Raw genomic sequence first — 144,179 nt, forward strand, 5'->3', positions numbered from 1 at the left:
GGGCCGCATCCAGCCCCTGGGCCTTATGTTTGACACCCCTGGTCTAATGTCTCCAGCTCTGCCTGTGTCTAGTCCGCTATTCTTGCATTGTATCTAATGAAGGATATAAACAGGTGTTTATGGCTTGTATAGTGTTCCCAATGTTAAGTTTGGACTTTAGGATTTTTCTGACTCTTCTGATGTATTCACTTTCAATTTTTCTTTTAACTTCAGTGAGTTTGATGTTATCTGCCTGAAGTATGCCCAGATATTTATAATGTTCTTTCGCATTCAAGTTCTTAATATTGTTTCCATTGGGCAATTCTATTCCTTCAGTTGTTATTATTTTCCCTCTATTCATTATTAATGCAGCACACTTATCTAGTCCAAACTCCACTGCAAAATCATTACTATATATACATGAACAGTGTTTGTTAATGATTCTATTTCAGATTGGAATTTTTTGTATAGCTTCAAATCATCCACGTAGAGCAGATGATTTATTTCATTTGATGTTTGGTATCTGAGACCTGTTTTATTTAATATTTGTGAAAGTGGAGTCATGGCAATAACAAACAGCAGAGGTGACAGTGAGGAGACAGGAAGATGCCTCTTCTGATGTTCACTTGTCCCTGCCCCTGTCCCCAGGATTATGCTGCTGCTGGGGATGGGACAGGTTTTTTTTTACTTACCTGCAGCCAACACTGCAGTCCTGGGAGACCTGGGGAGGGAGGGTCCAGGGATCCCTCTGCAGGGTTTCCTGTGCCTACAAAATAAAAATAAAAATAAAAAAGGCACTCCAGTTTTCATGATGAAACTGGAAATGCCTTTTTTCTTTTTTTCTTATATATGTTTGGATTTATATATGTTTGGATTTCTTATATATGTTTGGATTTTTCTTATATATGTTTGGATTTATGTTTGGATTTAACCTTTATGGCTCGGGTCCGGGGTATTTGAGGGATCGCCTCCTTCCCTACAATCCTGCCCATACTCTTAGATCATCTGGGGGAGGCCCTTTTGACTTTTGACTGTGCCGCCACCAAGAGATGTGAGAGGGACGGTGGCCAGGAAAAGGGCCTCCTTGGTGGTGGCCCCCGAACTTTGGAATACCCTCCCCTTAGAATTGAGAGCTGCTCCCTCGTTGCTAATATTTCGGCGTGGACTGAAGACCTTTTTATTTCAAAAAGCTTTTAACTGTTGACAGGCTGGCTGGCTCTCCTTCTTCTTTTATATTAGAATCCACGGGGTTTGTTTTAGATTTTTTTTAATTATTTGAAACTGTTTTAATTATTGTTTTTAATTGTTAATTGTGTATTTTTATTGTTGTAGGCTGCCTTGTGTGCCCATGGGCAAAAAGGTGGGATATAAATTAATAAAATAATAATAAATGTTTGGAGGTGTGGGAAGCCCTGCAGATGGATCCCCGGACCACCCACCAAGTCCCCCAGGATTGCAGCACTAGCTGTAGGTAAGTTAAAAGCCTCCCTCCTGTCCCTGGCAGCAGCGCAATCCTGGAGATGGTGCTGGTAGCTTCTCCCTTCCCCCACAACAACTTATAATGCTCCCGACTCCCTTGTAGGAGTTTGGGAAGCCCTGCACGAGATAATTATTTTTCACTTCTTTTTAATGAATTGTTTGTGCAATGTGAGCAACTTGAGCTTTCAGTTTTGTTTTAAAAGAACATCTAGTATTGAACATAATAGAAAGATTTTTACAGTTGTAAAGATGTTTCTGGCTTCAGATTATGGATATTGGAAATTGCAGGTGATTTGTCATTCAGTAAAATTAGACTAAAAAACCTCAGATAAACTGTGCAAGCTGTTTTCCAGCCATGATGAAATTTTATATTTGTACCATATTTTATGTCTAAATTATACTGAATAAACAAAATATAATGAAATATACTGAATAAACAGATGAGTGTTGTTTTTTTCTAACAATTGTTCAAGGTTCTGTTTCTTATACATTCTTTTTCTGATGGTGTAGAACAACCTAATATTTGTTCACCTAATAATACTATCAGTTATGGTTGGAGTCCATATCTTTGGAGTCAGTAATGAATTTTCTGCAGGTTAGATTGCTGAGTGGCCTTGAGTGGTTTTTGCTTTTTCATTGGCCCACTCCTACCCACCATTTGCAACAATGGGAGGAGTGTCCCACTGTCACAAAAGACCCAGTCTGAGCTGCTGTGGCAAAGCAACTGTGGTTCTGGGCAGAGTTGTAACTAGGGTAGAGCCTGAGGGTTACCTGGTCCAGGAACTATGCCAAGGGAGTTTCATGACTTCCCGAGGTGTCACCTTGGTGACGGAGGAAGTGCAGGTGGCTTTGTGCTCCCATTCCTTCTCAGAGAATCCAATGAAGCCACTCTAGGGAGAAGTGACTGATGACATAATGTCATGTGTTGTTGTGATGTCACTGCTCTGGGCACGAGGGCAGTGTGTCACACCTCTGGCTTAGGAGCCGTGCCACTGTGGCTCTGGAGCCATGCCACTGCAGACCCTGGGCTGCATCAGCTTCTGTGACAATGGGGGGTCTCGTGAGTGAGGGAGGGTGGGGGAATTTTGGGACAGTTTGGGGGAGGGCAGGGGGCAGATCACAGGAGCGATGGGGTGTAAACTGGCATGCACAAGGTTCCTTTCCCCTCATTTTCAACCAGTCGCTCCTTTCTCTCTTTTGACTTATACTAGTCATGTAACTGGAGTAGGTCCATGGAGACCCATAGCCCATCAGAAGGTCTATGGAGAGATAAGGAAAAATATTTCTGCTTACCTCTCCTCCCTCCCTCCAGATTGGATTGGACTCCATGTTATCATGTTTGGCATTGACCTGCCTGAGGTCTTTGATCTCTAACATCCAAGAATTCTTTCATCTGCCATCACATAGCAGCCTGTTGTTTACAGCCTATGGTGATCTGGATTGCCTGGGTTTCAATATGGGTGGTAGAATAGGAGGAGGTATTCCAACCTTGCAGCACTTATGTAGATTTGATGGTCTTCTGGCCTTTTGTTCAGTCTGAACCCCTAAAATCCTATGAAAAGAAAACAAAAAAAGGACCCCTTGTCTTTACTTAATATTCACAGTCACTCTCCAGTCCTAATTAAATACATGATACGGCCATAAGTTCCACTGAAATGAGCGGGAGTCGTTTCCCAGTAAGTGAGCTTAAGATCATGGCTTAAAGAGGTATTTTCCCCTGTGATTCCGAAATTAAAAGGGAGCCAGTAACTATGTGACAATAATTGTTTCACCCTCTCTCCCGTGGCCTGCTGAGATGCTAAATATTTGGCACAGCACCCATTAATCCATTTTCTAAATGATGTCTCAAATTACACATGCCAGCTAATGTAAGTTCTTAATTTTTTTTTTTAAGTTGAAGGATCTTATGTCAGTGAATACAAGGAAAATATATGAACAGTAAATTCCAAAGAGAGTTCTTTATGTAAATACCCTTCCTGTCAATCTCAAAGAGCAAGTGCTGTGAATCATAAGCACTGATCCCCTTTAGCTCACAGAACTGTTCTTTATTATTTATGTTTTTATTTGCCTAAGTCCTTATCCTCATTACGTTGATATGAATTTTCCTGCAAGGCGGCAAGGGATAAAGAGCATAATGCGGCGAAAGGCCTGTCAGTGTCGCCCTTATGCAATGGAACTGTGGGCATTAACAGCGACCCCTGTATGCTCTTTGCGCATCTGCAAATTAAGTGGGTGTGTTAGGCTGTATGCATGGGATGAAATACAGTGCCCTTTGGAAGATTATTTCACTTTATCTACATTCCATCTGTTGGATACATCAAAATTCCAGTTCTTGGTTGCAAGCTAAATAAGCTTCTCGGGTACATAGGTGATTGCTGAAGGTGTTTGTTCTGGTGAGTAAACTAGGATTACAGCCCATGGGTACAATCCTAACCCACTTTCCAGCACCGTCATAAGGGCAATTCAACTCCAAGGTAAGGGAACAAACATTCCCTTACTTTGAGGAGGTCTCCGTGAGTGCCACCCAACTGCAGGATGCAGCACATGTCCCATTAACTCAGCTATGCCAGTGCTGGAAAGTTGGTTAGGATTTGGGCCCAAGTCTTACTGAACACAATGGGTAAAAAAACACTTCTGAGTAAAATAAATAACACCATTTTCAAGTACCTCTAGTGAATGCACATGCCAAATAGTGGTTATTCCCCCTCTTCCTAATTTTGGAGCAGGAGTTTTCATGGCTTACACGAGAGCCAAAGTGGTTTACATCTTTAGCTATAGCAGCTGCTGCTTGAAAAATGATTAAAAAAAGAAAAAGAAAAAGCCCTGTCTTTTGATCCCACCCACCCCTCTCGCCTGGCTGCATAGTTTCCTTGGATACATAGAGAAATTTAAAGCAAGTTACGATGTGACAATAATGGTAACAGTCACTGTTTGCTGAGTTACATTGCATGATTTGCATGTGCTTTGACTTAATTGGGAGAAAATTAACTGACATATTTCCAGAATATTAGGCTGTTCTCACATATACCTGCACCTGCGTAGCAATTGCTGTCCCATGGTGCCATCCCATCTGACTTTGGTATGTGTTTGAATTTCACACATAACCACAAGTAACTGAGCAGCAGGACTGCTCAGATAGGTCTTTTCCAACTGGTTGTTGTCTTCTTCCTGGCAGGGTTACAATCAGCAATAACAGGCAGTCAGCCCTGCCCAGGTGACTGCACTAGTAGTCACACAGACGTTGGAACCAAGTAAGGCAGCATCATGTGGAAGTCTGGAAGACAACAGCCACAACAAGTGACTATCCAAAAGTACTCTGCTTTGCAAATGAATCCAAAAGTTGAACTTGAACCTACTGTCCTGTGGGGAAGAGAAGAAGAAACCAGCGATGCAAGCAATCATCATCTCCACCTTCACCCACTGCACTGTGGCTGCAATCCTATATACACTTGCCTGAGAGTCAGCCCCATTGAATACAATGGAACTTTCTTCTGAGTGGGCTTGCACTGAGGACAATGTGATAAAGTGGTAGTGTTGGCAGATCTGTGACCATGATTCATTTTGTGGCCTTGATCTTATGATTCCAGTCCATTTCCTGCATTTTGATCCAGTCCTCAGGAGCAGGAAGTGCACCTCTTAACCACTACATAATTCAAAAGAAAGTATATCCTGCTTCTGGCAATAAGCAGTCTGGAAAGAGACTCCTATTTTTGAAGGCTAGCTTGTATCATTTTAAAAGGAAATGTATAATTACATAGTTATATAACGCTTAAGCAATCTTAAAATGATATGTGTGGATTTTCTCTTATTCTAAATAAATAAATAAAATAGACCTTATAAAAAAGGGCTGGAATTGTTTGACTTCTCCATTTGTAAGTTTTCACACTGCTGATATGAGAAACAAGGCAGCAACTAGAGCTACATCAATCCTTCCTGTCTCAGAAAATATGTGCCATGTTACAATGAAAACGGTTCACCAGCTGTTTGTGTGAAAATTATTTGGAGAAAAACAAGCACGGCCATATGGTGCTCCAGTAATACAGTGGGAGCAGGAGGAATAAATTGTGTAGGCTGTGGTTGATAATGGTCATGCTAAGTAGGGTGTCAAATGTTGCAGGCATATTACATTAATAGTTAATCTCTCCTTTTATCCTCTAAATGCTTACATTTCTTAGCAGCTTGTAGTTGGGAAAATGAGTTAATAAGTCATTCTGATGAAGAATTAATTTTTGTGGAGTGACAAAATATTGAATATACTGCACAAATCCAAAACAGTCCCTAATTAAATGATTTTTAAAAAGGAAAAAAAAAAGTATGCATTAATTATGTGATTTCGGAGTAATAGAACATCTGTTAGCCTCTTTACAGGGATACCACAAAGAAAGCTTTCTGTTGATCCAACAACAGCTAATTATAGTGAGCTAAATCAAGGGTTTGTCATGAATCTCAAGCAAGGAGCAGAACTGCAAGGAAGATGGGGTAGAGGCAGAAGGAGCTGTTATATCTTTAATACTTTTGGCCACAGTTGCATGTATTAGACCTGCTGCTCTTGAACATGACGCAGATTATACCCTTCTGAAGTTTCCAGTTCTACACTACTAAGCAAGTACAGAAGACCTGGTCACTTGCACATCTATTCACCTGAGTGTTGTTTTCTATCTACTTCCTGCTTTAAAGAGCAAATATAACCCATGCTTGGCATAAGTACATGACTGACAGCACAAGCCTATGCAAGTCTACTCAGAAGTAAGTCTCATTAAATTCAATGGAGCCTCCTCCCAGGTAAGTGTGTATAGAATTGCAATCTGAGGCTGCAATCTTATACACACCGTTCTGGGATTAAGCTCCACTGAACATGATGGGACTTATTTCTGAGCAGACATTCAAAGGCTTGCACTACTGGTTGGCAATTTAAGCACTAGAGCCAAGGCATTATCCCTTCTCTGCCTCCTTTGACTCACGTTTGACCTGATGTGAAGAGTGTTTTTGGTGATAATCCTAAGCATACCTATATAGGATGACATCTCATTTATTTCAGTAGATTTAGAAATAAGTTTGATTATGATCGTGATTGATTTTGGGCAGTTACTCCTGTGAAAAGTAGACTGTAATGCAGTAGAAGACATATGACACCCTTCTATGCAACAAAGATGGGTAGTAATACTACCCATACTAGAATCTATTTTTGATTCTGAAATGCTCCAATTTGGTGACAAACCTATCATTACCATAGCAGGGCAGTGGTACTGGGATATAGTAGGTCCTCCCCTGCAGAGGTAGAGGCCTCATGTGGGGTAGACAAACATTATGCTATCATTGGGTCCCATCATGAATCTCACTGCTCACATTGTATGATTATGAAATTGTACCCTATCAGTACAAGAGACTTGCATGTCTGAGTATGCAGTAAGGACTACTGCACTTCCTCAATCTTCTGTACTCGTGACATAATCTGCTTGATTTGGATAAACACTAGTTCATTCTGCAGCAGTTTCACCTTGGTTGGAATTACAAATTAGCTACCACACTCCAAGATGGTGGTTGTTTTCCTAGACTTTAGCAACTGAATTTCACTTGGAAAACTAAATCTCCAATTTTATTTTGAAAATCACTACACATGCTGCTGCAAGTAGTACCAGGAAGTAATTCTATGAAAGTTGAAGTGAATTTTCTCCCAATAATGTTCCTTAAAATAGTCCTTTGTGATTTGAAAGAGTATTACTGCTCACATATTCTTGATATTCTGCAGTATTTCAAGAACATATTTCTTTAAGGCACCATAGATCTCCTGCCACCACAGACTGTCATGGTGACCCCTCTTGAACATCCCATATTGACATTTGCCAAGGAATCTCTAGATGTCTGCCTAAAGAACCCAGCATATTGTAGAGAATTCTCAGCTTATTCTATTGTAAACATTCTCTCTTATTTGAACCATTGAGCCTCACTGTTGCCATTTTTGTGCTCAGAGTGTATCCTAGAGTGTATCCAGTGTGCATCCATCATTCCTTAGTGACTGTACATTGCAAACGAAGATCAGTATTGATGGGAAAGTTATTATTATTCCTCAGGTCAGCTGCCAGTTCTTTAGCTGGACTTGGCATTACTAGTCGGGCTCCACCCAGGGGCCTAGGATGTCGTAATGTATTTATAAATAATGTGTGCTGAACCAAGCAGGGTGGTTATTATCCACCCATCAATTAAACTGCCTGAGCTGTCAAAGAGCCCAGGATTCCCCCCCAAAATAGTTTGAAAATATATTATATTTGATGGTTGACATGTGATGGTATGCAACATTAGGCAGCATTTGTATGTAGACAGGTAATGATGTTCCTTACTTTATATATCTGATACATAACATGCTGTGCTATTTGTTATTGGACTCTGTTTGGTAGACAAGACAATCGATAATTGTAACTGTACCTGACAGCAGCACCCAACATACCTGAAATCTGCCAAAATCAGGAGATGACAAGAAGCCTAAAGTGTCCAAGGGCTATTAAAATTTTACATTGAGAAGGTAAATTCAAAGTTTGCTGTCTATTTCCTCTTTCAAAAAAGGGTATGGCAAAATATTTTGTATTTCAAAAACTTTAAAAAATTGTTTCAAAACTAATTCAACATGGTTGCTTTTTAATCAGTATGGATAGAATCATCAGTATGAAAAGAGATTGGAGTTCTAAACACTTACTGGGCATGCTTGCAAGCTCAATGAATAGGATCATAAGAAAATTCCTTACACTGAATCAGATCATGGCCCTGGGTCATCTAGGTTAACACTATATTGTAGTAATGCTACAGCATAGACTTGCAGTGGTTCTCCAGGATTTCTGGCGGGAAGTTTTTTTCTCCCCCACCCAGAAATTGAACCTGGGACCTTCTGCATACAAAACATACATTCTACCATTAAGCCAAAGCCTTTCCCCTGCTAGTACTCCTCTGATAGAGCATTTCAGAAAAAATCATGGCAATTGGCACATGAACTGCTGAGTTGGAGAGAAAATCATGTCAGGGAGATCAAGAAAAGCAAATAAAAGAAATTCATGTTTAAAAACAGCCCCTTTTCATGTGCATCCTTGTTCAGTTTCATTTGTCTCTCAGCATTGATTCAGACTGAGTTCTTGGCCTTGAGCTCTCTCCCCTGGGGAAATACATTGACTAAGATGTCATCCCTTTTCCAGGGTGAAGTTCCTAGTACATGGTAGCACGCTGGCTGAATGATCTAAGGATCACATAGATGTTCCCTGCAATAATGCCATATGTTTTTATTCTTTAATTAGCAAATTCATACAATTGCATTCACCTTTCTGCATGACAACGAGCATTCAATGTGGCTAAAAATAAGATACATAAGTTAATATTCAGTAAACAGACATTTAAAAAGGTGATGATAAAAGGCTCAGAGGGGTGATTATGGAAAACGTCTACTCCTCCAGGCTTCAGATGTTACTTCTGCTCTGCTGCGACTGTTCAATTGCTGTTCTTGAAATGTTCCATGGTGACTGTTGACAGGAAACAGCCCCCCTCTGAAGCATATTACCTAGCAACTAGAACCAGATTGCATGGAAGTTTCTGACACTGACAGGCAGGAATCTTCTCACCTGGGCAGCTTGCAGCTCCTGATCTTCTGGTGGCGGGGGTGGGGGGAAGGTGTGATGGAGGAATTCCATTGAGAAATGTACCCAACTAGATTCTACCCAATTCACAGTTATGCTGCACCATATGGTACCATGGCTGTGAGTGAATCAGACTTGTGTGAAAGTACTCAGGACATAGAAGAACAGTGGTGCAACCCGATGAAGACATCAACCTATGTCAATGTGCAGACATAACTTTCTGCTGTCACTCTCATCCCTGGAGTCATCCTTGATGAAGTAAATGAGGAAGGCTTGATAAACACCACACAAGCCACACACAGCATTTCTATAACCTTCTAGATGAGAGGTTGGATAACAACTTAAAGCAGCATTTATCAAACTGTTGGTTGGGACCCACTTGGTGAGTCGTAACCTGATTTCATGTGGGTTCTGCAGAGCCTCCAATGTAAACACAGGTGATGGAAAGATCAGATAATGAACTTCCTCAAGCTCTGAGGCTATTCAAAAATCAGATAGCTGCTAATTGACTTGCAAACAGCTAAGCTCCTGCAGTTTGCAAAAAGCTGAGCTCATGCACTTTGCAAGCTTGTGTAAATATAGAGAGATAAATGTTTGAGCATCTTTTTTCAGTTTTTTTTCCTAACAGCCCAATCCTGAGCTGCCCGGTGTGTGGGGCTGCAGTGGCACTGAAAATGGCTGGTGCTGCATCCAACGCACCCCAGGCACCTGCCACTGCCTCCTCAGGAGAAGGGAACTTTCAATCCCTTACCCGGTTAAGGCGGGTAGCCCTGCAATGGGTCGGCGTAGAATTCAGAGCCTCTGTGTCGGGCGGCACATTTGTGAGAGTGCACACCGGCGGGGAGCTGGCACGCACTGCATAGGATTGGGCCCCAAGTCCATTAATGACAGTGGTAGTGGGGGAAGTTGAGGGCTAGGTCACATAACTCAGCCTTTCAAGCCTTTAGGCCAGGGCTTTTCAAACTAGGGTGTCACGACACCCCAGCCTGCAGGCCCTGGCCCCCTTAAGGGGCGGGGGCAGCCTGGAGGCGAGGAGGAGGCAGCGGTGCGATCCCCAGGATCGCACCGCTCAGGGGGGGGGCTGCAGGGGCTTGGGTACACGACCGGCATGACCTGCAGCAGGGCTCCCTGCAGCAGTGAAAGTAGATGCGGAGCGATTGCTCTCCAATTCCGCTTATCCCACCCCTGCTGCCTCCACCCTCCCACCCACGCAAGAACTTAGTGGCTCTCAAACTCTCCCAGAGAGTTTGAGAACCACTGAGTTAGGCTATTCATAAGGGCTGTTAGTTAGTTAGGCTATTCATAAGGGCTGTCAATAGTTAGGCTATTCATAAGGGCTGCCTCATTATGAGAAATTGATTTAGTTTATTTTGCCGATAGATAGATGATCTGTAAATAAATATATTATTTCTTTTTAAAAACTCATAAAGCTATGTGGGCCCCCATAGGGTGTCATTTTAAAAAGTGGATCCCAGTGCTAAAAAGTCTGAGAATGCTGACAAAGTGTTTGGTCCTGCACTAGAGGTTTACATACATGCAAACCTGACAATGCAGAGGAAGTCTGGCCAGCAACCAAGGAAATTCCTATAAGCCCCAGGAATCCCAAATCCAAAACTGTTATTGTCCTTTAAGATGTCCTGAAATTTATCCCTTTCAATCTGAATAAGAATGAAGTGAGAAGTTAATCTGCTCTGTGATTAACACTTTAGCCCACGTCTCTTGAACACTTCCCAGAGGATTCCTATTTATGTAAAAAAGCAGAGGAGGAATGATTGGTAGAGCACAGTTGAGAGCTTCAGAAAATTAGAGTCAACTGCTCATCATGTTCTGTACATCTCTTTGAGACATTATGTATCTGTCGGTATAAAGGTTCTGCCCTCATCACCATACTTTAGACAGGTGCATGTTTAAAAGAGAAGGTTGACTCCACCACTCTTTTTTATTCTGTGATCAAATCCAGACAAACTAGAGCTGAAATTGAATGCATTCATTTACGAATCCACCGAGATTCCTATTTGATGATGCTACTGATTTTTCTTTTTAAAAGTTTTCAGCAATTCTTGGCACAGTGCTGTCCATTATAAAGTTACTGTGGCTGAATGAAAAAAAATGTATCTTTTAACATATGGTATATAATCGCTGTATAATCTAGTAAATGACTAGTTTTGAGAGCAAAGACAATTTATGACTTGTTTACTTAGATAAACATAGTTTGTGAATCCAGATCTCTCTCAGATTAAATGAATGGATTTACAAGCCTGCTGAAAAACTCTTATAGTGGGACCCACTGCAAGGTGAGACCTAGCCAAAATAGGATGGCCAAAGTGAAGGAAGACTGCAAAGTGTTACCAAAATTACTTACACACTTCTAAGGGAACAATCAAGTACCCAATGCCACCTATTTGTTACTATCACAACTTGGTTTATGTGATACTTTCTTCAAGCATCATGTGACAGCAGCAATCTGACTTTATGGACCCCTCCCACAGCAAGACAGCAACATTGACAGTGAAGGTGTTTCAGAAGGCGTTTGACACGGTCCCTCACTAAAGGCTGCTGTGAAAACTCCACAGTCAGGGAATTAGAGGGCAGGTCCTCTCCTGGATTAGGAACTGGTTGAGGTCCAGGAAGCAGAGAGTGGGTGTCAAAGGGCCATTTTCACAATGGAGAGAGGTGGAAAGTGGAGTGCCCCAAGGATATGTCCTACTTTTCAACCTGTTCATAAACGACCTGGAGACAGGGCTGAGCAGCGAGGTGGCCGAGTTTGCAGATGACACCAAATTTTTCTGATTGGTGAAGACCAAAAGAGACTGTGAAGTGGGAGGTGCCTAAGCTCAGCAGGGTGGGAGGGGTTGGGACAGACTGCATGGGAGCAGGGACAGAATTGGCAAGTGGGAGGAGAGTTGTGCGCACCAGCTGGGAGGTTTACCAGTATGACCCAATGCTTTGCAGCTCTACTCAGAAGTAATCCCACTGCAGCTGGTCATTCAATGAGCCCATTGGAGCCATGAGTTTCTCTTTGATTGCTAGGAACCAGTTCCCCCCTGGCTTCCTCAGCCCTTCCTTTTCCCTCTCCATTGGCTTCTCCAGCCACTCCTAAAGCAAGAACCCCATCCCTTTGACTCCTCCTTCCACCCATCCTTTGTCCAATTATTATCAGTTCCTTCAGAGACGGACAAGAGACCCTACTCCCATTTCCCTCCCCCACCTCCTGCTGGATGCAAAACAAAAACATTAACCCTTCTCTGCCTCCTCGCTGGAACTTCCCTGCTGCTCACCCAATCTGAATTGATGGCCCCACAAGGTCTTTCACACACCAAAAAAGTAAGCAAGTACACCCAGACTTGAGTTTCTCATATTCACGACTATTTCCAAGTCAGTAGCCTGAAACTTGAGTCAGTGCCCTAGTCATTGACTCATGTGACTCGAGTGTACGAGTCAGCAAAAAACATGTTTTCGTGACTCTGACTCAAATCCCAAGACTTGTTCCCATTCCTGCTGGTAGGCATAGCATTAGCAGCTTTAGCAGTAAGAAATACCCACTGGAAGCAAAGGAGATATAGAATCTCTTCATTGCAGGATACACAGAACAGGAGGACTATGTGCACAGCCATTGGCACTGGATGTTTCAAGAGAGACTCAATGACTACCTTTAAAATAACTGAAAAGAGAACTAATGCAGACTCTGCATTCTTTCCCTACCTCTGAGGAATGGCATATGGGTCCTCTGAGGGTGCCCAGAGGCACCAACAAATTTGGGACTCCAGCAGATGTGCACAACATCACCCCAGCTCATCCACTCTGTCCCTCCCTGATTTCTTGTTTACTGAGCAGGTGAGCTTTTGCCCTTTCTGCAACTGGCATCCTGGTCATGTGTGTTTCTGGGGACAGAGGGACCAGAAGGCAGTGGTTCCACCCCTGAGAAAGAGCCCCACCTATTGGCAAATTAATGCCAGCACCTGCAGATGTTCCCTCTGAGCCTTGCCAAGCAGACCAAACAGACCCACCCAATGCGAAGTGATTTACTAGGAGATTGGAACCCAGAGCCACAAAAAGACTCAGGGAAGATATGAGCCACCAGGTCCCTGCTTGTGTTGTGGATGGCAATAAAGCTCTCTGGTAACAGCACCTTGTGGTCAGACCCCCTCCTAGTAAATCCAGGTTGGATTTATACCTAGGGCAGCTCTATGAACACCTGCCATCACTTTGATGTACAGTTTCCTCCCTGGGACGAGGTGGTGCTCTGGCAGCCACGGTACACATTCTGCCTCCCTGCTACTGCTCCGTCTTCCTCTGAGTTACAGACACATGGTTGCACTGTCTGCTGTTCCTTCCCTTGCACAGTGTCATTCTAGGAGGTCTGCTTCTACATCTAAAAACCTATGCAGATAGGCCTAAAATTCTTGCTCCCAAACTGTGTGACAAAGCCTATTTTTAGTTATTTATTAAATTTCTAAGATCACCTCTGTACTGGAAAGCACCAGGGTTGAGTAGTATCATTGCTCTATTATATTCTCTTGTTGTCTTCAGTTCTCTACTGGAAACTTTTTAACCCATAAGAAACAATGCTTCCGTTTCCCAGTACAGCTGATTATTATCATGCGTTTGTCAGCTCTAATTAAAAATAAATTCCATTATTACAAAAAGCCAGGTAGGGTGCTACCCTTCTGTAGACAATGCTCATTTGGGAAGAGGATAATGCATGGGTGAATTGGCATGTGATGTTAAATCACTGAATCTTATTAGAAGGGATTTCCTGGCCAGTGAATTCATTCTTGTCTCTTGGGGCTGCAGCTAATATGGGAATTTGAAGTCCATGCATAGGATAAACATTACTGGGAAGTTAAAAGGGTCTTGTAGATTTAGTTTGGAAAAATAAATTGCATTGTCCAATTGGGAATTGTGAGTATTTTGCTCAGCACTTATAATCTCTATATCCGCTTAGTTAAAAAAAAAAAGGAATACCAGTTTTCAGGATCAAAACAAAACAAAATCCCAGTGTTTGGTATTTTAAATAATTACAGTTCATTGGGTGAATAAGAGAAGCTTTACAGAAACTTGAAGATATCCATTTAAGCTAATTACATTCTATGATGAGTACATGATTGGCTTTGTCCCACACCTTTGTGCTCACTACTTTGTTATTTTGATCAACTTGGTGTTCTGCAGATCTTTTCTGTATATCCAACTGCATCTTATGAACAGGCAAGTTTGTAGATATGAACTTTAACCGAGGCGCTAAGGCTTTTACTTGGAATAAAGGTTCAGGGTTGCAGAATTCTCTGTGTGAAGCACATCTAAGAGATCATTTACAATACAACAAGATCAGCCATTCTTTTCACACAATAACACAAGAGACTAACCATAAAACCAGTTCACTGCACTAGTTCTCATGATATTGTTGTCAATATAGAACAAGTATTATTGATTCTTTAGCTGATGCTAAATTCTCATGCAGTACTTAAGTTGCATTGTTTTCCACATTTTTTCCGTATGCATTTAGTACTTAAAATTTTCAACTTCTGATTTATTCTTCAGTGTCATGCCAACAAAACGTAATTCATAGTTATGAGTGTGGGTATGCTTAAAAGCCACACACACACACACACACACACACACACACACATACACACACACACACAAAGTGATATAGAAATTTGTTAAATAAATGGATGAGTTAAATAAAACATAAAAATTCAGGAACTACTATAGAACAAAATCTACACATAATACTTTGAATTGATCAGACTGTTTTTCAGTTATCAAAAAAACAACACCTCAACACCTTATTTCCTCCTTGAGGTTTACCATGCACGTTCTGTGATGCAGATAATCTCAGAGTACATTTCTTGACCCATATTTTATTATGAGAAAATATATTCAACGCTCCAATGCAAGATACCTTTAGAGACTTCATTCAAGAATATCCAGACTTTAAACTATGTTAATGTAAGGGCATTAAAATAAAATGTGTTGGAGGGCCATTCAACAGCTATGCAATAAATTGCCACATCCGACCAATGGTGTTGATGTGGTATGGGCAGGTAGAAAGTAGAAGGATAGCTTCTAAAAATATCCTTTATCATTGAGTCTCAATGTGCCACCTTTCCATTTTCTCTTAGTCACAAATACAGGTGCAGCATCAACACTCTCAATGCTTTGTTACACCTGTACTGCTAGTTAAAACAGAATGGAAAAGAGGCTGATGTTGAGGTCATCACCAGCCAAGAGAAGGCTATTCTCCACTAAAGTAATTTCTTCCTGTCTCAGAAACAGTTTGTGAGGAGAGTGGTGGGATTCTGCAAATGACCAAATCCAGCTCCCAGGCATCATGAATGATAGTTCAGGGTTAAAGCATAGATTGTATCTTGAGAGCTGTGGTGCCATGAAAAATACACAGCCTTCTATATGGCTTTTTTGAAATGTCACAGTTAGCCTGCAGCTGGAGGGCCCCAGAGGATCTCCTGGATGCAACTGGAAGTGGTTTTCAGTTGTATTCAAGAGATGTTTTAAGGCTCAGGGAGGTTGCGAACCTCAGAAAGCCTCTTGGACATGACTGGAAGACACTTCCAGTTTTCCAGAGCAAACTGGAAGTGACTTCCAATCATGTCTGGAAGACCTTCTGAGGATACTGGGAGCCACGCACAACATCTGGAGGTCTGGGTGCAGCCCCCAGGTAAGTTGTTGCAGCACCATGCCACATCCCCCACACAGATTCAATTATCCATGGAGTTTGGTGTCCACAGGGGGTAGTTCTGGACTGTATTCCCACTATATTTTACTCTAGGGATGGTGTTATATAGTGGGTCCATGCAAAAAAAGGAAGGCATAGAGCTAACAGCTCAGTATGTTTATTCCATCTTCAGAACAGGATCTGGCAATGAATCTGACACAAGGCAAACACCTCTGGCTTTTATACCCTTTAGCTCTGCCCAGACTCCCCATGATTGGTGCAATTGAAATATTAACTAGAGGGCCAATCGGATGGTAGGATTTCGATCCAATACCTGATTGGCCAGCCATAAGTCTGGGTCAATCAGTTATGCAGGATTTCGATCCTGCATAACTTGCATACATAACAGATGGCACCAGGTTGCATTAGACTTTAGGACACCATCCTGTCTAAGGATGACTTCCCCCAATTCTCCTTCCCTCCTTCACCCTACTCAGCTTGATTTAGTTGACTCCCTTCCCGCCTGCCCACTCCCAAACTTACCAGCAGCAGGGTTTGAGATCAATTTCCTGTCCTTTTGGCCAACAGAGATGAGGAGGAAGCATCTATAAGTGCTCCTTCTTCCCCTGGTCACTGCTGGCCACTCAGTACATAGCTGTGAGCCACCAGCATGTGCTGCAGTAGACCTGTCTGTTGGCACCACTCCTGCTTTGCTTACTCTGCAATTCTATGCATGTCTATTAAGAAGTAAGCTCCACTGACTTTAATAGAATTTACTCCCAGGTAAGTATGCACAGGATTGCAGCTTTAATATAGTAAATGTTTTTCCTTATAAACGTTCCTCTATACCTTCTGGATTTCAAGTCAGCATATGAATTTTCTTGCTGGACTAGACGACAAGTCTGTCATGTCCAGCATTCTGTTCTCAACTGCTTAGTACATGAAAAAACAACCCTGTAAAACAAACATTTGATATGACAGATGTTTCTTTTCCACTGTGTAAGACAAAAATAACGGTAGATTTTTTTTTTCCTTCGTAAGTACATTCATGCATAGCCGCCTCAACATAACATCTGTGTTGGCTTGGCACATTGGTAGATGAAATGAAAAAAATTTTTGCACTGCAAGTCCTAGCAAGTTTCACACAAATATTCCACTAAAATTGAGTGTTAGGAGAGTTAGAACAGACAAGAGAAAACATTTCTTTACTCAGTGTGTGGTTGGTCTGTGGAACTCCTTGCCACAGGATGTGGTGACGGCATCTGGCCTGGACGCCTTTAAAAGGGGATTGGACAAGTTTCTGGAGAAAAAATCCATTACGGGTTACAAGCCATGATGTGTATGCACAACCTCCTGATTTGAGAAATGGGCTATGTCAGAATGCCAGATGCAGGGGAGGGCACCAGGATGAGGGCTCTTGTTATCTGTTGTGCCTCTTGTTATCTGGTGTGCTCCCTGGGGCATTTGGTGGGCCGCTGTGAGATACAGGAAGCTGGACTAGATGGGCCTATGGCCTGATCCAGTGGGGCTGTTCTTATGTTCTTATATAAAGTGTGATAAGGTTGTCAGTTGCAGTGGTTGCTTTTCAAAAGATCCGTTTCTAAGGTATTTTGTTCAGACCACAGTGGACAATGACATGACAGCAGAGAGGGCCAGGGCTGATCGCATGGCCTGACTCCCAGGTGGAATGCGCTTTAATGGCTACCCATAGTAACTATAGCCATGTGCCAAAAGTTTCATTCACCAAATAGTTCAGAGAATGTGTTCATGCCATGACAATCTTTTTGCTTATGAGGAACTATTAATCAAAAACACAAGAAATGCTTGCCTTTACAGTAAAGGAAAGCTGTAATAAAAAGAGATAGGATTTCATTTCTTATATGCTGAAAGAGGATTCTTGGGTGTCCCTTTGAATTTATGAGCTATAACAAAGGAAGGACCCAAGCAGAAAAAATCCCCCACTAAGGAAGAGATATAATTTTCCAGGAAACTTCCTAGGAAGTATACAGTTAAATTCAGAGACTAATGGATACATTGAAGTTGAACAAGGGCAGCTTTACCATGTAGCGACTGGCACTGGTTTGCATCAGGGACTGATTGTGAAGGGAGCCAAGGGGAGATAGCAGCCTACTGCCACCTCCCTCCAATCTGCTGCAGATGCAAGCCACATTGATCTGCTTCTCACTCAAGCGAGCAAGAAGTCGATTATCTTCTTCCTTATCATGCTCCTCTTGCAGTTTCCTCAAATTGAGATGTGGGGGACTTATGTTGTTATTGACAAGGTCTGTGCTCAGAGAAGTGGAGATGAAGTGGGAAAGGTTAGAAAGGAAAGGAGCAAACTCATCCTTGTCCTGGATGCTGACTGACACAGTGATTCTTGGGTAGCGGAGGGAATAGGGGTGCTTGATGTTGCATCTGCAGGTGAAAGAACAAAGGAACGGGCCAAAACATGAGGGGACTCTGACCCAACTTTTTATCTTCTAAATTCCCATAGGAAAGTATAGAAGCTATTGTGGGATAAACTCATTAGGTACTTTTGATTTCTCATGCCTGGTTCAAGATGGGTTGCCTTTACTGTTTTGAACCCGGCCATGGATATGGCAATGAACTCTTGACTTGCTCTGCAGGCCAGGGCCTCAATTCATATACAACTCTTGATTATATTTGGTTCTGGAGTTGCTGAAGGAAGTGAGAGTTGGGGTTCCTCCTTTTGTTTTGCTAACAACTTTATTTGCTTTAAGGCTGGAGATCCCTGAGATGTGGTTTTTGTTGACAGGTTCAAATTTCCAGTGCAAGCATTTACTTGCATTTTTGCCAGCACAGCAAATCTCAAGCACTGAGGTTTAATATAAATAAATTTATTTTAGTGGTGGGATGCCAATCCTTGAAATGTTTAAGCATGATGAGTAACTTGCTATAAATATATTGTAATTCAGCTACAGGGTATTGGGCTTACACTTAAAGCCTGAATGATGGTGAATTGAGATAGCTCACATCCCACGACATATCAGACCATATGGCGCAAAATGGTTAATTCTTTTATGAACAGTTTTAGAATATTACCAAATGATGAACTAAAAAGTGGGACGCCAAAATCAGTACTGTAAAGAAAAATATTGTCCCTTTAGGTTAATTGAAATGGAGTAGTGACCAGTTTGCTGTCAAGAAATTTATACAGTTTACCATATTGTCTCTTCGATATTCTCATGGTTTATGTTCTCCCAATATGTCCAGTATGAAATGATCCAGTGTCAATGCACATCTATAAGGTTCATTTACAAATGCCATTTTCATTCAGAAGCTGAAGATTCCCTTCTGTCCAGTGAGTCATATTTATGGTTTTCAACAGTCACATACAGATGAATGTTAAATGAAAGACTGTTGATGGTTGCAGTTCCATTGACTTTTGGGGGAGTTGAGGGTTTTACCAAAAGTTAAGAACATAAGAAAATAAAAAGAGCCCTCCTGGATCAGCCAAAGTTCCATTTCGTCCAGCTTCCTCTGTCTCACTGTGGTCTACCAGATGCCTCGGGAAACACACAAGACAAGATACCTGTATTTTGTTGTCACTGCCTTGCATCTGGCATTCAGATATAGGCTACCCCTAACACCTGATGGTTGCATACAGTCATCATGGCTTGTAACCTGTGATGGACTTTTCTTCCATGTATCTGTCCAATTCTCTTTTAAAGGCATCTCGGTCAGGTACCATCACAGTGTCCTGTGGCAAGGAGTTCCACAGATTAATTACATACTACATAAGGAAATATTTTCTTTTGTCTGTTCTGACTCTCCAGCCAGTCAATTTTAATGGATGACCCCTGATTTTGGTATTGTGCAAGAGAGAAAAGAACTTCATTTGATCCACTCTGTCCATCACATGCATAATTTTATGTCTCAATCATGCCTCCCCTCAGGCACCTTCTTTCTAGACTATTGAGCCCCAAACATTGTAGCCTTTCCTCCTAAGGGAGGTGCCCCAGCCCAGTAATCATTTTGGTTGCTCACATCTGCACCTTTTCCAGTTCAGCTATATCCCTTTTGAGATGTGGCAGCTAGAACTCAACTCAGTACTCCAGATGTGGCCTTACCATTGATTTGCAAAACTTCATAATACAGGCATCCCCCCCATATCCTCAGATCTGGTATCCACAGTTCAGTTATCAATGGTTCTCCACAGCCCATGTCCCCACCGCAACCCCACACCCGTTACCTGCATTTTTGTTTACTGGTGGCGCCAAGCAAGCATGTCTCTTTCTTCAACAGAATGTTATAAGTAGGCAAGCTTACAGAAGGACAAGCAGGCGGGCAGCCTGAATGCTAGAGGGACACAGGCAGAATGAACATAAGAACAGCCCCACTGGATCAGGCCATAGGCCCATGTAGTCCAGCTTCCTTTATCTCACAGCGGCCCATCAAATGCCCCAGGGAGCACACCAGATAACAAGAGACCTGCATCCTGGTGCCCTCTCTTGCATCTGGCATTCTGACATAACCCATTTCTAAAATCAGGAGATTGCACATACACATCATGGCTGTGTAATGGATTTTTCGTAATGGATTTTGCGTAATGGATTTTTCCTCCAGAAACTTGTCCAATCCCCTTTTAAAGGCATCCAGGCCAGATGCCGTCACCACATCCTGTGGCAAGGAATTCCACAGACCAACCACATGCTGAGTAAAAAAATATTTTCTTTTGTCTGTCCTAAGTCTCCCAACACTCAATTTTAGTGGATGTCCCCTGGTTCTGGTGATGTGAGAGTGGAAAGAGCATCTCTGTATCCACTTTATCCTTCCCATGCATAATTTTGTATGTCTCAATCATGTCCCCCCTCAGGCGTCTCTTTTCTAGGCTGAAGAGGCCCAAACGCCGTAGCCTTTCCTCATAAGGAAGGTGCCCCAGCCCCGTAATAATCTTAGTTGCCCTCTTTTGCACCTTTTCCATTTCCACTATGTCCTTTTTGAGATGTGGTGACCAGAACTGGACATAATACTCCAGGTGTGGCCTTACCATAGATTTGTACAATGGCATTATAATATTAGCCGTTTTGTTCTCAATACCCTTCCTAATGATCCCAAGCATAGAATTGGCCTTCTTCACTGCCGCTGCACACTGGGTCAACACTTTCATCAACCTGTCCACCACCACCCCAAGATCTCTCTCCTGATCTGTCACAGACAGCTCAGAACCCATCAGCCTATACGGGAAGTTCTGATTTTTTGCCCCAATGTGCATGACTTTACACTTACTGACATTGAAGCGCATCTGCCATTTTGCTGCCCATTCTGCCAGTTTGGAGAGATCCCTCTGGAGCTCCTCACAATCACTTCTGGTCTTCACCATTCGGAAATGTTTGGTGTCGTCTGCAAATTTTGCAACCTCACTGCTCAACCCTGTCTCCAGGTCATTTATGAAGAGGTTGAAAAGTACCGGTTCCAGGACAGATCCTTGGAGCACACCGCTTTTCACCTCTCTCCATTGTGAAAATTGCCCATTGACACCCACTCTCTGCTTCCTGGCCTCCAACCAGTTCTCAATCCATGAGAGGACCTGTCCTCTAATTCCCTGACTGTGGAGTTTTTTCAGTAGCCTTTGGTGAGGGACCATATCGAATGCCTTCTGAAAGTCCAGATATATAATGTCTACGGGTTCTCTCGCATCCACATGCCTGTTGACCTTTTCAAAGAATTCTATAAGGTTCGTGAGGCAAGACTTACCCTTACAGAAGCCATGCTGATTCTCCCTCAACAAGTCCTGTTCATCTATGTGATTTGAGATTCTATCTTTGATGAGGCATTCCACCATCTTACCCAGTATAGATGTTAGGCTGACTGGCCTATAGTTTCCTGGGTCCCCCTTCTTTCCCTTTTTAAAAATTGGTGTGACATTTACTATCCTTCAGTCTTCTGGCACAGTGGCCGTTTTGAGGGACAAGTTGCATACTTTAGTCAAGAGATCAGCAAATCCATTCTTCCATTCCTTAATAACTCGTGGGTGGATGCCATCAGGGCCTGGTGACTTATTGATTTTTAATGTATCAATGAGGTCTGAAACATCTTCTCTTTTCACCTCTATCTGACTTAATTAAGTCCCTCCTCCTGATGGGTCATGAGGGGCCATTCAGGCAGTAGTATCTGCCCGAGGTCTTCTGCCGTGAAGACAGATGTAAAGAACTCATTCCATTTCTCTGCCATCTCTAAGTCTCCTTTTATCTCCCCTTTCCCTCCCCCACCATCCAGAGGGCCAACCGTTTCTCTGGCGGGTTTCCTGCTTCTAACATATTTGAAGAAGCTTTTATTATTCCCCTGAATGTTGCTGGCCATGTGTTCCTCATAGTCTCTCTTGGCCTCCCGTATCGCCTTCCTAAATTTCTTTTGCCACAGTTTATGTTTCTTTTTATTCTCCTCATTAGGGCAAGACTTCCATTTACAGAAGAAATCTTCCTTGCCCTTCACAGCCTCTCTAACTTGGCTTGTCAGCCATGCGCGCACTCTCCTGGATTTAGTGGAGCCCTTCTTTCTTTGTGGTATACACCTCTGCTGGGCCTTTATTACAGCTGTTTTAAGCAGCCTCCATGTACTCTTTTTACCATCCCTTTTTACCAAAAGATTGGACTCTCTTTACCTTCCCTTTCGACCTCCTTCTAACCAGCCTCCTCATTTGAGAGAAGTCCGCCCGTCAGAAGTCAAGGGTTTTTGTGAGAGATCTGCCCGGTATTCTTCCCCCCAACATGCATGTCGAAACGGATTGCAGCATGATCACTGTTCCCCAACGGCTCCATAACATTGACATCTCTAACCAGGTCCTGAGTAACAAACAATATTAAATCCAGAGTCACCTGTCCTCTGGTGGGCTCCATGACTAGCTGCTCTAAGGCACAGTCATTTAGCATGTCAAGGAATCCGGTCTCTTTTTCGTGACCAGAACACAAATTGACCCAGTCAATATGAGGATAATTGAAGTCCCCCATGATTACAACCCTGTCCCTCATTGTCACCTCCCTGATCTGTTTCCTCATTTCAAGGTCCCCTTCTGATTTCTGGTCTGGAGGATTATAGTACGCCCCCAGTATTACATCGCTCCACAGGCCTGGTAATTTAACCCACAGAGATTCTATGATGGAGTCGGACCCACCTTCAATCTCTACTTTGCTGGATTCTATCCCTTCCTTAACATAAATGGCCAGCCCACCTCCAACACGCCCCTCCCTGTCCCTCCTGTAGAATTTATAGCCCGGGATTGTGGTATCCCACTGATTCTCTGCATTCCACCAGGTTTCCGTTATGCCCACTATGTCAATGTTTTTCCTTGTCACCAGACATTCCAGTTCTCCCATCTTTGCTCGAAGACTTTGGGCATTTGCATAAAAGCATTTGTATATGGAATGCCCCAGGATGGGCTGCTTATTCACTCCTTTGTCTCCACATCCTCTCACTGTGCCAAACCGTCTATCACATCCCATCACGCTACCATTCCCAATTTCTTCTCCTACTCTGCCTTTGTCTTGTTGTTCTCTAACCTCCCCATCCTCGTCCCATAGGGATGAAGAGTCTGGAACCGGATGCCCCTCGGCTCCTGTCGGCCTTCCCCCAGGGATCAGTTTAAAAGCTGCTCTGCCACCTTTTTAATGTTATGCGCCAGCAGTCTGGTTCCATTCTGGTTCAAGTTAAGCCCGTCCCTCTTGTACAGGCCCCACTTGTCCCAAAATGTTCCCCAGTGCCTAATGAATCTAAACCCCTCCTCCCTACACCACCGTCTCATCCACGCATTGAGACCCCTGATCTCCGCCTGCCTAGCTGGCCCTGCGCATGGAACAGGTAGCACTTCAGAGAACACTACCTTTGAGGTCCTGGCTTTCAGCTTCCTACCTAATAGCCTAAATTCGGCTTCCAGGACCTCCCAGCTACACTTGCCCACATCATTGGTGCCTACATGCACCACAACCACTACCTCCTCCCCAGCACTGTCTACCAGCCTGTCTAGACGATAAGTGAATGTTAACAGGATACAGCAAGCTACCTCAATCAACATGTGACCAAAGCATGGGCAATAACGGCCAGATCCCCTTTCCCATATAAGTACATATTTCTGTGTTTGCTATACACATATCCCGAACAAAACAGCAATGTTGCCTCCTTAGCTCTAGTTTAAATTCAGGAATACCAGCACAATTATCTGAGGACGTATTACTGTTCTTGATTACTGTCCTTGTTTCAATGCTCGAAAAGCTTCTCATAAGGCTGAACTGAATGTAGCGTAATGTTGAGTTCTAATTTGCCTTTCAAGAGACCTATATTTCCTGAACAGTAATTGCGTCTTTTTGGAAAATCCTGAACCTCTCACCGTTATAAGGCTTATGCTACTTTCAGCTTCATGTGAACATACATAATTTCAACTTTAAAGCAGCTTCCTGGAGAACACATCTTTCCATTAATGTTGACTTTTTTTTTAAAGGGTGCTTGTTCTTAGCGAAGGCAGTACACAGAAGAAAGGAGCTAATTTAAAAAAAGCATAATAATATACAGGCCAAAGCAAAGTCGTAAAAGGAACTTTGATTTGTTGACTTCAGGGAAAAGCATAGTCTCAGGCACAGGACAGATGGTGCTGGGTACTGTGGCACTTAGAGAATTGCGGTGGAAGGCTTTTGCATCCTAAGCTGGAGTTCTGTCCTGGTTATGCATGCATCACTCTCACTGAAATCAGCCAGATTCACCCATGCATAACCGAGAGTCGGATTCTCCTCTAAATTTTACATGCCACTGAACATAGCTGGCAACTTGGAGCTGTGCACAAGGTCAATGGGCTAAAATATATTCTTGCTATATCAGTGGCTACCTGTGACCTCGCCATGGGGTGTTTAACAGCAGCCATTTTGCTGTAATTTATGGCCTCTTTAAGAGGCAAACCTAGAAATGAGGTGTCCTGGTGAAAGAACTGGGGGAACCATTTCAGCTTTGCAGCAGAAGCCTACATGAGTGGTTGGGCCTGCCTGATTTCTTCAGGGGCACTGATATTCCTAGATTCCCATGGACTAGAAACTACAGACAGTCTTTCAGTTAAGTTGTGCTTGTGTTTTTCCTCATCGATTGAAGTTTCATGCATTGGGCTTTTCAAATGGTTGAAAACTTCACTGTAAGCAATAAACAGCTGGCTTGTAGATGAAATAGCAGATGAATGACCCAATCCAGGGCAGCACGGTTTGTGCCAGGGCAGCACATGCTCCTCAGGTGCAAGCTGTTGCAAGAGTCTTATAAAGCACCTAGCAATGGTGTGCCTTCCAGAAGGATCAGCAGGTACTGCCAGCACAAGCGGAAGGAGCTATGCCATCCAGAGTAGGAGACTTTAATGCAGATGCAGGATAGGAGGAAGGGCAGCAAGGGGATGTAAAGGGGCAGGGGGGTGGCAGTGACAAGGGTGGGGTGGGTGGGTGGGTCAGGCTGGGGATTGGCAGCACCAGTGCGCACTGTATGCTATCCCCCTTCCTGGGCCTGATCCACCAACAAGGTTCAATGCAGACTTACAGCAGTGCTATTGCTGGTGCAGGTCCATGTTCACATATTTTGGGGGCTGGGGCTTTTCCCAGGGCAAGGGCACAAATGTCCCTTTGCCCTGGGGAGACCTCCTACCCACTAATACCCCCTTGGGATGCAGCATTGGTGCACAGGAACTTAGATAGGATAGAGTTGGAGGACTGGTGCTGCTGTGCACCCAGTCAGTAATTTCTATGTGATAAGCAACTGACTGAGTGCCTGAGGAAGCAAACGTTCTTGCACAAGATAAGCTTACAGATGGAACAGAGGCCAGGTCTCCTGTGCCTTTGTTGTGTAGAGACTAATGCCACCTCAAGCATCTTTCTTTCCTCTGTACTGGTTATGCATGCATCACTCCCACAGTGCTACGCACATTCTTGTATTCCCTCTTCACTATAAAATACATATTTAGGGACAGGCTAGAGTTATATCTCAGAATCTAGGTCAGCACTATGACTTCTGATTGGAGCAAGGCATTTTCAGAATGGGCCCCATTTTCACCCTGATCCTTTTCCAAAAATGCTGGAGTGATCAGCACAACATGGCCATACTATACCCCCCTCCTACAGTCTGGAGCAAATGAGAGAAGGCCTGGAGCAGTGTAGATGTGTCCACCCTCCACTTCCTGTGTTCCAGAAGCCTCAGAACCTAGGCATTCTAGACACCACTTTGCATACCTGGAGTGAACTGTGGAAATCATTCCAGATGTCATAATCTGATTTGAAGTTTAGGTGAGATGGAAAGAATTCATTCTGTATGTCACCAAATAGAATAAAATGGTTCAACTTACCTGATCTTATTACACTGTTCCTCCAAGGAACTGAAGTAGCTTACATAGTCAAGGGATCTCCTGTTAAGACACTACTCATGGCCAAGCATTATTAGTTTCGATAGATGACCTTTATTATTTGCCTTTGGACCACCCCATCTTAAGAAATCTGTGCTTTATTATGTATAGTCTGTCTCTACAAAGTTACCCTTAGTAACACAATCCTAACCAGGTCTACTCAGAAGTAAGTCCTATTGTGTTCAATGGGACTTACTCCCAGGAAAGTGAGGTTTGGATTGCCACTTTACAGCCCAATCCTATGCATGTCTACTCAGAAGTAAGTCCCATTAGAGTCAATGGGGCTTAGTCCTAGGAAAGTGTGGATAGGATTGGGCTGTCAGCCTGCAAACCTATTCACACATATGTGTGAGTAAGCTCCATTAACTATAATGGGACTTACTTTTGAATAGACATGGGATTAAGCTCTAAATCAGTGGTTCCCAAACCTCCTCTGCAGGAAAGTTAAAAATAGCTATCAAAGACCATGGTTTTTGATCATGGAACTGGAAGTGGTTTCTGATCACTATAACTTTTATAAGGCTTGAGGAGCCCTGAAGAGGCACCTGAGGGGCTTTCTGCACCCTCTGGAGGCTGGTACAGGTAGAGAGAACTGAAAAAAACACCTTTCCTCTGTACCCAGTTGCAGTGCAATCCTGGGGATTGTGTCACTGCCTTCTTCCTGCCCCTTAAGGAGCCAGGGAAAAGTGTTTCCGAGGCTGGGAACCACTGCTTTAAACCATTTGGGGACCACTGCTCTAAACCATTTGATAGTGTGTTTCTGTGGGGCAATTTTAAAGAGTTGCTATGTATTTTAAGCAACAAATGTGAAAAAAGTAATAGTCCTGTAGGAAAATGCACAGAACATTAAGCTTTTAGAGACATGGCAACAAGTGCAGGCACACCTGCGTTGGCATCTAGACACATCTAGAAGCCTCTGCCTTGTTCTCGTTAAGCAGAAGCCACAAACTTCTGACTCATAGTTTAGTATTGTAAACAAGATAAGAGAATGGAAAACCCCAGCCTGTTGTGTATTGTTTGAGAGGGAATAAAAGCCAGAGAAGGCTGAATCCCAGCAGCCTTTCTTCTGCATCTTGCTTCTATACATGTCTGTTGTTTTATTCATTGCTCTAACTCTTTGCTGCCCCAGTTCTAACTTTCAAACCCTCAGAGTGCTTCTGCTTTAGCACTCTCCTTCAGGCAACAAGATACAGTCTTGTGTGTCTCCTACCAAGCACCAAGGCCCCCAAAAGCCTTGGGTGCTCCCCAAAGCAGCATCTTGTGCTGCTACATAGTCCTTTGGTTCTGTTTTCTTTGCCTTCGCTAATTGCTGCCTGTTAGGTGCTTGCCTCAAGGTGACAGTTCAAGTGCACCAGCCACTGTGGGTTCTTTTGGTGGATCTTGCTGCATTTTTTCTGGTAGAGCAATTCCTTGTAAGCAGCCTTACATTTCAATTGCTGGAAATAAATCCTGTGGATTCCAACATCACCGACTGCAAAGTAAGTCTGCTCAAGTTCATGAACCTAAGTCAACTTTTTAAAGAGTAAGTAAAGGAAATGCATCAATGGTTCCCTGGGAGCTAACCTCTTACAGGTGTACTTTCATGCCACAGTCATCATTTGCACACACACAACCTTGTGGTGCTTTCTGATGGCCCAGAACATATAGAATAAAAAGCAAGGGGGTTCCATTCAAACAATTTCAAATTTGTTGTTTGAAATGCATGTATATTCTTCTATGACACTCACAGTGGCTTCTCTGAGCCTTCCTATAATGTTTTGATCTTTTCTCCTCTTCAGTGGTTGTGTTATTCTGTTGTTTTATATGTGCACCATAGACTATCAAAGAGATCATGTAAGTTATTGTGCCTTGCTGAACACGGACCCTTTTGGAACTGAGTCCAGCTGGTATCTGCAAAACTAAGCCCAATTGGTTTTGACAGGAATAGGCCAAAGCAAGTCATGTTCCTTTTATTATAGCCTGACACACAGACACTTAACAAGTGAAGCTTTTCCAGTTATAAATGGAGAAAAATGCCATGCCTGCTATGTTTCAGGGTGTGAAAATGCTGGTAACCCTACCGAGGGAAAGAGAACAGTGAACAAGGACTTCAGATGGGGTGAGATAGCAAGTGGTTAAAACACATGGGGGGGGGGGGAAGTATGCTGAGAACTGAAGTTTAAGCTACTGACATATTGTAGAATGAACATTAATGGGCAAAGGATTGATGCCTGAAACAGATGACTAGTAAACGTGTATAATACTTTGTATTTTTTTGAGAGAGAGAGAGAGAAAAAAGAAATTTGTTTCATTTAAAAACAAACCCCTGTAAGGATAATTTGCACACAAGTTACTGTTAGTGGTTTGAGCACCCAATCCAGATCTTCGTATGCCTGGCCCACCGCCAGCACGCACTGTTGCAAATGTGCTGAAAGGCACATTTGTGAACCTTACTGTGGGCCCAGCTAGGTCTGGCGCTAGCTCTGGCACTAGGCCCGCGGTCTGCCACCCAGAGCTCCGTGCAAAGTGCTGGGCAGCAGAGAGGTAAGACGGGTGCGGGGAGGCAGGAGGAAGCATTCTGGAGTGGGCAGAGGGCAGGGAAGAGGTGTGGTGGGGGAGAAAGCAGGGAGGGAGGGGGCAAGACCAGCAGTGCTGAGCTCCGCCAGGTCTGGAGTCCTGTGTCGTGCCACATGGACCAACACAGGACTCCTTGATTCTCTGCCAGCTAAAGATCCACCACAGAATCCATTAGCCCCATTGCAGGGCTACTCCTCTACTCTGGGGAAGGAGCTGCCAGCAGCTTCCCTGCACACTCAGGATGCCATAGTAGCCATTTTAAAGTTTCAGGAGCCCTGTGTGCTAGTGTAGCAGAAGATCATCAGGTGGATGATGTGGTGTTGCCAGCGATTCCATGTTTTGACAGCTGGTTGACAGTTCTGGCCAATAGAGACCTGGTTGGACACCTGAGCTTCATTTGACCTTGATGGGACCCGAGCTAACGAGGTAGCTCACAGCTGAGCTGCATTTGGACTTAACAAGGGGTTGCAGGATAAAAGGCAGCTTCAGAAGGAGCAAAGGGCTGACCAGGAGCAGGATCCTGACCCAGAGGGACACCTGCATGGACTCATACAGAAGAAGGGGACTGCCAGGACCCTGCTGGAGGACACAGAAGAGAGGACTGCCAGGACCCTGCTGGAGGAGACACTCTGCTGGACACACTGCTGCATTGGACTGCTACTGGGAAGATTAGACTGGGAATACTGGACTGGGAAGATTGGACTGCTTTGGAGATTGAACTGAGGACTTGGACTGGAGGTGTCAAACCTTCACCCACTGAGTTAAGTGGAGTTTTGGGGAGGGAAAGCCTCTGGACAAGAGGACTTGCATGGAGTGTTTGTAGCAATCTTTATTGGCAACCTTCAGTCTCGAAAGACTATGGTATTGTGCTCTGAAAGGGGGTTCTGGCACAGTGTCTAGTGTGGCTGAAAAGGCCAATCTGGGAGTGACAATCCCTTCCACACTGGGAGCAAGTGCAGTCTGTCCCTAGTCTGTCTCCCTGGCTATGGGCCTTCCTTCTTTGCCTCTTTGCCTCAGACTGTTGGCCAAGTGTCTCTTCAAACTGGGAAAGGCCATGCTGCACAGCCTGCCTCCAAGCGGGCCGCTCAGAGACCAGGGTTTCCCACTTGTTAAGGTCCATCCCTAAGGCCTTCAGATCCCTCTTGCAGATGTCCTTGTATCGCAGCTGTGGTCTACCTTTAGGGTGCTTTCCTTGCACGAGTACTCCATAGAGGAGATCCTTTGGGATCCGGCCATCATCCATTCTCACGACATGACCGAGCCAACGCAGGCGTCTCTGTTTCAGCAGTGCATACATGCTAGGGATTCCAGCACATTCCAGGACTGTGTTGTTTGGAACTTTGTCCTGCCAGGTGATGCCGAGAATGCGTTGGAGGCAGCGCATGTGGAAAGCGTTCAGTTTCCTCTCCTGTTGTGAGCGGAGAGTCCATGACTCGCTGCAGTACAGAAGTGTACTCAGGACGCAAGCTCTGTAGACCTGGATCTTGGTATGTTCCGTCAGCTTCTTGTTGGACCAGACTCTCTTTGTGAGTCTGGAAAACGTGGTAGCTGCTTTACCGATGCGTTTGTTTAGCTCAGTATCGAGAGATAGAGTGTCGGAGATCGTTGAGCCAAGGTACACAAGGTACACACAGTCATGGACAACCTCCAGTTCATGCGCAGAGATTGTAATGTAGGGAGGTGAGTCCACATCCTGAACCATGACCAGTGTTTTCTTCAGGCTGATTATAGCAATAAATTCTTGTTAATTCCTATAGATAAGGAGTTCTGTGTTCATTCCTTTGCACACCACAGCTGTTGTTCCTAGAGATAAAGAGGGTGTTAATTAGCCAAAAAGCAGGCATTAGAAGGGAGTTGGGATATTTGGAAGGGACAAATTTGTGTAGGCAGGATTCAAAAATTGGGACAGAATAGCTAGACAGCTCAAGATTGGGCTCCCCAACCCTTGTGTGGATAGGATACTGTATGCACATATCCTGTGGCTAGCAAGCAGAGCTATGCATGATTCCTCTGCATGGAACTGAAACATACATGCAGTGCTGAACAAATGATTGCTGTAATACTTTGCCAGCCACAATCATCTTCACAGTGGGCCTGACTTCATATTTGCAACTTACAGGTTTGGGCAAAGTTGATACTGCCTTTCAATTGTTGGCAAGGGTGGGTGGGCAACTAGAGATCACAATACTGTCTTTTATTCATTGGAATGTGAATGTACTTTGTAATGTACTGACCCCTTTAAGATTTTGACTGGGTTTGTTGAGGCTGTAGTTATTCTGCCCCAGCTGATGTAAGGTTGTGATTGCTTAAGAGAGGAATGTGGTCAGCTGATTTTTTGGAGTATAAAAGAGAAGGGAAAGAAGGAGAAAGGAGTATCATGTTAGCTAGAAGAATGCTATTTCTTTAGCTTGCAGGTGAAAATGTTTCTCTTGTATTCTTTTAAACTGCCTTTCTGTGGATTTGGAATGGGGGGGGGGGGTTATTATTGCTAATAAAGTGGGAAATCTTTTGCAACCCTTGTTGGTTGGTTTTCATACAATGAAGGAACTAAGCACTCCCCTCCCCATCCAGCCCTTCTCTCCTTTCCCTGTGAAAAGAAGCTTAAAGTCAGTAACCTAGGAGATGGGTCTAGGACAATGACATTTATCTTTCTTTTTTATGTTTTAGTTTCATTTTTTTTCAGTACTGAATGGTGTACATACTCACTGCCTATGTTGTCTTCATTGTTAGGAACCCTTCTGATATCTGTGCTTCTGCAGTTTTTACTACTTTCTACTGTAGTGTCAAAGAGCTGAGCCGCCAAAGTCCAGAAAATTTGCTGGACTGATAGCAAACCAAAACAACCTCTGTGGGTGTATGGCACAGCAGATGTTAATTGCCACAGGTCAAATCTGAGCACCATGTGTAGAGACCTGGAAGAGGAGACAGCACAAGAATCATATCCTTTGGAATACCCTACAGCACAAGGGGGAAAAAAATACAGCAATTGAAGACTGCTTTAAATAGAAACAAACAAAATGGAGAGGCAGAGAAGAAGCATGCACTTGATCTGACAGATTATTTGCAGCTGGTGATAAAACACCAGGATATAATCAATTAATGTGAATGATTATTGTCTTCTACCATGATGTCCAAGATTTGCTGCATTAACTGTTTTTTTAAAGAGAAAGTTAATGGCAACTTTCCAGATTTTCGTGGCACACTTACTGTCAAGTGCTATCTATATGGCTACTCACAAAAAAAAAAATCAGGCCATATTCTGCCATTCTTATTTGCAAGACTTAATTTCATGCATATCTTGAGGGGAAAAACAGCTCTTAAGTGAAATATAACATAATGCTTACTCTCAGGACAAATGTTACTTTATCTCCAGCATTTAAAAACTGCTTTCTTGGCCAAATTGACACTCAGAGAAGTATACCATAAAACCAAAATACACAGTTCATAAACACTAAAACCTAAAGTAATCCAAAACAGCCTAAAAAGTCAGCTAGATGAAAACAGTACTAGGTTGACAGTATGTTGTGGCAGTTTGTAATAAGCTTGTTTTTATTTTAAAATATTGCTTTTATTTTATTTAAAGCAAAGAAAGCCATCTTGCACATTTTAGAAAAAAGATACACACACACCAAATAAGATTACAATAAAACAACAGAATAATTTAGAAATAGTACAATACAAACTGAGCATTCAGAGCAATAATGACACTCATGAAAAAGCCAGTGGCATAAATAGTAACAGAAAAGCAGGCCAGAATCCAAAGTGTGAACTCTTAGCATAAAGAAGTCTTCAAGCCCTGCTGGAAGACAAGCAGGGAAAGCAGTGGTCTCAACTGTAAAGGGAGGGTGTTCTAGAAGCCTCATCTTGTGATGACAGACTTTCAAACAACCTAGAGTCACCAATAGTAGTGGATTGTCAAGGTTGAGTGACCCCCACTGATGCAGCTGTACCATTATGCCTTTCTTCCATTGACTTACTTGGGTCAATGGGCTGGTCCTGATCTAGCACTGTGCTTGGGGCTGCTCTTGCCATCCAGCTGGTGCTCTGACAGCATGCGGCCTATAGAAGTGCCCAGTAGCGTTGAGCTATATAGCATCCTTGTGCATGACCTTAAAAGACTTGGTGTTAATGATGGCATGGGTTTATCATCCCATCTAACCCAATAAAACAAACCATTCAGTTTGAATGGTTTATGAACACCAGTGTGTCCTTACCTGACCTTTGATGTGTTCAGATGGCTTTGGATGCCCAATCAGCTGTACCATGCCAAACCCAGTTGGAGGTGTAATTGGAGCCTGTTGGCTGAGCAAGACCCAGATGATGAAGACAAACTCACCTGTCAACCCTACCATGAGGATTGCCTTAAATGGTGTTGGATTCAGAGAGTGAAACATCCCAGGCTCAGTGGCTCTTGCTTCAGGGTGTCTCAACAGCCTTTATTAGGAACATGACATATTGAAGACAGAAGTGTCCAGAAGTGGCCAAAAATTAGGGAAAAAACAAGGGCTTTCACCTGTTTTGTACCTTCAACACACCTCTGAACCTGTCCTTGCACTGAACAAAAAATGGTGGGCACTCCTGTTTGTCCCTGTTGTGTTAAGCAACTTCCAGAAATCAATCACAAAAAGGTAACATCTGAGCTTGCGGCAATTTCAGTCCAATCAAATCACCAATGCCAAGGGCTGATGTGATACTGTGCATATAGTTTATCACTGTCAGCATGCATTATATCAACATTATAAACCATTACAAGGAAAGAGCATCCCAAAAACAGATGAATGTTTTTTAAAGCATTTATTAAATGCTTGCTCAGAAAGTTCAAAAACACCAAAAGCCCAATCCTATGCTTATCTACTCAGAAGTAGGTCCCATTATGGTCAATGGAGCTTACTCCAAAGTAAGTGTGGATACGATTGCAACTCAAGTCAATTTCAAATCAAGCCAAAGGGGGCATGTCCAGCATTAAAACAAAACAAATAATGGAGTTCAAAATGGATTCCTGTGAAGATCTGGAAAACTGGGTTTGTTACAGAAAGAAAGGTCAAACAGTCAAAAGGTCTAATAGTAATTCAGATGTGAAGTTGGGAGATAGGGAAGTAATCTTGCAGTACCCATAGGAGACCATGTAGTGACTGGGAAAGTAAGGTAAATCTGTCCCCTCTTACTGGCCTCTGGGACAGCATGTAGGATGGAGCGAATGCTGCACCAGCTGCCTAGTGTCCTATGTGCTGTAGCGAAATAGGATTGGGCCATTGGTGAGTTTTAATTCTATATAATCTTAGACTGTGCAGAACTTTCTTCTGAATAACCACAATTTGGATCAGATTGTGATCTGAATAATCACAATTTGCAAGACTGACAGAAAGTTGCTGGTATCCGTGTAGCTATTTGAAAACTCATCAACAGCACTTCTAAATCTTTTAAGTGTGGTCCAAGACTCTTCATAAGTGGGGAGAAAATTCTAGAAGCTTAAAAGAAAGGGAGCAGAGATAAGAAAAAAGATGATTGTTTTGAAAAATTTAACAAGGAAGACAAAGTCATGGAGTCCAGCTGTGAAAGAATTGTGATAGGAAATGAGGCATAAATGAATAGCTGTCAATACTGATTTTTTAAAATATACGAAGTCAGGATAAAATATATATGGGACACACCAAAAGGGTAAATCTTTGTGCATGAAATTGGTATCTCTTTTGAGAATATGAGATTACGGTCTGAGAGAGAGGCTTAGAAATCAAGAATGACAGTCTTGAGTCTACTTGGAAATCTGCTGGTATATGATTATTACAGTACATTACATATAATGTCACTTCTGATTCTGCGAGAAGGCCTTAAACATGATGTGCTTGACAAAATCTCAAACTCTTTGCTAGCCAAATTCTGTGCCTAGATTAAGATTAAAGTTGTTTGCGACAAAAGACTCCTTGGAGTGAAGCAATACACACATAGATCTTTAAATGCACATAGTTTTCAAATGTTTTCAAGACGTAAGTAATTTTGGATAAAAATGAAAATTGGATAGAATGTTTTGCATCAACAAAGAAAGTTTTGACTAGGATTACTTGTGCACCGAGCCCACCCCCCACCCCCACATGAGGCAAGGCGGAGCAGATGCTTTGAATTAGCGGAAATGGTTAGCGGAATAGATGGTTAGCGGAAAGGGTAAACTCGCAGGAAGTGTGCCCCCCTTGCTTGCCTGCAACCTCCCTTGGTCCATGCATGCTTTGTTGTTCCACCCTACCACACCCTGTACTCCTTTCACTTGCTATGCTTTAGGAAAGAGAGGGAGTAATAGAAGGCAGCAAACCGCCCTGTCTGGCTCGCTTTGAAGAAGTGGCAGAGAAGAAGGAGGTCGGCCATCCCCTCATCCTTCTCCTTGGAGAGAGAGCAAGAAAAGCATGGGGCAGCTGAGGAATGAAGTGACTGGGAAGATCCCAGGATTCTCCCTGCCTGGTCTGTTTGGAAGAGGTCTCTGACAGGTGCTATTTCCCAGGTCATTCTCAAACAGGGGACAGCAGGTGAGTTTGAAGGCTGCTATTTGGGCTGACATGTCCTGCATGCTTACTGGGAATGGGTCATGGGACCAGTTCAGATGATATATTCAACCAGCCCAGCCACCACACAATGAGGGGCCTGAGTACACACGTCCCCTCCAAGTGTGCGGTTCTCCTTCACATGAAGACATGATGAAGGACGAAGAGGCTCTATGCAGTTGTGTGGTGTATCATCTGGGGGACGTTTGCTTATGCCTGCTGCTCCCCCCACATGATGTGGAGAGGCTGGCAGATGTATTATCCAAACTGGCTCATGGTGTGTTTGCAGATTAGGAACGCAGTACAGCAAAGGTTTCTCATGATTTAAATCCTCTTGAAATCAATTTTACTAATGAAATAATGTCATTGCAATGCAAATTAGTCATGACTTTGGCCTAGTTCAGGAAGTATGAGACTCTCCTCTCCACAAGCCCTCCCCCCCCCCCAATTTGGGAAACTTCATGCAGTGGAGGCATGGAAGTCTGGTTTGTGTTATTTCTCATCTCTTCAATTGAATACAAATTGCGAAAACTCAGGGAAGGGCATATGTACCGTCTTTTGCCTCAAACACTGTTATTTGTATGATAGACTGTGCAGGACACACCTTTTCCTCCATAATATGACTTTATTATAAGAGACAGACAATAGGGAGTATAGCATTTCTTTACCCAGTGCATAATTAATCTGTGCAATTTCCTGCAACAGAATGCGATGGTGGCATCTGGTCTAGATGCCTTTAAAGGGAGATGGGACAGGTTTATGGAGGAAAAGTCCATCACAGGGTATAAGCCATGATGGGTATATGCAATGTCCTACATGCAACCTCCTGCATATATATGCATACACACGGGATGTATACACAGAGTATATATGCAACCTCCTGCATATACACAGGGTATATGCACAATGGGTATATGCAACCTCCTGGTTTTAGAGATTGGCTATCCCTGAATGCCAGGTGCAAGGGATTAGCAACAGGATGCAGGTATCTTGTTGTCTTATGTGCTCCCTGAGGTATCTGGTTGGCCACTGTGAGATACAGGAAGCTGGACTAGATGAGCCCTTGGCCTGAGCCAGCAAGAATCTTGTTCTTATGTTCTTGTAGTTTTCACTTGGTTGATCTGGACTGGGCTGAACTTCTGAAAACGTAAGGTGCTGTACGTTTGTAGCAGTATCTATTGTCTATGAAAAAAGGAATGTAAAATTTCACCTACTTCAAACAGAACATTCAAACTTAAATATTTTGATGCTGTACAAAGACCTGAGTTGCAAACGGTTTCTCCTTTTCCAAACATGATCTCTATTTCACCTAGAAATTGAAGCATTGCAGAAGGGGATTATGATCGTAGGGTCGCCCATGGGGTGGGGGGTGGGGAGGCAGGATAAGTATTAAAAATAAATAAATAAATCTGCACCGATGCTTTGTTCTGATTCAGCCATAGGCATTTTCGTACTATATATAGACCCTTAGCAATGTGTAATTAGCATTTTTATACAGTTAGGATTGTCTTTAGAAAATAACAACCAGCTCTGTAGAATGGCATTACTGAGCTGAAGAATAATTTCTTCCCTGTAATAATGTCTATTTTCACAAAATGAGAATGTGATGAACACAACAAAATGCCCAATATGACCTAGGCCCCACTTAGGCATAATGCAAAGTTCCACAAAGTGCGCTAATTCACAGAAAGGACTTGTCTTATCTACCACCTCTGATTTTGTCTATAAGCATTTTGGATTAGGAATACAAACAATGTAATTAATTATTGGACTTCATAAGGATCCAAGCAACTGTACATTACGAGTATGCAGTGGTGTAACATGGGCCAAATTCCACAGTCAACTTTCTCCACTCTCATTTTCACACAAGTCACATTCTGGTAGTGGTAAAATGGCATTTAAGCAGGTGTTCTGTAATTAATTGTATGATCATAATTCTGGCTCTGAGCAATGCTGTTAAAGCAGTTTGAATGCCATAACAACTTTTATGTGCTCTGTTGCAATAACAGGTTGAAGATGTTTATATATGGGGTTGATGTGGCACTAGAAAAAAGATAGCGGTACAGTGGTTCCCAAACTGGTGTGTCACAACCTACCAGGGGAACTGAAAGGAAGGCATTCCCCCTAAGGGGAGTAGCCCTACTCCAATGGCAGTAACAGTGTTGCAGAGATCTCAGTGCTGCCACTGCCAAGGGGCTTTTTTACTTACCTAGGAGGGCAGCTCTGGCCTCCTGCAGGGTCTTGGAGACTCGCAGCCCCCTCTGATCTCTTCTGTGGCTGCTGTAAAAAGCCCTTATCTCTGATCTAAAGCTACTTTCAGTTTTCGGGGACAACAGGAAGTAGTGTTAGATCAGAGATAAGTGCTTTATACAGCAGTCAGGAAAGATCAGAGGGGGCTTCGAGCCTCCAGGACCCTGCAGTTCCTCTGTTGGAGTCTGGGACCTAGTGATCTGAAAATATAACTGGTGGTGTGAGCTCAGGATTGGGTTCTTAGGGCCCAATCTTATCCAACTTTCCAGCACTGGTGCAACTGCATTGCAGCCCCAAGATAACAGAACAAATATGCCCATACTTTAAGGAGGCCTCTGTGACTGCCTCCCCACCACAGGATGCAGTGCATGCCCCATTGGCACGGCTGCACTGGCACTGGAAAACTGGATAGGATTGGGCCCTTAGTGACATCATTCCAGCTGGGCTCTGCTCAGTGTGCTACATTTCTTTCAGTGATGCTATCTACACAGTGAAGTGTTGTGGGAGGGGTTGTTCACAGGAAAATGTGCGTGTTTTGCTTCCTTCCTCCTTGCAGATGGTACTCCAATAGAAATGAATAGGTCTAAAACAAGAACAGTTCTAGGTATTGAGTTCAACAATTCTCTGGCCTTGTAGACTTATTTATTCCCAAACAGCGTCTTGCATGTCTTCATTCCTCTAACCAGGGGATATGAATCCGCCTACCCCATCTTTCTTTTCAGTAGAAAAATTGATTGTCCATTATAATTACATACTGAGAAATTCATGTTCTTATTGGCACCAAACCCCGAACAACAAAAGAAGAACAAAACAAAAGCCTAGAGGCACAGCAGACTCCAATCAATAGTTCCTTTTATTAATCAAAAGGCCAATTGATCAAAGGAATCATTTGACGTATGAAGCCCATACATGCAATATCTCGCACATCCCTGAGTAATGATCAGACTTTAATTCTGAAACAATCAGCAGGCTTCCCTCTGATAGCGTGCAGAAAAGTTACACTCTTTGTTTCTTGACTCGTACATTCTTTCTTTAAAATCAAACAGCCCCTACTATTTTCTGCTTGTTCTGAAAAACTGATTGAAATTTGCACTAAATAGATTTGAGGCACAAACCTTTAGATATGAGCAAAATAAGTCAGAATTGGGCCATTTAACATCTCTTGTCCAAATCTCAAAACCTAATAGGAAAACGCGTAAGGACAATACAAAAAGAGCACTATTGAGCAGAGTTTGTGAATTGTGAATTTTTACTAGAGCCTCTGATGACATTATCAGAGCTGACACAAAGTTGCTGACAGCCTTAGGGCCAAGTCCTGCACTAGATTCCCACCGGACCCCTGTCTGTCTCCTGATGGCGCATTGGGCTACTGCTCCCACTGGTTCTGAGTGTTCGTGGGTCAGTATAATTGGCATGTGGGCCCCCAGCCATAACACCATCCCTCATGCTTGTAGAAGTGGTTGCCAAATTGACAACTGGTGAATACGGATCCTGATATCCTGATATCAGGATAGTAAATCAACCTAGTGGTTATTTAGTTTTTTAAGGTGACTATTTTTGCTTCCTGATACCTTTTAAGATTTTTTTTTTTTTAAATAAGGCATTAAAATGTTTTCAAAGTGATTGTTAGCACAAAAGCAAATTTTTGATTTGTGGGCAGTTGATGTTTTATTTATTCTGTGTTTTACACTATGTTGCATTCCTACAGAAAGGCGACAAAAATAAAAAAAAATAAGATCTTTCTCTGTCAGGAAAGCTGATTTTTTTATTATTGTTTTAATGTCTATAAATCTCAAAGGAACAAATTGTTTCCTCTGGTTCAAAATCCATGATCAACATTCCAAAATTATCCTTTCTTGCTGTAATGGAAATGTGCAAGATACCTCGAGGAGATAGGATGTGGTGTCAGCAGTGGTCCCTGCTGGGTCCAATTTACAAGGGTCATTGTAAAAATCCCCTTGGGGTTTAGAGATAGCCTACGTATGTGAACCACCTTGAATAAAGTCAGAGGAGTAATCCAATGACCAGAAAGGCGGTATATAAATACCAGTATTAGTATTAGTATTATTAAGGCCTGGGCAGCTGCAACCACCTGAAGGCAATGGGGCCCTCAGGCATAAAAGCACCTGATGAAGGGAGAGTTGGGTGTGGATAGTAGAAGGAGGAAAGTGTGAGACTGGATTGATGAACTGAGGAACTAATGGCTAATGGACTACTGGAACTGCTGATGGACTGGTGTGTGAATGGACTTAGAATACTAATTGCACAGACTGCTGGAGACACTGAGATTGGTGTTTGGCTGCCATGCCCAAGGCCTGTGGAGAACCAAGGTGCTGCTGTAGTGGCGGGAGGAGCTGCTGGCAGGAGAGGGGAAGAAGGAGGGCCTCTGCAGGTGGAACAGGCAAGCTATCCTGGTGGTGGGGTCTAGCAGTGCTGCAGGGCAGAAATAGGGTCATTTTTGGGGAAAGAAGGGGAGCTAATTAGCATACAGTGGGCATAATTCTCTAAGCAAAGCTTGGACTGGGAATCTGGCAGAACACTTGCCAGAAGGCAACTATCATGGAATCCAAAGTGTATCTGAACAGTGAGGGACTCACTGTTGGCCAGCGAGAGGTATCTGCTGGTAGACTGCCTGATCGCCTATGAGCCTCCTCTATCCACAGCAGCTCTTTTGCTGGAGTAAATCTGAAGGAAGGAAAGGGACATGATGGATAGAAAAATAGGGGATAGGATCCATTGTTCATTTTTGCTGCTGAGATCCATCCTCTCCAGCCTGCTCCACGCCCCTGTGCTCCCCTCTCCCTGTCCCCAAATTCCCCCAAACTACCCATCAACAGAACCAGCCCTCCACTATCTTACCTGGGCTAACAGAGCATTTGGGCAAGTCTAGTGCATGTGCAGAGCCACTGGCCATTTCTGCCAGTGACTTCATCATGTGAGATGAAGGAACGGCTTTTGCACCAGTGGGAACTATGCTAGCAGATTACCTTTGACAACAGATTGCAAGATCCCTTATGGAACTGGGCTGTTAATTATACTGACAAAATAAAAGTTTAAGGAAATATACAAGGAAAACAAAATGTAAAGGGCAAAATTGAGAAATTATCTTCCTCAACAGGGGAAATGTGGGCTGTACATATAGGCTGATGTAAAAGGGATCAAGTCCTCTACAAACAAAATAGTACCTTTATTCACAATAAGGAGAAATGTGGAAATGGTAAGAAAAAAATAGTGTTTGGAATGATAAACAAATTTCACAGTGTCAAATGTCACTGATATAGACACACACACACACACACACACACACACACACTCCCCCCAGAGGGAAAATGAAAAGGCATTGTAATCTTTGAAATTTTGTTTAATCATTTCTGAATCTCAGTTGAATTGGACTTCTATGTGCTTTTGGAATATTTGATACTATCAGATACAGAATAAAGGGTGTACATTGTATTTAAATATTTCTGCACAACAAATGCTACTAAACTAAGGCTGCAATCCTAACCATACTTTCCTGAGAGTAAGCCCCGTTGAACAAAATAGGACTTACTTCTGAGTAGACCTGGTTAGGCTTGTGCCCTAAATGAGTACTACAATCCTACAACAGGGCCTTTTATCAACAAAAGCTGTCATTTCCCCAAACTCTCTCTCTCTCTCTGTGTGTGTGTGTGTGTGTGTGTGTGTGTGTGTGTGTGTGTGTGTGTGTGTGTGTGTGTGTGTGTGTTCATAATGTCATTAGGGCAGAAAGCACTCTGAAAATCTCTACATTTGTATCAGCATTGCATCGTTTTAATGTTTGAACTGGTTTTGGAGGAGAATCTGGGCAATCCGATAAATGACCTTGCCAGGCATTATGCTTCTAGTTACAGTCTGCCAAGGGCTTAACAACTCTAAGCAATCACAAGTATTCCACATGAGTATTTTCAATATCTATTTCGGTGCTGCTGTGAAAAAAGGCAGAAATGGAAGGGGTTTACCTGCTATGCACTGTAGGAGTGTTGACCTGTATGTATTTTTATTACTTCCCTTTTTGTTTGCTGATGAGTTTGGAATATACTCAGAGCTCTCACAGATAAGTTCCCCAGTGCATCTATACTGTGATTACTGCTGGAGCAAACAGAAGTCTTTTTTTCCTGATCTTCCTAGCAGAAAATTAAACAATGTCAAAATTCAAAGTGGTTATGGAGTGACATTCTCCCAGTGGACTTTGCCAAAATATAATAATTTAGGAAATAAACATATTGACAAAATATGGGCCAAAATATTGCCTTCTGGACTAGAAACCAATGAGGACCCTCTGTGCCAGTTGGAGTGGAAATGTTGCATACACCATCAGGGAGCCTGGGGTGGTTAGTGGGTGCCATGGGATGTCCAATGCAGGGCTTTGCCCCAGAACCCCCAGCCACCTGGCACCAGCACTGGGAGACTAGCAGCTGTAAAATGTTTAATAATTTTGAAGAGGTAGCGAAGGACACAAATTTAGATAGATTTTCAAGGAATAAACCATTTTTCAAAAGCTGAATCTATCCAAGGCTATGTGACCAAAAGCCAATGAAACATCCTGGCACAAAGGCAGCATAATTTGGAATACTAGATGGTTGGGACAAAGAAGGGGAAATCCTGAACACTAGATGGTTGGGACAAACGAACTCCCTTCCTGTTCTGCTTGTGACATTCCAGCAGCCTAGAAACAGAGTCCTGAAGATTGACCTTGGGCTGTTCCAGCAAAGCAATTCTTGTGTTCTTATAAAAACCTGTAGCATCATCACTGCTCTCTTTTGCATTATATTAAGCATTTAACTAATTGATGTAGAATCTCATTGGTTTCTAGCCCAGAAGGCATTTTTTTTTCTTCATTATACATGCCTGGTAAAGGTAAACTTGCAAAATGATGAACCAGTTTGGCCTTTCCAGGTATTAATTTCCCAAAAGATACATAGCTCACTGCAAAATGCAAAGTGGTGCGCACACTAATGGACAGGGAGGAAAGTACTGACATGCTTTTGTATCGGTTATGTAGCAAACACTTATACCTTGCTGATTTGGCTTTTCTATATCTTTAAAGAAGTGATAAGAACTCTCTTCCCAGAAATAGAAACTTAGCTGCATGATAAGACGTTGCATAAATATTTAAATGTATAGTGAGTGTAGATGAATATGAGTGGGTGGTGGTTGTGCAAGAGCCAGAAAGCCCATGAACCCAATCAACTGTTCAGAACTTTCCAGGTTCCAGCTGGCTGTCAGTGTCAAAATGGCAAGTCCAGACTTTTCCAGCTTATGAAAAGGGGGGAGGGGGACTGAACTGTGTTTCTGATCCTCAGCCATTACTGATTTGGAATACAATCACATATTTAGCACAAAATGATGTTCAGTGCACTGTATGCTTGTCAAATCACAACACACATTAGCATAATGTACCTGTAGCGTACAACATGGTGAGTTGTTCTGTAGGTTTGGTTCACAGCTGCAATACTTTAGTATTTTGTTTCTTGGGAAAAAGGAAATCCAGACATTTGGGCAAATAACACAAAATAATGAAGTATTTTGCCTTGTAGGTTAAAAATATGGAAATCAACAGATTTGCAAAAATCAAAGATGTTTGCCAAACACCTGCTCTTTGGAGTGGGTGATAAAATGATACAAAAAGAAACTGTAGCTCCTTTGTTTTCTTTCCCTGCAAATCCCTGTTTCTTAGTTGTTCTAGAGCAGGGGTGCTCAAACCCTGGCCCGGGGGCCACTTGTGGCCCTCAGGGACTCCCAATCCGGCCCGCAGGGAGCCCCCAGTCTCCAATGAGCCACTGGCCCTCTGGAGACTTGCTGGAGCCAACGCTGGCCCGACACAATGTTTGACCTCTCGCGTGAGCTATGGGACAAGGGCCCCCTCCACTGCTTGCTGTTTCACATCTGTGATGCAGCAGTGGCAGTGAATGAAAGGTCAGCCTTGCTTTGTGGAAGGCCTTTCATAGTTCTTGAGTTATTGCAAGACCTTCATTCATTCATATAAGTTCCATCTCTAATACATTCATTTATGTAAATTTATTCAAATTTGAAATGCAAATTAATTCTTTTTTTCCCCACAATGTCAGAGAGATGATGTGGCCCTCCTGCCAAAAACTTTGGACACACCTGTTCTAGAGCACTGCAGAGGTTTGCATTAACAGTGCAATCCAGTGCAAGTCTCAGAACTCAGAAGGCTCCCACTGAGTTCAATGGGTCTTACTATAGGGAAGTGTATATAGGGTTGCAGCCTGAATATCCATTTGTAATGAACTTCCAAGTTGAACTGTAATTTTTTTTAATATACCAGTTTAGATGATTAAGATCACTTTTTTGATTAAAAATATCAATCAATTAACAGTGTGATCCTATGCATGTTTACTCTGTATACAATGGACTTACTCTCAGGTAAGTGTGTAGAGCAGTGACTTTCAACTTTTTTCATCTGATGGCATACTTTCAAGGTACTAAAAATTGTCAAGGAACACCAGTGGTTGGGGTGTGTGTGTGTGTGTGTGTGTGTGTGTGTGTGTGTGTGTGTGAAATGCTAAGTTTTTTCAAAGGCTTTTGCAGTCACAACCAGCTCTGAAATCAAGGGGGAGGGGAACTTTACACAGGCATCCCTGCACCTAAAAAAACAAGTGTTTTGCACCCCCTCTAGGAACACCACTGAGGAACAACATCAATTTTCTCAAAATTGGCAAGGCACATTGTGGTGCTGCTAGGGGCTCACATCCCCCAATGGCCCTATTAATATATGACCCTCCTCCAAACTCCAGTGGCGCACCTGTGAACCATTTGTGGCATACCAATGTGCTGCAGCACACTAAATGAAAATAGATGGTGTATAGGATTGTGCTGTAAGTTTAATTATTTTGTCAGTCAGAGATAGCAACTGACCAGTCAGATATTGCCAGGGATTACTAGAGGATATGTCTGATGCCACTGTCAGAAGGACTGATTAGAATGCAACACCTGTGCTGAACTTCACAGTAATAAAAGCTTCTTAAAGGAAATATAGCACTTTTTAGCTATAGAGTCAGCCCTTGTCATCCACAGATTTGTAATCCATGGATTTGTCTCAACTAAGATCGCAAGCTCATCTCAGAAGAGCTCCCACACACATCCTCCCTGTGCTTCAGAAGGTCTGACAGAGCCTTCTGAAAGGCACTTCCAGTTTAGCGAAAAACTGGAAGTCCCTTTTAGAAGGCTGCGGCAGACATTCTGAGGTGCAGGGAGAACGTGTGCTACCTCCTTGCTCCTCAGAACACCTTCAGTCATGACTGGAAGTCACTTCTGGTTGCGTTCAGAGGTCCTTGAGGCCTGACCACAGATTTTGTTTATCCATGGGTTTTGGTATTTGCGGGGTGTCCAGGAATGGATCCCCCACAGGTACTGGGGTTTGACTGTAAATAAATGCTTCTGTTAGAAAGTTGAACACTTCAGAGATGGGGCATGGAGCAATATTAATTTTTTGCAGAAACAAAACAGTATGGGCAAAAGATAGATCACAACATTGCATGGAGGACATTCTTGGAAATGCAATTCATGTTGGTTTGATTGCTGAAGTTTGGTCAATCTGCAGACTGACTCCAGAAGGCACACAGCCTTCAGGACATCAGCCCACCCAGCCCTCACTTGTGCAGCAGCCAATGAGGTGCTCCTATTTCCCAGCCTTAGCCTGGTTTGCCTGGAGTGCCGGGTAAAGGGGGGAGCGAAGCTGTTATGGGGCTTCACTGTCAATCTTCTCTTGTACAGAGGATTCAAGAGGTTAGATGGGCAGGTTGTTAGCACAACCATCTTTTCATTGCAAGGCCAGAAAATCAGGCCACAGATAAGAGGCCCAATCATGTTTGTAATGGGTTACCTAATGATGTGTTAAAGAGACATCTATGAAACTAGATGGACCAAGACCTAGTATGATAATTGGTTAATTTCTGCTATAAATACTATTTGAACTTGTTCCAGAATTACCTGGAAGGTACAAACCATTAGGATTTTTGACAAATGTGTTACAGGAATATGAAACTAATAATCTACATTTCCTTTTAAATTGGAAATGTGTTTATTTGTTGGTCAATTTATATTATGGCTAGAATTTTCAGAAATGTGTGGATCAAAGAGTGTGATGAAATAGTTAATATAGGATCTGATGATAAGTAAATGTTTATTTTGAAACAATTGATTTTTTTAATGAATTATACCCTACCACATTTTTTTAAAAAAACATTACATGTAGGGAGACTGCATCCATGGTATCTATTCCAAATCAGTAAATGCATCCATCAAGTTGAACAGGTCTTGGCATTATTTTGTAGGTGCACACCTGCATTTAAATCAGGCGGACATCGAGTTCCCAATCCAATTCAAAATATATAAGTGAAAAATAATGTGATATGTAATTGGTATATGGCCCAATTCTATCTCCTGATGCAGTGGTTTTTAAACTGGGGCATTGCAATGCCTCAGCCTGAAGGCCCTGGCCTCTGCCCCCTTAAGGGATGGGGGCAGGGAGGAGGCAGCGACACGATCCACAGGATCGCGTCCCTCACAGGGCTGCAGGGACTGGAATGCACTCACCAGTCCCTGCAGCAGCCTCCTTGGGGTGAAGGGAGCCCTGTTCAAGTGTCTGCAGGGCTCCCCAGCTCATTAGAAGTGAAAGTGCAGTGGAAAACTTCTGGTTTTGTGGCTGTATCAGCACTGTCAAATACTTTGCGACAGTGCTAGTAGCTGGAGCCTTCCTGTACACACCAGTGGCCATTGGAACACCTGCTGGAGCAGATAAGCCCACCACAGGGAGGGGGAGGATGGGAAGTGGGTTGATCATGGCAGGGGGACAGAATGGGGTGGCAATGGGGCGGGGGTGGGAGGGTCAGGTCTCGGAGGGTGTGGGATCAGTAGCACCAAACATGTGCCATATTCAAACCCCTTTTCTGGGCCTGATCCACCAGTAAGGATCAATGCGGACTTGCTTGTCTGAAATATTATTGGCACAGGTTCGAGTTGAGCCGATGTGGCTGCTGGAGCTTCCCTCAGGGCAAAGGGACAAATGTCCTTTTACCCTGAGGAGACCTTCAGCAGCCAAAAATCCCCCATGGGTTACAGCGGACATCATGCTGGTGCCACTGTATTACTGCATGGGGATTTAGGTGGAATTGGGCTGTTAAATGTATTATTTTAAGATGATAGTATCAGTTCTTTTTGGCTTCTGGATAGGTCTACCTCAAGGTCTTCTCTCTGTTAGAATAACGGTAACCTTCTTCAGCATCTGGGAATGGATCCAAAAGTCAAGTCCCTTGTGCACTCTGTTGCAGGTGATGTTTGTGCCAAGTAATGCATTTTTATGTCTGTCATTTCTCCTCAGAGACATACACCTCCACTCTGTCTGTTTAGATCTCTCACTGATTAAATCAGAGAAAACTAGACTCTTTTCAAGAGGGTTTTTTTTCTTTTTTGAACCCTCTGCTCATGGCTGATTTGAAAACACAATGACCCATAGAAAATCACAATTAAACAGCTTAAAGCAGTATTTCAGTGAAGCTTGTTTATGACCTACTCTAAAAAATGAAGCGTAAGCAGAAAAGGAAAGTGAAGGTTAAAGAGTGACAGTGCTTCAACCGAAAGTTTTTAAAAGTCTAAATTTCAGTTAATGAGAATGTCTGCCTGCGGTTTAAAACCAAAATTAGATGGTTTGTTGATTATTGGTGGAGGTCCTGGGTAGCACTCTACATTGTTGTTAGGGTTGCTTAGGAAGATTTCTTCTCAAGAGATTGCAGGACATTAGCTATGTAAGAGCAGCTGCTGACACTAGATGCTGTCTTGGGTACAGCCACCAAAGAACAAAACATCCCAATACTGTCTTGTGTTAAGTACAGATTTATGTAAATGGTCACTTTCCTTTTGAAAATAGCAATGAATGGAGAAAGTCTGGGCCCCCACTGCTGGGTATTCAAAAGGAGAAACATCTGTGACTGCATTCCCTGCAACTTATATACATATGAGGACTATTCAGAAAGTAACCTCTGTTTAACTTTAAAAAAAAACAAGAATGAAGGCAAACAATACTACTCAAATGTTACATGCCATGGCAGCCCTACACTTCCGCATAATCTCCACCTGAACTGAGGTAATTGTTGTATCCTGGGACAAGCATTTGTCTCCCTTCCTCAAGAATATTGCCGCCAGGGAACTCAGTCAAGCTTTCATTTGCGTAAACAAAAGATGCGATTCTTCTTCATGACAATGTATGCACTGCACACAGATGAGGGGAGACAAAAGCTTGTCTCTAAAAGATTATGTGGAAGTGTAGTACTGCCATGGTATGTAACTTTTAAGCAGTATTAAATTGTTTGCCTTCATTTTTTTTTTAAAGCCAAACGGAGGTTATGTGTGTGCTTGTGTGTGTCTGGATTTCACACTTGGATAACCGTGTAACATACCAAAGTATAACATAGGACATGAAACTCAACCCTGAATCTCAAATCAGAATTTTCTGAATCCATCCTACTGGGGTTTTTTTTTTTTCCTCTCACCAATGCCTGATTGTTTTCAGGTTGCATCCTCTGGCTTAGCACTTACTGCCAGTCTGAAGCTATAATTCTCACCATACTTACTGAGTAGGGGACCAATCTTGAGCTGGGCCAGTGCTGGCACTGGGTGTCACAAACGTGCCATAAGGCACACCTGTGCCACCCTACACTGAGTCAGCGCCAGTGTCGGCCCAGCACCAGTTGGAGCTGAGCCCAGCGCTGGCCGCATACCACCCACAGCTAGCTAAGAGCTCTGGGCAGGCAGTGAGGGTTGCTTTAATGGGACACAAATGTGGGGGTATAAATGTTTTAAATAAATAAACTTGACCATTCTATTTTAATCTAAAAAAAATTACTTTGCTTCTTTATATAATACATCTTCTAGCTGTGATATGGGATTTCTTTGACACCATTGCATATGCATCTTAAAAATGTGCATAGGGCCTTGTGCTTGTTGTAGTATGGCTACCAATGTCAAAAAGGGTTTTGGATACATCCTGGACTTTTCATAGCTCAGTAAGTGGAAGGTTGTTTTGCAGTAATTTTCTTTAATCTAATTATAGTCTGCTACCTTACATTATCATTTCAGGTTTCCGTCTTCATGCCCTTCAGGTTTCGTTGACCAGGTCTTCAACCTTCATCATTATTTCAATAAACAGCAAGTGTATTTTACTTTCTGCTGAAGTGCATGTACCTTATTGCATACTGTCTATTTATTATTTAATCGATGTTATCAACTGAAGGATAGATTTATCTCATAGCACTTTGGGGCTTTAGCCAGCAAAGCAAGTTCAGCTAGCAGAGAACATGACTTCCAGAGAGGTCACCATGTTAGTCTGTTGCAGCAAAAACAACAAAAAGTTGGGTAGCAATCTAAATTGGTTAGGTTTAGCATTAAGGTGCTCTGGGACTCTTTGTTGTTCTTTGACCTGTTTAGGGAGGGAGTCATTGTGAAATAGGTACTCTGCTAGGGTAAAGAATTACCAGTCCATATCTGTTATATCTGAAGATCCCTCCACATGTTTTGGAGTACAGGTAGTCACAAACTTAAGAACATCCCAACGTAAGGACAGCTGCATCACACTTTTGGGCAGGCTAATTCTGATACCAGTTTATCCTCACACCTGCACTGTAAAAAAATCTTTGACATTCTTTCATTCCAATTCCTAATTTTTCATCTTATGACAATGAAAGTGCTGAGGATGGCTGCTTGTAGTTATCCTAAGGATAGAGACTGTTTTCTTAAAGCAACTGATTTTGTTCTGATTAGGCAATTAAGAAATATGGGAATTCGAATATATAGATTAATCAATGCATGTGTTTTTATTGTAGTTGAGAGCATTAAACCATTTGCTTCAGCATAGTCTGATTAACTTATTCTTCAGCAAGGTGTCTGAAGACTACCGCAGTTATACTTATTTCATACAGAATGAAGAAATACCACTTAGCTGCTTAAGAAATTCTTTCCGTGAAGCTCAGTAACAGTGCAGTCAATATTGAAGCTTTCAACTTAAGGCTATCATTCTCACCTGCTGATTCAAAGACAACTCATCTTCACTTTCTCATGGCTGTTAGATGGTCTCTCTGAACTGTGTTACTGTCAGTGCAGTTCACTAGGAAAACATTGTTTTTAAAAACCCATCTCAACATAACAAGCTGTAGTTTTGTGGAGCAATAAGCTAAAAAGGCTAGCAGTTTGATTACAGAAGCTGATCTAATCCATTATTCAACTGTTTTTACCTCTTTTCCCAAATAAATACCTAGTCATTTGAGATTATTCTAGTGGTAGGCGAGTTGTGGGTTTTAGTTATTTGATTTTTCTCTGTAAACCGCTTTGTGAACTTTTAGTTGAAAAGCGGTATATAAATACTGTTAATAATAATAATAATAATAATAATAATAATAATAATAATTTTCTTCCTCCTAAATTACTAGATGAAGATAAGGGGGGGAGGCAATAGAGCTCTGTGTGGAATCTTGCCATTTTAAAAGACCCGTGTTCCACTGCACTTGCATGATATATAACCATAAGGACTCATTTTGCTTAAATGTCAGTGTATAAAACTTCATCAGCAGCATTGCATTTTGTAAAGAACAAAATTACAGCAAGAAGTTTAGAGACAGGGTACCTTAGAGACACTCGTTTTCTTCAATTGTTGCTTCCACCCTCAACATATGAATAATCATAATGATATATATAGTATCAGCGTATTATGAAATGACAAGTTTCTGTCCCAAGGTGCTATACTGGGATATTGCAGAAGACTTGTATTTCAAGAAGTTTGCAGTTTGCACAAGTTCTTCCTAATGGTCAGTCTTCTCTTCCTTAGCTTGGTTAAATCACTACTGGCACCATCCTACACTCCCACCATTCTAGCCCTGCCACTGGGACATGTGCTGCCTCCAATTGTGTGTGTGTGTGTGTGTGTGTGTGTGTGTGTGTGTGTGAGAGAGAGAGAGAGAGATCGAGAGAGAGAGATCAGGATACCTGTCAAAAGTAAAAATATTTTCTACTTACGTATGCATTGGCCTTCTGTTGTCATAGGACTATGGGTCTCCTTGGTCAAAGGAGAGAAAAGGGGTGGGGCAGGTTTGAAAAAAGAGAAAAGGATCCTATTGTATGCTGGTGCTGCCAGGATCCACGCCTTTCTCCTTTTCTCTTTCCCTTTCCTGTACCACCAGAGCTCTGGATTGCACTCTAAATGAAATGAAATAAAATTGTAAAGAAGACGAAAGATACTGGCAAATAGTTTATGGTGAGAAGGATAAATAAGACTCAGACAGGTTTATGCAGTAATTTTGGAGCTGGAGAGAATTTCCCCTGTATTCATGGCTCCAGTATTCAACACAATTTTTGCTATCATTACATTTTCTATTTTGTTCCTATTTTTGAATTTCCCTGCTTTTTCTTTCAAGTCTATGTCATATGCCACCTTGAGTACTCCATTCATTTGGAGGGAAAGGCGTGATATAAATATTTAATATTTATATAAAATTATTTGGATATAAATATTTAAGTAAATAAGGGCGCAATCCTAACTCCTTATTTCAGTGCTTTCCAGCACTGGCATAGAGGTACCAATGGGACATGCGCTGCATCCTGCAGTTGGGTGGCGCTCACAGAGGCCTCCTCAAAGTAAGGGAACATTTTAGGATTGCGCCCTAAAGCATTTTGGGTATGGAAGGAGAGGGATAGATCATATTTTAAATAATCACCACAGTTCAATAAGCACACTTGCCTCTTCAGCAGGGGCTAGGGACCCTCTGCAATTGTAATGTGTAATATGTAATGTGCTTCCACTAAGAGCCCTGCTTGTAAAAAACAAACAAACAAAAAAAAACTATGTCTCCTTTGTTGAGGAAGGAAAAATACAGAGTTTCCTCCCCTTTCCCATTGGGCTTCTGCAAAAAGCACCCATAATGTTTGACTGCAGTGAGAGGTGTTTGGCCTTGTGCTGAGATTATTTTTTTCTCCCACAGCACTGTTTAAGTGAACGAGCCAAGCAGTTTTATTACTTCTGTGGAATCATGCTGTCAATATCAATGGCATTTACTTTTGCACATGCTTAGGATGAAGTAATATAGTTACTAAAATGATTGTCAAATAACTTGACAATGATTCTGAGACCCATGAGCATTGAAAAGGACAATTTCCAAATTCTCAAATCCATAAAACAAAACATACCTGGAATGGCATGAAGCACTTTTCCTCGGTAGTTGCTCTTAATTGTTTTGACACTGGAACAAGGTTCTAAAAATGCAAGATTTTTAACAGTATAGTTCAAAAGAAAGGATGCTAACAGCTAAAGGACTATATATGTGGCAAATATTTTAGAGCAGCAGTTTCCAAACTGGTAGGTCATGACCCACCAGCCAGGGGAGCATTTGTCCCTTTCCCTTTAAGAGGCAGGGAGGGGGGAAAGTAGCAATGTGATCCCCAGAATTGTGCTGTTGCCGGGGTAGGGGGGAAGGGGGGTTTTCTCCCTATCTTTGGGCAGTACAGGTCACCCTACTTACACCTCTATAGGGCTCCTCAAGCCTCTGTAATAACAAAAAAGAAAAATGATCAAAAACCACTTCCAGTTTTAGATCAAAAACAGGAAGTAATTTTCGATCATTTTTATTTTACTGTGGCTTGGGGAGTCCTGCAGAGGTGTCTGCAGGGCTCCCTGCACATATCGGAGGCCGACACTTCTTCAGGTCAGTTTAAAACCTCCCTCTCCCACCAGTAGTGCAATTCTGGTAATTGTGAAATAATAGGGGAATTATTTTTATATGCTATGGTTAACAACTTTGATGGGAACAAGAAGCATTTCTGTAACCTTTCAATGAAATCAATTATAACTAATTTTACAGGACATCTATTTAAACAAATTAGGATTAAAAAAAAACAAACACCTGGTAGCTTATTGACTGTCATCTGTGTTATAACTATGACGGCAGAACAAAACATCTATGATTTTCCACTCCCAACGATACAGTGGGCATATTTACTCTTGCAAATATGTGTCCAAATACAGGCTGTAGGTTTCTGAATATTAATCTGGGTTTTGTAAGAAAAGGAGAAACTTAGAGTCAAACCACATGCGACTCTAAGGGCGCAATCCTAACCCCTTATGTCAGTGCTTTCCAGCACTGACTTAAGGGCAATGCAGCTCTGAGGTAAGGGAACAAACATTCCTTCACTTTGAGGAGGCCTCCGTGAGTGACACCCAACTGCAGGATGCAGCACATGTCCTATTGGCACTGCTATGCCAGTGCTGGAAAGCATTGACATAAAGGGTTAGGATTGCGCCCTAAATGTGTTTTCTGTGCATCATTTCTTGTGTTTTTTAATTAAATAGTAAGGGCTGGGAGGAGGGTGATCTACAGAGAAAGAGAGTGTTCAACTCTTTCCTCAGATCTCATACCAAGACCTGCTAAAAATGTTCCCCTTCCCAGCTGTTGTTATTCCCAGGAGTAAACTCTCATTGAACATGAATATTCTGTTAGCTGTCATGGTTTATAACTGTTTATAGATCAATTCTGCATGAATTTGTCTAGTCCTTATTAAAGGTCATCTAAACTAGTATACATCTCTTCTTGAGGTGGCATCGGGGGTCAGCCTGGTGAGGCACTGGGTAAAGACCCACACTCATCAGAGGACCCATCTAGCAAAGCTGGACCCTGTACCCTGAGTGCTCTTGGCAGTGGTATTGACCAGTGCGCCATTCTGGAAGTGGGTGGGCGGCAACATGGGGGCACCAGTGCAGTACCTCCAACAACTCTGTGCCAGCAATGATTTCTGCATTTTGCAGAGTCAGGAATGCACCAGCCCACTTTGAAATATAAGCTTAGATGAAATGAAATATACCTAAAGGAAGGACAGGAGGCCTCTCAGGAACGATTAACACGCTCAGACTATAATAAAAGGACAGTAAGAACACCAGGGGAATGACTGAGGGCCCAATCCTATGTAGTGCATGCCAGCTCACCACCAGTGCCACTGTCATAAATGTGCCATAAATCACATTTGTGGCCCTCCCTTGCTTGACCGTCACACGGACTGCTGGGCAGAGGAGAGGTGGGGGAGGTGTGGGAGTGTGTGGAGGGAGGTGAGGAGGAGGCGTACCAGGGCGGGGGAAAGAGGAGGGAGGGCAGGGAGGAGGCATGTTGGCGGAGGGAGCAGGGCGGGAGGGAGGCAGGACCAGCAGAGCAAAGCTCCACCAGATCCTGAGCCTCCATGTTGGGCCACCTGCTCAAAGTGCTCTTAATTCTATGCCCACCCTGGGGTTGCCGTAGAATCAAGTAGCCCCATTGCAGAGGCTACTTGCCTTACCTGGGGGAAGGGGACAAAAGTCCCCTTCTCCCGAGGAGCTGCTGGCAATGCCTGCTGAGCGTGCAGGATGCAGTGGCAGCCATTTGTAGTGCTGCTGCAGCCCCGCAAGCTGGGCAGCTCAGGATTGGGCTGCCCATCTGCAGATTCCGTGTTCAACCACTTTCCATCTATCCCAGAGGAGCATTAAGAAGCAGAAGAATTACTCAATTAGGATATTAAAATGCTAGCCACTGATGCCTGAGTCTGTTTCTTGCAAAACAGATTGATTCATGCTATGAGATGTTTTTTAATTAAATTAAACTACACAAGTAGTCCATAAATATTCTGCAACTTTTTAGATTCTTCTTCTTTTGAAAAGGGCATTTATGTTCAGACAGTGAGTGTCCCATGCCTTCCTATGGCCTTTCTGCTCTCCTGTTTATTGGTGCCCTCCTAGTTTCTATAAACCTATATAAACACTATAAACTATATGTGCGCTTTGTGCTTTCCTGCACCTTCTCCTAATCCTAACCTTGAACTCTGCTGGCACAAGGCCTAGAGCAGGGGTGCCCAAACCCCGGCCCTGGGGCCACTTGTGACCCTCGAGGACTCCCAATGCGACCCACAGGGAGCCCCCAGTCTCCAATGAGCCCTGGCCCTCTGGAGACATACTGGAGCCTGTGCTGGCCTGATGCAACTACTCTCAGGGTGACAGCCAACTGTTCAACCTCTTGTGTGAGCTGTGGGATGAGGGCTCCCTCCACTGCTTTTGTTTCATGTCTGTGATGCAGCAGTGGCAGCAAAGGAAAGGCCGGCCTTTCTTTGTGCAAGGCCTTTTATAGGCCATAAGCTATTTTAAGACCTTCATTCATTCATATATGTTCCACCTCTAATATATTCATTTATGTAAATTTATTCAAATTTGAAATGTAAATTAACTCTTCTTTCCCCCGGTCCCCAACACAGTGTCAGAGAGATGATGTGGTCCTCCTGCCAAAAAATTTGGACACCCCTGGTCTAGAGTGTCAAATGTGCTGTAAAGCATGTTAACCACAACTTGGGAGTACACTGCACCAGAAGAAAGGTGTGCAAGCATTCCACTGGAGCCAGATCCAGACCTGTGGCTGAAGCAAGTAGGTGTTGTTCCATGTGATGCAAAGGTGGGGGAGGGAGGAACAGGGGTCAGAGGGGTGTTTGTGGGAGGGGGAGGGTGGAATGAGGTGGATCAGGCTGTGGAGAGGGGAATCCACATAGCAGGTTTACACCATATCCTATGCCATCTTCCTGAGCCTTTTCCTCTGGTATGAGCTTCTCAGACTTGCACCAGCTAAATAGCTGGCGCAGATATTGAACAGGCTGGGGCTGTACACAAGATAAGGGGACAAATGTTCCCTTACCCCAAGTAGACCTCCAACCTGCTCCTAACCTGCACAAGATATGGCATGGGCCACTTGGGTCCGCTGTGCCAGCGCTGGTTAGGATGAGTAGTGGACCTCCCCAGACCCACGCTCAGGGGCAAAGGCCCTGCGGGATGCTGCCACTGCCCCCCTGTGTGTAAATCTTCACCCCACTTACCAGGAGTGCATGGACCCTGTGTGACCCCAGGATGCATTGGGAAAGCCTCCTGAAGGTTCCCTGATGGCTTTAAACTGTGCTTCTGGCAAACCAGAAGCACAGTCTCTGACCATGTCAGGAGCCTCAGAGAGGTTTCCATGGATCCTAAAGGTGTGCGAGGCTCCACACCCAGGGCATTTGCCCCATCAAGTGAATGGCAGATCTGCCACTGGTTAGGACTGGGCTTCCTGGTTCCTGCCCTGCCAAGGGGGTGTACAGTTCACATACTGTTTTCTTTGTTGCCATCCCCACTACACTGTAGGCTGCATGTTGAGCTCTTTTGTTCAGGCCGACTCTGTCCATATCTTCTTCTGCAGGTGTTGTAGTTATTATCCCAACTTTCTCTCAAGGAGCAGATTGGATGCAATTCAGTTTGAGAGGCTGCTTAGCAGCAATCATGGCTACAATCCAGGCTACTTCTGCATTCCAAAGGGCAACCAAGGTTTCAAAAGGAATGCCAGTCCCGCCACCTGGGCTGAAGCCATGATTGCTGCCAAGCAGCCTCCCAAACTGAATTGCATCCCATCTGCTCCTTGAGAGAAAGTTGGTACGACTAGAACAGGGGTCTCCAAACCCCGGCCCGGGGGCCAGATGCGGCCCACGGCAAGCCTCTATCCGGCCCATGGCCAGCCTCTGATCCCCTGAGAGCATCTGGCCCAGTTGACCAATACAACCAGAGTTGTGCTTGTGGGGTGATGGAATGAGGGTCTATTTAAATGTGTACTTTATTTCTTGGACTGTGTTCATGCTTGGAGAAGTTCTGGACATTTGAGCCCATTCATTTATCCATTCATCCAAGTTCCATCTCTAGTGTATTTATTTAAATTTTATATTTAATTATTTTTTTTGGCCCTCGACCCTGTGCCAGATATTTGATGAGTCCCTTCAGCCAAAAAGTTTAGAGACCCCTGGACTAGAACATCAATAGATTGGAATGCAGAGGTTGCCCTTTGGAATGCAGAGGTAAAGGCTGTCAGGAATCCATCCAGATTGTTGCCCTTCAGGCAAACTGTCCTACATGTTTACCCAGAAGTAAGTCCCATTATATTCAGTGGGATTTATGCCCAGGAAAATGTGCATAGGATTGAGCCTGAATCGGTTTGTCACTAGGAGAGAATGGAAATTCATGTTAAGTCCATTTCTCATTTTTATATTGTGCAAGAAGTGCTTTTTGGAGCCTACTGAACAAATAGGATCAATGCAGCCCACATCCTAACCTACTGTCATTTCTTTTCTTTTTCTTTTCATGTGAAAGACAATTTGCTTTCTAGAACCTGGCAAAGCTTAAGCAGCTTGTAGCACTAATGAAAAGTAACAGGGTCCTCAGAACACTGAACTCTTTTTGACCTGCTTGGGGGAAAAAAAGTTCCATGCCAAAGCTCAGAAAACTCTGCACAAAAATAGATATACAAATGAGGTGACATTTATTTCTTGTGTGGGGGATCAGCATGGGGCCAAGCTTCTGTGGCACCTCTGCCCTTTAAGAGGAAAGACAGCATGACTCATTCTTACATTTCACTGTCAGAAAGACAGTTCCCATTCCCGTTCCTTTACGTTGGTTAAAAAAATGGTTTAAAATACGTATCTTATTCAAATTACATATTTTGTCACTGCATCTTCTCTCCATTGATTTTTGCCATTATTTTTTCCAGTTGGGCGCAAAATCCATTATTTCAATGGCATTCCTTTGGCATCCTGATGATATCTTCATCATCACAAGTGTGCATACTAGTCCTAAAGAAACTGTGAGTTAGAGGCAAACAACCACAAACAGATGAAAACGTGTGGAAGTTTGTGAAAGGCAAATGGAACTTTCTCATCTCCTACTCCAACTGCAGCCCAATAAGCGTCCCCCCCAAAGGTTCCTTAAGGTTCCCCACCAACTCTTTAAGTTTGGGGGCCCTTGGCAAGTGGTCCAGGAAGAAGGGCGAATCCATTGAAATTAGGCGGAGGTACCTTGAACAAACAGAAGCTCCATTCACACAAGTTATCTCAGTTTTGGTCAGTCCCTCTGCAGCTCCCTGTAACAAATGCCATTCTGTTTCTGAGCATCTGTTGACCCACAGGAACAGTTTTTCCTTGAATGTGAAGCTATGGGGTGGCTGAAAGGGGAAGGAGAGGGTCAGAAAATCTACTTGTGCAAGCTTCAATCTGCTCCAGGATGTTTGGACCTTACACTATAAGATTAATTTCATTTAGCTACAGCTGGAAGTCAAATAGAATGACAGGTCTGCACCAAATGGAGTGATTGTACAGCTATTGTAATGCATGAATCAGTCCTCAGTTTTGATGGTTGTGGTGATGGGATAAGTACAAAGAACAAATGTTGTCTCACAATTTTTGTGGCTCTAATCTTTGCTTCTATGTAAGAGTGGAAGTTTTATCTCCCACCGCCAATATCTTGGTCTCCCCTATGGTGGCAGACATTGGCTTAGTTCATGACTCAGAGGCAAAGTTAATTGCTGAGGGCAGTGACCTTCTCGCAGCAATGTCTCCAAGTTGAATATTATGGCAGTCACCATTTTATGACATGGTCAATCATCCAGATTTGCTGACACAGCATGGAGAGCTGTCACATTCAATAATTCACCTCTCCCAGATCAGGCCTAAGTGATAAAATGGTTATCCTCCCCAGAAACCTTCTCAGCAGAAACTGGTTACCCAGTTGATTAAGAATACAGTATATCCTGCTTCACAGATTGGATTCCCCCCCCCCCCACTCATATCCTGTGTGACAATGATGATCTATTGACAACATGAATGTTGGCCCTAATTGTCATTTATCTAGTAATGGTGGATTACTGATCACTTCACATTCTCCAGGTAGCACTCTTTCATATTTTTTTTTTTAAAGTGATTGTGTTATACATTTTTTTTAATTGTTTGGCTTTTTTTACACATAAGTCACCTTTATGTAAAGTTATCTAATCATTAAGTAAAAGATAAATGCACTTTAATATACATGTATTAAAAAAAACAAAACTTGAGTTGTGTAGGTTAGGTTGAAGCCTGACTCCTCCTCTTTCTCTGAGCATGCAGAGAAATTCGGTCTGTGGAACTCCTTGCCACAGGATGTGGTGCTGGCGTCTAGCCTAGACGCCTTTAAAAGGGGATTGGACGGGTTTCTGGAGGAAAAATCCATTATGGGGTACAAGCCATGATGTGTATGCGCAACCTCCTGATTTTAGGAATGGGTTAAGTCAGAATGCCAGATGTAGGGGAGAGCACCAGGATGAGGTCTCTTGTTATCTGGTGTGCTCCCTGGGGCATTTGGTGGGCCGCTGTGAGATACAGGAAGCTGGACTAGATGGGCCTATGGCCTGATCCAGTGGGGCTGTTCTTATGTTCTTATGTTCTTATGTTCTTATGTTCTTATGTTCTTATGCAAATGAACCAGTACACACGAATAGAGCCATGCAAAATGGTAAGTAGTGTAGGCTCCTAAAAGCGATATAAAAAGCTCCTTGCAGTCACCCTGGAGCCATTCAGGTAGCAACAGCTGCACGTTGCTGTGGCTGCCTGAATGGCTCTGAGGGTGACTGGAGGGAGCTGCTTGCATTCCGGAGCCTGTACTACTTACCATTTTGCACTGCTGTAGCTATGCTACTGGTACCCACACAGAAGTCCTGTACAAACTTTCTCCTCATCACATCTTCTTGTCTGGACCTTTAGTAGCTTTTACCAGAAGAGAGGGAGGGCTGAGTGGGGATAGTAGCATTGCATGTGGACCCCCTCTTCCCAGCATGGCCTAATATGTATACGTGTGATCAGCAGGGAGTGATAAATTAGCCCTTGGTAAAGTGTTGGAAATCAGCAGACAACAAGAATAAAAGTTTAGGTCTGTGACCTAATACAGTAAATATAGATTATAAGGCACATATAACATGAAGTGAAATTCATACGTGTTATGATTTACCAGAGATTGCTCTTTGTAAAGTTCAGGGACTGTAATATATGCCACGTGAAAGGGCCAGGAACCTAATAAATAATTTCAAGGCTGTCATTTTCTAGTGCCAAAGAATTCACATTTGCAGGCTGGTTGTTGATGGTCCTGTTTTCTTAAGAAGGCAATAGCATACGGAAAGGTTGGAAAATCTCACCTGTGAGGAACACCCATGAGGAGCTGCCAGACAGGCAAGCAGAGATGAAAGACCAGTGAGAAGGGGAGAGGTCAGTATTGTATGAAGTACAACAGCACAACCATGAAAACATATGGCACAGCAGGAAAGAACCCTTCTAAGCAGCAGTTCCTCGGCCAGCTGATTTTTTACATTACAGAAACAGTTTTTGCTCTAGACAAATGTTGCCTGGAGCCCTAATGATCACATGGGCTGGGTGGGGGTAGCTGGTTGATTGTGATCCTGCATGGAAACTGTTATGCCCATATGGGCAGTCATCGATAACACGGCACAAATGCCACACAGAAGGCTGAGTGCCTTGGGAAAAGACAGATCTTCCAAGGGTGTGCTGGTAATTTTAGGACATCTAATAATGAAACTCCACAGCATGTTTATTCCATACTTAGAGTTTCAGTGTGGGAGGTAGGAGGAGAGGTGAAGGTGCGGAGAGTGAGTTATCTAAGCTTTGACATTCAAACCTTCTGTATAATGCAGCAAATAGACTGGAATCGGTAATGGAGAATTGTTCAAGTTAACATGTTGGACAAGATAAATGTATTGGGCCACAGGTCTAAGCCTGCTACATATGGACAGCAGGCATGGAATTGTGCTTTTGTATAACCAAATGGTTGTTTGCACGCTAAATTGGATCAGGGTATATTATTGTTGATTTGTGCCTTGGGTACAGTTATTCACTCATTCCATTAAGTGTATAAATGTAATACATACCGTATTTTTCGCTCCATAAGATGCACCTGACCATAAGACGCACCTATTTTTTAGAGGAGGAAAACAGGAAAAAAAATATTCTGAACCAAATAGTGTAATAAAATAATAAACTATAACAGAATAACATTTGAACCATCCCCCCCTTCTTAGGGTGAATGGAATCATAAACTGGCATGAAGATCCTCCCTTTATTAGGGTGAATGGGATCATAAACTGGCATGAAGATCCCCCCTTAATTAAGGTCCCCAACGTGCACTCTTTTTTGCAGTATTCGCTCCATAAGACGCACACACTTTCCCCCCCACATTTTTTTTGGGGGAAAAGTGCGTCTTATGGAGCGAAAAATACGGTAACTAACAGTACAATGCTATGCACATTTTCTGAGACACGAGTCCCACTGTGTTCAATATGTATATAGGATTGCAGTCTTACTTTATAAGTAAGTACTCATTTATGCCAACTTAGGGTCCAATCCTGAGCCCTTATTGTGGATCCAGCACCAGAGCTACCTTGTACTAGGCCCGCATACCACTGCTCGGCAGTCTCCCAGACCACCAGGTGGCAGAGAGGTGAATGGGGGCAGGGGGTGGCAAGGAGGAAAGGTACTGGGGTGGGGAGAGGTGGGGGCACTCCAAGTAGCTCAGGATTGGTCTGTAGTGGTGCCGGAGGTGGGAGGCCTCTCTGCTGGCCACATGTGGCCACAGGCCATGTACATTGGTAGTCCTGTGACATGCACAACCATGGTGGTACGTCCACTCCCACAGCAGCACATCACCAGGTGGACAGCCCAGTTAGGATTGGGCTATAAATCAGTATGTTGGATGGATGGATGGTCATATTCAATACTAAGCAACTATTAACATAGACATTAACATCTTCATTTGTATTAAGTTTGTATTTCATTTTAAACCAGAATTTTTTTAATTACACGTGTTATAATTGTCATCCTAAGAATGGTCTTAATTGATATAAATCTTTAAAAATTTCAGTATAAACATTTTTTTTTCTATTTTTGAAAATAATTTATTTTTATTCACTCTTTTTTTATTTTTATTCACTTTTATTCACTCATAGTTTTTATTATTATCAATAATGTTTCTACTACTGAGCATTAGATATAGATAAGAGGTATACTCTGGTGGAGATCAGATACAAGGCAGGAAGAAAGAAAGCATTTTTTCAAGGTTAACATTTGTAAACATTTTGTGCTTCCCCTTAACCATTTCCTCTGAGTATATATTTGCTTTATATTATGATTAAATTGCATGTTTTTGCTGAAGAGAATTAAGAACAGACCATTCCTATTACAGAGGAATGATTGATTTACGGAGTGGTTGCCTAGTGGGGGAACGCTTTGTCCTGCAAATAATTCTGACAAGGAGAAACGCCAGGAAATGCGGTGAAATTTCTATAGTGCTGTCTGGGAGACCTCAGAGATTTCCAGTTGGAAACGTGTCACACTGTTGTTCAGTGTGAAAGGAGAATGCTTTGTCATGCTGTTCTATATATTTGCCAGCCAACCTTACCTTGTATCACACTTCTCTCTTGGTTATGATGTGTCCTGTCCTTGGGCTTTGTGAAGAAATCTCCAAGCATCACTCTGGACATTACAAAAGTCAGACCAAAGCAATTTTGTGCAAACAGTGGCTACAGTTCTAGACCAACTCTCATCAGTGGATCTGCAACGGGCAGCCCAGTCCTGAGCTCCCGGGGTGCGCGGCTTCAGCAGCACTGAAAACAGCTGCCACCGCATCCTGCGTGCCTCAGGAAGCCGCGGGAGGCACCTCGGGAGAAGGGAGGTAGCCCCGCAATGATAAAAGCGTTTCTGTCAGGCAGTGAGCCCCACACGAATGCTCAGGACCTGGAGGAGCTGTCCTGCCTCTCTCCCTCCTTGCTCCCTCCCCCGGCATGCCACCCCCCCGCCCTCTCCCCACCCTCTGCCCACCTCCCCCCATGCCTCCACTTATCTTACTGAGGCTCAGTGGTCTGTGCGACCGCTGAGCAGTGGAGCTTAGGTGCCCGCCCGGCACTAACCCAGCACAAGGAGGCGCTGTTACCACCAGTGCTTGCCCGGCGGTAAGCCTTGCAAACATGCCTTATGGCACATTTGCAACACTGCACGCCGGCACTGAGCCAGCATGCTGAGCCCAGGATTGGGCTCTGGGGGCCCAATTCTATCTAACATTTCAGCAGCGGTGCAGCCACAATGCAGCCCCAACATAAGGGAACAAATGTTTCCATACCTTGAGGATGGAACTGTGTGACTGCCTCCCTACCATAGGATGCAGTGCATGCCTCACTGGCACGGCTGCACCAGCACTGGAAAATTGGATAGGATTGGGCCCTGAATTGGCTATCTTAAGCATTCTAGTGCTGGATAATTCTGAAGAAAAAGGACTGGCAATTGTATAAAATCTATTGGCTCACAAGAGAAAAGTTCACAGTTTAGGTACTTATTTAGAAGTTGATTTCCTGTGTTTTCCCCTCCCAGTCGGAATGCATTCAAGGCATCTGACAATTAAAAACCACAGGAAAGTCACAAAAATGCAACAGAAGGCAGTAAATCGGTAGAAGCAGAACATATTAGATGTCGTCAAATAAGTAACACCCAAAAACAGCATCAAAATTGAGAGAAGAAAGTCAACTGAAATGAAAAGGTCTTCAGCTAGCATTCGAACTGGATCAACGATGGTGCCAACCTCACATCCTTTGGGAGGGAATTTTCTCCCTCTTGTTCTGTGTGGTTCTGAGAAAGTCTTTTCACGAGTCTCTGCTAGATGTAATTCTGTTGGTGGTAAAACATGTAAAAGTGCCCTTCCTGAAGAACTCAAGGAATGGGCAGTTTCATGTGGGAGGAAGCAGTTCTTCATATACTGAAATGCTCAATCTTGAAGCACTTCAATTAAGCTAAGTGACAAAGGGTGCAATCCTAACCCACTTTCCAGCACCAACATAAGGGCAATGCAACTTTGAGGTAAGGAAACAAACATTACCCTACCTTGAGGAGGCCTCTGTGACTGCCCCCCAATTGCAGGATGCAGCACATGCCCCACTGGCACAGCTATACCAGTGCTGGAAAGTTGGTTAGGATTGTGCCCAAACTCTAGTAGGAACAACATAACAGATTTTCAGTCTAATTTTGCTTTCAGTTTGGCTGCATGATCAATATTAACATTCAGACAGCCGTAGTGCGTTCTTAGCGAATCACAGATGTTATGACTATGCAAAATAGCTGGAGTTTTTTATGACTTTGGTTTGTCTTACATGTTTGAGGGAATAATTGAACAAGTATAGCTTATTTTTGGTTTATAAATTAGAAAGGAAAGCAAGCTATAGCAACCTAAAGTGTTTACGTCAATCATATGTTTGAAGATATAACGTCCCCTTTGATTTTACTCATATGCATTTTAACTGATTGCTAGATTAATATGTGATAATATTGATATGTCTCTTCCTCTTGGGCCAATGTAATCTTAAAGTCAGGGATTCAACCATGGTTTTGGATTGCTTTCATTTTTTTTTTTTTTTACTCTCTGTACCAAGCCTTCATACAGTCATGAACAGCTTCAGTGATTAAAAATATTAGTGCCTTTTGCATAAAATAAAAGCTCTGAAAGAGACACAGCCAAAAGACACTTCCTTTATTCATACAAACAACCCAACCAGAGGTGGCCCGGCCCATGATTAAGCTGTCCTCCTCTTTTAATTATAGCCATAATAAGTGTAGTCAAATGATCAGCCAGACAAATCTGGTGACTTCAACAACTGCTACTTTCTAAAAACCTTATTTTCAAATGTATTCATTGTTGACAGGGAAAGTGTGTTTATGAAGAGGATAGAGGCCAGCGATAAAGAACTATGCCTTGACAGGTGGAGTTCTGGACTGTTTTATATGTCTATAGTTGAGTCAAGTAATTATAATGAATGGCATCATTATAATAATGAATGGTATAATTTATAATATGGCTCCCGACAGTTTAAAGCTGGCACATTATAATCCTGGGATATTACATCTTGATTTTAGATGTATTGGTTAAATTTAATTATTTTAATTTAGTTCTCAGGCTGCGTATTAATGAAGAATGTCTGCTGGCTGGAGGCAACAAAAACATGAAGCATAGCTTATCAGTATGTCACAAGTCTGACTCAACAATATTAGTTCTCCTTTGATGCTGTACCCAAAAGGGAGGCATGCTAATGCAGTCTTTCTGAACTTGTACAATAAATTAATCGTTGACACTATTTATGTTCATATCTTACTGTACCTTATAGCAGTGGTTCCCAAACTGTGCTATGGTGCCTTAGGGTACCACGGCACACTCATAGTGGTGCCACGGGGTGACTCTGGTGGCCCCTCCCAACCAGCTCTCCCTGGCACTATCGTCTTGGATCACCCCAAATCTCATGAGATCCAAGAAGGCAGCACCCAAATCTCATGGGCTTTGGGTGCTGCCATCTTGAATCATGCAAGATCTCATGAGATTAAGAGCTGCCATCTTAGATCGCACAAGATTCACAAGATTTGGGCACCACATTCTTGGATCACATGAGATTTCGCACAATCCAAGATGGCGGTACCCAACTGAGCTGGTAAGAAAAATCTGCGGGTGTACTGTGACCCTGGTAAGTTTGGGAACCACAGTCCTATAGGCTTAGGGAGGTTACAGTAGTTTTAGGGCGCAATCCTAACCCACTTTTCAGCACCAACATAAGGGCAATGCAGCTCCTAGGTAAGGAAACAAACATTCCCTTACTTTGAGTAGGTCTCCGTGAGTGCCCCCCAACTGCAGGATGCAGCACACGTCCCATTTGCACAGCTATGCCAGCGCTGGAAAGTGCGTTAGGATTTGGGCCTTAAACATCTTCCTTTCAGTATCTCTTTCTCTTCTTCAATAATTGTAAAGCTACATCCAGCCATTCCTCCCGATCCTCCCTCTTATGTCCCCAGCCTCTCTCAGAGAAGGCTTGTACCATCCTAATTTTAACAACAACAAATTTTATTCAACATTCTACAAATTACAATGGTGTGGAGAGAACTATTGCCCTCTCTGGTAGCCTGAGTGAATGCTCTCCTACTTGTTTTATTTATTTAATGCATTGTTGCATGGTTAATATTTTCTGTTTGATTCAAGACATGCAGGAGACATATTATAAATGTGTCCTTGGTGCCAGGTGCCTGCCTAGAGAGCAATGGCCAGATCAGTAGAAGGAATGCTGGCAAGAAGTCACAAATCCACAGACCAAGAAGGCCACTTTTCTGATCTCTCCTGGGAAGAAAGGCAGCTCAGTTGCCATGCTCCTTTCAAGGCTACTGCCTCAATTACATGTTAAGGTCTTGCTCCATCACTGTCTTTCTGCTTTTAAGACCTCCCTTTGTTCAGATATATTTGTCTAGTTTTCCCCTTTCTATCTGACCCAAGCTGCACAGAAAATGGCACAACATCATCAAGGACCATATCCCCACTATTCTTCCTTAAGAACATAAGAACAGCCCCACTGGATCAGGCCATAGGCCCATCTAGTGCAGCTTCCTGTATCTCACAGCGGCCCACCAAATGCCCCAGGGAGCACACCAGCTAACAAGAGACTTCATTCTGGTGCCTTCCCTTGCATCTGGCATTCTGACATAACCCATTTCTAAAATCAGGAGGTTGCGCATACACATCATGGCTTGTACCCCATAATGGATTTTTCCTCCAGAAACTTGTCCAATCCCCTTTTAAAGGCGTCTAGGCTAGATGCCATCACCACATCCTGTGGCAAGGAGTTCCACAGACCGACCACGCGCTGAGTAAAGAAATATTTTCTTTTGTCTGTCCTAACCCGCCCAACACTCAATTTTAGTGGATGTCCCCTGGTTCTGGTATTATGTGAGAGTGTAAAGAGCATCTCCCTATCCACTCTGTCCATCCCCTGCATAATTTTGTATGTCTCAATCATGTCCCCCCTCAGGCATCTCTTTTCTAGGCTTCAAGGTCTCATTCCTTGTCTTTGACTCATGCAAAGTCAAACTGTGTACTTGGTGATTGCCTCTTACTTCTCTTTGAGGATTGTGGTGTGTGTGTAAGAGTTTTCCTGCTTTTCACCTTTTTGTTGGAGGCCTGAGATCAGCCTCAGGCTTCCTTTACCAAACAGATTATAATGGAAGATCAGAAGATCACCAGGCAGAGGATATGGTGTTGGCAGCAATTCCCATGTTTTCACTGCTGGTTGACAGCTCTGGGAAGGGCAGAGCTAGTGTTCACAGCTGTAATCAGTCAAGGCCAATGGAGACTTTGAGGGACACCTAAGCTTCATTTGATTTTGATGGGAGTTGCATGGATATGGACTAATGAGGTAGCTCACAGCTAAGCTTCATTTGGATTTAACAAGGGGTTGCAGGAATAAAAATCAGCTCCAGAAGGAACAAATACTGACACAGAGGAGGGGACTGCTAGGACTCCACTGAAGACACACAGAGGGGGGGACTACCGGGACTCTGCCTGACAGACCTGCGTTGGGCCCATCCAAGGAAGAGGGTATAAGGATACTGTTGAATTGGACTGGGGAAATTGGACTGTGCTTTGAAGCTGGCTGTGAACTTAGACTAGATGCTTCAGACCTTTACCCACTAAGTTAAGTGGAGTTGTGGGGGAAGGGAAAGCCTCTGGGCAAGAGGAATTGCAGGGGAATGTTTCTGTAGCAATAAATTTTGTTAATTGCTCTCAACTGATAAGGGTGTTCAGCAATTCCTTGGCATGCTGCAGCTGCCTTTCTGGAGAAGGGGAGGTGTTAATTAGCCAAAAAGTGGCCATTGGGAGATGGAATATATTAAATGGGACACAGATGCAACACAGCAAGTCCTCTAGAGGGCCTTTGGCTTTGGTCAAGAGAAACTAGGTTCCTCACTGAAAATAAAGTGCTTTTGCAACCTGTTCTTAAGCTCACCCCTTGCCTGTAGCCCAGCGGTTCTCGCACATTGAGCACCCACCGGGACAGAATGAGAATCTGTTGGGACCCACCAGAAGTGATGTCATGACCAGAAGTGACATCATCAAGCAGGTCAATTTTTAACTATCCTAGGCTGCAATCCTACCCACACTTACCCAGGAGTAGGTTTTTTTACTTTCATTGTTAAAAGAATATACACAGTAGTTTGTTAAAAGTACAGGTCTATAACATTTCCCCAAATGCAGTCACATAATATTTATATAAAAATAAAATATTTATATAATATCCTTTCTCCCCTCTAACTTCCTCCCCTCTTTCTTCCTTCCTTGTACTCCACTATGCAGTGGCGTAGCTAAGGGTGTGCAGGGGGTAGCATTTGCAGCAGGCACCAAGCTTTAGGGGGGCAACAAGATGAGCTTGACGCTAGTGACCAAAATTGTAAAAATCCTGGTATATATGATTAATGCCATCATGTTATATATCATTGGAAAGGTAATTTAATGCTGAATACAATGAATCAAACCCCATTGGAATATCTGTATTCTATCAAAAGTTATGGCTAATTAACCAGAAAATGAAAACACAACTGCCTTATAGAACAAAAAGTGGATTTTCTTAACTCAAAACTGACTGAGACTGATTGTTGTTCAAGCGGTGCCCCTCTTATATTTAGCGAGAGAAGAATAACCATCCCTCTTCACCCCAATACAGTGTCTCAAACCTATCAGGGGCACACTTTTTATTTATTTACTTAATTAATTTGATTTTGGGGCAGGAGGTCTGGTCTAGAGGGTAGAGCCTCTGTTTGCCTGAAGATAACATCTGCAGGTCGCCAGTTCAAGGCCACCGGCACAGTGAATGGTGAGACCTTGAAGCAGCCGACAAGCTGAGCTGAGTTATTCCACCTGCTCTTTGGTGTGAGCGAAGAAGCGTCTTGGCTGCCCTCCATGTGAGAGATGAAGGAGCTGCTTGTCAGCTTGCGTGGGAGGAAATTGGAGGCCAGAATATGATACCAGATCAAAAAGATGCATCTGAAATGTTGTGGTTCTTGAAAGATAGAACCTTTCTTTGATTGTAAAAATCCCTACGGGGATTTAGAACAGCCTGCCCATGTAAGCCACCCTGAATAAAGCCTGAGGAGAAATCTGATGACCAAGAAAGGCGGTATATAAATACATTATTATTATTATTATTATTATTATTATATTTATTTTGCCTGGGATGAGGGGCTACCAATCTTCTTTGACCTCAGATGGCAGATGGATGCCTTTTCACTTTTGAAAAAGCCCAGACATGACATCACTTCCAGTTGTGACATCACTTCCAGGGCAACATTTTGAGCTTGGCACCAGGCTACATGATCATTAGTTACGCCACTGCCACTATGTTTTCTTCTTTTGGGAAGCTCAACTGATCTGCCAATGTCCCTTCTCTTTCATCCTCTTTGCTCTGCTCCTTCTCTTCTTAGGATGTTCCCCTCTTCTCCTTCCTTCTCACTACTTTCTTCTGGCTCGATTGTGTGTGCATGTTAGTAGTAGGATGCTGCCTGTAGTTTAAGAGTGAGTATGGTAGGACTGCATCCTGTTTGTCTCACCACTGCTCCTTCTCCAATTTCTTGATACCCACAAGCCCCTCTCTTGCCCCTCCCCCTGCATCCCATTTGTCTCACCACTGCTCTTTATAGCCTTCATAGATCTGTCTTTATAGCCTTCATAGATCTCACGAAGGCCTTCGACCTGGTCAGCAGGGACGGCCTCTTCAAGATTCTCCCCAAGATCGGATGTCCACCCAGGCTCCTCAGCATCATCAGATCCTTCCACAAGGACATGAAGGGCACTGTTGTCTTCGATGGCTCCACATCAGACCCCTTTGACATCCGAAGCGACGTGAAGCAGGGCTGTGTTCTTGCACCAACCTTGTTTGGGATTTTCTTCGCTGTCCTGCTGAAGCATGCCTTTGGAACCGCAACAGAAGGCATCCATCTCCGGACCAGATCAGATGGAAAGCTCTTCAACCTCTCCAGACTGAGAGCAAAGTCCAAAGTCCAGCTGAAATGTCTTCGTGACTTCCTCTTTGCCAATGATGCAGCTGTCACTACCTACTCTGCCAAAGATCTCCAGCAGCTCATGGATCGTTTTAGCAAGGCCTGCCAAGATTTTGGACTGACGATCAGCCTTAAGAAAACACAGGTCATGGTTCAGGATGTGGACTCACCTCCCTGCATTACAATCTCTGTGCATGAACTGGAGGTTGTCCATGACTTTGTGTACCTTGGCTCAACGATCTCCGACACTCATTCTCTCGATACCGAGCTAAACAAGCGCATCGGTAAAGCAGCTACCACGTTTTCCAGACTCACAAAGAGAGTCTGGTCCAACAAGAAGCTGACAGAACATACCAAGATCCAGGTCTGCAGAGCTTGCGTCCTGAGTACACTTCTGTACTGCAGCGAGTCATGAACTCTTCGCTCACAACAGGAGAGGAAACTGAACGCTTTCCACATGCGCTGCCTCCGGCGCATTCTCGGCATCACCTGGCAGGACAAGGTTCCTAACAACACAGTCCTGGAACATGCTGGAATCCCTAGCATGTATGCACTGCTGAAACAGAGACGCCTGCGTTGGCTTGGTCATGTCGTGAGAATGGATGATGGCCGGATCCCAAAGGATCTCCTCTATGGAGAACTCGTGGAAGGAAAGCACCCTACAGGTAGACCACAGCTGCGATACAAGGACATCTGCAAGAGGGATCTGAAGGCCTTAGGAGTGGACCTCAACAAGTGGGAAACCCTGGTCTCTGAGCGGCCCGCTTGGAGGCAGGCTGTGCAGCATAGCCTTTCCCAGTTTGAAGAGACACTTTGCCAACAGTCTGAGGCTAAGAGGCAAAGAAGGAAGGCCCATAGCCAGGGAGACAGACCAGGGACAGACTGCACTTGCTCCCGTTGTGGAAGGGATTGTCACTCCCGAATTGGCCTTTTCAGTCACACTAGACGATGTTCCAAAACCACCTTTCAGAGCACGATACCATAGTCTCTCGAGACTGAAGGTTGCCAACAACAACAAGGTAGGACTGCAAATCCTGTTTCAAACCCCCTGTTTTTTTGTTCTTGAGCAATTTTAGTCAACTTTGATGCACCTTGTTTGTTTGTCAGTCATATTTTTTCTCCTCATTTCTTCCTCTAACATAAGAACCCAGTATATATATTTCAGTATAATAAATGTTCTTCTAGACAACCATGCGCTCTTCAGAGCATGATACCGTAGTCTTTTGAGACTGAAGGTTGCCAACAAAGACAACCATGATTCTTTGTCTCTACTTTTTGTCTCTACTTCATTGTCCCATCAGCTCAATTCCCTCCTTTTCTTCCCTACATCCCCAAACGTACTTTCTCTTAACTCCAGTATTGTTCTGACATAGAATATTTTCTCTCCTCCCCAAAAATAACAAATTCAGCCAACTACCATATTTCTCCCAGTCCATCCCCCAAAGCAGAAGCCCTGTGTGCGCTTCCCTCCAGCAATTATCTCAAAACAACTGATGAAACTCTTATTTGGAGAAGTGACTGAATCCTAGGTGGAGAACAGCAGGCTTTATGGCAGATGATGTTCTGCTAGCGGGGCTCATTTTCCCGCTTCCCATCCCACCAAGAAGAAAGTACTAAATATTCATAAACAGTTATTTGAATTTAATTATGCTGACCCTTTGCTTTCATTTATGTTAAAACAAAGTTTACAAATCTGCCTGGATTGTCCTAAACTCTCATTTTCTAATACCTATTCCCAATGGCTGATGGCTTCTCTCATGAACTGAATTATGAATTCACACCAATGGCATTTTAAACTTTTTTCTCCAGTTGTGTTCATATTCAGGTCCTTTCATGGTCACAGTGTGTTCATTGCTACTAAGAACAAAAATGCCTTATGAATGCTCAATAAATAGTAATTTGTCAAACGCGCATCTTCTAAGGCAGTTGTCCTCAAACGTTTTAGCATGAGGACCCACTTTCTAGAATGACAATCTGTCATACCCATTGGAAGTGATGTCATTAACCTGAAAGTGATGTCATAGCCAGAAGTGATATCATCAAGTAGGAAAATTTTTAACACCTCCATACAACCAAAATTAAATCTAATCAATCAATTAAGGGACCTGTGCATGCTGAGCCCTTACCAGGGGCCCAGTGCCAGACCTAGCCCAGCGGGAGCCCAGGCTGGGCCAGCTCATGTGATGGGCCTGTGTTCTACCATCCAGCAGTTGCCCAGAGTGCCTGGTGGTGGAGAGGTGAGTGAGGTTGTGGGGGGAGGAGGGGAGGAGGACTTTCAAGGTGGGGGAAGGCAGGTGAAGAGGAGGCATGGTGGGGAAGGGAGGGGTACAGGACTGGTCAAACTCTGCTTCAGCGGATCCTGAGCCCTGTGTTGGACGGTCTGACACGGAACCTTCTGATTCTGCACCAGCTCAAGAGCCATTGTAGAATCAAGTAGCCCCATTGCAGGGCTATTTCCCTTACTTGGGAGAAGGGGACAAAAGTCCCCTTCTTCCTAGGAGCTGCCACAGACTGCCCTGCTGCGTGTTGGATGCCATGGCAGCCCTGCGCTCTGGGCAGCTCAGGATTGTGCTGCCTATGTGTTAATTGCAATATGTTTAAATATTTGTTTAAAATAAGAACCTCCTCAGAAGTTGCTGATGTGTTTAAAAAATATTTGGCAAACATGCGAAAGGCTGCAATTCTATCCACACTTACCCAGGAGTAAGCCTCATTGACCATCATTGATAAAAGCATGTATATAGTAGCCTGTTCAAAGTATAGATCTATAACACTTCCCAAAATGCAGTCATATACCATGGTAGTATCAAATCCAATGTATTAAAAATAAATTACACATTGAAATGAATGGGGTCCCACCTGAAATTGGCTCGTGATCCATCTAGCGCAGGGGTGTCTAAACTTTTTGGCAGGAGGGCCACATCATCTCTATGACACTGTGTCAGGGGGCTGGGGAAAAAGAATTAATTTACATTTCAAATTTGAATATGTTTACATAGATTTACATAAATGAATATATTAGAGATAAAACTTATATGAATGAATGAAGGTCTTGCAATAGCTCAAGGCCTATAAAAGACCTTACATGAAGCAAGGCTGGCCTTTCCTTTGCTGCCACATCACAGATGTGAAACAGCAAGTAGTGGTGGGAGCCCTCATCCCACAGCTCAAGTGAGAGGTCAAACAGTTGGCTGTCATGCTGAGAGCAGTTGCATCAGGCCAGCATGGGCTCCAGCAAATCTCTGGAGGGCCAGAGGCTCATTGGAGACTGGGGGCTCCCCTTGGGCCAGATTGAGAGCCCTCAAAGGCCACAAGTGACCCCCCGGGCCGGGGTTTGGGCACCCCTGATCTAGTGGGTCCTGACCCACAGTTTGAAAATATTGTTTTAAGATGTTGCTCATGAGCATGCACACACACATTTACAAAACAGCCAGTGTGCTTGTTTTTCCTTCTCTTGGTTGTTTTTGAAATGATGGAAGTCAGAATTACGAAGTGTCATGACCCCCAGGATGCCCATATTAATAATCCTCAGCTTCCGAGTCTTGCTATTAGGGGGAGAGGACAGAAAAATTCCTTCTCATAATGCTTCAAACATGCCAGCCACAATACTCTGATCCCAGCAATTGCCTGGAAGAATAAGAACTGTTATAAGCAACATTTTTATTTTTAGCTCAGAAGGGGGGAAAATGGCAAAGACTATTATCATAAAATAATTTCCTCATTGGGGTAATTAAATGACTAATATAATCCCCTTGGGGTGCAGTTTGCTTTATGGGTGGGAAACCTTATTTTGTCATATTAGTTCCCCCCCCCCCTTACAGAGCTTGCTTTGAAACACAAGCGCTGGGGCTACAGCACTGCAAGGAGCAATGAATCTGTTTTTAGAGCTGCTCAGACACTGTAATTTTCTTCTTGATGCTGGCAAGCTGCATTCTTCATAGTTTTATTGTATCCCTAATCTGGGGGTTGGTGATATAGGGATGCATTCTGCTTCCTTTTATAGCAAGCGTTGCTCATTCAACATCGGGTGATTTGCCCCAATGAAAGGAAGGAAAGGATTTGACGGGGAAGTTTCTGCCTGCGTGCGTGAATATAATGGGATCCCCATTTAGCAATTTTATTGAAATGAAATTATGACACAATTAGATGTATAGACTTAGAGGAAATCTGCTCGCTTTCCAAATTACCTGTGTTGTCACAAAAAGCAATTTGAAAAGAGAGAATGCATGTAGCTGACTGCCAGTAGCAGTTTATTTTGCTGACCTATTTCAAATCGGAAAGGGGAAGTTCATGTTCCAGGAAATTGTCTCTGTAAGTTAATAGTTATTTTGTCCAGGGCTATCTGTATGATTCATAAAAAGGGAGGGGGGAGTAAATATGGGGCAATCAAATGTTAGAAAACAATCCTAGTCACAAGCATTTACAGTGAAAATTCATGGACAAATCTGTATTTTATTAGTATCTCACTATATTGCAATCGTCACTTCTTCCTCTTTCTCTTGTCAGAAGTCCACCATATGTAGCTTGGCATGATTATTTGGAAATGCTTAGAATGTTATGAATGTTCCTTCGTTTTGCTATGTAAACCACTTTGTAGATGGCTGCTGCCCTTAGCATTCACCCTGATGTGCAGCTAATCACCCTTTCTTATTCCTGGACCAGTATGGATATTCCAGTTCCTCCAGGCATCCTAAGGGAGCTCTGCCTTTCTTAATGGGATGACATCTCCTGCTTATCCCCCTGCCCTTAGTCAAAACTGCCTGTCTGATTCCAAAGCACCAGTTGCAATAGTATACTTGGAACAGAATTCATCAAGAGAAGGAGAACCAAGAAGAATTGCTACAAGGAAGGCAAGCAATGTTGATTTTCATGCTAAGTAAGATAAAACCCAGTCACCGTACATCTTCAGCCAGCACTGGGCTCTTTAGGAAGTAACATAATTCATGATAAAAACGGAAGCCTCCACAGAGGTCAAATTTGTCATATAGGCTTGGAGCAGAACGGAGAGGAGAGCAGATACAGCTCACTGGTCATGTATTGTGGCCTTTACGAGGGATAGTTTCTATGATTCTGGTTGGGCTTCAGCCTAGGAGTGAAGAAAGTTCATAGAAATATGCTATGGGATAAAAGGACAGCTTCTTATCCCTTATCAGCAGGAATGGGCTTCATTTGAGTCAAGTTATAAGTCTCCATCGCCATGACTCAAGTCAAAAACAAGTCCTAATGGGGGCACTTTCCGAGTTGCCTGGAGTGTTTTCATGACTCAAGAAGAGTCAGGTCACAAGTCCTTTTGATGTCAGGCCTGGGGTAAAAAAATGGACCTTCTACCAGGCTGTGTGTTTGTGGGAGTTCACTTTAAACACTCCCCTGATTCCCCATTCTGTAAACAAGGCAGGAGGGGGCAGGACGGACTGCCTAAGAGCAAGAAAAGAAGCAGGAAGAAGGAAGAGGGTCATGAGCAGCAGCTGCAAGGCTTACCAGGATGACACAGTCCTTTGCAGCTCTACTCAGAAGTAGTTCCATTGCAGCCAGTCATTCAATGGGGCTTCCCCCCCCCCCCCAATAACAATGGAGCTCACAGGACCCATCTGTTTGGAAAACATGATTGCTACAAACCACCTCCCTCCCCCCCTGACTTCCCTGCCTCCTTCCTCCCTGGTGTTCTGGAGCCAATTCCAAGGCAAGAGCCCCCTTGAGCTCCTCCTCCTGCCCTCTCTCATTCAAAGAAACAAATCATATTGCCCAGCCTTTGTCCAAAAACCACTGATTAGCTCAGAGATGGGCAAGAAAGCCAGCTCTCACTTCCCCCCTCTTTCTTGGATGGAAAAATAAACATTAACCTTTCCCTGCCTCCTGGCTGGAACTCCTTTGCTGCATTTGGCATTCTGACATAGCCCATTTCTAAAATCAGGAGGTTGCACATGCACATCATGGCTTGTAACCCGTAATGGATTTTTCCTCCAGAAACTTGTCCAATCCCCTTTTAAAAGCATCCAGGCCAGATGCTGTCACCACATCCTGCGGCAAGGAGTTCCACAGACCGACCACACGCTGAGTAAAGAAATATTTTCTTTTGTCTGTCCTAACCCTCCCAACACTCAGTTTTAGTGAACGTCCCCTGGTTCTAGTGTTATGTGGGAGTGTAAAGAGCATCTCTCTATCCACTTTATCCTTCCCATGCATAATTTTGTATGTCTCAATCATGTCCCCCCTCAGGCATCTCTTTTCTAGGCTGAAGAGGCCCAAATGCCTTAGCCTTTCCTCATAAGGAAGGTGCCCCAGCCCAGTAATCATCTTAATCACTCTCTTTTGCACTTTTTCCATTTCCACTATGTCCTTTTTGAGATGTGGTGACCAGAACTGGACGCAATACTCCAGGTGTGGCCTTACCATCGATTTGTACAACGGCATTATAATATTAGCCGTTTTATTCTCAATACCTTTTTTAATGATCCCAAGCATAGAATTGGCCTTCTTTACTGCCGCCACATATTGGGTCGACACTTTCATCGACGTGTCCACCACCACCCCAAGATCTCTCTCCTAATCTGTCACAGACAACTCAGAACCCATCAGCCTATATGTGAAATTTTGATTTTTTGCCCCAATGTGCGTGACTTTACACTTACTGACATTGAAATGCATCTACCATTTTGCTGCCCATTCTGCCAGTTTGGAGAGATCCTTCTGGAGCTCCTGACAATCACATAGTGCTTTTTAACACCTGTTAGTAGGCAAGTGATATTTTAGATGGTTTAGAAAAATATGCTGCCAGATTTAAGTAAAAAACTTCTGATAACGCAACTGAATTTGTTGAATATTTCTATACATTTTTGGTGATACTACTCATTTCCATGAATAACTCACAATGCATTGTATATGTCATTGGAATGGCCTTTTCTAGCAAAATGCGTTTTTTTCCTAATTCTTTCTTTCTTAGAATTTCTAATTTGTTACAGATTTTGTAACCACTAGCATTAGATAACATAAGCTAGTTCTTAGCTTAGCTTAAATATTAGATTTAACATGGATGATATAGGAAATATATATTTAACACCTTTTCACTCTCTACTCAATTACCAACTCGCTGTTACCAAGAGGGCATTCTGAAATTCTGACCCAAACTTTCCCTCCTCTCTGATTTCAAAGGAAGAAGCTAGACCCTCATCCACTCATAAAAACATATTAAACAATTGGAATTTCATATTATTCAATCTGTATTTGATATTGATTTCAGGCTGTATAGTCTTAGAACAGATAGTTATGTGGGCAAATCAGCAAATGCCTCAATGAAGTGTGAAGATATACATAAAGATTCCAATCCTATGAGTGCCACCCACTGACTACTGTAAAGCAATCAGCACCAGTTGAGAAAGGCAGTCTAAGGGGCTGGCAGCACCTGAAGGAAAGCTTGTGTCTTCCTGCCCTCTCCAGCACCTCTCCCACTGCTTGCTGGAGCATGTAAGTCAGTGGGAGAGGCAGGAGGGGTGGGGAAGGGTGGAATGGGGATGGAAGAGGTTAGAACAGGGGCAGGAAAGAGCAGTGATGGAGTGGAGGATGGACAGATTGTGCCGGGGGGGGGGGTTAGATTAGCAGCACCAGTGGCACCAATATTCTATCCCTCTTCCTGGACCCAATCCTGTAGCACAGATCCACACAGACCTGCATCAGCTATTTAGTTTTTGCAGGTTCGAGTAGACCCTCCTGTGCCGTGGAGGCTTACAAATGTTTCCTTACACTGAGGAGACCTCCACATTTTTCCCTCCCCTCCACCATAGGATTCAGCAGTCACCATTTTAGCGGCACTGCTGCATCGGCAAGGAGAAATGGATAGGATTTGGCTGAAAGCATAGGATTTTGGGTTAACTAAGTGGTAAATTTGCATGTACTCTCTGAAATACAAATTGCCAAATGAAATAGTGAAAAATTGTACTGAGATATACTGAAGTGCCCTTCTCTTTCCACTGACGGTGCAAACATTCACTTCCAATCAAGGAGAAAAATAGATGTGTAGAGGAAGGATGAAGATTCTCGTTCTGCAGATCTCATCCAGAGCTGAATCATTCCCTGCAGACTTGCATGCATCATTTCCACCTTCATGCACCACAGGGAAATGGTTCAGGAGTTAGCTCAGTGGAGACACTTATTCCAGTAGCAATAACTGCCAAATAACATTCTGGGGTTTGCTTTTGCTTCTTTTAAAAAGGGCCACAGAGGAATTGTGTTTTTCCACTGCATGTGCCACACTCCATTCTGTGCTACCTTTACATAGCTGGTAAAAAAGAAGAAGAATTTTTTAAACTTCTTTTAAGGGTCACAATTTATTTGGCTATTTTTGGCTCCTTTCCTTGCTTCATATTCTCTTTGCAATTCAGTGACCATAAGTCAGTTTGGTCTTATAAATTTGCACCACCATTTCTTTTACAGAGGGATTTATTTAGAAGGGTAATCAGCTGAGCCACTGCTGAATAAAGCTACCTGAATAGGAACACCTGGGGGGACCTGATCCTAAATGTGAAGGTGAAGACATCAATAATCAGGGTTTCAACCTACTGTCCAGTCCTAGTGCCAGGCTGCTGTAGTGAAGGCCGTAAAGCAAAACCATGTAGTGTCCCAACCCAGCTTACTGCCACATTGGCAGGCAACTCCCCTTCCCCACCAGCTAACTGGAGAAATTCCACAATGAAAAATGGGGCTCTGGGGAATACTCCCATTTTAGATGGAGGTGCCTGGCAATTTGCACCATCGATGTTACTAGTAGTAGTAGGGTGTGCATCAGTGTGTCACCCCAGCTGGTTGAGTCCTCTGATGAGCATGGGCAACAGGCAGTGCCGTACTTGGCTGACTTCTCACACTAACTCTGCACCCCCTTTTGCAGTGTGTTGCCAACACTGCTCCTTCACATGTACACATATGACCTACACATGTCATGCACACATAACTAAAATTGGGGACATTAGCAAGCAAGAGGTCAAATCTAGCCGTGTGACAAGGTTTGGAATCATTGATATGGACGAGCGGTGCAACCAATCTCAAAATGCCTCAAAATTAGGCTGACAGTAACCACAAGACAGAGCTTTTCAAAGAAGATAAATAGTTTATTAAAGAAATTGGGGGGGGGGAGAGATCAAAAGGGGGGGAAATCACCTATCCTAGTCTGCTGGTTTGCCTGAGTGCAAAGTCCTTGAACAGCAAGGCAGGGTTGCAAAGTCCCCAGGTTCTTCCAAAGTGAAATGCCAGACTGCACTCCCCCACTGCCTCTGGAGTGAACAAACTCTCTGTCCTTCCAGAGCAGGGAAGTTATAGGACTTCTCAACAAGGAACCAAAAATGAATATCTGACAGGACAAAGGAGTTTGAGGAGCTTCTTCCTGAGCTTCCTGGCCTTGCTTGAGTTTTTTTAGGAAGACACAAAAGAGCTTGATGGCCCATCCAGGAAGTTTCTGTTGAACAATAGTGTGGCAGGGTGTGTTATCTCAGGTCAGGTGGAAGGACTTTTTTGGCCCAGAGTCTGAAAAAGGCTACCCAGTTGGGCAATTGTAACTTACCTTAATGTTCAGGCAGGACTTGTTTTTGCTAGCTATCCTTTGTCAGACCTCAAGCACCCAGATTTAATCGACCATAGAGGGGTCTTTCCTTGGAGGCCAGCAAAATCTCATCCCTTTTCACATCAGGGAGGCCTGCCCAACTCTGAAACCAAGATGGAGTCAGTTTAAACTGCACACGTGTTTGGGAAAAGAGGGTGTTTGTAACAAGTGCACTGCAACTATAAGATTCAAGCAAAATGATTTAGGGCTCAAACCTAACCAACTTTCCAGTACCAATGCAGCCACAATGCAGATCCAAGGAAAGGGAACAAACATTCTCTCATCTTAAGGAGGCCTCCCACCATCACCACTGCAGAATGCAGTACACGCCCCATTGGCATGGCTGCATTGGTGCTGGAAAGTTGGGTAGGATTTTCCAACTTTGGGTAGGATTTTCCCTCAATTTTCTCAGTGAAGATTCAGGTTGAGTACATCCATGCAAAGCATTATATCATGGCATGATTGTGGTCCAAATCCTATTCAATTTTCCTGTGCTGGTGCAGCCACGCCAATGGGGTGTGCATTGCATTCTGTGGTGGGGAGACAATCACAGAGGTCTCCTCAAGGTATGGGAATAATAATAATAATAATAACTTTATTTTTATCCCGCCTTTCTCCCCAAAGGGACTCAAGGCAGCTTACAACATATAAAAACATAATTTAAAAACAAATAAAAACATATTAACACATCATAAAAAACAGCAGTCAGAGTAAAAAAATAGGTAAAAAAGAGCATAGAGCAGCAGCAAGTCATAAAAGAATCAGGCCTGTAAAAAATATTAAAAGATGTTAAAAAGATGTTAAAAGGCCGAGAACTCAGAAGGCCAGTTTAAACAGAAGGGTCTTCAGGCCTCGCCCAAAGGTCTCAAGAGAGGGAGCCATTCTTAAGTCAGGGGGAAGGGAGTTCCATAGCGTTGGTGCCACTACTGAGAAGGCCCTATTTCTTGCAGCCGCCCCACGTACCTCCCTAGGCAGCGGCACTTGTAAAAAGGCTTTCTCTGATGACCTAAGAGGACGAGCCGGATTGTACGGGAGCAGGCGATCTCTAAGATACCCTGGTCCAGAGCAGTATAGGGCTTTAAAGGTCAATACCAGCACCTTGAATTGGGCCCGGAAACGAATGGGCAGCCAATGCAGCCGCTGGAGAAGCGGACTGACAGAGTCGAACCGCCTACCTCCAGTAACCACACGGGCCGCCGCATTCTGCACTAGTTGCAGTTTCCAAACCGTCTTCAAGGGCAGCCCCACATAGAGGGCGTTACAGTAATCTAATCTCGATGTCACAGAGGCATGGATCACCGTGGCCAGGTCTGCACAATCCAAGTACGACTGCAGCTGGCGAACCAGCCGAAGCTGAGCGAAGGCCCCCCTAGCCACAGCCGCCACCTGGGAATCCAGGAGCAGCTGCGAGTCCAGGTGGACCCCCAAGCTGCGGACCTGCTCCTTCAGAGCAACATTTGTTCCCTTACCTTGGGGTTGCATTGCAGCTGCACCAGTGCTGGAAGGTTGGCTAGGATTGGGCCCCAAGTCATGTTATTGCTTCACCAAATGCCCAGCTTACATTTCAGTTTACATTTTCCACACTACCAGCCAATGTATTTTCATCAAGAATGTGTTTGTATACCATTTAAAAAAAAAAAATTTAAGGAAGCTAGAAAATCAAACAGGCCAATGTCAATTGAATTAATCAGCTTGAGGCTAGAGTTCTCAGTTGTCCACAACTGTGCTTTAATGGCTACATTTTTCAACCAGGATTAAATCCTGACACACCCACACACTGCCTCTGTTCTTTCCACTATTTCTTGTGCATCCATTGGTTTGGTGGGGAAATACATTATTCACAATGAGTAAATTTTCATCTAACCAGTAGATGTTGATAAATACTTGGTTTTAGGTGGACTTGTATTTATTCAGTAAGAATTGTGGTTTTTCTTTTCTTTTGCCACATGTCAAATTGCATTTTAGGAAGCAGCAAGTCACATATTCTTTTATTTTGGTATTCTTTTCATTTTGGGAGCCATCCCAGAAATAGTTGTGTGTTATAAAAAAACCTATGAATTGAAGGGTGGAATTCAAATTTGGCACATATATAAACAAATATTGCATGAAGTGTCTTTATTCAATGCTTTGCAGCGGAATGAACTGACCTTACTGAAGCGCATTGTATATGTTGTAAAGATGTCACATGAAAGCTCAGTCATTGATTCGTAACGGTAATTTCACACAAGCAAGCCATCACTCAGTGTTACAGTTTACAAAGGATGAACAAGCATTTGTGAACTCATCCACAATCCTTGCTTCTTTTTCTTTTTAATACTATTACTTATCATAAAAACTATATAAATGTAAAAAAGTCAGATATCTTTATGTGACTATACATGCAGGTGTGTGCCACTTAACGATGGGGATACGTTCTCTGATCCCAATTGTTATGCGATCAGGTCATTAAGTGAACATTCAGTCCAGTCTGTTGCCTTTGTTGTGTAAACAGACACTCCCTGCCAGACACTAGCTGGCTGCACAGGCTACTGGAGACTGATTGCCTCTTCTTTGCATTAAGAGCCTCTCTGTTGTGTAAAATGACACTCTGCTGCAGGCTATGGGAGATGCAATTGCCTCATTAAGATCACCTTTATTGTGTTTTGACCACCATCATATATGCGGTCCGTTGTTAAGCAAACACTTGTTAAGTGGCGCACGCCTGTATATTATATTCATTGATGTCAATTCTTCATGCTGCTTGGATTTGAACATTGGCACATTAAAACAATATGCTTCTGTGATGATTGTTACATCTTTTACATATGATTGTACATGATTGTACATGATTGTTACATCTTGTTACATGGACTATGAACAGGTGATCTTTCATATGGATGGTTTTCAAAAGTTCTTCTCTAATTCTGCTAACCATTATGTGTATTTTTTGCTGTGTTATGTTTCCTTCCTGATTCCTTGTAACTTTTTTCACAAGCACTTAGAATAAGAAATCAGTTCTTTTGTCTCAAGTGTAATTTTTTTCCTTCCCAGTTAGAAGCTACATTTTCTACTTAACAAAAGAATTAATTTCAGAAAGCACTTTTCAGATGTTAGCAAAGCAGGGAATTGTGATTATCATTCAAATCGAGATCTCTTATGAAGAAATTAGTATGCTTGCTCAGATTCTCACCCTTCATGTTTGCTTCTCCCTTTTTTCCATTTTCCCCTACTCTATTGTGCCTCATCAAATAGTGTCACACCTGTGATCCACCCACAAACTTCTCCCTACATTATTATCCAGTGTCAAATGTTGTCGTGTTTTTTGAGTGCCTTGGCTTGATCTGCGTGTAAAACGTGCTCTGTTTTAACAAAAGCTTTGATTTTCAACTTTGTGTTTGGGTAAGCCTTCAGCTCGTGCATTCATGAGTATTTTATCTGGGTAAACATAACTTATATCAGCGCTGCTTTTCACCTGTAAATTGCCTGTAAATAAAACCAGTACATGTCAAATTCAGACAAGCATATGTGTGTTTATATAAAAATGTGCATTTTGTTTAATTGATTCAATTTTCTAAGTTATCTGTAGAAGTACAACATTTCCATGGCGACAAATCCCAAAGAACTAGTTTGTTTTCTCGTTCGTCTTTCTGCTCATCAAATAGATATACAATCTTGTTGACAACATGTTTAGTTAACTTGAAGAAGAGAATTCAAGTTGATCCAATATAGCAAAAAATGCAAACAATCCTGGAATACCTAAAGTGTACAAAAGTATCTATTACACAGGTGCTCATACTTTAGAGTTCACTTACTCTCCAATTCTATGAGGGCCTTGTGCTGCCAATACTAGTGTTTTGAAAGTGCAAGGTTCTTTATGGCTATGTCATTCAGCAGGACCAGGTTGCTGTTGTAAGTGGAGCCCCAGCACTGGTAAGTCAGAGCTGGGGATGGCCAAGAGGTGGGGGTAGGCAGAATATGGAGGGGAGAAATGGGGGGAGAATGGGATGGGGAGGGGCAGATTGAGGGTGGGAAGGGGCGTTATTGATGGCAGTGGAACTGCCAATATCCAATTCACCTTCCTGGCTTTAATCTGTCTTTCTAGATCCAATGGTACTTATGCCAGCTAAATTGCTGGCCTAGGTCTCAGAAGACCCAGAACAGCAGAGGAGGCTTACCCCCGGACAAGAGAACCATGTTTCCTTTACCCATAGGAGATCTCTGGGAAACTGTGTCGTCCCCCCCCCCGGCAGGATGCAGTGTATGCTCCAGTGGCACAACTGCAGGTGGTATTTTTTTTTTTACAGGATTGGGTTGTTAGTCTGCAATTCTAGCCACACTTACCATTGACTGTGGATAGGATTGGAGACTAACTGCCAAATCCTGTGGGGTTGCCGTGGTGCCAAAATGGCTGCCTCAGCATCTTGAGCACACCAGGTAGCTGGCAGCTGCTCCTTGGGGGAAGGGGACATTTGTCCCCTTGCCCCGGGTAAGGGAAATTGGCCCGCAATGGGGCTACTCAACTCTGTTTAGCCAGTGCAGAGTAAGGATGTAAGTAACACGGGGTTCTCGGGGAGTTGAGATCCGCTGGTTTCACTCCCCTCCCACCCCACTCCCTCCACCTGCCACGCCTTCCCTGCCCTCCACTTGCCCTGAAATGCCTCTCCCCCTCCCCCCCACCCCGACTTACCTCCCTGCCATCTGGCACTCTGAGTGAGTGCCAGCCAGCAGAGCGCCGACCTCTGACCAGCACTGTCCCAGCATGGGCTTGCACTGGGCCAGCTCCAGCACTGGGCCAGCACTAATGCCCGTGCACTAGCTGTGTGCACTAGACGCTGCGCACTAGCTGTGAGCTGGCATGCAGTGCTCTGGATTGGGCCCTAACAACCCAACCCTAACATCCGTAACATGCAACCAGTCGACCAAAACAAACAAACTTTTTTCCGTTGCCAAGGATGTTTGAACTTAGGATATTTTTGGGGTGCTGAATCCAAAAATGGCACCAGCTTTGCCTGTTTGGCTCTAGTTTTACAGGTACAGCACAGCCATCTTACATGCTGATTCAAGTGCCTTCTCACCCGTGTTGTTGCTTCTCCTACCACTCGATGGAGCAAGTACTGTCAGTCAGAGGGAGAGGTAGAAGGGAATGGGGGAGGGCAGAATGGGACAAGGGAAGGAGGAGGGATGAGGGGATCAGGTCTGAGGAGGCAGTTGTGGTCGCCTAATCCAAACCCCCTTCCTGGATCCAAACCCATGACGTGCGCCCACACAGACCTGCAAAAGCTTTTTAGCTATTGCAGGTCCAAGTAGACCCCCATGTGGAGGTCTACTGTGGAGGTTTATCCCCTGGTAAAGGAACAATTATTCCCTTAGCCAGAGACCTTCGCGGCTGGTAGCCATTTTGTTCTCTGATGAAGCAAATGTATGGGATGCTCCTTAGGCCCAAAAGCCTATCATTAGAAGTCAGGCTTAATGTGGAAAGAGGCCAGAAGTAGTTCTTTTACTTTTAAAATCTGCTGGGTGGGGGAGGAGAATCTGGTTTCCAATTATAGCGCATCAGGATAAGACATTCCATTGAGCCAATTTTGTGCTAAAAATCCACCTCAAGTGGCTCTTTGTCCCAAAGCTGCCATTCTGCTTTGTGGGCAAGCTTCAGGTGAGGAGAGATTTTTGATGTGAGCATGGCACAGGGGGTAGTGTTAAACCCCTTTGGCTATGCACTGCACCCCTGAACTGGATTGGCTCTGGCACAGCTAATTGTTAGAGAAGGTGGCCTTCCTCATTCATTCTTTGTCATGTTGCATATAGAGATCGCTATGTCACTTTTAGGCACAGCTGTCAGTACTAAAGTAAACTGAGTATCCTCACACACAGATCTGTGCCTCAGAACCCCCTCCCCCATAAATCTGGATCACAGAATAAGTATTTAGTGTTGGAAGAGGAGAAAGATGTATAAACCTTGCACAAGCCTCCTGCACCTAAGGGGGCAATAGAGCTAGTTAGCCAGCTGGAGAGGTTTCTTATCTTAAGAACATAGGAACATAAGAACAGCCCCACTGGATCAGGCCATAGGCCCATGTAGTCCAGCTTCCTGTATTTCACAGTGGCCCACCAAATACCCCAGGGAGCACACCAGATAACAAGAGACCTGCATCCTGGTGCCCTCCCTTGCATCTGGCATTCTGACATAGCCCATTTCTAAAATCAGGGGGTTGCACATACACATCATGGCTTGTAACCTGTAATGGAATTTTCCTCCAGAAACTTGTCCAATCCCCTTTTAAAGGCATCCAGGCCAAATGCCATCACCACATCCTGTGGCAAGGAGTTCCACAGACCAACCACATGCCAAGTAAAGAAATATTTTCTTTTGTCTGATCTAACTCTCCCAACACTCAATTTTAGTGGATGTCCCCTGGTTCTGGTGTTATGTGAGAGTGTAAAGAGCATCTCTCTATCCACTCTGTCCATCCCTTGCATAATTTTGTATGTCTCAATCATGTCCCCCTCAGGCACCTTTTTTCTAGGCTGAAGAGGCCCAAACGCCGTAGCCTTTCCTCATAAGGAAGGTGCCCCAGCCCAGTAATCATCTTAGTTGCTTTCTTTTGCACCTTTTCCATTTCCACTATGACCTTTTTGAGATGTGGCGACCAGAACTGAGCACAATACTCCAGGTGTGGCCTTACCATAGATCTGTACAAGGGCATTATAATATTAGCCGTTTTGTTCTCAATACCTTTTCTAATGATCCCAAGCATAGAATTGGCCTTCTTTACTGCTGCTGCACATTGGGTCAACACTTTCATCAACCTATCAACCACCACCCCAAGATCTCTCTTCTGATCTGTCACAGACAGCTCAGAACCCATCAGCCTATATGTAAAGTTTTGATTTTCCGGGTCCCACCTCTTTCCCTTTTTAAAGATCGGTGTGACATTTGCTGTCCTCCAATCTTCTGGCACCGTGGCCGTTTTGAGGGACAAGTTGCATATCTTAGTCAAGAGATCTGCAACTTCATTCTTCAATTCCTTAATAACTCTTGGGTGGATGCCATCAGAGCCTGGTGACTTATTGATCTTTATCAATGAGGCCTGAAACATCTTCTCTTTTAACCTCTATCTGACTTAATTCCTTGGTCAGGAGGGGCCGTTCGGGCAGTGGTACCTACCCGAGGTCTTCTGCCGTGAAGACAGATCTTGTATTTTATTTTCTAATAAGTCCAATTTAGTATGCAGATTGCTCTTCTCAGGCTGACCCCCCCTCTCTGTTTCCTATCCAATTTTGTAGTTCCTTCAATAAATAAACTTCAATAAACTTTTTCCTTTCCGTATAATCACAAAATCGGCAGTGATCTTTGTAACAGCGATATCCCAAAACACAATGTGCAAACCAGCTTTGCCAACATTTAGAGATCTAACTTCACATTAATAATTATCCAGTGGGATGGTGTTACTTGCTGTACAAAATCTCAGTTTCTCTTGTGGCAAATGTGTGTGTGTTGTACTTTCAGAAATGGCTTATTTGCGCAATGATTAGGAGAAGCACAATTATCAGGTCAGCATGATGATGATCACCCTACCCATGGGTAGGCAGATGTTCAGTAGGAAAGTAAATATTAATTAGAATAACCATGAGAACCTACATTGTCTCTGTTCAGTGCCTAGAAGGATTCCCATGGACTTTAATATTTAAGACATTGTATAATATGATCCTCTGCTGTGCAAATTAGTTCATAACCTGATTGTCAGTTTCACAGATGTAAATAGTTAGATATAGAAAGAGATTAAGGGAATACTAATGGCTCTTTCAGACACAACCACTTCATACCAGCACTGGGGAATTTCTGCACTAAGTGCTCCAAATATGGAAAACGGCTTTTTTCAATAACACCGTAAAGCTCATGAGTTAATGGATTTGCTATATGTTCCTGTGTGGGAAAGAGAACAATTGTTAAAGAGCCATATTCTGTGCAGGATGAAGCACAGTACCACTGTTGTTAATAACAACCCCAGTGTGGAAACCTTAACATCTTTTTATTCATTGTTTCCTGAGTTCTCTTCTTTGGGTGCAGCTATTGCTATTACCTTACCCTGTGTGCAAAGCCATACTTGAACGCAGCACCTAATAGCAATCCCTGTCTGGGACTTACTCTCATTGACATTCACTATAGTTTTTCAGCAACAGGAATGGGATTGGAATCACTGTTGGTTCATCCCAAGTTCAACTTCCTGAAGTGATAGCTGTCCGGAGCTTGACAATTAGTGTTCAGCACCAACAGCTCAGAACCAAAGCAACAGGATAGCCCATTTCTCAAATAAATACACTGGAACCTAAATCACTGTTAATATCCAGGGCTCAACCGGAGTCCAAGGAAGGAGATTGCACAATCCTTGGATGCCCATATAATGCTGAAAAATATTCTCCAGGTCATTACACAGAAGTTTGATTTTCAGACTCACCTTCTTAATATGATACATTTCAACCATAGATTTGTTTGTCCTTCTTCCTACAGGGTTAGACCTAAATATTGGGAACTATGGACAGGAGTCCAGGTTATGCAATCTCCCCCACCTACCCTTCGTACAGGCAGGGTTTGCTGCTGAGAGAAATTTCCCACTGCGCCAATAGGTCTGGCGGGTTGGAATATCAACAGAGTCAGGAAAGAGTGTTAATCTAGTCGAAAGCAAACCTAAAACCACTGGGAGAACTAGAACCCTGAATTCCTGCATAATGATGACTCCCAGAGCTTGCATTAAGCAGCATTGTTATTACTTGCTAACGCTATAAGTGAATGCATTGACAAATTTACAACGTGTTTTTTTGCATTTCTGATGCTGCTCTTTGCAAAACATAACACTATGCACCATCAAACAGCCAGCAATAAAGTTTTAAATGCTTAAGAAGCAGGTATGCAGATTTTCCGATAATTTTAAAGACCATCCCCAACTTTACCATGAATATTTATAACCGCATCCTGCAGTGCACATTTAGTCATTATACTAAACACACTATAGAGTAAGGGTCTGGCCCAATTAAGGCCCTCGCTGTGGTTTAATTAATGTGGTGTTTCACAATATGAAATGCTTGTTGTGCTAAAAGTATTAGCTACTTCCACACCATAAAGCACGGAACCAACAGCCATGTGTCCACAATGTTTGATATATATCCAAAGTAATGATTTGCATGAGGATAACACTATATACATCACGCTGTACAAGAACAAAGGTGACAGGGGTGACTGCAACAACTACCGCGGCATCTCTCTCCTTAGCGTTGTAGGAAAGCTGTTTGCCCGAGTTGTACTAAAGAGGCTCCAGGTACTTGCAGAGAGCGTCTATCCAGAATCGCAGTGTGGATTTCGAGCCAACAGGTCCACCACTGATATGGTATTCTCCCTTAGACAACTGCAGGAGAAATGCAGGGAACAACGACAGCCACTCTTTATAGCCTTCATAGATCTCACAAAGGCTTTTGACCTGGTCGGCAGAGACGGCCTCTTCAAGATTCTCCCCAAGATTGGATGTCCACCCAGGCTCCTCAGCATCATCAGATCTTTCCACAAGGACATGAAGGGCACTGTTGTCTTCGATGGCTCCACATCAGACCCTTTTGCCATCCGAAGCGGAGTGAAGCAGGGCTGTGTTCTTGCACCAACCTTGTTTGGGATTTTCTTCGCTGTCCTGCTGAAGCAGGCCTTTGGAACTGCAACAGAAGGCATCTATCTCCGGACCAGATCAGACGGAAAGCTCTTCAACCTCTCCAGACTGAGAGCAAAATCCAAAGTCCAGCTGAAATGTCTGCGTGACTTCCTCTTTGCCGACGATGCAGCTGTCACTACCCACTCTGCCAAAGATCTCCAGCAGCTCATGGATTGTTTTAGCAAGGCCTGCCAAGATTTTGGACTGACAATCAGCCTGAAGAAAACACAGGTCATGGTTCAGGATGTGGACTCACCTCCCTGCATTACAATCTCTGAGCATGAACTGGAGGTTGTCCATGACTTTGTGTACCTTGGTTCAACGATCTCTGACACTCTTTCTCTCGATACTGAGCTAAACAAGCGCATCGGTAAAGCAGCTACCACGTTTTCCAGACTCACAAAGAGAGTCTGGTCCAACAAGAAGCTGACGGAACATACCAAGATCCAGGTCTACAGAGCTTGCGTCCTGAGTACACTTCTGTACTGCAGCGAGTCATGGACTCTTTGCTCACAACAGGAGAGGAAACTGAGGGCTTTCCACATGCGCTGCCTCCGACGCATCCTCGGCATCACCTGGCAGGACAAAGTTCCAAACAACACAGTCCTGGAACGTGCTGGAATCCCTAGCATGTATTCACTGCTGAAACAGAGACGCCTGCGTTGGCTTGGTCATGTCGTGAGAATGGATGATGGCCGGATCCCAAAGGATCTCCTCTATGGAGAACTCGTGCAAGGAAAGCGCCCTACAGGTAGACCACAGCTGCGATACAAGGACATCTGCAAGAGGGATCTGAAGGCCTTGGGGATGGACCTCAACAAGTGGGAAACCCTGGCTTCTGAGCGGCCCGCTTGGAGGCAGGCTGTGCAGCATGGCCTTTCCCAGTTTGAAGAGACACTTTGCCAACAGTCTGAGGCTAAGAGGCAAAGAAGGAAGGCCCATAGCCAGGGAGACAGACCAGGGACAGACTGCACTTGCTCCCGGTGTGGAAGGGATTGTCACTCCCGAATTGGCCTTTTCAGCCACACTAGACGCTGTGCCAGAACCACCTTTCAGAGCGCGATACCATAGTCTTTCGAGACTGAAGGTTGCCAATATACATATAATATATATATATATATACAACACTATATATGTTGCAGAAGATTTTAATAGCAGGATAGGATGGAGGCGGGCTATGGGTATACATTTCTCTGTGCCCAGCTGTGATCCATAATTGAGGCTTGGACGTACTGTCTTACCTTTCCCTCAACCCCACGTTACATCGACTGCATTAACTGTGGACCCTGATGCTCGGATCTGACATCTTTAGCAGGTGCTGGGTGGCCATAGGCAGGTACGTACATTGGCCAACAGAGGCCCCAGCTGTGAAGGTGAGCGGAGGAGATGAGGCTTTATCTCAGTGGGGAATTTGAAGGAAGAAAACTGGGAAGGAAACAAATCAAGAGAACGAAAAGGAGGGAAACAATGGTGAAGGGAGAGCAGACCTGTAGATGAAACAGAGAAGGTCACTAAAGGAGGAGTGGGAGCCTGTTGAAAGGGAAAATGGATGAATATGTGTTAGTCCTAAAGGAGAAGACAACACACAGGTTAAAGAGGTGCTCAAACCCCAGTTATTGCATAGTCCACTGGACTGCTACTCAGGGCAGTGGTCCCAAACCACGGCTAAAGGGAAAGAGTAGCCTTGGTTGGGTCCAGTGGACTGTGCAGGCTGGAGTTTGAGTACCATATTTAACTTGATGATAAATTTGTAGGGAATTAAATGGAGGGACCAGAGCTTGAGGTGTTCTTTGCCCTTGAACTGATATCACCTTTATGCTCACATGATGGTGATGCATGGGATCCTGCAGTATAGATATATCATATAAGGGACTCTGAGAAATAGGAATGGATGGACTTCTCCACTTTCATGCTGGCTGAACTTCACAAAGTTGCCTTTGATTTTCTTTTTTGCATTTTCTTTTGAAAAAAAAAAATCCCCAGATTTTCCCCCCTCAGCACTGAAAAACAGCAATGTTGAAATACATATTTAAATTGTATTTAAATACATGTTTTCAAGCATTTTAACAAATTATCTAACGAAACAGCTGCTACAATTATATGTTGCAAAGTACTCATTAAATTCACACAGTCCCACCAATGTACAGAATGCATAGGCTCTGAAGGCTGCTCCATAGCTCATGAAATTGGATCCAGAGGAGCAGGAGAAGTCCTGGACCATGCATTCCATCACAAATTTGGGCAGGGATTCAGTAACATCCTTGAGAAATGTTTCTGTATTCAGCCCCATGTATTTTGTTCTGACTCACTAGAGTCTTTCTCTCACTTGTGAGAAAACTAATGAACCCCAATTTCTGTGTAAAAATGCAAGTTTTCCAACACATAATATTTAAAACATGCAACTTATTTTTCTTGCACAAGCTTCTGAGAGTGCTTGCAATTGTGCTGGCTTGCAGTGGTGTTCAGCATACATTTTAAAGCCTGCAGGAAAGTGGGTGCTTTTGAATTCAATATTCGTCTCTGATCTTTGTGTCAGTCACTAAGTTCCGGGTTAATTAGTAAACACTTAGAAAGGGGGAGAACCCTGTGGTTTGTGTTAGAATTATGCTGAAGAGATAGGGAATACAGTGGAGACCTTTTAAATTTCAGAGTCTTGGTGAACAGTAAATCCATTTCTTTGTTAGGTTTTCAAATTAAACAGTTTCATTAAGTACAACATTGATTAACTATACAGTCAGCTTGATGAAAACAGATCTGCTTAAGTATATTATTTAAAGGTAAACAGATTGCTTTATGTATATGAATTTGGAATTAGTAGAATTCACAGGGGAATGTTGTGGAAACACACAATCAGATGTGTCTATATCAGGGCTGCCCAAACCCGGCCCGGAGGCCACTTGCGGCCCTCGAGGCCTCTCAGTGCGGACCTCAGGGAGACCCCAGTCTCCAATGAGTCTCTGGTCCTCTGGAGATTTGTTGGAGCCCACACTGGCTCGACACAACTGCTCTCAGCATGAGGGCAACTGTTTGACCTCTCGCGTGAGCTGTGGGATGAGGGCTCCCTCCACTGCTTGTTGTTTCATGTCTGTGATGCAGTAGCAGCAGCAAAGGAAAGGCCAGCCTTGCTTAGTGCAAGGCCTTTTATAGGCCTTGAGCTATTGCAAGACCTTCATTCATTCATACAAGTTCATCTTTAATATATTCATTTATGTAAACTTATGTAAATTTATTCAAATTTTCAATGTAAATTAATTCTTCCCCCCCCGCCCCCGACACAGTGTCAGAGAGCTGATGTGGCCCTCCTGCAAAAACTTTGGACACCCCTGGTCTATATGAATATATTATAATATGCATGTCATATTATAGGTGTAATATAACATTTAGGGCACAGTCCTAACCAACCTTCCAGCACCAAGGTAAGGGAAATGCAGTTCCAAGGTAAGGGAACAAACATTTGCTTACCTTGAAGAGGCCTCCATGACTGCTACCCAACTGCAGGATGCAAGATATGCCCTATTGGTGCAGTTGTGTCAGTGCTGGAAAGTTGGTTAGGATTTGGGCCTTATTATATTAAGTGTAAGTCAAAGAGATTACACTTAGGGCCCAATCCTAAACCAGTCCAGTGCCAGTACTGAGCCCTAGCACCAGCACTGGGTGCTGTAAACCATATTTATGATACCCTCAGAGTAGGAAGTGCCAGCACTTGGCTCACAACAGTCAGTGCTCTGCTCTGGTTGGCAACCTTCAATCTCGAAAGACTATGGTATAAACCTATAGCACCCAGTATTCCCAGGCGGTCTCCCATCCAAGTACTAACCAGGCCTGACCCTGCTTAGCTTCTGAGATCAGACAAGATCAGGCATGTGCTGTGTCTTGAACTCTGTGTCAGGCCAGAAGGCCTGACATGGAGTCTCTCAAGTCTGCACCGGCAAAATAGGTGTAGAACGAGGAGACCTCTGGCTGCTTCTCGGCACCCACTGGATACAGTGGTAGCTGCTTTGGTACCACTGCTCCAGCGGGCACCAGGAAGCTCAGGATTGGGCTGCCCATTTCTAGTTTCTTACAGGAATGTACATCTATTCATCCCAAATGGTTGGTATTTTTTCCTGGAGTCATCCCTTCTCACCAGCAGAATGCTTGTAAAATGCAATTGCTATGGCAAGAATGCATTTCAAAGAAAAACTGGAGCTAAAAACCTTCTCTCACGTCTGGCATTTTCATAAGTAAAATTTGACCAATATATCTAAGATAAAATCTAGCATTACGTTACTTCTGTCATCACTTCTCTATGAAAAATTTATGGAACACTTTCCCTGCTTGTGTGAACTCAAAGCACACAGAAGACATCTTTGGGATATAGAACAGGGGTGGGCAAACCCCAGCCCATGAGTCACTGGCAGCCCTTGGAGACCCCCAATGTGGCCCACAGGGAGCCCTCAGTCTCTAATGAGCCTCTGGCCCATTGGAGGCTTTTGGAGCCTGCACTGGCCCATGCAACCTGAGTTAGAGCAAGGCCTTTTATAGTCTCCATGTCTTTTCTGCTTTTCCCTGGGCATTATTTTAAACTTCCCATTGTCTCTGAACAAGCTCAGTAAAATTCATTCATTCAAATAAGTTCCAACTCTAATGTATTCATTTGTGTAAATTTATGCAAATGTGAAATGTAAATTAATTCTTTATTTCCTGGCCCATAACACAGTGTCAGAGAGATGATGTGGCCCTCCTGCCAAAATGTTTGCCCATCCCTGGTTTAGAAGATTAGAATGGCCTGCAAGTTGTGTAGGCTAGTAGCAGCTTTCAATACTATTTTTTTAAATATAGGATTCAAGAGTGTCCATATTTATTTATTTATTTATTTATTTATTTATTGGATTTGTATTCTGCCTTTCTCCCCGAAGGGCACCTAAGGCGGCTTTAGTGAATCTTGGATTCTGTTTAAGGGTTAGGACTAGAAATGGAACTAGAAATAAAGGAACATATACAAGAGATATTTCAGACTTAATGGACAAATTAAAGATCAATAAGTCACCGGGCCCTGATGGCATCCGCCCAAGAGTTATTAAGGAACTGAAGAATGAAGTTGCTGATCTCTTGACTAAACTATGCAACTTGTCCCTTGAAATGGCCACGGTGTCAGAAGATTGGAGGATAGCAAATGTCACACCTATCTTTAAAGAGGGAAAGAGAGAGGACCTGGGTAATTATAGGTCAGTCAGCCTAAAGTCTATTCCAGGTAAGATGGTGGAATGCCTCATCAAAGATAAATCTTAAAACACATAGACGAACAAACCTTGCTGAAGGAGAATCAGCATGGCTTCTGTAAGGGTAAGTCTTGCCTCATGAATCTTTTAGAATTCCTTGCAAAGGTCAATGGGCATGTGGATGCGGGAGAATCCGTGGACATTATATATCTGGAGTTTCAGAAGGCGTTTGACACGGTCTCTCACCAAAGGCTGCTGAGAAAACTCCACAGTCAGGGAATTAGAGAGCAGGTCCTCGCCTGCATTAGGAACTGATTGAGGTCCAGAAGCAGAGAGTGGGTGTCCATGGGCAATTTTCATAATGGAGAGAGGTGGAAAGTGAAGTGTCCCAAGGATCTGTCCTGGGACTTGTACTTTTCAACCTGTTCATAAACGACCTGGAGGCAGGGCTGAGCAGCGAGGTGGCCAAGTTTACAGATGACACCAAACTTTTACAAGTGGTGAAGACCAGAAGAGACTGTGAAGAGGTCCAGAAGGATCTCTCCAAACTGGCAAACTGAGCAGCAAAATGGCAGATGTGTTTCAATGTAAGTAAGTGTAAAGTCATGCACGTTGGGGCAAAGAATCAAAACTTCACATATAGACTGATGGGTTCTGAGCTGTCTGTGACAGATCAGGAGAGAGATCTTGGGGTGGTGGTGGACAGGTCGATGAAAGTGTCCACTCAATGTGCGGCAGCAGTAAAGAAGGCCAATTCCATGCTTGGGATAATTAGGAAAGGTTATTGAGAATAAGACAGCTAATATTGTAATGCCGTTGTACAAATCGATGGTGAGACCACACCTGGAGTATTGTGTCCAGTTTTGGTTGCTGCATCTTAAAAAGGATATAGTGGAGATGGAAAAGTGCAAAAGAGAGCAACCAAAATGATTACTGCGCTGGGGCACCTTCCCTATGAGGAAAGGCTACAGCATTTGGGCCTCTTCAGTCTAGAAAAGAGTCTAGAAAAGAGGCACCTGTGGGGGGACATGATTGAGACATACATAATCATGCAGAGGATGGACAGAGTGGATAGAGAGATGCTCTTTTCCCTCTCACATAACACCAGAACCAGGGGACATCTACGAAAGTTGAGTGTTGGAAGAGTTAGGACAGACAGAAGAAAATATTTCTTTACCCAGTGTGTAATTAGTTTGTGGAACTCTTTGCTACAAGAAGTAGTGATGGCATCTTGCCTGGATGCCTTTAAGAGGGGATTGGACAAATTTCTGGAGGAAAAGTTCATCACGGATTACAAGTCATTGTAGGTATGTGCAAGCTCTTGGTTTTAGAGGCAGGCTGCCTCTGATTGTCAGATGCAGGGGAGGGTACCGGGACGCAGATTGTGTCTGTTGTCTTGTGTGCTCCCTGGGGCATTTGATGGGCCACTGTGAGATACAGGAAGCTGTACTAGATGGGCCTTTGGACTGATCCAGTAGGGTTCTTCTTATGTTCTTAAAAGTAAATCTCATCTTATCCCCTAATGCTAGGACAAGACAAGTACAAATTTCTTTTGCTTAATAAAAGTAAATGTACCATTTTCCTTTGATGTGTAGCTAATGGGAAACTGTCTAGATATACAAGCTACCACATGTCTAAGTTCAAATCACAGATGTAAAAGAAATGTCGAGATATAATACAACTCTATGGGGGGGACTGAAAAATAACTGAATATATGTTACCTAATATAGCAGTTGTAATTGGAAGATGGAACGATGTGACAGCAGATACACTGGAAGTAAAATGTTGACTTCGCTGAAATAAGTGTTTGCTTGCAACTGATGTCAAAATCATTAATTGGGATTCTACTGAAAGATCTATTATTAAAGGGCCATAAAAGGTCATCATGAAGCCACTGTGCCATACAAATTAAAGCAATTTTAACACTGCATAATATATTGTGATGATTTTGAGGGTGCATATTTTAGCTCAGGGTCAAATTTTTTTACAAGCTTTCAGATCAGTACTGCAAAATTGGTGTCTTGTCTTTGAAGTTACTATTTCACTTTTAAGACGAATATGGAAAAAACGGAAATAAATGTTCACATTTGTAGTGCTAAAATAGAATATGCTTTCCCTAATTCAGTGGCCCCACTCTGCTTCATATACCCTTTAAAAAATGCCACATGTGCACAGAGGATGTTCTTAAGGAGTACTACCTGTGGTCAGTTAATACTCCTTAATTCATTCATGTGCACATTGGAGACTGGTGGATATTTGAATTATAAAACCAAAAGTACATTAGATATGCTTAAATCTCATTGGTTTCAATGAAATGTAAGTGCACCTAATTTCATCTGGATTGTGATCCTTATCTAAATAATGAATTTTGATTCATCATCAAAACATATTTGATAATCAAAACATATTGATGCAGCAGTTTGGACACAATGCTATTAGTAAATATGCAGAGGAGCACCTGTCTGCTATATCTGCTAATAACATAAGATCTAGATAGGTCTATTATGAAGACATAATCTGAAATTAAAACCCAGTTTTCTTTATCTTTAGCAGAGCCCTTAAATATACAGTGGTTTAATACTAATGATTCTTCAAGGTGATTTCCTGTGGCCAAATGGGACATACCATCTTATCACATAGAACAATTGGACTGATACCATGGGAGATGGGGAGGTTTCTATACCCACAACCAGAAAGATAAAGTGAATGTACACGAGAGATAAGAATTATAGAGTGGAATTAGACAGAGAGAAAGCGAGAAAGGAACAGATAAGAAAATGAACAGGCAGAACCAAAAGCAAGAAATGGAGAGAATAATGGTGGAATAATATCTAGGAAAAAGAGGAAAAGGCTTAGGTATATGTGATGGAAGAGAATCAAGATGGAGAAATGAGTGAAGGATAAAATGCAGTTCAGGGTTGGGATGAAATCAACGCAAAGTGATTTTTTAAAAAGTCATTAGTGTATTTGTTTTGTGGTTAAAAAAAAAAAAAAAACACCAGGTCCTTAACACCGTTTTGAGCCTGCTGAAACTATCAGGTTTAGTTCATGAAGAACTATGTGATTCTGGCAACACTATTTATATAGCACTGCATTACAAAGGAAACTGGCTGCATAAATTATAGATGTTTACATGTAATGGAGGAAGTGAGCAATTTTTCTGTGTTCTCTTTTGAACTCTTTAGCAACAGCTTGTAGCTGCGTCTTAGAAGTTCCCTTAATTGAATTGTTGTGTTCTTCTACTGATTTTACTGTGTAGTTCAATTTCTGCATATTGTGTTGAGCCCTGGGGGCGATCATGGTAGTATTTGTTCATTTTGCAGAACAAGGCTACTTGGAGATATCTAAACCAGTGTCAGAAAGAGAGAAAATGGGGCATCGTTTCTGGGAGGGGCTGTTATTTCCTGTGGAACAAAGTATAGGGAAATTAGTTGTAGCACCAGGAAGAGTGTGTACAGCTATGACGTGAAGAAGGCTGAGACCCATTGCACCAACTGAACACCCAGAATGAAATGGAAGTGGACCCTTTGACAGGATCAATGCCCCATTGATGGGATTATCCTGTGGCACCGATTAAAGATATCCCTTACATATTTGCTGCAGACCAACTAGTTGCAGTGTGGCATATAACTAGAGGTGTTTATTTCCCATGAGTGGCAGCCCAATCCTGTACTGCCCAGTGCGTGGGGCTACTGCAGCGCCGAAAATGGCTGCCATGGTATCCTAAACATGTCAGGCAGTCGCTGGCAGCTCCTTGGGAGAAGAGGACTTTTGTTCCCTTTCCCTGGGTAACAGAACTAGCCCTGCAATGGGGCTCCTTGATTCTTTAGCCGGCGCAGAATCAAGGAGTCCTGTGTTGGGCCATGCAGCCTGACACAGGGCTCTGGATCCAGTGGGGCTGAGCTCCGCTGGTTCTGCCCCTCCTGCTCTGCTCCCTCTCCTGCAACACCTTCCCCCGCCCTCCCCTGCCCCAGAATGCCTCTGCCTCTCCCCATGCTTCTGCTCACCTCTCTGCAGCTTGGCAGTTTGGGCAAGCTGCCTGGTGGTGGACCATGGGCCCAGTACCAAAGCTGGCCCAGCATAGTCTTGTGCTGGGCTAGCTTTGGTGCTGGGCCCGTGCTAAGGGTTGCAAATGTGCCCTTCAGCACGCTTGCGACAGTGTGTGCCCATGGAAAGCTGGTGTGCCGGGCTCAGGATCGGACCCTGAGATAGGATTACAGCCCAAGTCTTACTGGACATAATGGACTTACTTCTGAGTAAAATAAATAACCATTTTCACACAGCTCCACATATAAGGACATACTGTCTTGCAGCCCGAAGTTTCCATTAACTATCATGGCTAATACTCAGTGATACAGTTTTACACCAACCATATGACAAACCCTTTCTTAAAGCCATCTAAGCCAACTGCCATCAGCACATCTCATGGCTGCAAATGTCATTAATTAATTATTATGTGTTGTGTAATAAAGGACCCTCTCTTGTCTTTTCCAAATTTGCTACTGCCTGTCAGTTCCACTGATTGATTTTGAGCTCTAGTGTTACGAGAGTTGGAGAGAGATTGATCTCTGCCCATATGCTCTTCTACATAACGTTTGACTTCATAAACCTCTGTCATGTGTCATCAGACTGCATGCTGCATCTGCATGCCGCCCCAGTGGGTCTCCTCAGATTTGAACCAGCCATTTTGCTAGCAAAGGACTGAGGAGAGATGGGGAGAGGGAACAGTATTAGAATACTGGCCCAAGTTGCTGTCTCCAGTATCCAGCCTCTCCTCTAGTCTGCCTCCTGCTTGTCTCCTCCGTACCCAGATAGTTCCTCCCCCTTCTTGCCCTATTCGTCCCACTCTCTACCCCTCACACTGGCTTATCTGCAGTCCCATAGGTAGCCAATTGTGGCAGCAGGCCACTGAGACCACCACCATTTGTGGCAGCAGTTCTGGAATGGCAACTGGTGGTGGGCTGTGCCTGCTGCCATTTAGCCATTTATGACAGCGGGACCTCTGTTGTAAACGTTTGTTGGGATTGGACCCTAAGTTTCTGTTTTGACCACCATGAACACTATCTCATTATCACTACTGTAGTGATACCTCAAAGATCTCTTTCTTGGTTGCTCGCTGCCAATTCAGGGCCCAATCCTATCCAACTTTCCAGCACCGGTGCAGCTGCAATGCAGCCTCAAGGTAAGGGAACAAACGTTCCCATACCTTAAGGAGTCCTCTGTGACTGCCTCCCCACCACAGGATGCAGTGCATGCCCCATTGGCACAGCAGCACTGGCACTGGAAAATTGGATAGAATTGGATCCACAGATACTGTATGGGTGCCTGTGAAGTCTGAATGTTTTCCTGCAAGGAGATCACATACACTTGGTTTCCTTTTTATTGGCCATTCACTCAGTTCAGAGAGTGACTTTTTAAACGCTTTACTGTCAACTTGGGTTTTCACCATACCTAACTACCTCACTTTTTACCCTTGATTCCTGATCATTTATGAATTAAATAGCACTGGTCCCAGTGCAGATTGTTACAGGATCCCACTGCTATGTTCCTTCATTTTGGAAAAAGTCCATGTTTAATCTGTTTAACGTTTCTCTAGTCAGTTACCGATCTGTAAGAAGACCCACCCCCCTTTTAATCCCATGACTGATTATTTTATTCAGGAGATACTGATAAAGGTTCTTGTCAAACTTTTGGGAAGTGCTAATATATATAAGGCAGTGGTTCTCACACATTTAGCACCGGTACCCATGTTTTTAGAATGAGAATCTGTCAGGACCCACTGGAAGTGATGTCATGACCGGAAGTGACATCATCAAGCAAGAAAATTTTAACAATCCTAGGCTGCCATCCTATCCACACTTACCCAGGAGTCAGTACCATTTACTATCATTGTTAAAAGAATATACATAGCAGCTTGTGAAAAGTATAGTTCTGTAACATTTCTCCAAATGCAGTCACATACCATGGTAGCATCAACTCTAGTATATTAAAAATAAAATATTGAAATGAATGGGGACCCACCTGAAATTGGCTCATGACCCACCTAGTGGGTCCCGACCCACATTTTGAGAAACACTGATATAAGGACTACCAAATTACCACTGTCTACATGTTTGGAGTTAATTTACTCCAAAATTGAAAAAAGAGAATTAGATGAAACATTGTAAGAGCAGTTTAACTGCACAGCCATTTTAAAAAAATGGTTGTAGAAAGTGGAGCAATTTTTGGTTTTCAAGAAAAATTGAAAAACTGCTGGATACAGAAACTACCTGGGATGCTTTAGCTATAAAATTTCCTATTCAAGGACAAGAGACTGCTTTTCAATGCTATGATTGTACAATGTATGATTGCTATTTTATATATATATATATAAAATATTGCAATAATATATAGCAATAATAATAATATAATAATATATAATATAATAATAATAATAATTATTAAATATATTATTTAATTAAAATTATTAAATATAATATAATATAATATAATATTAATATAATATAATATAATGATAATATAATAGCAATAATATATATGATAGCAATATATATATATATATATATATATATATATATATATATATATATATATATATATATATATATATATATATATATTTTTTTTTTCGGCAGCTACTACAGTCATGTAAGTCACGTGTTTAACGGAATCAGTCAGGAAAAACCAAATCTTATCAAGCATTGCTACTGTGCAGGCTCCTTAAGCCATTTCTGTCCAATGTTGCTTAAACACAACAGGTATAAAATGCATACACCTGTGGGCTGGGCAGAAAGGAGAATCATTCTCTAGGGAACCTAGATAGTGGACTATATAGAACTATTTTGCCATAGACCACTCTGTTGTAACATTGACAATAATGATCTGAATAACAGTTCAATTTTTCATATGTTTACTTAGAAGTAAGCCCTGATACGTTCAATGGGGTTTACTCCCAGGAAAGTGTGCATAGGATTGTAACCTAAACCATGTTGTATGAGCAATAGACAGATGTTCTCATTGACCTTGTGTTAAATGGAGGACTTGAAATTTAAGTGGGCCTTACTTACATCAGAGTCAACTTTTCCATCTCTATTTCTCAGTCTTAACTGACCTGAGAATCACCACTGACAACATTCACGGTGATTTTCTAGTTGGTAAACAGAAACCCTACAAAGAGATGGACGTTGAAAAAGAGTCGAAGGCTTTGAACATTTTATCCAAATAAATAACATGAGAGTCTGTACTTATTCATTATTCATTGTCATATTTAATTTATGACAACACATTTATAAAACATTCAAATGATTTACTACAGAAGTTTATCTTTCAGCAGGATGTCTCAGAATTTAGAAATTTGCTCAAGGATTTGGCTTTGAAATGCTATGGAGTACATGGAATTTGTGGTCACACCCATATCATACATATGAGAAAATTGCAGACATTGATAATATGGCTTTACTTGGCAGCATGTTTTGAGTATTATGTATCCTGGCTTCATATTTACCTTCGAGCATGCATGTACATTTAGAAACTGCACACCCAGAAGGCAAATCCAAGAACAGCATGAACAGCATGGGCTTGGAGGCAAAAGAATGCAGATTATTGTTTCTCATACAAGGCATGAACGATGATGCCTTGGTGCTTTGCTTTCTTTGAGTCTGCCTTGTTAAACATGCATTTGCAACAATAAGCAAAGAAAGGTCATGCCACTGTTGCCCTTGCTATGAAGAACCACCTGGAAAAGAAAGGTGCATATGAAAAGCATTTTTAAGGTTCCCAGTGGATCATACATCATCATCATTGGCATCCTTCAGTTTCAGGAGAGTATGGTATCGTGCTGTGAAAAGTGGTTCTGGAACAGCGTCTAGTGTGGCTGAAGAGGCCAATTTGGGAGTGACAGTCCCTTCCACGCTGGGAGTAAATGTAGTCTGTCCCTGGTCTGTCTCCCTGGCTGTGGGCCTTCCTTCTTTGCCTCTTTGCCTTAGTCTGTTGGGCAAGTGTCTCTTCAAGCTGGGAGAGGCCATGCTGCACAGCCTGCCTCCAAGCGGGACGCTCAGAGGCCAAGGTTCCCCATCTTTTGAGGTCCATTCCTAAGGCCTTCAGATCCCTCTTGCAGATGTCCTTGTATCGCAGCTGTGGTCTAACTGTAGGGCACTTTCCCTGCACGAGTTCTCCATAGAGGAAATAACATTCTTGTAATGCTGTCTTTGAGCAAAAAGCAGAGTTTCTGGCCTAGTGAATGATTCAGTATTTCTAATCGAAAGAGTCATGACTAGGTAATTTCTTAGACATTGAAGTGAAATCATGTGAATTCCCACTTTTCCAATGGTGGTGATCATCAATAGTAGTAATAAGACAGGCCTACACACATTTTTGTAACAGTTAGACCTATTCTTGGGTATATTTAGGGTGCTGAATCCAAAAATGGCATTACTATTGCTTAATTTGCTCTTATTTGGGGGGTACAGCATAGCCAGCTTATGTGCTGATTCAAGCAGCGTCCTCATGAGTCAGCCATGGCATCAGCTTACTCTACCCCCAAAACTTGCTGTACCTCCAAAACTTAAGCCAACTGGGAAACATCAATGCCATATTTGGATTTAGCACCTCCAAAGCATCCTACATTCATTCATACATCCTTGGCAACTAAGAGAGAGAGAGAGAGAGAGTTGCCGTGGGTAATAATGACAATTTATTTGGGCAATACTATGATTATGGGAGGAATTACCAGGGTCAACAAATTGCCTTACCCCTCATTGCAAAAGGGAAGTGGACAATTTGTCCTGCTGTGGTGTTGGGAGTGGGGATTCTTGGCAGCTTCTGAGACTTGGTGTTGGGCTGTCAGTGCCTTCTCCCATCCATCCAGGAGGCCAGTCCAGGATTAGCTGATTGTCGGTAGAAGGCCAAGTAGGGATTGTTTGCTCTCCTGCCTGATTAACCTGGGTAAGGAAGTCTTTTTGCCTATGTTGGACTGACCAGATGAGTCAGGTGCTTTTTACTTAGCCAGGTGGTCACAAGTGATGGAAAAGGCTAGGGTTTTTTAATGGCACTTTGACTTTTTGAAAGAACCCAAAGAGAAACTTCTGATACCTTGTTTACTTGGATCATGTGCAAAACCCAGTAAGCTTGTGCCTCTCAAGGTTTGTAAATGCAACTCAACCATATGAATCCCCTCTTACAGGCTTCAGCATAGTGTTTGTGTTCACCTTAGAACTGGACTCATTGTAAAAGAGAGAAGTGGCCATATTTCTTAAATTTGATGGAACCCACTGTCCTGAAGAATTTATCCTAAGATGTAAAACAAGAATCTTTTCATGGATTTTCAAATGTTATATGGAATACAGAACCCAAAATATAACATCAATTCACTGTTGTTGTTTTGCAACAGAAGTCAGTGTGAGTGGTTGGCTTGTAAGATCATCTTGTTGACCTCAAAGCCCAAGACTTAGGTAGACTAGCAACTATGGACAGCCCTTGAATAAGTGGTGCTTTTCTAAATAACAAATTTGTTTTATGCATTGGGCTTTTCCAGTGGGTTGTAAGAAACAGATATTTGCATTATTAGCAAAAGTCGGGTGTGCTGATGTTTTTACAGATCTTTCCCGCTCATGCAGTTGCTAAAATTTTTTGCTGACTCTCTCAGGATTTAGTGCAGTTGTTGCTCCAGAATATCTTGACAACCAGAGTTGATGGACGTCTTGGCTAACTGGGCCCCAGGCTTGCAGAGATGGATTCAGAGAACCTGGTAATCTTATAGGTTTCATTCTTGGGTACCCCCCTCCCATTTTTTGTAAGCTGTGTCAATGAGTATTCGAGTCTACTATGGCGTGCGGTAGTGCAATGTGAATTGTGCAGCTATTGCCACCTACAGCCACATACAAGCATTTGTGTCAGAAAAAGCAATTTTTCCTGTCATGAAAAGCAATAACAAAGAGAAAGCCGGCCTCAAATGTGATATGCCTTTCCAGATGAGAGCTTCCCTTATTTCACTTGCAGATTTATTGCGCTGAGAGATTGTATGGCTGATAGCATTCCCCACAGCAAATGAATTGATATGTATAGTCAGATTTCCAAATACAAAGAGGCTGGGGAGAGCTGTGTAGGATATTGAAAGGATGCACACCCTATTTGCATGCAGTTGTTTAGATAGCTTTGGCTACCCGTATTTCCAAAAGCATGTTCAAGAGCCTCAAGGAAATGAGTGTTTCTTTTAAGCAAGCAAACAAAGTATGAATGTCTAATTAAGACTGACTTTTTTTTTCCCCAAAGGAACTAGTGCTGCCCAAACACAGCTGCAACCTCCATACATGTTGTGTCCTGAATCGCTATGTAACTTTCCCTTTCCCTCCCTAGTGGTCACAGTACTAGGGGCCTGATCCAGTCTGGACTCTTTGGCAGATACAACTATCCACAAGCTCAATTTTCTGCTTGTGGGCAGACTGCCAAGGGGGTCAGCAGAAGCAGGAGATGCCCTTAGGCAGGAGGAAAAGTGGACAATCCAAAGAGCAATTGACTTGTGGCCTTAATGTCCTGCAAAAGATTTATGAAAGGACTTCTGTGGTTTACCTCTTGTTGCCCTTTGTTCTTAAAACATGGGGGGGGGGGTCCATAAAAGCCAGGCACAGAACTCTACATAAGCAACTGTTACCCTGTATTACAAAGTGTGTCAAGGTTTACCTAGTAACAAAAGGGCTCTTTCCAAGCTTGCATTACTGCCTGGTGTGTTTCCAATAAGCTGCTTCCAGTGAAGCACTTTTCTCTTGCTGAAATATTCAGCAAAAGCACTCCAAGTCTTCTAAGAAGTGTTGCTAAAAGAAAAAGAAAAAAGAAAAAAGATACACATTCTTTTTTCTCCCTGAAAGAAAACATGCTTAAATATTACAAGTGCTGGGATTTTCAAAAAGTCTCTGTTCCAGTCGATATCAAATATGGAGGTGGGGTGGGGTAGAGGGTGATTTAAAGGCTGAGTTTTGCTTTGATGAATTTCCAAGAATAAGTTTCTTTTTTTTTTTTAGGGCTGTGAGCTCTGATCAGTCGAAAGTCGCCTCGAGCTCCACTTGATCAGTTGGTGGATCTGAGAGTTAAGAGCACACATTTAAGTGAAACACTTTGTTTTCAGTGTTTTAGTATAATTGGTGATGGACAAGACAATATTAAACACGACTGATCTCACCAATTCAGACATCCCACCAAACTATGGGTTGGAAGGATGTCTGGTTAACCATGGTTTGTGCTCAAGCAGAGCATCAAAATTAGAAAGCATGCTTTGAAATGGGCTTGTGACCATGCTTTGTGCTGACATTGGGCTGGTATGAATAATAGTCAGAACCACCTGCTCTCAATATGTGTGCAAGGAGCATGGGTATGTGCATCTCTATATACTGCCTCTCTGCCAAATCACACAGATAGTTGTCCTAACTATCCTTCAGTGTGCAGTTCCAATACTACTTGAAACTTAGGATGAAACAAGGACACATCTGGCTGGCAGGTAGGTGTATCATCTAAACTGAACCTGTGGCTTGACCTGATGTCTGAAGCTATAATTACCACCTTAGGAAGCAACAGGAGAGCTGGAAAGGTGGAAAATGGGCAGGCCAATTCTAACCTGCACCAGCGCAGCGGGGCCAGCAGGGCCACACTGCATCCTATGTACGAATTGAGCAGGTTGGACGTCTCCATGTGGTAAGGGGACATTTATCCCCTTGCCCCAAGGAATCTCCCAGTCACAGCAATTGGTCTACTCGGACCTGTGTCTGCTAATTCACTGAGGCAAATCTAAGTGAAGCCAGATCAGCAGATCTGGCCTGGGAAGGGGGCTCCCACCCCCTCCCTGGCCCCATCCTACCTCACCTCCACCCTAATAAACCCCCTCCCCACTCTCTCCTACCCTTGCCCTGCCCCATTTGGAGCAGTTCTTACCTGCTCCAGCATGCGTTCCTTCTTCCACTGGTGCAGGCAGGATGGTACAGGCCTTCTTGCTAGAGCCCCTATCTTCTGCAATGCCACAATGTGCTTTATGGCAGGTTTGCAACAGTGCAGCAGTCCCTGCAATACCCCAAGAACGCAATAGGTCTGTGCCAAAAAATCTAGACAAGCAGCTCCAGAACATAGGTTTGCCTGGCCTTTGGAAAGCTGAGACCATGGTTTGGGTTCTGAATTATGTTTAGTGACAATCATGGTTCATCTGATTTTCTGAACAGAACATCTGAAATTGGGCTAATGAGTAGCAATTTTTGTTTATTAAATTGTTAGATATCTTGTACTTCCTTCAAAATTTCCATAAGGCACCTAGTTGAAAACTGAATAATACAAATTGTAAGTGACTAACCAAGGAAAGGGCTGCCTGAGTAAAAATTTGTCAGATGTTTTACAGCTCTAGTTCTTGCCTTTTACTTTCTTCTGATCAAAAAAGGAAATGCTTTGGGGAGAACAACATATCACTGATGTATTCACCAGTGTGCAGAACGCTAGAGCAAGCTCTCAGGCCTCAACTGGAATAGAACCCAGATTGGATACAGCGTGTCCATAAAATGCTGGAAGGCATGACTCGAGCTTGGAAATGCAGCTAGACAGGTGTCAAATGTCAGCGTAGTCTGAACTTTGCCAGGGGGGAGGGAATTAAAAAAAAAAAAACACCTCTTCATGGCAGTAGCATGGCTTAAGGCCATTTTATGCTGACTGTTTACAAAATGTTAAGGTATTTGCTTATCATTTTGAAAAACTTCACAGAGACACACATGCACTCAAGGAATTAAAAACAAAATAAAACAAAAACCCTGAGCTGTATTTGCTCTGCTTGACAACAATTGGAACTTTTCCTGCACCAACTGTGCCTCTAACAGGGACTTTTCTAAATTAACTTCAGTCATCTACCCTTCCCCACCCCCAATTATGTCTCTATTCCAGAGTGGAAAGTCTTATGTTTGAGACTGTGTGCAAAAGCGGAGGAGGATACCACATCTACTCAGATGACGCTTGCCAAGGGAGGCCTTTGGGGAAAGGTAATAAATGGACAAGGCTGGGGGAGGGGAGTCACATTGGACACTAATCACAGGATCTGGCTCGAGGAAAGAGATCTGTAGGAAGCTCTGTGGGCTTTAGCAAGCAAAGTCCATAATTTTAGGCAGGAGAATTGTGGGGCTGGCAGCCAAATGCTGAGATAGCAGATTTGTTTCTAAGACCAGCTTTAAATAGCTAGACAAGGAAAACAGAATTGATAAAGACAGTTGTCTGCCTGACTAAATATACATTCTTCACAGTGATATTGTTATCTTCTATAATACCTGCCTTTTCATTTTTGCTCAGCTCAATATTGAACACAATTCTACCACCTCTTGAAAAGTCTTCTCAGTAACGATAACATCAAGAAAAATATATTATGTTAGAATCTTGGGGCTTGCATAGGATAATATCAATTTCCATTGCTACACTTAGGGCGCAATCCTAACCCCTTATATCAGTGCTTTCCAGCACTGGCATAGCAGTCCCAATGGGACATGTGCTGCATTCTGCAGTTGGGTGGCACTCATGGAGGCCTCCTCAGAGTAGGGGAAGGTTTGTTTCCTTACCTGAGAGCTGCACTGCCCTTATGTCAGTGCTGGAAAGCACTGACATAAGGGGTTAGGATTGCGCCCTTAGGGACACTTCTATAATATGGAGCTTCAATATGATCATTATTCCTATTACCCCGCACCGCACAATAAAGACATAGGCGAGGTCTACAGTAGAAAGGGCCACTTTGTTAACTATTTACAACACAGCTGAAATTGCAGCAGAGTCTGTCTATTAAGTTGTATGGTTCCTAAGTGGGCAGGGGGACCAGATACAATGGAGGATACATTGTCTGTACATTTAATCACTGTATAGAAGAGGGAATTTAGCTGGTGCAGCTCAGCATGGAAGGGTTTAAAAAACTGCACCTGCCAAAATACCCTCTTCTATACAATGGTTAAAGGTATAGGAACTGTGTTCTCTATTGAATCTGGTCACTCTGTTAGTGGGTGAAATGGAGTTGCCCGTCTATGTACCCTGATATCAATTAAAGGGGACCACATCTGACTCCAGGCTGTGTCAGGTCAATGCCTGCTGCCCATTTCATTGTCATCCCAAAAGATCAGGGTAGCTGGCTGGTGTAGGCCACCCAAGCAAACCCACAGTGTGCCTTTGCCACCAGGCCGAGGTTCATCCAACCTGCCTCACCCAGCCGGGTATGCCAGCATGAGCAAGCATGGACTCCTCCCAGCCCCTGCCACCCTGTGGTGTACAGCAAGACAGCCTCACCTACCCAAACCCGCACAACATCTGCGTAAAGTTACCAGAATTAACCTATTTAATACCCAAGCCCCACCACTAATACCCTGCACATGCCCAATCTCGTTTGATCTCGGAAGCTAAGCAGGGTCAGGCCTGGTTAGTACTTGGATGGGAGACCTCCTGGGAATACCGGGTGCTGTAGGCGTATACCATAGTCTTTCGAGACTGAAGTTTGCCAACCAACCACTAATTCCACCGTCTGGGGTAGGAGAGCCAACTGGGATGATGGTAAAAAATTCCTACCTGGCCCCTGAATGGCAACCAGCTAGCCTTCAGATTGCAGAAGGACAGGTGGGTAGGGAATCAGCACCTGGTCCTGACTGAGCGGGGCTCTGGGTGCGGCACCCAAGTGGCCCCGACCCAATTAGCCCCAGCTAATTGGCTGGGAGATATCCTCTCATTGTGCAGGGGCAGAGGCAAACGCGGGTGGCACGTTAACCCATGCGCTACCAGAATTCTGCATACCATCCTTTGATATATATGGTATGTAAATCACTGAAAGAACAATATACTAGGAAAGGTTTTCTCCATGCATGCATCCCGAAATAGTTCTATGGGAAACGTTAACAATCAAAGCAACCATTAGTCTATCCAAGCAAGCATAAATGTTGCTTCAATTTCAAATTCTCTGTATGACATTGCATGCACTTTATCAATTGAATAGTTCATTAACTCAAAATAAAAACAAAACAAAGTTTCAGTAGCTGAAGTCACAATAAATTCCACCGCTGCCCTTGATCAGAAACATTGATGTATTTGCAAATCATCTCAAGTGGATATTCTGGATAGAAGTTTCAAGTGAAGACAATTCCTTTAATTCCTTCCAGGAATGCACCATATTGACGCAGAATTTCCAGATGATTCTATACGACCAGACTGATTATAATGGGGGAGTTATGCACAATATCTTGTCCATAATTCAATATCCCCTGTTAATAACAATCCCCCCTGGTTAATCACGATGCAGCCATGATGATGAAACGTGGGGGTGTTGGTGATCAGAGGGCCTGCCAGAGGTAAATAAAAGTATTCTGTATTTACCTCTGCAAAGGCCACCTGGTGGCCTATGGGTTTCTCAGAGCTGTGCCAGCTACATAGCTGGCATCGTTCCAAAGATAGAAAAGGGGCGGGGTGGGTTTGAAATCCATACCAAGAACCTTGCACTCTCTCATAGCTGCCTGCCACTGCCAGCAGATGAGAGTTGCTAGTGATGAAGAGAAGTGCAAGGCTCCACGTCACAGGGCTGCCCCTTCTGCCCACATCCCTTTCCAACCAGCAGAGTTGGAACCTGGAAAGGGGAGTCAAGACCTTAACAACCTCATCCTTACTAAATTCCCATGCAGCAGTGCGGTGGTGCCAGCACAGTTTCTGCTGCATCCTGTGGGGGAATTTCAGCTGCTGGAGGTCTCCTCAGGGCAAAGGGGCATTTGTCCTCTTGCCCCTGAGTAAGCCCCAGCAGCCATGGGTCAACTCGGACCTGCGTCAGCAACATCGCTGGTGTAAATCTGAGTTGATCCATGTTGACGGATTGGGCCTGGGAAAGGGGGCAGAATATGGTGAGCACCAGCTCCCTCACCTCTGTAGCCCTTCCCCCACCCCATTCCTCACCCTCCCTACCCTTACTCTGCCCTCTTCCCACCCCTGCGCCAGATGTACCTGCTCCAGCGGTCATCGGTGCCAGCCTCCCTGCCAGCGTGTTTGGCCTTTGCACTGTCACAAAACGCTTTACAGCACTTTTCTGACAGTGCATGCTGATGGAGTGCATGCTCTGCCTATGCAGTGGGGTGATAGAATTCATCCTTAAGCTGCAATCCTACTTTCCGGAGAGTAAGCCTCACTGAACAAAATAGGACTTACTTCTGAGTAGACCTGGTTAGGATTGTGCCCATCGACACTTAAGACATCAGTAGAACTCTGGATTCCATCTGTGGAAGGTGCACACTTGGAGCTCTCCAGATCCCGTGCCTAAAACTTCCCCTTGCCTTGCTCCTCTCCAGGACAGGATACAACCAAAATGGACATAAAATAAAAGAATAACCTGAAGAAGCTTTTCCACTTCCTTGAGATACGGATCTGCTCCCTGAATCTCTCTACATGCTTGATCAACCATGGAAATGTCAGCCTTGGTAAAGAGACAAGAGGAATGTCTTGAGTGGCTCCTTAGTGAGCCATCCAGCTCATTAAGGCATGGTGATAGCTGCTTCTACAGGGAGATCTCATTCTCTCTTCTTCCAGCTAATCAGTCCCAGCTAGCAGCTCACAGTGCAGAACTGAGGCATAGCAAGATAAACAAGGGCACTCTTAGTTGTACCTCTTAGGAGACCCAAAGGAGGAAATGTTTTGCCCATTAAAACCGAAGTGGTAGGGTGCATCTCTCTGACAAAACTAATGTGGCTGTGCAACAAGAAGTGCATAGGGCTGAATGAACAGCACATGCAATAAGTGCCAATTAGTTACTATTTTCACATATTTTGTCAATGAAACAATAACAGGATATGTACAAACAATAAACAACAGCAGGTCCTTGATTATAATTGCTTTACAGTGGTGGAAAAAAAACGCATGATAAGAATTACACCTTGGTTATCTTGGTGTGAGCCTTCTCATACTATAAGAGTTACACCAAGTAAGACTATCACTAGCAGATTATACAGGAGTCGTACAGGTTTCATAGTGTGGTTATTTTCTTTTATTTTCTGCACGTAGGATACAAAATGAAGAATTACTGAGTTAATTGAGGTGTATTTTTTTTTCAGGGTATAATTTGAGACAGACCTCTATTGGGTTCAGTCTGGAACTCTGTACTCAATGTCAAAGAGTAGCCCTAGAAAACGTTTCGGAAACATCTTCTGGGTTAAAGTAATGAAAATAAGTGGGGAGAAAGAACTGACTCTTACTCAGCAATCCACAGCATTATTTATTCCGGAATCCTTGCCCCTGCTGAGCCCTGGGTCTCAATGTAAAATTGCTTTACATTTTAAAACAAAAGAACCATTTCCAGATAATGCCGAATGGATGGCCTGTCCCTCCCCCTCCCCCTCTGCTGCGTGTGTTTCTAGGGAGGAAAATAATTAAGCGCCCCACGAAATAATCAAGAAGCATCCCCTGCAACTGGGGCAGCATCAGACTGTTTCGATGGTGGGGAAATTAAATCCATTTACCTTTGTGGAGGAGAATGGGTTATGAGAGATATTTAAAGTGGCTTAAATCATCCAGCTTCTTCGGTAGCTGTCAACAACAAAGGCATTAAGACTTCATTTGCAAGCTTTATCTTTAATGTAAAATGGCAGCAATTGACATTTAAGGATTGCTGGGTAGAATGCCTCACATTATGCAGGCAAAATCCAGGAAAAGCTGGTGCTGAATGAATAGCCTGCATCTTTCTTTCATCTATCTCCATCTAGCAATTAGTTCTTGTTTATCAAAGAGGTAGACCCTGCTAACCTTATCATGAAGAGAGTCATTGGCTGTTCACTTTAGGGCAGGGGATAGGAAGTGTACACACTTCCAGAACAGAACTTGTTTTTCTGTTCAAAGCATTCTTGGTGAACCAACATGCCCTTCACTGCTATCTGGCTCCCCCTTTGGTTCTTGCTTAGCTAAGATCTCTAATCCTACTCCCAGTCCCACACTATACCTGCCAGAAGTGACCGACCTGGCTAGATAAAATGCTACACCCCAAAGAGATGGTCTCAGGTAGGCAAAAAACCTCCCTCCAAATGTCAATCAGGAGTAAAGCAAAATATCCCTATCCAACCCTTAAAAGGCTCAGAAGCTCAGAGTGAAGCAGTGCAGCCTCTCTTTGCCAAAATGCTGTGAAGCTCCACCTTGCAGTTCAAGTGCACCAATCAGTGCAGCTTTTTCCCTGCCTTAACCCATTTTTGCCTGGCACACAGGTGTACACATTTGGTCCCTGTTGCCTATATGGAGCATTGGGCAGAAATGGCTTAACTTATGAAGGACAGGGCCCGGCTAAGAAGGCCATCACCCTGAACTGTGGTGTGGCCACATTGCCTTCTGCCCTTCCTTTGGTTGTTTCATATGCAGTTGGATTATTTGATTTTATTCTTCTATTACACATGCCAACACACATATTGCTTCCTTAAACGTTACACCAATTCCTGGGTATATCTGGGGTGCCGATTCCTAAAATGTTTTGCCCTATCACATCTAGTTTTGGAGACACGGCATAGCCTCATTAGTGAATGGTTCAAGCAGCTTCCTCATGAAGAAGCCATGGTGCAGGCTTCCTCATGAGGAAGCTGCTTGAACCATTCACTAATGAGGCTATGCCGTGTCTCCAAAACTAGATGTGATAGGGCAAAACGGATGCCATTTTTGGAATCGGCACCCCAAATTCATATCAAGCCACCATAAAGTTTGGGAAAAAACTTTTCTGACCCTAAATTTTGTAGGCCTGTGTTATCAGCTCAATCCTATTGGACTCTATTATTTGATAGAACTAGCATTCCGCCAGTGGCGACTGCCTTATGGCAGTTGCAATAAGCACTCCAAGAGCACATGAAGCTGTGCACTGCTGGACATTCAGTGGGAGGCCATAAAGCTCTGTGATAATGGGTGAATATTCATAAACAACTTCAGCATGTGTTAGCCTAATCCTATGAGCCTTGTATGACAGTGGATCTTCCAATCAGCTCTTGTAAATGACCTGTGATGACACAAACATCATGCTGATGTCACGGAGAAATGGCCAGTGGCTTTGCACATGCACCAGAACCTTCTGGACACTGCGCTGGCTCAGATAAGGTAGCAGAAGGGGTTGTTCATGGGTGGTTGGGGGACATTTGGGGAGAGGAGGAGAGACAGGGAGCAGGCTGGAGGAGGTGGATCTTGGTGGCAAAGGTGTACACTGGATCCTATCCTCCAATCTGCCATACCCCCCCCCCCTCATCGGACTTATGCCAGAAAAATAGCTGATGTGGGTCCAAGAATACCCATTGAAAATCAGCCAGCCTGGGAAGTAAGTAAAAAAGATTTTTATTTACCTCTCACTGAATGTTTTCCCCACCACCACTACCATGTAGTATGCGCTCCATCAGTGCAGCTGCATGCTATGGAGTGACAGGGATGGAACTGGGCTGTAATGCTCCTACTATTACCAAATGGACTGAGAACCTTTTAATATCAGCATTTCAACAAATGGATTACAGGCAACTGGTTGGCAACCTTCAGTCTCGAAAGACTATGGTATAAGCCTACAGCACCCAGTATTCCCAGGTGGTCTCCCATCCAAGTACTAACCAGGCCTGACCCTGCTTAGCTTCCGAGATCAGATGAGATCGGGCATCTGCAGGGTATTATGAATTTACATATTTTTGAATATTTGGAAGCTTTTCTTAGACCTATATGCATATTCATTATTTATGGATTATGGTTCATAGAATATAGATTATTGAAAATATTTTATTTTTATTTTTATGTATCATCAACTTTTTTCCTGCTGCTGATTGTATTTGTATTATTTCGTTTTAATGTATTCTACTTTTTTTCTATCACTCATAAAGGGGGGAAAAACCTTTACCATTTATGAAAGTAATGATGCATTACAATACAAGGCTAGAATAATCTCCAGCAGCAAAAGTTGTTAGCATTAATTTGTGTTCAATTTCTTTTGCTGCACAAACATCAGATTATTAGAGACTTCAAAAATGAGCTGCTCGGGAGACTCTTTGCGAAAGGTACTTTGCCCTCCCCTGCTCATTCCTATCTGAACTTTTATGTGTCAAAAAATTAGTGGAAGTGATTTTATTACTCCTTACTTTTTTCATGTTTAAGCCAGGCACAATAGATCTTTATTTATTGTCATGGAAAAAAAAAATACTAACAATACTAAAATAGCAATTTATAGACTGTTTATAACAAAGAGATAATTTGCAAATGCCATGGGTCTGCATCACTGTGTGTGATTCATCAGTAACACATATCAATATGTTCTCTGTCTCAAATGCAGTTATTAATATATCTGCAGATTTTATTGTTAAGTGAAACATATAGCCCAATCCTATGAGGGCTGGTAAATCAATGCGGGGGTGCCCAAATCTTGTGAGAACTTGCACGATCCAAGATGATGAAGTCTGGGGTGAACAGATAGGAATGGTCAATGGGGACATCCCATGGCGCCCCTGTGAATGTGTCCTGGCACTCTAAGGCACCACAATGGACAGTTCGGGAACTTCCCTAAATGTACAGGAAGACAAGCCTCTTGCTGTAGCCCTCAGAAGGAAAACACAATGCAATGAAGCACTCAGCTCTATTGAAACCAGGGATCTGAGACTGGATAACCCACCAGTATATTGTAGAAAATTCTCCTCCCTTAAGAAGGACTCAAAGAGAGATCACTTCAAATCAAAGATCACAGTTTCATTATAAAAGAATAGAGATAGAAATATTGCATGTAAAGAAATACTCTTGTCACCTTTTAAGAATGAATGACATATTTTTATGCCCTAAGAGTGTGGTATGTTCTTGTCACAATGGTGAGTGTGTGATATGAGGTATTTGGTGTATCTAATGAGATTAGAAAAAAGTCCCCCTCCCCAATGAGTTTCACTGTCTCCCTGCCTCCCTCCCACCCCCCTGCACTGACTTACCAGTGCCAGTGGCTGTCCTCTGTCAACTGGTGCACAGACCTGGCTGCTTGCTGCTTGAATACTTGTTACATGCAAGAACAATGAGGACTGCAAAACACACTTAGCTATGCAAGAACCATTATTAGGCAGTCAATAGATTGTATTTGAGGCCTGCATAAATGGCAGTGTTTTTTTTTTATTTTTATAAACTGGGCTAACAATAACTTTATTTTTAAAGCAGCATCTCAAGGCTTGGCTAGGGGGAGTACTTCTTGGAGAGCAACGAGTGAAGGAATTGTGATTCATGGCTATGAAGTGAGAGTTAAAAGGAAATGTCATTAATAACTCATAAAAGTACGCTTTTCCAATTCATTCCTGATGAGTGGAGAGTAGGCATATTATCTGATCGTATGCATATTTACCCAAAAGAATGTGTTTCAAAAGTTCAGTGAGTTTACTCTCCTATAAGTGAATGCAGGGTTGTAGCCTTTTTCAAAAATGTGTTTGGAATAAAATAAAAAGTGCAAATGAAGAAAGCAGATGGATTTTGGGGAAAGGGGTGAGAGATGATAAGAGTCCAATTGCTGGGGGGGGGGGGACAGAAGTGGCATACCTAGGGGGGTCAGCAGGTGCAAGTGCTCCCGGGCGGCATGGCTGGGGGGAGCCGTCACCACCAGCCATGCTGCCCGGTTCCATGCCATTGTTGCGCCCCTGACCAATCGCCTCTGACAGCGTGTGAAGTTCCTGACAGCGTGTGGCCTCTCTGGCCCTTGGAAGGCCTTCTAAGGCCTTCAGCAGGCCTTAGAAAAGCCGTTCCAATTTTGGAGGGGGAAACTGGAAGTACCTTTCTAAGGCCTTTAACAGGCCTTAGAAGGCCTTCTGAGGACCGGAGAAGCTGTGAACGGCCTCTCCAGGCCTCATAAGACCATCAGATGCAACCAGAGGGGGCAGTATTTCCAGGCTTGTTCCAGGGCAGCAAAGACACCAGGAACACTACTTGGCCACAGATATGGGCACTGAAGGTAAACCGTGTGGCAGACACCAGCCCAGTCCAGAAGCAATGTTCAGTGTTCAACCGAAAACAGCTGTATCTCCAACTGAGCTGTAGCTGCCTCCCTTATCCAAGTTTGGAGCCTGCCAGTTTCACTCAGACAGCTGGGATCCTTCTCTCCCTGCCCATCAGGGGGAAGAGGACGATCAGCTAGCTTCACTCATAACTGCTTTGATTACAGAGTGCAACTTCACCTTCCCTCCCTTCTCTCCCTTCTATTCTATGGCACCAAGGGAGATTCCTAAGCTATTCTAGGGAATAAAGTCACAAGTAATAGACACCCTCCAGTTCCACGGACGATGCAGCCCTAACAGCTAGGATTTTATTTTTTATTTCAGATTTATATGCCACCTTTTCCTATGTTGAAAGTGATGCAAAAATGCAGCTGTAAAAACCTATAAATAAAAGCATACAGATTTTAAAAAAATTACAAAATGAAATGGATCAAAATGCGCTTTTTTCTCTTGCTTTTGCTTTTTTGTTTTTTAAATGAAAGCTGGCCAGCAATGCAGGTCAGCAATGGATGAAAACAGGCACCAGGAGGAACACGAAGATTCCAAAACAAATGTGGCCAGCCAGCTAATATGGCAAGCCTGCTTTACACCAATTTAGTTACAAAATAATTAATTTGATTCCGATGTTAATTTAAATATGGCATGGAAATCTGAGATTAAAGTAAAGACAGGAGGGGGAGGGGCAGCTTTAGAAAGCCTGGAGCACATTTTGCAGTGCACCTTGGAACAAACAGCTTTAACTAAAGAGTTAGTTAGCCTATCTCTTTGATGGCTGCATTACCAAGTCAGAGTCTTCAGGGTCTCATGAGGCTGAATGACAGAGAATATTGTAGTAGCTAGATGTAGGACACATAGAATTCAGACTTTTTGATCAAGTTGTAATAAACAGCTTTAATTAACTGGGCTTCCCAGGGGGATTAAAGAGAAGGGAAGAACACTGTTTTATTTAAGATTTGAACCACTGCCTCCATTGCACATTTTCAGTCAGAGTTTACTAACAGGATCCTCCTAGGGTTCACTTCAATGGAAGCAGAGCGGACAGTACAATTGATATATGTTCTTGTTTGGATTCATAGAGACTGCTGCAGGCACCATCTGTGTTTGGGAGCAGTAATTAAACACTACTGTTCTCTTTTCCCCTTTAGAAATGCATCTGTTGCAGGGGGAAGGGGACGAGAGAGAGAGAGAGAGAGAGAGAGAGAGAAATGATTTTATAATGATAGTCTACCGTATCCTTATTCATTCTGGATTTTTAAAAAATCTATATCAGTATTCGGTTAGGCAACTGTAAATGACTGTCTGTGTTTTCACATATGCAGCGCGTTGAGTAAGTTGAGCATGGAGATAATGTTTAATAACTTTCACATTCCATTTTGGTATAATTCTTCAGTCTCCTGGATTCACATCAGAGTGCAAGTTCCTGGGCTTCCACACTAATACAGCAGAGAACTAGATTATAATACAAACTGGCTAAAAATGGTATCACACATTATAAAAATAAATGAAACAACTCACTAGTCAGAAGAACCTGAAAAAGGAAGGCCATTGCTAGCACCTCTTTGGTGATTCTGAAAATATAGGCTGCAGTCGGGCAGTTTTCAGAAGGTGGTGCTGGGGGAGTCCTATTCAACACCTTGGCTATTGACCCTGTGGTGTCCCTCAGGGTTCAGTTCTGTTTCCCATATTTTTTAATATTTGCATGAAACCACAGGGGTAGGTCATTTGGGGTTCGATTGTCATCAATATGTGGATGACACCCAGATCTATCTGCACTTTCCATCTTCATTCACAGAGGCTGTGGAAGTCCTGACTTAGTGTCGGGAATCAGTGATAGGCTGGATGAGGCCTAGCAAACTGAAACTACCTGCCCCATTATCCCTCACTATTGGTGCTAGTGCAGCTGCCCTGATGAAGTGTGCGCTGTACCCAGTGGTAGGAGACGGAGATGGACAGCCAGCAGAAGGTAAATAAAAATATTTTTAAAAATATTTTAACTCACCCACTGGTAAGCTATCCAGTTGCCTATGGGTCTCCTCAGACCTACGCCAGCCATTGTGCTGGCATAAGTCTGAGAAAAGGGGTGGGTTGGGAAAGAGGGGATAGGATGACACACACCGGGGCAAACAAGATCCACCCCTTGTCCACCCCTTGCCTTCCCCGACCCCATCTGAAACTCCCTCTGCCCTCCTGCACCCTGTCCATGACACACCTTCACCACCAACTTATGGGCACTTGGACTTTGGGAGCAGCTGCTGAGCACGCTTGCCCCTTTTTTTGCAGTGGCCTGGAAGCATGGAATGGTAGCCTGACTTTTGCACTGCCAAAAAGGTCCTTGTGCTGCCAAAATGCTACTTCTAGCAGCACAAGGCACCGATAGGATCTAAATTTGAACAAGGCAGAATCACTATCAGTAAGGAGAACTGTGGCCCAGGAATTGGCCTATCAACTTGTTCTGGATACAGTTCCATTTCTCTTGAAGAAAAAAAGGAGTTCACAGATACTCCTGAATTTGGCTCTAAACCTGAATGTTCAGGTGACCGTCATGGCTTGGAGTGCCTTCAGCTGGCTTAGGCTGTGGTGCCAGCTGCTTCTTTTCTTGGATCAGTGAAACATGACCTGCATGGTTATCTATGCACTCATGAAATCAAGCCAGGACGATTGGAATGACCTCTGTGTGGGGCTACTTAGGATGACTGTTCAGAAACCGTAATTGATAATGGTCCCCATAGGTGTCCTCTCTCTTCATTTGGCTGCTGGCTGAGAGACTTGATAGATTATTAGCTTGGCTGCCTTTATAGAATGGGGTTTCCCCCAGCAACAAAAAGGTTAGAATGATGGAACCACCACTAAAAACACTTCTCTTTTGTTTCTGCAGAGAACATCCAAAAATCAACATGCTCTGTCTGGCCTTTATTCAAGTGTCACAGGCAGATGTTTAATTGCCTTTTAGCTCTACCTCTGAAAACAAATATTTACAAAAATGCTGCAATCTTCTCAACCTACCTCAATCTTGAAAAAGATGTTAGAATAAAAGGTCACAGAGTAACTCAATTGAATCAGGTACAACAATCGCCAGTATCTTAAAGCCAGTTCAGATGGCTTTTACTGAACTTCTTTTCTCCATGGGTATTAATGCTACTTCACAGAGGAAACTAAAACTTTAAATTTCACGAAAGATTTTCTATATTGATTTCTCAAAAGTATCAGGTCTTTCATATCATTCCAAAGATGGCGAGGATTAGCTACTTGTTCTTTTTTTTTTTAATGAAATTGCTATTTTTAAAATAGACTGACAAGGTTAAGCTCAAGAATGGGAATTATTCAGTTCTCATTATAATATCTTCTCATTATTCCACATAAGTCCTTTTGTTTGCCATGGTGAAGCATTGGTGTAAGACCACTAATGTTATAACCTCCTTTTTTTGTAGTCACGGGTAACATGGCCATGTGCACTGCAACTCAGGTGAGGAAGCCCATCTGGAGGGATGCTCTGTTCAACACAAAAGGTGTGTTCTTCCCTCTTCAGCACAATTGGTGGAAGGAAATCATGATTCAGTAGATGCATTCATCAAGTGGATTTGGACAACTTTGTTAATAGCATGATGATTATAATTATGATATGATGACTCTGTTACATTTGACATTTTGATTCATAAATGCCTGATGCTGAAAATGTAGGCAAACTATGAGAAAAACTGAACAGTTTAAGACTTTTGGGTTGGCAATTTTCATAAACCCTAAAGCAGCCATTTTCAACCACTGGTGTGTAGCGGATGGTCTGCAGGTGTGCTGCGAGAGTTGGAGGGAAGGTCATTTGTTAGTAGGGCCACTGGGGAATGCAAACCCCTACTATCAATGAGTGTGCCTTGTCAATTGTCAAAAAATTGATGGTGTACCTTTATAATTTTAGCGCCTTGTCAGTGTGCTGAGAGATGAAAAAAGGTTGAAAATCGCTGCCTTAAAGGGATATATGTGGGAAGCTCTTTGGCTGGAAAACCATGAAGTTCCTTTATGCCCAGAGTGGACAAACCTGGAGAAGACTCATTTCTCTATGAACTGCAGATTCACCAGTTAGAGCTTGATTGAGGACTTCATTGACAATGTTGACTCAATGACAATGTTCAATGACAATGACTTCATTGACACTCATTGACAATGCTCTCAGCTGGTGTGATAGAAAATAGATAAAAATTCTATGCAATACTTGTTAGCCCTAATTTCATGTCCTAAGGGGGGAAAAAACAATCAGTGGGAAACAGCATTGCCAACACCGTGCAAATGTTAATTGTTTTGTCGACACATGATTTGATTCGGAATCTACAGTTTTAGGGCAATCCTGTATGAGAACACAATTGTAACATAAGTACATAAGAAGAGCCCCACTGGATCAGACTAAAGGACCATCTAGTCAGCTTCCTGTATCTCACAGTGGCCCACCAGCTGCCTCAAGGAGCACACAAGACAACAAGAGACCTGCATCCTGTGGCCACTCCCTTGCATCTGGCAATCTGAGGTAGCCTACTTCTAAAACCAGGAGGTCGCACATACCCATCATAGCTTGTAAACTGTGATGGACATTTCCTCCAGAAATCTGTCCAATCCCCTTTCAAAGGCATTTAGATCACAAAGAGGTCCACAGACTGGATTAAGAAATATTTTTTGTCTAACTCTCTTTTAATTCTAACTCTCCCAACACTCAAATTTAGTGGATGTCCCCCGATTCTGGTATTGTGTGAGAGGGAAAAGAACATCCCTCTATCCACTTTATCCATCCATTCTATGCTCGGTTACTTGGATGCAAGTTCCATTGTGGGGCCCAATCCTATCCAACTTTCCAACATGAATACAGCCATACCAGTGGGGCATGCGCTGCATCCTGTGGTGGAGGGACAGTAACAGAGGTCTCTTCAAAGTAAGGGAATATTTGTTCCCTTGCATGGCAGCTACTTTGGCACTGGAAATTTGTATATGAATGGGCCCTAAGTCCCACTCAGTGCCAGTGATTGAGGGCCCAATCCAAACCAGCTCCAGCACTGGTGCAGGGTGTCGTAAATATACAAAAAAGCATGTTTACGGCACTCTTTGAAGAGGGAGTGCTGGCGCCAGGTGCTGGGCCCAGTGCTGGACAGGATGCTGTAGTAGAGTCCAGAGGTAAGTTGCACCGCCAGGTGGCAGTGCAGGTTTTTGGGGCGGGGGAAGGTGTTTTAGGGTGAAGTATGGTGGGGGGAGGAACCAGCCTGGAGACCTGCTCCACCAAATCCTATCTCCATGTTGGGCTTAAAAACCTGATATGAAGGTTCTCAAGTCTGCACCGGCAAATTAGCCAGCAAAGACTTGAGAAGCCCCACTGTGGGGCCTGGGGCTTCCTTGGCAGAAGGGGACAGAAGTCCCCTTCCCCCAAGGAGATCTCCAGTGGCCTTGGCAGGGCCAAGTGGTCATCATTTTGGCACTACTGCACGTAGCAGTTCTGCCAGGATAGGACTGGGCTGTGAGTGACTAGCATTTAGTACATGTGTTGGTGTGTGGGCTTCTGCTGTTTTAAGGTTTTCTTTTTAACTTATCTGTGTTTGTTTATAAAATAAAAAAAACCTGCCTTTCATTAAAAACTGTCTAAAATGTGGAAGCTAATAGTAGCAATCTTGCTCTTTTTTCCATAGGCACATTACAGCAACCTTTGTGAGGCATTGAAATAATTGGTAATTTTCCTTAATCGAGACACTTTAAGAAAATAATTTGCAGACTTTAACTATCTCAACGAAGCTAATTCGACCTATTAAAGTCAAACGGATGATCAATCCATATTTGCAAATTATTTTAAAATGTTATCTTCCAGTAAAAAACCATATAATTTAACTGTGTGACACGGCTGTGGAACTTTGAGTTTGTAAGTTAGATGATGGCTGCATGGAGGTTTTAGTCATAAGAGTCATGGTAATTTAGGGCCCAATCCTATCAGGCCTGGTGCCAGCAGGATGCCCATACCACCTGCTTTGGGTGTTGCAAACATGTCTCAAGTCTTCTGTGGCACTTGGTGAGGAGGAGCTGCTGGTGCTGGGTCTGTGCAGTCGGTGCTGGGCTCAGCCCCGGAAGAGGATGCTGTAAGAGCAGCCGGCAGTAAGTTCCACTACCATCTGACAGCAAAGTGTTTTGGAATGGGTGGAGGGCAGGGGGAGAGGAGGATTGGGCCCGGGAGTGGTTGGAGATGATGGCAGCCTCTGCCACCATATCCTCCCTCCTTGGCTGGGCAGCCCAACACAGGCCTCCTTGACTTTGTGCCTGCTCAAAGGCAGGCGCAGAGCTGAAGAGAGCCATTGGTGCCGCAGCAGCATTACCTGGGGTCAGGAAGCAAATGCTCCCTTCCCCAAGGAGACTTCTGGCACCAACCTGGTGCCCACAGGATCCAGCGACAGCCCTTTCAGGGCTGCTGGAGCCCTGGGCACTGGGTTGGATAGGATTGGGCTATTATTTCAGCTAACATAAGGTACAAAGAAGAAACATTTTAAAAAATGAAATTCAACTTTTTTAATCAATTGCAACCCCAATCCTATGCCTATCTATTTGGAAGTAATCCCCATTCTAGTCAATGGGGCTTACTCTCTGGTAAGTGTGGATAGGATTGCAGCCTAACTCTTTTTTGTGTCCAGAATTTTGGCTGGTGATTATCCTAACCGTTTACTGGGCATTTTCAGGACCTTCATCTTCATGAGAATTTCCTGGATCCCTTGGCACTGCTAAGTCAGCAGAGGGCCCAGATTGCGGGTGGGGAGGATTGGGTCATTCTGCAGGGGGAAACACAGAATGGGGAAGGAGGTTCCAGAGGCAATGATGCATGCCGGGTCTTATCTCCTCTTTTGTAAACCTCCCCATCCCTTTTCCCCCTTCGATTTATGCCATCAAAACAGGTGGCATACATCTGTGTAGTAGGCCCATGCAATCCAAGCCTAACCAACTTTTCAGTGCTGATACAGCCATGCCAACCGGGTACATGCTGCATTCTGCAGTGGGGAAGGCAATAATAGAGGCCTCCTCAAAGTACAGGAATGTTTGTTCCATTCCCTCAGGGCTGCATTGTGGCTGCACTGGTGCTGGAAAGTTGGTTAGGAATGGGCTGGTAGGCATCCCCAGGGCTTAAGTAAATATAAATATTTTTACTTACCTCCTTTTCGCCTTTAGATCACTCCCCCCCCCCCCCCACCATAGGACATAGTGTCTGCCTTTTTAGCGTGGTTGTATCATCACCGGTGCCAAGGGATAGGCTTGGGTCCCTAATGAGGCGCTAGAAGCCTGGGCGAGATGCACCTGGGTATAGAGGGGAAAAAGGAGTGTGGGTAGGGGCAGGAGAATGAGCTAGCCAGCTTACCCCCTGTGCTGTTGTGTTCCTTAGTTACATCCCCTTCTCTCTCTGGGCATCCAAGTTTCCAAAATCTCCAGTTTCTCCAGATTCAGTGCTGCTGTAATCAGATAAATGCTAAACCCAAGTTGAGAAGAGACCATGGTCACAGAGCACTGTAGGACCAGGGAGCATGGCTAGCTGGGCTCATCTTCTTCTCCTCTCTTCAGGTATAACATACCCAATTTAATAACCCCTGAATACAACTGCTATTAGAGCTTCTTGTTCAATCTTTATATGGCCAGCTTGTCATAAAGAAGGTGCCGTGTCCTGGTTTGTGATACTATCTTACGACTGCTGTCCTGTGAGGTTAGCATTTATTTTGCTTAGCATGAGTTGTGTTAAATAATTTAATTGCTTAAAAAAACAACTGCCTTTTTGTTTGCAATTCTGTTGTCTCCCCCCCCCCCCAATCCTGGCCTTAGGAGTGGACCTCAACAAGTGGGAAACCCTGGCCTCTGAGCGGCCCGCTTGGAGGCAGGCTGTGCAGCATGGCCTTTCCCAGTTTGAAGAGACACTTGGCCAACAGTCTGAGGCAAAGAGGCAAAGAAGGAAGGCCCATAGCCAGGGAGACAGACTAGGGACAGACTGCACTTGCTCCCAGTGTGGAAGGGATTGTCACTCCTGAATCGGCCTTTTCAGCCACACTAGACGCTGTTCCAGAACCACCTTTCAGATCGCGATACCATAGTCTTTCGAGACTGAAGGTTGCCCACAATAAACAAATCTTTGTTATCCACCTCAAATTCTAGGGATAGGCTAAGATTCTTTATTTGTTCAATTTCTAACATCCTGCTAACAAAGTGTAAATGCTGACAGGATAATTCACAGTATATTCTGTTCCCTAGAGATACTATGCTCTTGGTTATCTTGTAATTCATTTCCTAGAAATGCAATTTCCAGCATGTTCTTAAAAAAAAAAAAACTTTTAAAAAATTGCTTTCAATTGTAATTTAAAATGTTATTTGTTTAAATAATTCCTTACACTCAGCTGTTAGCTCTGTACATAATTAGTGTTCAACCCTTTGGTTAACTTCGATTTTTTTGCTGTTGTGTCCTGCAGAGTGCTGGTCGTCGTCCCCCATCCCCCCCGTTCTTCAATATGCACAAACTAAAAGCTGTGTTTTCATTTAATGAAAGAAGATTGAAACTTTTACATAAATGGTTTCTGTGCATTTGCTAGAGTATAATCCCTTTTTTTCCACTGCATTTTGTAAAAGCCATCTCATCAGTTTGCATAAAAAGGGTATGTGACCTGAGAAATGTAGAAACAAACCTAAAAAAAAATGTAGACGTTCATACATGAAAGATGAAGGGCGCAATCCTAATCTTGCCTGGAACAGGCAAGCCAGAAGGCTTGCGCTGTATCCAGCGCAGGATTGTGGCCAGAAGCAGCTCAGTAAGGGCTGCTGGCCACAATGGGTCTCCTTGGACTTGCGCCACCTCTGGAGCTGCTCCATTCTCGAATGGGAGTTGGGATCAGGCATAACTGCCGGATCCCAGCCCCGCCTCCTGCTCCCCACCTGCCCACCCCCAGGGCCACCCATTGCCCACCTTTTCCCCACCCAGGAACTGGAAAGTGGGTTAGGATTGCGCCCATTAGGAGGCGTTAGGAGGGCTGGTAAAGCCCAGAGGGACTTTGTCAGAAAACCAACAGTCACTCTTTTTTGCCTCTAGGAGGCATTCTGAAGCTTGTAAAGGCTACAGGCAGCTGGTGGGACCCCTACTGAACCTGATCCACAGACAGAAAATCAATAAGTAGGCTCAGCCTGTGTGTGTGGGGAGGGGAGAGATCAAAGCACTCCAGTTTGCATTTTGATCCTCGTCTTGCTTTTTCAGAGTGGGCAGGAAGAGATTTAGGGCAGTGGAGAGGGAAAACTCAGCTATGGTTGCCACTCCATCTTCCTGCTCTCCCCTTTGCTGCTTAAGAAAGCTGCTAAGTGGACCAGGAGATAAAGATCTGTACCACCACTCTTCCTTACTTACAGTTTTGGCTTCCCTTTATGCAGCTTCCTCACTCATCCAGGACCTGTTTCAAATGATCCAGAAGACCAGAGTAGATAACAGTTTAAACAGGACCCAGTGAGCAAGGAGGCTGCATGCAGGGCAGCCGAAGCTGTCTGGCAAGAGAAAGGAGACAGAAGCACTTTAGCTCTGCTTGGCTCACTCTTCCCCTACTTCCACCTACTGACAGCCAGTTTCTGCCAGGCTTGGCTCCCTACCTACTCCTGGCCTTCCAGACACCTGAAGGTGGGCTTGAGTGCAGGGCAGCATAATGGGTGGTTAGCTTGGGCAATGGCATTACAGCGACAATGACAGATCACAAATATTAAAAAAACAAAAACAACCCAGGCAACACTTCTGTCATCAGGCCCATCTTTTTCCATGTCTGCTTGTTTCCTGAGGTTTCAGCCTAATACTGAAGCTTCTCATCTTTGTTTTCATCCTCTCAGATCAGTTCCCACCCTGCATTTGTTTCCTCACTGCAAGCCATCAGTCTCTTCAGTGCTTTGGACAATCTGAGGTTGTATGCTGTGCCAGGACTCCATTGATCCGGAATTGGGGGTCCTATTGGTTTCTCAGTGGATGCCCAGCCTTCTGGAGTTCTGACTGCTTTGTTGCCTGTGAATATTCTTGTCGAATAGAATTATGCCTAATGAATACGGTAACAGCATGTTCCCCCTCACATTTGTGGTGTGTAAGTATTTTTCTGGTACAGCTGCTCTTAATGTACCTCATAAGCCCGGTGTGAAACAATATAAAATGGCTGTTGTTATTGCCATTATAGTTATTAACAGCTTGCTTTCCAGTTCTCTCTCTCCCCCTTCCAGCCTCTAATGGAAAGCAAAGCTGCATATAGAAAACAAACCTCCAAGCTGTTAGATTTAACAATGTGTCTAATTGCCTTGTAAGATATTGCTTGACAATAAGAAGCTAAAAACGTATGCATCCACTATTGCTCAGATGTAATGTTTTTGTTTTGTGTGTTTTTTTAAAATCCAATTCCACTGTGATCCATACTAGGCAAACAGCAACAGCCTAATTCCCAGCACAAGGTTAGGCATGTCTACTCAGAAGTAAGTTTCACTGAATTCAATGGGTGTTACTCCCAGGAAAGGATAGGACTGCAGCCTTAATGATTTAATATATTTTGGTTTATTAACTTCCTGGTTTCTTTGAAATATGCTGTCAGGAAATACCTGTGTCAGTCTAATAAAACTGGTTCTCTGTCCTTTTCCTTTGCAGAACAGAGAGCCTGGAATCCTTTGCAGATAGGAGACCCTACACATAAAATTCCTAAGTAGGGTTACTAGATACAAATGGGAACAGAGTGCCTATACCTTTAACCATTGTATAGTGTGGGGAATTTTGGCTGGTGCAGCTCATCATGGAATGGATTAAACAGCAGCATCTGCCAAAATTCTCTCTTCTATAAAATGGTGAAAGGTATAAAGGCACTCAGTCCCAATTTGTATCTGGTAACTCTAACTATGAAGAGAGGGTATGCATTTGGGGCCTGGGAATTTGGTACATTAGAGGTTTTAGCCAGAAAGGATGGGAGGCCTCCCAACAGTGACACACAGATACAGACTCAACCCAATTACATGATAGAAAAAAATCATTGGCACAGATGGAGAGAACATATTTTTTGTTCCAGAGCATCATTTATGTTTGATTTATAGCCCAATGTTAAATAGTTAATGTGACAAACGGTGCTCAATTATGCATGTGTACTTGTAAGCATGTCCCATAAGTCCAATGTAGGGACTTGTAAGCATGTCCCATAAGTCCATAGTCCCAGGGACTATGTATAGGGGTGCAGCTTTACAGTACACTGCTAGACCTCTGCCTGACCCTGTCTTGGGCCAAGCTGCAGACTTTTTCTACCGTGTGGGAAACTAGCTCAAAGACTTTATTATCTGGGAATAGAAGCAGCAAACTCTCTGGCTCTGCACTGGCAGACGCCTAGGTTATACTGTTGAACCAAATATGAATTATATATAGATATATAATTTTACTCTCCATAGGTCTCCTGATGGCCTGTGGGTGTCTTTGAACCTACCGCAGCTACATAGCTATTGACAGTCCAAGGAGAGAAATGGGGAGGAACTTGGAGAAGAAGAGAGGATAGGATCATGGCGCACATATTGGAGCAGCTAGAATCCACCCATCTCCGGCAGCAAAGTGTTTTGGGATTGGGGGAGGGCAGGGAAGGGCAGGGGGAGAGGAGGATTGGGCCCGGGAGCAGTTGGAGATGACAGCAGCCTCTGCCACCATATCCTGTCCTCCCTCCTTGGCTGGGAAGCCCAGCACAGGCCTCCTTGACTCTGTGCCTTCTCAAAGGCAGACGCAGAGCTGAACAGAGCCATTGGCGCTGCAGCAGCATTACCTGGGGTCAGGAAGCAAATGCTCCCTTCCCCAAGAGACTTCTGGCACTAGCCTGGTGCCCATAGGATCCAGCAACAGCCCTTTCAGGGCTGCTGGAGCCCTGGGCACCTGGTTGGATAGGATTGGGCAATGCCGGCAGCTGTGACCGACCGGGCAATTGCCCAATCTTCATGCTATCTCTTGGCCTTTTACTGTATTGTCCTGTTGATACTGCAAATGAAAATGATAGTCATGGAAGACGTTTTAAATAAAAATAGCAGTTTTCTAAATTAGCCATAAGTTTAGACTGTTAGTCATTGAAACCACTGGACATATTAATCACACCTTCCTCAATTCAACAGACTTTCAGCATGACTTAGCCATAAATACCTTTAGCAGGATTCAGACCCAAGTCAAATATTTAGATGACTGTGTACACTTAACTGCACTGATGAAAAGTAACATATTTACATGTAGGGCACTCTGAGCCTTCTGTCTGTGGTGTCATATCCATGATTGCCCATTCTCTTATGGAAATCTTGACTTGATTTGCAGTCACCAAGATACGTATATACCTGGATAAGAATCTCTTCTATCTATTTTGTTTAGGACAGTTGTTCCCAAACTTTTTAGCACTGGGACCCAATTTTTAAAATGGCACTTTGTCAGGACCCATCTAGCTTTATGAGCCTAAAAAGAAGTGTTTTACTTTCCCAGCTGCTCAAGCCTCTGTTTGTATTGTTTTTATCCTTTTGCAGGACACCTTCTGCAAGGTGCCCCCTACTATACTAGGGGAGAGTAGAGCTGAATTTCAGTTGTTGTTGAGCATTTGTTGAGCTTCACATTCATTGGATCAAGACTATTCTGGTGGCCTTCCCCTAAAGCAGGGGTTTCTAAACGTTTCAGCCAAAGGGCCGCATCAAATAGCTGGCAGAGTGTTGAGGGCCGGAAAAAAATTAAATATAAAATTTAAATAAATGCAGTGGAGATAGAACTTAGATGAACAAATAAATGAATGGGCTCAAATGTCTAGGACTTATTTAAGCATGGATATAGCCCAAGAAATAAAGCACGCACTTAAATGGACCACCGTTCCCCCACCCCACAAGCACAACTCTGGTTGTTTTTGGTCAGCTGGGCCAGAGGGTCTCAGGGGATCAGAGGCTGGCCGTGGGCCGGATAGAGGCTCGCTGCGGGGCGCATCTGGTCCCCGGGCCAGGGTTTGGAGACCCCTTCCCTAAAGGCTACTGCCTGATTTATAAATGCCAAGGGGTGTGGCTATAATGGTGATTGGGCAGCAGTGCTCCCTCCCAAGTAGCAACTGTTTAACCCTTGATGCACATAGCCTAATCTGCCTTTGTCAATTTTGCGACCCACCAAAAATTGGGTCACAACCCACTGGTAGGTCCGAACTCACATTTTGGGAATTACAGGTCCAGCCTATTTATACACAGATTTTTTTATACATAGATTTGACTCAACAGGAATGGCCCCTGCAAATGAGAAGGAATGTGCTGATCCCTGGAGAAGGGGAAAAATGCATCCCTTTAAAATCAGTTTTAAAAACTGAACAGTCCTTTAACAACAGCCTCCTTAATGAGAGGGGGGGGCAGCAGGCTAACAATCCATCAATCCTTCTCTCTCCAGTGGACCCCTCCCTTTCCCCTGAGCAGGTGAAAGAAGGGATCATTTTGCATTGGTGAAGGGAGAGGCTGAGTGAAGTGCTGATGGATTGTCTTCTTAATGACTCTTATCTTAGAGTCAAAAGGTCACCAAGGTTGTTTTTCAATCACTGGAGCAAAGAAACTTTGTTTTTTAAATTGATTTGCTATAGTGCGTTTTTCTTAATCCACGTGAGTGCTTGGAAGGGAACCCACGAGAATAATTAGTCTCAACCTGTATTGGTTTACTGGTTTGGGAATTACTGCTCTGTTACTATATTAGCAATGTATAAGCGGATCCATTCAGAGCTGGAAATAATATCGGTAATGGTAGCACTACTCAGCTTGGGAACTCAAAATGTAGTGTCACTGATTTTTTTTTATAGTGTGGGGGGATTGAGCATGTAGATTTATTATTCTGAGCAGGGGAATAAGATATATCTCAGTAAAAACCAGAAGCCATGTCCTTGAAAATGAAGTTTTAAAATAGCGATCAATGTTGAGTTGAATTCTACTGCTTTCATCCACAATACCTATATGAAAATAGATGTTAGAAAACTGCTATTTATATCTTTCAGAAGTCTGAGGGTTGTATGCCCATTCAAAGAAAGGCAGCATTTTTTTTCAAGATTGGCAGTGCAAAGATAAAAATCAAAGATAAGACTGTACTGTCTTATTGATGCTACAAATGACAATCATAGCCATGGAAAAATCGTTTAAATAAACATAGCAATTTCCTGAAATGTTGGCAACATCTCTGTGACACACATTACACTCAAAAACCCAAGAATCTACATCCTTATTTATCTGTAAAACCAACACTGAATTTACTTATATATGTAGTCCTCTGATCAGATTCCAGAGTAGGTTATCCTGATATCAGTAGGATCCTTTTGCACTGTTCAAATTTTCAGTGGTGGTGTCATGGAGATTCAAGGTTTGCAGGCTTGCTTTTGGGTATATCAGATGAGCCAAATACTAGATGGGCCATGGCATCCAGCAGATATATCAGTTGGGCCACTGCATCCACTGGCACCCCCAAGGCCATCAGAGGTCTCCTCGGGGGAAGCCTCAAGCCCTACAATGGGGCTTCTTAAACCTGCACTGGCTATTTTGTCGGTCCAGACTTGAGAGCCTCCATGTCGGACTTTGCAACCCAAAGAAGTTGGAGCTTTGTAGCCCAAAGAAGTTGGAGCTTTGTAGCCCAACACAGTGAATAGGATACAACGGAGCATGGCTCTACTACTCTCACCCCATTTCTTTCCCCTGCCCTGCCCTCCCCGTCCAATAACTTCCCCTCCTCCCAAGGTCCTCACCTCTGCCCAGAGCTCTTATCCTGCTCTGGGTGGCATCAGTGTGATGCTGGGCCAGCACTGACTCCTCTCTGGATGTTCCTAACAGCACGTTTGCAACACCAAGTGCTGAAGTGCTCAAGCTCAGTGCCAGCGCTTCCTGGGAGTAAGCTGCATTGAACACAATGAGATTTGCTTCTGAATAGACATGCACAGAATTGCATCATGAATTACAAAACTTCATTATATTTTCAGAGCACTGATCGTCATTACTTTTATAGTACCTAGTGATAACATTAGATGCTCTCAGTCTGGGATAATCAGTTACACATGACAAGGAAAGTCAATGCTAGCACAAAGGCCCATGTAAATTTTATGGCAGTATTTACTCAGTGCATAGAACAAGTGAGTTGGTCAGAAATGTAAGTGCTCTGGAGGAACAATCACATTGCTGCTCTTCTTGGATTTCCTAAGTGACTGAGCCTGGCTCAGAGCGCGATACCATAGTCTTTCGAGACTGAAGGTTGCCAATATGATGAGCCTGGCTATTCTAGAAGTGGTTGGTTCAATTCTTATTTTCAACAATCAAAAGGTATTCATAGCTGGGTTAATGTGGGAAAATGAAGGAGACTATTTCAGGACTCTGATCCAATTGTTCCAGTGCATGCCGAGAATTACATTAAAATTACATTAAACATCAATATTTGGATGTTCTTTATTTGACAATATATTACCTGTGTTCACTCTACTTAAACTAGCTTAACATCTTATTAAAAATAATGTTGAAATATTGTTCTGAGCTTTGGAAACAAACTAACAACCCAATCCTATTCAGTGCTGGCACAGTGGGGCCCATGTCATACCAGTGCTCAGGGTCTAGGACAGCGAGGTAAAGAGAGTAATTTGTACCCGGGCCCAGGGTCAGAAAGGGGGCCCAGGAGCCCAAGGAGGGGGCCCAGAAATTTTCTGGGATTTCCCAGACTCACCGCCCACATGGAATGCTGGGGGCAAATACCATGGGCACATGGCAGCGACTACTGTCACAAGCCATGCACACCAGACCCAGGAATGAATACATTCCTTAACAGTGTTACATCTAGGAGGAAACTGACCTGCTACAGTAGCTCTTTGGCTTGTGGATCCACTTACCATGAAGGAGTGTAGAGGAGCTCAGTGACCCAGCTGTGGGACTGCAGCTGCTGCTGAAGTCAGTTTTGGTGTACGAAGGACACTTCTTATTCTGGTGTGAGCCTAAATACAATGATACTAATTTCCTGCAATGATTTTCTACATTTGAAAGGTTTTTGAGAGACTTAGGAGTGTGTTTGGTTTTCTGTATTACTGTATCTAGCTGCCAAAGCTGGGCAGGTAGATAGACCTGAGCTCTGCGTTGGAAAGACTGGTAGACCTGGGCTCCAAAGACTATTCTGGCTATTGTCACTTTCCCCCTGCCTGTTTTGCCCCCATACTGCCAACCCCATTGCCGCCCCCCACTCTGTTTCACCCCCTCTCTGTTTGGGAAGGCATCCAAAAGAAACTTTGTGGCCCCTGATAAAACTCCTCTCAGAGGACCTGCCATTGCTGAAATTGAATAGGCTGGAGGTCTCCTTGGGATAAGGAAATCTTTGTATGTCAAGCCCCAGCCAGCAGAATGGGGCTACTTAGATCTGCACCAGCTAAATCGCTGGCGCAAGTCTGAGAAGACCCATGTAGGGCTTCCAGGCCTGGGAAGGGGGTTAGGATATGGCAGAGGCATCCACCACCATCTCCACATCCTCCTGATCCTGAACCATCCTGCCCCTGTGCCATGCAGTGCAGCACTCACCTGCCCCTGCAGCCATTGGGCTGGATTCAGCTCCAGTGGGATGGCGCAGGCCTTGCACCCAGTGCTGCCCACTCACAAATCATTGCAACATGCTTTATGGCAATTTGCAATGGTAGCACCAGCACAGCACCACAATAGGATACAGCCTTAAGGGCCCAATCCTATTCAACTTTCCAGCACTGATGCAGCCGCCGTGCAGCCCCTAGAAAAGGGAACAAATGCTCCTTTACCTTGAGGAGCCTCTATAACTTCCCCCTCACTGTAGGATGCAGCGCATGCCCCATTGGCATGGCTGCATTGTTGCTGCACAGTTGGATAGGAGTGGGCCCCAAGTTATGAAGGAATGCTACAGAAAGGAAACAAACAAAAACATATTTTTGGCATGTAGGGGCAGTTCCGTCCAACATGTCTCAGGCCGCATGTGATTATTTCCCAGCAACACCAATTGTTTTAGCATCTCAGTGCTCCTGCCCATGTTTCTGAGAGGGTACCTTCAAATGGAGTATCTGAAATGGCCACCTGTTTTGTCCTCATAGATGAAGCAAACTTTATAAGTCAAGCAAATCATGCACGTCTGCACTTGGAAAGGCCAAGACATTTGCTTGATATAACATTTTGTAAACACTTATACCATGTATAGTTATCAAGATGAAACCATCATTCTTTCAGGAAAATAGTGGTGATAATATGAAAACACAGAATGACAGGATTGGATTAGTACAGATGGGCAACTGTAACATAGCTGAATCTGGGAAATGCCCAGTAGTCAACCACAGTGGAATTTTTTTTTTAACTGAACTGGTGCTGAAAACAGGAAAAAAATTTAAGGAAACTCAAATATAATGACTTGGTACAGGCCTGATCTGGAGAGCAGGGCATGCAGGTTAGAGAGTAAATTAGAAGGGAATACCATAGACAGTTCAAGTTGACCCACAAATTGACTCCACAGTTTTTTTTCTGAATTAGTTACCTTAAGTTTTCCTCTACCTCATCCCTTCAAAAATAACAGGCAGAAGGGCAGAGATAAGTTTTCATTTGTTCTAAGTAGCTACTTAAAATTCCCTTTCAACAGGCTCTGAAAGTGTCTTGTTCACTTCCCCCCCCCCCCAAAAAAAATAGAAGAGTATTCATAAAGAATAATCAAAGAAGAAGCTTCAGTTAAGTAAACTCAATACATATTGGCCATTACTAAAAATAAAATACAAGAAATGTTATCAATATTTTTTTTAAACTTCTCCCAATAAATAGATCTGTTCAACAACAACATTTCTGTCCTGTGACTTTTAAAAACATGTTATTTTAATTTTGCCAATTTTTCTTTAAAAAGATATCACTCAAAACCTGAAAATAAATTATTTCCAATATGCCTTGGGCAACTGCATGGGGAGTATATGCACACTCAGTCCTGAGACAGAAGCATTCTTTGTCAAAGTAATGGTTTCAGTGTTTGGATGGTCTAAAGTTCTCTTCTTTGGAACCAACAACACTTTTAAACAAAATCCTCCTAAAAATTAGCAAAGCAAAGATCCTTCTAGAAATTATATTGGCTTCATTTATGCCATATGGAAGGTCACACAGATGAAAACATTAGCTTCAAAATATTAAAAAGTACCTTTATAAAATGTGTATTAGATACTGTTGGGTGGGGAAAGTACAAGCACCTGAAATTGGATGCCTGGAAAAAGCCTACCCAGAAGACCGTATACTTGGAAGCCAAATCAGAAGTGATTTAGTCGAATTCATAGGCAATGCCTATTAGAGCTTCTAGATGTGGTAGAAGTTAAATGGAAAAGGAAAGAAGTGGATATGGTAACCTCCCTTGGAAAATCCATAGCACTGAGAGAGCACACTCCAGTTCTGCTCGTCCACCTGCCCAGCGGCTGCTGCACCAGCAAAGGGTGTTGTGAACCTGATGTAAAGCAAGTTTTCAGCACCTGGAGAGCAAGCAGCACCAGTGGGGTGGCCTCGGTTGCCCCACTGCATCCTGAAGAGCGGCCACCAGGTAAGAAATGAGCTGGGTGGCAGAGGGAGATAGGGAATGGAGGTTGGGAAGGGGTGTCTTGGGTTGGGAAGGCAGAACACGGGCGTTCACTATATTCTATCCTCCCTCCCAGGCCTGGCAGCCTTACACGGGGCTGCTAAGAATTGTGTCTGCTATATCCCCTTACTCTGAAGAGACGTAGAGCCTGTTCCAAAGCCGCGCTGGTTACAGCGAGGGCCATGGGGCCCCACTGAGTCAGCATAGTTTAGGATTGTTCTGTGAGACAGCAATGTGCATACATTGTGCTGCTTATACAAAGAAACAACCTGTCCTTTATGCATGGGAATGTGTACTGTAAAGGGATTTGTAGGAGCAGGATAGTGGAGATTGGGCTTAGACAGAAATGTGCCACCTACTTACTGCTCTTTTGGTGGAATTAAAGCACTCAGCAGAGAAGAATCCAGATGAGTCATGTGGGCACAACAGTTCATGAAGGATGTCCTGTAGTAAAGGTTGGACCACCTTGTTGTTGGCATCCTTCAGTCTCGGAAGACTATGGTGTCGCGCTCTGAATGGTGGTTCTGGAACAGAGTGTCCTCTCCAGTGCGCGAAGCCTGGGTAAAGTAGGTATGGAGGATAGGCTGTTACCCATGCAGCAAATCCCCCCTCTCCACGTCGCTGGAATGGTCCAATGGAAAGGCAGAGGCCAATATGGTTGGTTCCAGCGGCGTCGCAGGAGTTGCCAGAACGTGACTGTGTTCAGCCATGAACTGCCTCAGGGACTCCGGCTCCTGATTTTGCCTCGAGGTTGACTCCTGAAGCCTTTTCCATAACTGGATGTAGCCACAAGGCAGTGGAGGCTTGGGGTCAGAGTTTTCCTTCTCTCAGATGAGCTGCCTTCCCAGGCTGACGAGTCCCATCGACCCGGTGGCTGTTTAGTCGCCTCTTACGACAAGTACAGCCAAACTGAGGGCCTATTCTTATCCCCAGCCCCCAGGGGAAGACTAAATATTTTTAGTCAGAACTTGGACCACCTAGATTTTAGAGAAGCTTTGCTGCTGCAGTCATATCCTAAATACAGCCCCTCCCCTCCCCCCATAGCAATCAGCACCATTCCATGACACTGTTGGAATAGGGGTTAAACCTGTCCCTATCCCCAGAGACCCTAGTAGCTGACCCTCAGCAGCTTTTCTGACTGCAGTTCATTTACTCCATCAAATTTAGCCATTTTGAATTAAACCTACTTCAGTTGCTACAGTCCTGTCTCGTCCCCCCATCCCCCGGTTTCCATTTTTCTTTTGCCCACCCTAGAATATGAAACTAGAATATGATGGAAGTCAGGAAATAAGCTTCTATGATGTAGGATCTATGAGAACAATATAATAGAAAAGGCATCATCTAAGTCATATAACCACTCATTAATCTTTAGGTTTCCTTTGATTCTAGGACAGGAGTTCATTTGATGGGCTAATGCGACAGCTGCAGGTATTTTAATAATTCTCAGCATCCCCTTCAGTCATGTATGAAGCTATGTATAACCTCCAGGATGATCATTTACTGTAGATATCACCTGTCATTTCTACTATAGCTTGACCCACATGATAGATGATGTAGTAGCTTGAAAAAAGACAGGCTTAGAGCCAGCTAAATAACAACACTGGAGTAATAACATAGAAGGGGAAGGTTGCTTCCATCGTTCATGCCATAGGATGACATATTCTGTCATAAAAACGATGGGGCTATAGACCAAATTGGCTTTTGGGGGTAAGAGTCCATGAGGAAATATCACTCATGAGTCTTTGGAAGAGACATCTGAAGTTTCCTATAAATGGTGTCAAGGTCTATTTGTGGTACACTCTGATCCTTGACATTTGGTATGTATTTCTTATATTAAGTGAACTGGATGGAAAGTCAATATTTATTGGCTTAATTCACTAGGTTGTATTTCTGGATTAAAATGCTTTCCATTTCTCATATTCTAGATTTCACTTTTTTACTATTAAATCATAAATCCAGGAGAAATTCCTCCTTCCTAAAAGTACTTATATACAAATAAAATATTTAGTTGAGACAACATTGGAACCGACATGGACCCCACTTTTGTTCCTTTCTGCTGTGCAAAACAGAAATGCTGGAGAATTAGCACTGGCTCTGTTTAGGCCTGACTATTAAGGATTTGATGTGATGCAGTTCAGCCCAACCCTTTCTAAAGCTCTATACAAGTGCATCAGCTAGTGGTAGAGGCGGGAGAAAATGGTTTTCTTTTTTCATGGATGTCGGTGTTTTCCAAAGTCAGAAGTGCAGAAAGTGTTGTTTTTTTTTGGTTGTTGTTTTTAAATTCAAATTTACAATATAATTATAAATTATAATTGCTTTAAAAGTGTACTAAGTAGATGATATAGGTGGTATAGTGTCTGCAGATGCAGCAACAGTCATTACCCATGCACCCCCATTAAATAATAAATAAAGTCAAGTAAAACAGTTTTAAAATTAGATTTCAGGTTGTTTTTTTTAATGAGAAGTGTAGAAAGTGGTGTTAAGTCTTTTTATTTCATTATCACAATTTTCTCCCATATCTAACGTGGTTGTGCAAGGCAGGTATTACTACAAAAATGTAATTCCAATTTACTCTAGGGTTTCGGCATTCTTGCATCTAGGTTCAAGTGGCAAAGCTTGTGTTATTTTGAATGTCTAATGGATGCCTGAAAAAGAAGCTTGATGTAAATAAGCTTACTATAAAGCATTTCCTAATTGTAGTGGGTTTAAAACATGAGTTATTCCTTTACTTCTTGGAACACATTCAATCCCTGTGGATGTTCATTATGATATAAAAGGGAAACAAAGGTAGCAATATTATGAATAGTTGGTGCTGCAGCTATTATGGAGTAGTTATTTCTGTTTTCTTGGAAATGAGGGCAGGAACACATTTGCATTTTCTATGGGCATACAGCTAAAAACAGCTTCTCTGTCATGAACAATCCACCTAATGTAGATAATGTACATAACATAGAGTTATATGCATTACATTTATAGCCTACCTTTCTCCTGTTAAGGACATCAAATGGGCTAGGTGGAGTTCTCAAGCAATCTCCCTAAAAGGAAGGTAACCAGACTGCTTAACTTCTGCAAGGTTGTCAGATTGTGTGCATTCAGACCTGCCGGAGAATCCCTATGTGAACCACAAAGATCGCATTACATGTGTTCACGCTGATTCCATTTTTCTCAAGGCCACAGTGCAGATTAGTGATATTGCCATGTCATAATTACATGGTTTGGAATAACAATTTGGCACGTGTATAACGCACCAGACACCACCTCCATCATTTCCAGCTCAGATGTAATGAGTGTTGGAGAAGAAGTCAGTTTTTCCTCTCCCACCATGTACCTGACAACCTAATAACCTGGCTTCTGTTGCTCAGTCAGCAATGGCAGTAGGGAGAGAAAAAAAGGCTCTGAATTTATTCTTTCCTGGCAATATATCCCTATACAAAGTTTAATAAAAGAATTCCACCCAGAACGTTTATATTTATTTATATTATATTTATATTTATTTAATGAATTTCTTTTCTTCCTGTAAAGGCACTCAAGGCAGCTTATTTATTTAATTTTATTTACAAGATTCCTACCCTGCTTTCTCTCCCTGGCAGGCACTCAAAGTGGCTTACGGGATTTAAAACACACAACATTAATGAAACAATACAGCATTAAAAACAGTGGGCAGCCCAGCTCTAACCGGTGCTGGCACAGCATGCCACACAGCCTGAGCTGTATCCTAACATAGGTTAGAAGGTGGCTGTAGATCTCCTCAGGATAAGGGGATATATTTCTCCTTACCCTGGGTAAAGCCTAGGCCACCTTGAAAAAGGGGCATCTTGAATCTAGCCCAAATCCGGAAAGCCCAGTGTAGTGCTGGGTGGGCCAGGAGGGGAGTTAGAATAGAGTGGTGGTCTGCTCCACTGATCCAGCCCACCTTCTGAGCCCAATTGTCTCCCTGTTCCGCCCTTCCCCACCAAGGAACACCACTTCTCCACCTCCCTGCCACCTTCCCCGCTCCACACAGCCTTACCTGTGCCAGTGCTGCTCCTGGATGCAGTGCCAGTAGGCCAGTGTAGACTGCAGGGCTGGTACAGCCAGCTCCTGAGTCATTGTAGACGTACCTTATGGCATGTTTGCAATACTGAGCTAGCACAGAGATGGCTACGCCAGCTCAACCAACACTTAGGATTGCAAGGAAAGCATAAAGCACCCAATGGGCTGCATACAATCAAACAAATCACAGCACACCCACCCATAAGTCGACTCCACAGATAAGTCAAGGGCAGGTTTTGAGCCAACAATTATGGAATTTTCTATGACCCTTGGATAAGTCTGGGGTTAAACTTAGGGGGAGTGTCTTGATTATAGTTTTGTCTGATTTAACCCAAGGTCAGATCCTGAAAAATAACCTACCACTAATTGTTACCTAAGAACTATAATTTATTAAAGACATAGTAAAAGATCATAAGACACATTTTATTCTTTTTAAATTCTGGTCTTCACCACCTTTTTGTAAACACTACCGGAGTAAGTGCATTGTAAACAACATACCAGTAAAACAGTGGTTCCCAACCTGAGATTCATGTACTCCCAGGGACACTCAAGAGGACCTTTAGGGGTACTTGAAAAAGAATGGAATAATGGCAGAAAAAGGCAGGTCCTGCTCCAGAATGCCTTGCAAGACAGGAATGCCTTGCAAGGACCAGCAAGGCAGGAAGGGAGGTAGCTAGTTGGCTTTGAAAGCCCTACCAATAGCTAGTTTTTGGTCATCAATTCAAGTATGAACCAGTGATTGAAAACCAGCACAGTAAAAAAGCTGAAACATAATATGGAAAGTGATCAATCAGCCAGAATTTCTCAGCACACTTCTGGTGCAAAACAGTGCAAAGGCAGAGTCTTCTGTTCCTCAAACAGATAAAAAGAGAAAACACTGTGATAAATACATGAAGTCTGGGCTTTCATATAGAGGAGACAAAGGCTTGTATTATTAATTACAAACACTGTGCTAATATGAAGGGTACAATTTATGGAAATGGGTGGCCAAGGGATATGCAAGTGAAAAAGGTTGGGAACCACTGCAGGAGAACCATGAATCAAATCTACCTTTAAGGTGTCTGGTGTGTTAAGCCAGAAGCTCTACGTACAACATACAACCCATAACACATAACTGGGAGTTACACTTCCTTAGAAAATAACGAAGAAATATATTGCATAGTAGTTTAATTAAAAGTTAACAAAGCAAAGGCTGCAATCCTATGCACACTTTCCTGGGAGTAAGACCCATTATACACATTGGGACTTACTTTTGAGTAGACATGCATGGGATTTTGCTGAAAGTGTTTCATATTTAAACTACCTTCAAATAAGCATTATGACTCTGCAAGAGGTAGAAGTTCTGTAAAACATCACAATCTATTTAGAGACAGTTAACCTTGTTTAACTACAAACTGTTTCTTTAACTACAGGAACATTTGCCTGCACGATTAATAAATGCAGCCGTTACCCACAACCTAACATGTCAATGTGCCATTTGAATGCTCTGAAGTGTTGCGGCAAAGGCCCTGTTGGTCTTGCTTCAGTTAAAATGACCTTGATGACTATCTGCACATATAATTCTGTTCCCCAAGGATTTCAGTTAAGTATGCAAAACAAAATCAGCTGTGTCATTGATTATGGTGAAATTAGCTGTACATTAAACCAGAGTACCAGAATGATTAAACTACTGATGAGCCAATTATCAGTGAATTCACATAATCAATAAGTATTTAGAAAGATTGTGAACATTATCTATTACAAGATAAATCGATGCAAATTAAGTAGAACCATTGTCTTGTTCCAAAGGAGCAAGTTTACATTATTGGACACGCTGACCATTCCAACCTGCTAGTAAAAGCTATATAACAACCTTTACAACATTTGAAAAACACAGAGGCTGATGCTTCTGGTCCCTTATTATGAATGGAGCCAAAATGGAGCCACCTACAAAAAAGATTGAGGTTTCTGGATACTCACTGAACTCAAGTTCCCTTTTGGGGTATCTGGTTTTAGAGCTGCTGGCGGGTGAGCTCCAGCCTGGTGTCAATGCCTGAGACTGCGTTGGTTCTTCTGACACAACTATTCACCACTCCTCAGGGTTATGACATAGCCCAGTTCTGTGTGCATGTCATGTCCTCTTGCAGAATCCAAGAACTTAACTGATATTCACTACTGGATGCAAACCTTTATCCTGTATTAGATACTACTCATTAAGTAGTAACGTGATAATGGGCTGCTGTGATGGTAGGGCCCTCATTCTGCTTGCGTACCTAGTGGTACACTGGCACAATCAAAGGATAAACTTGAGCTGTAAATATCAATAGCCAATGCCAAAGCTGATAAAATTAAGGTACATCTACATAAGACCCAGAACAATAAATTTCAAATATTGAAAGTTGGAAAAAAATGTTACAGACAGCCTGTCAACAAAACAACAATTTTGACAAATGTAGAATTGCTCCGTAGGACTTGGACATTCCCTGCTACAAGATGTTAGAAGCTCTCAAAGTCAAACATTCAGGGAGGCTCTTCAAACATGGTTCTAAAAACCAGTTAAGATACAGAGAAGGAAAGGAAAAAGCCGGAAGAAGAGGTGGACGTCCTAAACAATTGTGTGCATAGTGTATCAGAAATTTGCCCCCTGCCAGCCCTTTTAATATTCTATTGTGGCTAATTACATAGGCAAGTCACTGGACAGACAACCAGAAATAAGTGTATGATAACCTCTGTATTGCACCTTCCAGTATCTGAGCTCCAAAAGCAGAGGCCATAGTGAATATAAATGAATAGCCCAATTCCATCTAGGATTGTGCTGGGGTGCAGAGGGGCTTATAACAGCAGAAGAGAGTTCTCTTGTTGTATAATAGCCATTTTAGGAGCATTGGTACGATTGGCAGCTGCGCAAGAGAACCATTACTGAACCTAGGAAGATTAGTCCAATGGCAGCAAGGGCAGGAGGTGGGTGGAACAGGAAGGGGAGAGGGCAAAATATGGAGGAGATGGGATGGGGAGAGGGTGGATCGAGGCCATGAAGGGGGCGGTATCAGCAACAGTGCCAATATCCTCCTTGCTGGCCTTGATCCACCTTCCTGGGTCCATTCAGACTTGCACCAGGAAAGTAGCTGGTGCAGATCTGAATAGGTAGACCCATGCAGGTGGCAGAGGCTTACCCCCCAGATAAGGGAACAAATGTTCCCTTATCTGGAAGAGACCTCCTGGGCCTGAAACTCCCCTGTGGGATATAGCATACACCCTGTTATTGCAGCTGCCATCAGCCCAGGTGTTGATTTTTTATACAGAGAACACTGTCTAAGAAAATTCATGGGCATATTGGCAATGATTAAGGATTGCCACCTTTATTGATACTATACAAAAATGAACTTAAGTTGTCACATAAGAGTGTCTCACCTCCTGATTTCTGCCCTTTTCCTCTAATGATACATTCAGAACAGAAGTACTTAAAAATGTTATTATGAATAAACTTGATTGAGTCACCAGAGCACGGGCGGAAGATTTTGCCCACCAGAGTGATAATCTTCTTCCACTCACAATGGGACTTGCATAAGTACATCTGAACGTGAATAATGTATCGGTGAGAGTGAACCTGATGTTCTTTATACACTCTGCTACTCCAGATCTTCTACTCCAAAGGAGACAAGTTCAAATGTGCTGTTCTCTAAAAAGAATGATAATCCCAATTCCACAAAGAACTTAAATATGTGTATATGGCAAAAAACATTTTGCCTGGCTTTTAATGAGACTGTTCACACATGGAAAACCTGGTGCTTGAAACAGATAGGAATTTTTTTTTTTTTTTAATGAGGAGCATCTGGGATTTATTTGGTCAGAACGAAGAGCTTGTTTGTCATTTAGAAGTGCAAGCCAGTTACCGGCTATGAATGTTTGTGTGAAAGTCAATCATACTGGAACACAGTGAATTCAGTGAATTCAATGGAATGGCCCAATCCTAAGAGGACCTTACGCTGCAGGAACTTATGCTCCCTGGCTTCCACCTTCCTGTGTCCACTCAGAGTTGAGAAGACCCAGCAGGGCAGCAAGGGCTAACCCTTACCTCAAGGAAGCCTTTGCTGCTTGAAACTCTCCCGTACAAACATCCTGTTGGCATGGCTGCATTAGTGCTGTGGAGAGTTGGGTTGGATTGGGCTGTTACTCCCAGGTAGCTGCACACAGGATCTGAGGACTTAGCTGCATCCAAATTACCATAGCTCTTGAATCTATTTCCTTATTGTTGTATGAAACCATGCAGGCATACCCAAACAGTTGTAACTATATATATTGTAAAGCCACTGCATGTATAACACACATTTATTTTCATGCTTATGTTTATGGTAAATATGGAATAACCATAATGCACACAATTTCAAAAAGTCTCTTCTAACTGACCTCCAGCCCAATCCTAATTAAACCCCCCTGCTAATGTAGCCGCACTGATGGAGAAAGTGCTGTATGCTGTGGTGGTGGTGGGCAGTTGTGGAGGTATTCCCAATGGTGAGGGAACTTTCATTTCCTTACTCTTTGGGAATGCTCTGCTGCCCATGTGTGTCTCCTCGAAACAGCGCCAGGCATTTTGCTGGTGAAGAACCAAGGAGAGTAAGGGAGAGAGGACAGGGATGGCCACATATCCAGAATGCTGTACTGTAGCAGTTGCCTACACTGAAGGGGGGGGTGGACTAGATGAACCCCATGACTTACAGGCTCTACTAGTTCCATGATTGCCTTTCATGTGGGTCTGTAACCATCTTAAAAGTCTGCCCACCTCATTCTGTAGCACGATGTGGCTTGGAAGAAATAGATATAAATGCAGAGGGAGAGAACTACAATTTGGGGCTAAATGTTTTCTTTAAACTATGTGAACCAGCCATTTTGTACAAACGATACACAATATTAAGTAACCAAAAGTGCCATATAAAATGCAGTGAAAATAGAACAATATAGACTGACAACTATCCTGAACTTTAACATGTTATCTGCTCAGTTGTTGACTTCAGAAGCCAAATGTAGGAAAACACATGGTGGCTGAACCCAGGCCTGAGTAATGTATAGATGTTACTCAGTTCAGTAAATTAAAAGAGAACACTACAGTACAAATTGCCTTTCGACTGTCTGCCTCTGGCTTAGCTCTTGCATCTCTACATAATTCAGGTCTCCAAAAATACATATGAAAGGCACAGATAAGTTAAATCTTTCCCCCTAGGTTCAGGTTGCACCAGTTAAATTTAAAATGGGCCCAAAATGATCCTAAGTAATTGATCTATTTTTTTAAACTGTTCTTCAGTCCTTAGCTGGTGCTTAGAGAGCAGGTTGTCCTTTCAGTATCAACCCTTCTTCAAAATTAGAGTTTTTCTAAGTGTATTGCCATGGCATGATATAAAAAGGGGGCAGAAGTTAGGGTTTAAGGGGCCAAAGCCACTGTAATTTTTGCCCATTCATAAATACCCCCTAATTAAATAAGAGGTAGAAATCTGGCACTATTTTAGGCTTGAGAATTGCCTTCATGGGTCAATGCAATTGAAATCTTTCAGTGAAACATTGACACTTCTAATCACCTGTTGACAGTAATGCTGTCAAAACAAACCTCCGGCTATTCCAGTGGCTCTCAAACTGGGGCTTCGCAACACCCCCGCCTGAGAGCCCTGGTCTCTGCCCCCTTAAGGGTCAGGGGAAGGGGGAAGACAGTGATATGATCTTCAGGTTAGTTCTGCTGCCAGGGCTGGGGGGCTTTTTTCTAACACATCTTACCTACTGCCAGGGACCAGGAGGAGTGGGGAGCACTGTAGAGCACTCTACAGGGCTCTCCGCAGCTTGTAAAAAGTGAAAATAGCAATTGCAACCCAATTCCAGGTTTTAATTTAAAACAAATGCAGGAAGCTTGCATGATTCAGGGAGTTACAACAAACACACATCAGTAAATCCATATCTCCT

The 144,179-nt window shown here is 43.3% G+C and overlaps 1 pseudogene; it reads right to left on the reverse strand.

Moving 5' to 3' along the window:
- Positions 1-113,206: 113,206 nt before the first annotated feature.
- Positions 113,207-113,325, reverse strand: LOC136646855 (5S ribosomal RNA; annotated as a pseudogene).
- Between the last annotated feature and the right edge of the window lie 30,854 nt (positions 113,326-144,179).

This window comes from Tiliqua scincoides, chromosome 3, assembly GCF_035046505.1.
Source record: "Tiliqua scincoides isolate rTilSci1 chromosome 3, rTilSci1.hap2, whole genome shotgun sequence".
In the NCBI taxonomy this organism is placed as follows: domain Eukaryota; kingdom Metazoa; phylum Chordata; class Lepidosauria; order Squamata; family Scincidae; genus Tiliqua; species Tiliqua scincoides.